Source organism: Magallana gigas, chromosome 2 (assembly GCF_963853765.1).
Source record: "Magallana gigas chromosome 2, xbMagGiga1.1, whole genome shotgun sequence".
Classification (NCBI taxonomy): Eukaryota; Metazoa; Mollusca; class Bivalvia; order Ostreida; family Ostreidae; genus Magallana; species Magallana gigas.
The window spans coordinates 183,444-327,622 of NC_088854.1; the positions used below are offsets into that span (position 1 = coordinate 183,444).

Consider the following 144,179-nt stretch of genomic DNA (forward strand, 5'->3'; position numbering starts at 1 on the left):
TACCAGAATCACAAGAAAATCATAACAGATTCAAAACCAAGAAACAAACCACAATAGGATCATACTTCCTCATTTGTCACCTATGATTTGGGTATGATTCATTAAATGGATCATATCTAAATCATGAAGCAAAACCATGAATTTGAGAGTTTTATATGATTTTTAAGTGATTTTGATATGATTTCTTAGGAAAACTTTTTGTTTGGAACAATATTGACTTGATATTTTGCCTTTGATTTTTTGCTAAATCACAAACCAATGACTAAAATAATGTTTGTCGACTTGACGAATACATTTGAATTAGCATATATCTGCATATTTGTAGTACGGTAGATTCTTATTTTACGAGAGTACTTGATGTACCCTCATAACGTACTTTGAAAATAATTTCAAAGAGCAATAACTTGGCCCAAAATTTTACCTACTTCGAAAAAAATTTCAAAGTGGGTTGATTGGTCCCAAATTCAAAGTGCATAATTTTTTCAATGTGTGTTGCCTCAGTACCAAGTGCCAATTTGGTTTTAATCTCCTGTGGTTCTGGAGAAGATGATAAAAATGTGAAAAGTTTACGACAACAGACAATCAAAACAGTTTGATTAGAAAAGCTCACTTCAGCCTTCAGCTTAGGTGAGCTAACAACATCAGGTGCCTGTGGTTCACTCGTGCACTGAATGAGTGGATGTGATAATATAATATTTTGTTATACAGCTTTAATTAATTTTTAGTAAGAATACACCATTATGCAAGGAGCACAAGTTTTAAATGTTAGAAGGCTAAATTGCACAAAATGTAAATTAGCACCATTTAAATGTAGGTTTTAAAATCATCAAAATATGTCGTAGCTATGTTTTTCTGCCTCGACAAATTAATTGATAGGTAGTGGTATGATATTTTTTTTTTTCTGAAGATAATATAGATAATTGATTGAAATTTACTTTAATATTATATTAAGCCATTATTTTGAGAATTTGAGAAAATATTTCATAAAATCAATTTCAAGGGTGTCTCATCATACCACCTAAAACACTTGTATTTTGAAATATATACAGTGTATTACATAATATGAATATTAATATTTAAAACACTAAGACGCATGTTTCTTCCTAGATAAATTGCTACTAATAAAATCATCATCCATCATGACGTTTATAGATACATAAAATTAAATGACGTTTATAGATACATAAAATTAATCATCAATAAATAGAAAATTAAAATGAATATAACTATAACGATTACTGTACAACAACTTGCATACAAGACATAAAAATCATACATATTGTTACAATATATCACTAGATTTTTTTGTCATAATACTTCAATATTTAGTTTTCAATAGAAATAAGACTGATAATATGATTGTTGTGAGCTGAATTAGGAAAGATTCAGTACAGTGAACCATGCATTCCTTCACATCTTCCGTTAACACTGATTGTCGGGTGTATTAGCTATCTGTTGGTCTACTTTGGAGTGACATGTTTAAGTCCTAAAGCCTCTGTAGCAATCTCCTGGATTTTATATTTCTGAACCTTGCCTGTCACAGTCAGTGGAAATTCTGTCACAATAGATATATATTTGGGAACCTTATATCTGGCTAGCTGTAAGTACAAATACACAAACATGTTAGTTTGTAGAAATTCTCCTCCTAAGAACAACAACCAATGTATATGTTATATCGATCAACTGAGCAACAATGTCCAACTTTAACCCAAGGAGCTTAATTATACAACGACATGTGAGTGTGTCTATACCCCCAACACTGAATTACAAATCAACAAAATTAAAGTGTTTTGTAAAAAAAAAAGTAGAGATAGAGCTTCTACATCCATATTGTTATATATTTTGCAACATGATGGTCACAATTTAACACCCCAGTAGCCACATCACTCACCTGAGTAACAATAGCCATAATTTCTAACCTAATCAGCAGTTTATGGTATCAAATACAAAATGTTATATAATTTAGTACATTAGGCTTTCAAGAAGAGATTTTCAAATATTTCCCAACACATTTTCAAATTTGTCCCCATTTTGTTGCTTTAGTTTTTGAGAGGAAGATATACTGGTAAAAGAATTTTTTTTTGTGAATTCAACCCTTCATTGTGACCAGCCTATCCAAGATATCATGATTTAAACAAACTTCAATCTACACTACCTCATGATGCTTTAACACATATTCAGCTATTTGATTAAATTATTTAGAGAAGACATTTTCAAAAAAATCGGATCCCATAGAACTAGCTGCACAGCAATGACATGATTTATCTGTACAATATTTTATAATCAATAATGAAATACCCCCCCCCCCCAACACAAACACCACCACTTTCATACCTTTTCTTTACAGTAGGACTTGATTTCCTCTTCAGAAATTGATTGGTTCTCCTTAACTTGTATCCAGGCACATATCTCTTCCCCGAGTCTTTCATCTGGTACCCCAACCACCTGATAGAGAAATAACAGTCTATCCATTCATCACTATTAACAGCACCAGTATTTATCTGAAACAATTCTTGAAATTTGAAAAAATGCAGTAGAAAGCAGTACTTAAAGAGACAAGAATAAACTATACCTGTACATCTTTGACCTTTGGATGCTTGTAAATCAACTGTTCTATTTCAGTTGGATAAACATTTTCCCCACCTCTGATGATCATATCTTTAATCCTACCAACAATTTTACAGAAACCATCTTCGTCCATCTGTGCAATATCTCTAAAAAAAAAAATAAGACAATAAACACTGCACAGAGAATACTTCACTGTTATCAGTAGCTATGGTTTGTTACAATGCTGACTCATTCCTGACATAAAAACAGTGTTCACTGTTCAAAATCAAAAGTTCAAAGAAAAAAAAATACAAAACATGAGCTGAGCAAACATGGACCTCTAAAAATATTTGAGGTAGGATCAGGTGCCATGGTGGAATGAGCATCCTTTGCTGACTGGTCACACCCGTGCTCTCATTTGTAATCGGGAAAAACGCAAAAATCTGTGGACAACTAGATGATTAATTAAGGGAGCCATCTATTTTTGAGTCTGTATGTTCAAGGAAGATTTAAGCAATAAAATATTTTCTTTGCATTGAAGACACAGTACAGAATTATTCAAATTGTTTGCATAATCTTATTGTATGAATGATCTGTGAATAAGTCATCAGGCATACCCTGTATGAACCATCTGTTAATATGTCTTATAAATACCATGTAAGAACCACCTATTTACAGGTCAAATACTCTGTATTGATCGACAAGACTAAGTCTAAAGACCCCTTGACCTACCCTGTATGGTACCATCTATCTAAGCTGATTGCTTCTTTTGTTTTGGTTGGTTCATCCCAGTAATAAAGCATTGTGTTGTATCCCCGAGTACACAGCTCACCAGGAGTACCTATAGGACAGATCTCCCCATTCTCTGCTATCACTTTACACTGACAACAAATCACACAACAAAACATGTCATTCTCTCTCAAAACTTTTCTCAAAAAAAAATATTCTAATCTAATTAAGTTGTAGTAATGCTGAATACATTGGAACAGAAGTTTTGTAAACAATAAATATTTTGAGGCTCTCAGAATGAATAACAGTATTATCTATATCAATAAAAAGCAAAATGCTCACCTCAACATGACTGTGAGGTTTACCAACAGTGGCAACCCGTTTTTCTGCAGGATCTGTTGGGAAGCTCTGATGTGTAACTGGACTTGCCTCTGTCATCCCATAGCATACCTAAACCAAATAGAGGACATATTTCTCTCAAATGAAGCGTTAATGTAATGTAAGAGCTAAATCTTGGTTTCAAAAACCCCTAATTATTTTTTTAAATCATTCAAATGAGAAAACATATTCTCAATGCTTTGGATTTCAGCATGTCTACTTTAAAACACTAAGATCCTCTAGTATGATTTGTATTGCAATACATGTATGAATTCAAATAACATAAATTTGCCAATATAAAAAATTAATTTTTCATTTCAAACTGCCATGATACTCTAGTAAACATGGCTCTAGTAATTGCTTGTTAAGTAGAGGGTGAGGCCCAAGAGCGTTTTGAATAACCTTCCTGACACTTCAAACTCTATTTGTGGCTTTTAAGAGTCAACTTTGATTCACTAAAGCTGCTATCTTTAGTTTTTAATTATGCAAGCCTTTAAACAGCATTGTAAAATACAATGTATTTCATAAATTATTTCCTAAAAAATTATTTTGATTCAGTTCTTGAAATTGAATACAATAAACAAATAACCCATATAATTAATCTAAAGTTTTGGAAAAAAATTAGCAATAATTAATAAATCTTAGAACAGCATATCATTGTTTGTGCATTTAGATACCTTTAAATGATTTCTTTTGAAAAATTAGCATTTCTATTCAGTCTGTTCAATTTAACTTGAACATACCGTGACTCGGTCCATGTTCATCCGACTGATGACCTGCTTCAGTGTTTCGATGGGACAAGGTGACCCGGCCATGACCCCAGTGTACAGAGAGGAAAGGTCAAAGGAGTCAAAATCATGGTGATTGAGCATGTCAATAAACATCGTGGGAACTCCATACATTGAGGTACATCTGTGTGTCAAAACCAACTTTAAAATTCAGTCTTAACTTCAGCTATCAACTCAATTATCAATTCTGTATAATATCAATTGTACAATGTATCGTTGTGTACCATTGAGGTGGTATGGGAGACCTCCATGTTGTGACATACTTCCTATCAAAATAAACAGTAAAATCAAGTAAAATTTTATCTTTCCCAAAATTGTTACTCTACAGCGGTGTAATAGGCTAAAGAGTGATAACTACAAATCTGTAAGTCATGGAGTTCAAATCTCGCTGGGCCTTTTTTTAATTTTTTCTTTTCAAAATCTTTAAGTCTCATTTTTGGAGGTCTAATATTGTAAAATTCAAAACTCTTAACAAATGAAATTATTTTGATAATTATTATAATGTACTTTCATCCACATTAATATTAACAAGTGTCCCATACCACCTTAATGTTTGTCTTTAATTAAGCAATGGTTTCTGAAAAAAATGAAAAACAATGTCATCCAAAAAGAAAAGAAACCATGCAAAACTGACCTTTCTTGTGCTGCAGCTTTTAGGGTTTTTCCGGCATCAAAGGTAGAAGATGGATACACACAGGTTGCGCCAGCTGTCACAGTACAAAGACTGCCTAATACCATCCCAAAACAGTGGTACAGGGGAACAGGGATACAGATAGGGGTCTTCTGAAACACAACACCAAACAACAAATATATCAGACAAGGGTACAGACACTGGTCTTCTGAAACACAGCATCAACAAACAAATACATCAGACAGGGTAACCAATACTGGTCTCCAGAAACACAGCACCAATCAACAAATATATCAGACAGGGTTACCAATACTGGTCTCCAGAAACATAGCACTAATCAACAAATATATCAGACAGGGTTACCAATACTGGTCTCCAGAAACACAGCACCAATCAACAAATATATCAGACAGGGATACCAATACTGGTCTTCAGAAACACAGCATCAACAAACAAATACATCAGACAGGGATACCAATACTGGTTTCAAGAGAAACAGCACCAATCAACAAATATATCAGACAAGGATACAAATAGTGGTCTCCAGAAACACAGCACCAACCAACAAATATATCAGACAGGGATACAGATAGTAGTCTTCTGAAACACAGCATCAACCAACAAATACATCAGACAGGGGTACAGAAAAACACAGCACCAATCAACAAATACATCAGACAGGGATACCAATACTGGTCTCCAGAAACACAGCACCAACCAACAAATACATCAGACAGGGTTACCAATACTGGTTTCCAGAAACACAGCACCAATCAACAAATATATCAGACAGGGATACCAATACTGGTCTTCAGAAACACAGCACCACACAACAAATACATCAGACAGGGGCACAGAAAAACACAGCACCAACCAACAAATACATCAGACAGGGATACCAATACTGGTCTCCAGAAACACAGCAACAATCAACAAATACATCAGACAGGGATACCAATACTGGTCTCCAGAAACACAGCACCAACCAACAAATACATCAGACAGGGATACCAATACTGGTCTCCAGAAACACAGCACCAACCAACAAATACATCAGACAGGAATACCAATACTGGTCTCCAGAAACACAGCACCAACCAACAAATATATCAGACAGGGATACCAATTCTGGTCTCCAGAAACACAGCACCAATCAACAAATATATCAGACAGGGATACAGAAAAACACAGCACCAATCAACAAATATATCAGACAGGGATACAGACACTGGTCCTGGTCTTTTGAAACTGTTACAATTTTAAAACACACTATCATTTTACAAATATTCAATACAGGGACATAGACACTGGGGTAAAACAGAACACTTATCGATAAATATCTTTCAAATACTGAGGTCAAACATGGCAGCTATCACCAAATATCTATCAATTACTGGGGTAAAATAGATTTTTTATCAATAAATATATCAATTACTGACTCAGAGGTTTAATATAGATCATATCAAGAAATATCTATCAGATACGAAGGTAAAAATAGCACCTATCAAAAAATATAACAAATACTTAGGTAAAAATAAATAACACTGCAGCATGTATATGTAGATGTGTATGTAGATACATACGTTGGTATGGTAATTCAGACGCTGTGCTACAAAATAACTGTTGTTGACAATGTTGTGATGAGAGAGAGTGACTCCTTTAGGGTTTCCTGTTGTTCCCTGTCAATAAAAATAAATTAAAGTCTTCATGCATTACCTTTATTTGAATGTACTGTATATATATATAATATCAATGATATAAGTGGAATGTGTACATGTACCAATATATTCAGTCTCTTGATATTGTTGTAAATAACTTTTAATAAGTGACATTATCAACGACGAATGTGCCCAATTGTTTGGTATCGATATGTGGTTACTTAAGGTGCCTGGGTAGCCAACAAATAATCATCATATCTGCCTTAAATTTTCAAAAATGATTTTAAAACTATAAACTTTTTATTTTGTAAGAAAAATATTTCCATATATAATACCTTTTAAATTTTAGTACTTTCCTATATTTTTATATAGAGCTCTTCACCTATAGGAGATCAATATAAAAGTCTAAAAATGGCCATGACTATTGAGTCCTCCTAATCATGTAAAATGGATATTGATTGGTTATTTGAGATACAGGCAAACTTACTGATGTGAACTGGATGTTAATTGGTTCATCAAACTGAAGCCTATTCTGAAGATTTTGAATTTCTGTTCGATCTTTTGTAGTTCCTGCCTTCATGATGTCATTAAAATTTATTGTTCCCCTGTAAGTTTTACAAGTAATATTTATCATTTTTTATATTTAAGAACAAATAGCACAACGTATGAAAAGAATCCAGAAGTTAATTTTACCACAAATTGTACTGTAAGTATTTATTATATGGAGAAGGCTTATATACTATTAAGCAATGCATTCTGTCTAATCCAGCTATGCTTACTGATATGCTCAAATCAAATTAAGAACATAATTCTGTTTGTGTGGTCTGTAATAACAATGCAAAATGTAATAGACCACCAACATTACATTTATGCTTATTAATCATATCTTGTGTTGGTATCATTGCGAAATATATAAATGTGAAATGTACGTAATAAAGATTAATTCCAACTATTAAACTTTGCAATATTTGAACACACATTGAAATCAATGTTGAATGTTACAATGCCAAATGTAATAAAGTCAAATGCAAACATGAAACTTTCATAACTTCAATGTTAAAAAGAATGCAAAATGTAGTTAACCTAATTGTAACTAGACAACATTGAGATGGTTAGCATCTCAAAGAGACCTGCTTAAATAATGGACAATAGGATGAAAAGAATTTTGCTTTGACCTTGAACTATAACTTAGAAATTTTCCACCTTGCATAAAACTTTTAATTCAATTTCAATTATCCCATACAGGCATTTCTGTTCAACCTGAGCAAGATAAAGCAAATGGGAAATAATCTATGGTCTTAAACAGATTATAAAGAGATCTTGGTTCAAATTATAGTCACTGCACACCATTAACCCAAAAGCTCTATTAATGTGAAGTAGGAGCAAAATAGGGCCAAGTGGAGACTAATTTATTTACTGTGGAATCATTAGAACATGTGGTGGCTAAGTTTTCGTGGTATTCGTGGGTAGCTCTCAATCTAATTAAATTAGACTTGTAATTCTGCTCCGTATAGAGGGAGCGGAATTACAACTCTAATTTTAATTAGATTGGGGTAGCTCTCCCCCACAAATTGACATCCTCGACGAAAACAATTTTTAAAAGGTTAGTTTTCTTATTGAAACTGAAAACCAACGCATTCATGAATTAACATCCCCACGAATAGGTGAAAATTGGTCCCCACAAATTTAAATGATTCCACAGTATATGCTCTGTAAAAAAGAATTTAGTGTGATCCAATATGACCTTAACACTTGACCTTCAAACATCATTCAATGTCACCCTTTGATTATAGGCACTCTGTGAGTGAAGTTTTAGCCAGACTGGATCAAGGGGAGAGAAGAAATGCTCCGGACATGGATTTTTCATATAATTCTGCTTTGACCCTCAGCTTTCACCTAGAAACATGGTTCAATGACAATGCACACCCTTTAACCAAGGCACTCTGGGGGTGAAATATGAGCCAGATTGGGCCAAGGGGAGAGAAGATGCTCCAGACATGAGACAGACAGACAGATGGTAGGATGGATTTATGAAAGGATAGATGGAAGGATGTCAGATGGATGGACAGACAGACTAACCACTATAGGGTGCTCAAAATAAATATTTGAAGTAGTATTCCTTGTCTTATGCTAGGAATGAATTTTTGATAAATTGGTGTCTGGTTGAGGGGAAATCAATTAATATCATCTTCTTAGCATTACATTTACTAGATATAACAGACCTCAAGTATTATGTCTAATTAATGATTTCACTATTCTAACTCCCAGTGTAACAACTATTGCCCAAAGGTGAATACTGAATAATTTTGACTGTTTATTGGAAGATTTTAATAAGGTGTTCTAGTAACTTTACTATAAGACAATTTTGCATTACCTAATTATCATCCAATAAATGTAAAGTTTGATTGATTTATCAATGTTTTAAAGATGTATGAGATGTAATGTTTTTATCTTGAGATTAATAAGGATTATTTAATACACTTGATTGGTTATCTGGATTTTCTTCAGGTTCTTTAGTTCACACAGTCTCGATATGGTTTATTTCACATCAAGGAGACTATAACTTACATATGTGATTTATTTCCCATCATGATTATGTGTTTCAGTTCAGGAAGGCTGAAATAGAAAAAAGAATCACATGAATGAATTGATATTAAAAACTAAAATCATTCAGGTACAAACATTTTTAAAAGTTGAACAAAGAAACAATCTTGAGATGTTTAATTCACTCCTGTTTTGAAGGATTGTATGAAATCCACTCTACTTTTCAACAAATAAACGCACAGATAAAAAATAAACATTTGAAAAAAAAAATTAATAATAACACATTAAATAACTCATGAAACAAATAGAATTGATAAATAACAATAGAAGAAAAACCTTATAAAATAAATAGATACATGTGATTGTACTGATATGCAAAAGAAGAAGCCTTCACATGTTTGACAGAGCAATAAAACATGATTCCTAAAGTAACTAGCATCACAAAATTATTTTGATTTTTCAACAACAACAAATTTAATCCTTAAATAAAGCAAAGCTAGAATTTAGACAACTTCAATAAAGCCTCACAAATCAGACACAGGCAGAATGTATTAAGACCTCTTGACATATTTTAACAGTTTTTAATTTATATCTTAACTGGAAGTTATTTTAATCACACATCACATACCATACTAGCATACCTGCCCCTGTGGGGAAGAGCTTTCAAGTTTGTTCAAATAAAGGGCTTGGTCCTCTTCAAAGGGGAGATAATCAAGAAAATTAATAGTGAATTTATGGTTGAATGTTTTAAAAGACCTTCTCCAGAAGACTTGGCCAATTTCAACCAACTAAGTACCTAATACCATAGTTGTTTAGACCCCTTTACATACCCTTATCTTAACAAAGTTGTTTAGACCCTTTTATATCACTCTTTACATGTATATTAATTATGATTTATTTTTATGGCTGCATATTTAGACAGTGTTGCTTGGCTAGCTGATTACTGATCTACTGGAATTATAATCCACAAATCCACGAATCAAGATCCTTTACATTCGCGTACTGACGCGTAGTAAGTGTTAAGAAGTAGTGAAACATATGAAAGCAAATAGAATGACATTATCTGATAAAAACGAAGAACAGAATTTTTAATATTTAGCAACAACTAAGTATTGAGCAGGATCTTATGGTTTCAGCAGCTCAGCTTATATGCAGTATATTTTATACATTTTAATTCATACCAAATGGCAATGGTTTATTAAATATTTACATCTACCAAGTATTATTCCCTCTATTTCTTACGGAAACTTACAGTTAATTCATAGTTCTAAAGAAACAGTCAGACTGAAATCTACACGCCCCGTTTATCGATTGGTCCAAATTTACAGCGGCTAAAGCTGACAAGAAACTGACAGGACTGAATTCGAAATTGACATGCCCTGTTTATCAATTGGTTGAAACCTACAGTGACCTCAGGAAAATCACAAACTGCACGAAAAAATCATGATGATGTCTGACTCAAAGTCTCACAGGAATTTGGCTGTTTCTTTTAGCTAACCTTCTTACGTACATTAACAGTAATTTAGTGAATTTTACTTTCATAATCAAATTATCAATTAGCTAAATGAAAGACATTAGTATAAACAATAAAATCATTTCTTTGATGATTCATGCGAGTTATGAAGGTAGCGATCATTGCAGAAAAAAATTACAGAAAAAAACCCGATATATGTAACACAATCTGGCTGTGTTCTGAACGGTAGCTCTTAGTTTTTATAAAGGGAGATAATTCACATGATATAAGAAAAAAATCTAGTCTTGCTTGTTAAATTGCATTTTATTTTCCTCTAAGTACATCGTTTTAATTGTGGATTTGTACATCTAAATATATCACTCAAATTTAGGGATTCCATTTGATTAATTAATTCAGACCGGGCTTTGGGATTATTCAAGTTTTTATAAATCATAGTATCTAAGTTTTTATCCATAACTATATTGAAGTCACCACCCATAATAATGAAGTGGTTATTTGATACTGTTTCAATTTTTTTAAAATTATGCAACATGTGTAATTTCTGCTGTGCTTGCCCCAATTGTCACAAGGAAAAAATATTACTCAGGGTCTAAAGCATGCTAAATTATGAAAAAAAATTACAATGATAAGAAAATGTCATTAAAATACAAACGTTGTCATGCACATTGATAATGGAATCCAGAATGAATACTTATAATAGAGTAAAATGCAAACTTTAATGCAGATTTAGAAAATATATAAATCTATCATAAAAGTTAAAGTTGTGTAGTTTTGACATTATTACCATGGAATTCCTTTCAGGTCTGTACAGCATGGAAAATTTAACATCAATATAAAATGGATAGAATAACAAGAAGGAATAAACATTTTTATTGCTTATAAATGGTCAACTTCCTGTTTGTGCCAAATTGTAGTAATAATCAATGAATCATTAAACATTTGTAAGTTGTATTAGAACAAGAGGCCAATTGGCCTTAACAGTCACCTGAGTAGCATATATTAACCTATACACAAACTTGTCGAGGAGTCTCATATATGCATTTAATTATTAGGTTTCATTCTGGAGGGTTAGATAAATTTGTAATGACGACCACCTCCCTGCCTGGAATCTTTCAAAAAGAACTTTGAAACCTATAATTTTGGCGAAACACTTAAAGATCTGGTCTACAAAATCATGAATTCAGTTTTCCTTTCAGGTGTGTGGGAGTAAAGAAGATAATTTTTTTAACATTATATGCAGAAACACCTATATATCTATTTTGGCCCTGGCCTAGAGTCAAAACCCATACTCCAGAGGACAGGAAATTAAAATTTCAGTAGAGGACTTCCTGGTAAACATAATTTTAGTCAGTTTTTAATACAGATGTGTGAGAATAGAGAATAAAATTTTTAAACATTATATGCATTAACACTATATTGCCATATTGCCCCCTCCCCCCCCCCCCATGTCATGAACCCCTGACCCAGGGGCCATGAATTTCACAATTTAGGTAGACGAGTTAGTGGACATCATAACCATGTATTCAGTTTTTTGCCAACATGTGTGGGAGTAGAGAAGAAGATTCTTAAAATTTAAAACATTTTTACGATACGGCCATATTGGCCCCACCCTAGAGCCTTAACCCTTAACAAATGGGTCATGAATTTCACCATTTTGGTAGAGTGCTTCATGGACATTATATTAATCAGGCATTTAGTTTTTAACAAATATAAATGGGAGAAGAGAAGAAGATTTTCTAAGATTTAATACATTTTAACTATATGGCTATATTGCCCCCCCCCCCCCTCGAGCCTGAACCCCTGACCCAGGGGTCATGAATTTCACAATTTTGGTAGAGGGCCTCATGGACATCATAACAAGGCATTTAGTTTTTAACAAATATATCTGGGAGTAGAGAAGATCTTCTAAGATTTAATACATTTTTATTATATGGCCACATTGGCCCCACCCTAGAACCTGAACCCCTGACCCAGGGGTCATGAATTTCACAATTTTGGTAGAGGGCCTCATGGACATCATAATCATGCATTTAGTTTTGAACAAATATATCTGGGAGTAGAGAAGATTTTCTAAGATTAAATACATTTTTATTATATTGTCATATTGGCCCCAACCTAGAGCCTGATCCCCTGACCCAGGGGTCATGAATTTCACAATTTTGGTAGACTGCTTCATGGTCATCATAATCATGCATTTAGTTTTTAACAAATATATATGGTAGAAGAAAAGAAGATTTTCTAAGATTTAATACATTTTTATTATATGGCCTATTGGCCCCACCCTAGAGCCAGAACCCCTGACCCAGGGGCCATGAATTTCATAATTTTGGTAGAGGGCTTGATGGACATCATAACTATGCAACCAGTTTTTTCCTCACATGTGTGGGAGTAGCAAAGAAGATTTTTGAAAATTTGGCTTTTTTTTTGCATATTAGGCCCCACATGTGGCGCCCTGGGGGTGGTAGAGCCATGAATTTTATAATTTAGATTCCTCTTACCATAAAGATGCCTCACACCAAAATGGTAACAATCAGCCTTGTAGTTTTTAAGAAGTTAAAAATGTAAATTGTTAACGCACGACGCACGATGCACCACGACGGACAAAAACGGATAGCAATAGGTCACCTGAGTTTACTGCATTTGCTGACTTAATGTTACAAGGTTGTTAACTTGCAGGTGACTTTAGATGTGTGCTGAATTAATTTTACAAGGTTGTTAACTTTTATGTGATTTTGATTTGTGCTGACTTAATTTGACGAGGTTGTTAACTTACAGATGACTTTGGATGTGTGCTGATTTGGTGTTAGCTAATTCTGGCACTAAGTGGAACAGCATTTCATAGTAGTTTTGACCTTTGAACTCTTCAGCTGCTATTAAGACCTTACAGCCAACCTATATACAAACAAAACATTTATTCAATTTAGTAAAAATCCATGCATATTAAAAATAAAAAAGAAATGAATCACAGGGATATGAACTTGGTTGGTCATGAGATCAAATCCTGTTAAGCCTGAAGGGCTTTTCAAAGAAATCAATTGCAGGCCATTCTCTTGGTGAGCTTTTACCATTGTAAATCAATATATCACCATATCCCTTTTTAGCTTCTATCATTATGGCTATGGGATGAATAAACAATGATTTCTCGTTGAGGTAGAATAACCCACCTGGAAAAAGTCAATCAAATTAAAATTAAATTATTTGATTATGAAAGATTTAATCATAAATAAACTGTACATACGTCAAATAAGCAAAAATTTCCTGTTTGGGGATAAAAAAATGAATATCTAAAAAAATCAATTCAGTAAGTAACAACAAAATCCCCTTCGGAATTCAAACTCGGGATGTACGGATCACAAGTCTGACACTTTATCCACTCAGCTATGGAGTAAGTGACATGTTATTGTCGATAAAATCCTATTTCTAAAACAAAATGTCGTTTCGATCAGAGGTCAGCCATTTTGTGATGATGCATTATTGTTATTCCACCTTAATAGCTGATTTGAGATTCCTTGATTTATAAAATAATGCAAAAGAAAATAATTCATACATAAAGATATATATATATATATATATATATATATATATATATATATATATATATATATATATATATATATATATATATATATATGTATATATATAAATATTCTGTCTAATTTTGAACCCACATTTCATAGTTTAAACAACATCAAGTAACATGTTATCTTACCATAACTTTGTCTCACTTTATTCAGTGTTAAGTTCAGAGCTTCTAATAAAATCCTAACTTTTTTTTACTTTATTCAGTGTAATGCCTTGAATGTATAATCCCAACACTGTCTTACTTTTTCCAGGGCATTGGTGTCTATATATACTGCTAACAATGTCTTACTTTATTCAGTGTGAACTCCACTTCTTCTGGTCTGTACTGTGGATTAATGTTAGCCTGTGTTGGAAAAAAGATCAAATATATATGACAAGATAGTAGCAGTTTAAGGCATCAAAGTCAGAGTGCGATTTCTCTCTCTCTCTCTCTCTCTCTCTCTCTCTCTCTCTCTCTCTCTCTCTCTCTCTCTCTCTCTCTCTCTCTCTCTATTTAAATTTGTGGGGGCCAATTTTCGTAGAATGTGGTTTCTTTTTTTTTTGCTTCTTCATGGGAATGTAATTTCTTGTTGTCAGTTTCAGGAAGAAAATTAACTCTTTCTCTGTTTTTGTTGAGGTGTTAATTAGTGGGGGGGGGGTTACCCAAGAATAACACTATAATTGAGCCACAACGAATTCTGATGACTCATCAGTATTGCAATTACCACTTACAAGGCTTACATTCAGACTAAATATACAAGCTAAATACATATTAATCACCAGCTATGAGGGTAAGAACTAAATAGAATGGGTCCTATCCTGGCTGTAGTATACTGTCCGATGACCACTCTCTGTTCTGTTTGTCTAAGCCTATGCACGTTTATCTAGACCTACCTGGTGTTTATCTAAGCCTAGCTATGGTATACATCTAGACTTACATGTGGTGTTTATCTAGGCCTGCCCATGGTGTTTATCTAGACCTAGCTATGGTATAAATTGAGACCCACCTGTGGTGTTTATCTAGGCCTGCCCATGGTATCAAAACCTACATTATGGTGTTCGGAAAGGTCTACCTTTCTACCTTATCTATGCCTACCTACAGTGTTTACCTAGACATATCTATGGTGTTTGTCTAGGTCTAAGCCTACATATTGTGTTTGTCTAGTCTTACATATTGTGTTTGTCTAGTCCTACATACTTTGTTTGTCTAGTCCTATATATTGCATTTATCTAGTCCTACATATTGTGTTTGTCTAGTCCTACATATTGTGTTTGTCTAGTCCTACATATTGTGTTTGTCTAGTCCTACATATTGTGTTTGTCTAGTCCTACATATTGGTTTGTCTAGTCCTACATATTGCATTTGTCTAGTCCTACATATTGCATTTGTCTAGTCCTACATATTGCATTTGTCTAGTCCTACATATTGTGTTTGTCTAGTCCTACATATTGTGTTTGTCTAGTCCTACATATTGTGTTTGTCTAGTCCTACATATTGGTTTGTCTAGTCCTACATATTGGTTTGTCTAGTCCCATATATTGCATTTGGCTAGTCCTACATATTGCATTTGTCTAGTCCTACATATTGCATTTGTCTAGTCCTACATATTGTGTTTGTGTAATCCTACATATTGTGTTTGTCTAGTCCTACATATTGTGTTTGTCAAGTCCTACATATTGGTTTGTCTATATAATAGTGTTGGGTCCGTACCTGAATAATTCCAGCCCTGGCAGTAGTTTACTGTGCAATGGCCCACTCTCTAGTGTTAGGTCCCTACCTGAATGATTCCTGCCCTTGCTGTATCATACTGTGCGATGACCCACTCTATAGTGTTGGGTCCCTACCTGAATGATTCCAGCCCTGGCTGTAGCATACTGTGCAATGACCCACTCTATAGTGTTGGGTCCCTACCTGAATGATTCCAGCCCTGGCTGTAGCATACTGTGCAATGGCCCACTCTATAGTGTTTGGTCCCTACCTGAATGATTCCAGCCCTGGCTGTAGCATACTGTGCAATGACCCACTCTATAGTGTTTGGTCCCTACCTGAATAATTCCAGCCCTGGCTCTAGCATACTGTGCAATGACCCACTCTATAGTGTTTCGTCCCTACATGAATGATTCCAGCCCTGGCAGTAGTGTACTGTTCAATGGCCCACTCTATAGTGTTGGGTCTCTACCTAATGATTCCAGCCCTGGCTGTAGCATACTGTGCAATGACCCACTCTATAGTGTTTGGTCCCTACCTAAATGATTCCAGCTCTGGCTGTAGCATACTGTGCGATGACCCACTCTATCGTGTTGGGTCCCTACATGAATGATTCCAGCCCTGGCAGTAGTGTACTGTTCAATGGCCCACTCTATAGTGTTGGGTCCATACCTGAATGATTCCAGCTCTGGCTGTAGCATACTGTGCAATGACCCACTCTATAGTGTTGGGTCTCTACCTAATGATTTCAGCCCTGGCTGTAGTGTACTGTGCGATGACCCACTCTATAGTGTTGGGTCCCTACCTAAATGATTCCAGCCCTGGCTGTAGCATACTGTGCAATGACCCACTCTATAGTGTTGGGTCCCTACCTGAATGATTCCAGCCCTGGCTGTAGCATACTGTGCAATGACCCACTCTATAGTGTTGGGTCCCTACCTGAATGATTCCAGCCCTGGCTGTAGCATACTGTGCAATGACCCACTCTATAGTATGGAACGCCATAGCTGCCTTATGTGGCTATTTTATATGTAGATGGTGCTTTATTATATTATGCTGTGGTTATTTCATGTGAAGATGGTGCTTTATTATATGAAGATGATGCTTTATTATATGAAGATGGTGCCTTATTATATGAAGGTGGTGCTTTATTATATGAAGATGGTGCTTTATTATATGAAGATGGTGCCTTATTATATGTGATGGTGCTTTTTAATGTGAAGATGGTCACTCGGAACTTTATTTTTGAAGACTGAGTTAAACATTTATTATCTCGAAATTTTGAAACTAGAACAAACACAGGATGAATGACCATCTTTAAGTTCTCCTTAAAGATAGCTTAAAGATGCTTAAAGGTAGCTTAAAGACGATCTTTAAGCCACCTTTAAGCTACCTTTAAGCTATATGTGTTGCTTAAAGATGGCTTAAAGAAAGCGTAAAGATGGCTTAAAGGCAGCTTAAAGACTATCTTTAAGCCACCTTTAAGCCACCTTTAAGGACAACTTATAGGTCCTTAATGTCAAAACTTCTTTAAGCCACCTTTAAGCCACCTTTAAGCTGCCTTTAAGCCACCTTTAAGCCATTAAAAAAAACTTATTTCAATATTGTGCTTAATTTCCAACAAAATGTATTAACTTTATGAACGAAAAGGTATTAAAACGGTTTTTGTTCGAGAAAGAAAAATATTAAAAAAACACAAAAAAAAACCCGGCCACGGCGAGAATTGAACCCGAGACCCTTGGTTTACTAGCATCATCACACTTCCTCGGCGCCACGGCAACTTATATATATATATATGAGCGTTTTTATATCCTATATATCAGTGGATATTGAATCACTGTATTGAATGTGTTTACTTGAAAAGATTTTGACAAACCATTCAGTTTGTAACAATCAATTATATCTAATTTATAAATTACATGCATGCGTGTATTTAGAATGAAATACGGAACTTGGTCTTCAGTGAACAAAAATATATATACCTAAATGGAAACCGTTAGGTTCACTATAGTAGGCTTTCTTAGTTAATAAATTTAAACCGAGTAGATATACGTTCATCTAATTTATAGCTATAAAAATGTAAGAAAGAAAATGAAATCATTTCTTTTATGAAATGCATTGATACTATTAGGGTATTTGTTCAATTTCCCGCAATTTCCCGGTTTTCATGATCGCGGCGCCGTTCCAATATGTTTAAATATTTACATGTAATTGTATGTACATGATTTTTAAACTATCAATTCTATAACAAACAAAATTACCAATTACCGGTGACGTATTTACTGCATGTGACAATTGCAAATGACTTGTATATACAATTGTATGATGTGCCAGGCCGGGTATATTTGACATATTTACCCTTATACATATATTTAAATAATCAACCCCTATTTATGATCACCGGTACATTAATTAATTAGCCTCAAGATTTTACTCTTACATACATGTATCGTTAATTTGTAGACTTAACATCTTTGAAACCCAGAGCTAGGAAATAATACTTTGAAAATGAATTACAAATGTAAATTAACTTTTATTCACTAGACTTATCGTATACTCGTACATACTAAGATTCAACGCCTTTAGAAACCCTGACGTGCACCTGGGCACACGACACACCTGTTGTGTATATCTTGTATATTCTGTGTTAGTTCCAGGGGTTTTCTTAAGTTGGACAAACAATAGACTTTAATTAGATATACACAAACATGCACCTGGGCACACGACACAACTGTTGTGTATATCTTGTATATTCTGTGTTAGTTCCAGGGGTTTTCTTAAGTTGGACAAACAATAAACTCTAATTAGATATACACAAACGAAGAAAACTATGTCTAGACAAACAAAGCAGTAATATACTGCCCGATATAACAAAGGCAGTTAAGAGTCTTTTCATCTTTAACATGTATCTAGCAGATCTAGAGTTAGAAATAATGAAAATTGAAAAAAAAAAATACAAACCTTAAACCGATTATCAAATTAAATCATGCATTTTTGGTTCATTATCTTTATTTTGTTTAATAACCGGAGGAACAGAGAGAGAGAGAGAGAGAGAGAGAGAGAGAGAGAGAGAGAGAGAGAGAGATTTTTTTCACCGATTAATTCATAATAGGAAACAAACATACTTTAATTAGTTTTATGCACATATTAAGATACAGAGACTGCGCTCATCCCTACAATAATTTTGAAACCCCCCAAAAATTATAAAGAATTTTATAACGGCAATCTGTGTCCATCGGAGCGGTGCTGATGATAGCGATCTGTGTTTAATGGAGCGACGATTAAAACCGCCTGGAACACACTCCCCCTTCCTTGGAAATTATATTATCACTCGGATGACCCCCTCCCATCTCTATAAAAGAGCTTTTGCATTTAATATATGTTTTTATTGTTCAGCTTGATCAATATTGACTTAAAGGCCACTTAAAGACAGTGTAAAGGCAGTGTAAAGAGAGCGTAAATGCCACTTAAAGATGCTTAAAGATGGCTTAAAGGTGGCTTAAAGGTGGCTTAAAGAAGTTTAGACATTAAGGACCTATAAGCACTTGCTTAAAGGTGACTTAAAGGCGGCTTAAAGGTTGTATAGCCTTTAAGCTCCTTTAAGTCACCTTTAAGCCACCTTTAAGGACTTGCTTAAAGATGGTTTTTCGCCCTGTGAAAATTGATACAGTTAAAATCTATTTAATACGCAATTGCTAGTTTCTCTTTTTAGCATAATAAGTATTTATGTTACGAGATGAACTGTACGACTTAATCTCAACTGAATTGACAAATATGATTAATTGAATAATACAATATTTTGTCAGTATTTCTTGACATTTTACTTTTGCCTTTACCACTTATAAAAAGGGCTTTCTTTGAGCTATATTATAGTATAGTAGACCTTTCCCTGTGACTTTCCCTTACTTTCTCTTCAAGTCAAATCCTATCACCTATAGCTAGGCCATCAGTCTGTTTAAAATCAGATCCTCAATCCGTTCCTTTATTTGTTTTTTTTTTTATGATGTTTTGTTTTGAAACACTCAGAATGTGAGCTCTTCCTCCAACTCACCACTTAGGTTAAAGAGGAACGGTCATCAATGACGAAGACCGACTGGGCGATGACAATAACAAAATCAAAGTACTGAAAAAACTGACGGGAGTTGGTTTTGTCGATGTTTATTTATTTTAAAATCAATGGTATGTTATTTTGCATGACAAGTACATGTAGTTTCTAATTTGTATTTATATTACGCACATTTTTATAATATGAATTTTTGGACTTTTTGACAAGAATTTCGAGAAACCCCCATATGAATCATCTTAAATAATATTTAAAGATAAAATTAATTCAATCAAACTATGTATCAGTAATAAAAATATTTCTCGAAAATTGTATGGATCCAAGCAATATTGAACTCCATAGTCTCGTTCAACCAAACGCTCGGCTGACACCGTAAATCTCCGACAAGCAAGGGAGACTCTCTGCTTGTCGGAGATTTATGGAGACAGCCGAGCGTCGAGTTGAACGATACTATATTGAACTCTGGCGTAGGAATACATACGACTACAAAAAATATCTAAATTGTTCATACCATTTAAAATCTGACTATTTTCAAGGTATTCATAAATAAGTTTCCTTGAAAAACAATGCTGTAGCATACATTACATCGAATTTATCAATTATGTTCAAGAACTAAGTCTTGTCAGCAGCGATGATTTGTGCTGAGGTCCAAACACTGTTTCACTTTCGGTTTGTCTGAGTAACTGCATAGGAGAGTACATTAAAATCAACTCCAAATTAAGAGCGGATCAAAGGTCTTATTTTAATCAGATTGCTAGGGCATAACCTTCGCTTAAACACAAATAATTAGTAAATTCAATTTTCTGCTTTTCAGGATAACGTTACTAGGCTTTAATTCTTGTAATATTCCGTCATTATATAGTTGTCACTTAATAGATGTAAGTTCGGTTGGGGTAAAGTCGTTCACAGCTAGATCTCCTCGATAGCTTATATACTAATTGTGCTAGAAAAAAGAGGAACTAGCAATAGTGTATCAAATGGATTTTGATCGCATCAATTTTTTGTTTTACTTTCAATATTTCGAGATAATACATAAATGGTTAACTCAGTATTCAAAAATAAGAGGAGTTCCGAGTGACCACCTTCACATTAAAAAGCACCATCATATAAAAAAGCACCATCATATAATAAAGCACCATCTTCACATAAAAAAGCACCTTCACATAAAAAAGCATCATCACATAAAAAAGCACCATCTTCATATAATAAAGCTCCACCTTCATATAATTAAGCACCATCTTCATATAAAAAAGCACCACCTTCATATAATAAAGCACCACCTTCATATAATAAAGCAGCACCTTCATATAATAAAGCACCACCTTCATATAATAAAGCACCATCTTCATATAATAAAGCACCATCTTCATATAATAAGGCACCATCTTCATATAATAAAGCACCATCTTCATATAATAAAGCACCATCTTCATATAATAAAGCACCACCTTCATAAAAAAAAAGCACCATCTTCATATAATAAAGCACCATCTTCACATGATATAACCACAGCATAATATAATAAAGCACCATCTTCACATGAAATAGGCACATAAGGCAGCTATGGCGTTCCATACTATAGTGTTGGGTCCCTACCTGAATGATCCCAGCTCTGGCTGTAGCATACTGTGCGATGACCCATTCTATAGTGTTGGGTCCCCAAACTCCCACTCTGTCTCCTTTTTTTACTCCCAGTGATAATAATCCGGCAGCCAACTGATCAGCCTAAGAATTAATGCAGATCTTACTTGTTTTATGTATATATACATAAATTAGACACAAAGACCTAATAAATCATGCATGTTTATGATGCCCATAGAACATGTATGCTATGTTATATAATTTTAAAACAAACATAATAATGAATTATGTAGAACAAAATCATTAAGATGATATTCAAGTGCTAATCAACAAGAAATAAAAACTTTTACAAGAATTCCTATTGGTAATTCTACAAAATGTGATTTGAAAAAAAAAGAATAAATCATGATCAATTTCATGATAAAGCAATATGAGCTGCATTTTTCATGTTGAATTTTTTTTATTACTAAAATGTTCTTTTCGACTAAAATGATAAAAATATCAAGGTTTTAAAATTTCTGTTAGCCATATTTTTGTGGAAAAGGCCGTTAAGAAGCCTTCTTTTGAGCAATATTAAATTATTGTCGTCCTATACAAAAATTAATTATATATTCCTTAGTAGAGGAATATTTCCTTTGACAAAAATTAATGATTTTTTCAAATCTTATTTATCATAAAAGTTTAGGTTATATGCAGACTTATCATACTAGCAGGTTTTGGCAGCAAAATAAAATTCTAAATCATATTGCTCTAAATTTAATTTTTTAAATATGATACTGATAAAATGTGGATAAAACCACTGCTTATTTAGCAGGACTGCTATGTATTGATACAGTGGAGAACATAAACTAAACTGACGTCCTCACCTTATCCAGGAGTTCTGAGAAGGACAGGCGGTCCCCTGAGGCTGTGAACACTACTGCAGTTTTGTCCGGTTGAGTTTCTGCTTGTTGCTGTAGAAGATGACCGATGGTGGTCCCCAGGAGGGGGGTTTCCCCGGGACCCTGTGCATAGCTCCATTGTAGCTTACCGGAAAGGGAGGCACTGCTGTATCTAAATCAATAGATAAGTCAGCCACGCTAGCACACTCTGGTTCTGTATTCAGTTTCATATCAGATATTTTACATGTTTTATATGTAATAGTTTGGCAGAGAGAAAACCATATTGAATTAGGTCCAGGGATTATTAAATTGCATGGAGTTGTTTCTAGAGAGACAGATACTGTATAGAAGTGATAAACAGGAAGCAACTGTTTTCCTTGTCTCAGCAACCAAATAATCAAAAGCAAAGAACTATGTGCAGTATTATGCATTTTTAGCCCCCAAAATTTAAGTATTTTAAAGAGCTTAAAGTGGCAGATAGTAGAAATCATATTGAAAATAAGTGACTGTGTGTAAAAGGTTATCACCACAGAGACATCATAATGTAGAAATGACGTCATGTAATTGTCTAACTTTGATACATTGATGCTTTTTAGCAAAAAATGGGTGTTTTTCGATAGTTTTCTGACTGGGAAACATCGAGCGCAGGCTTGCTCAAGTACCAATTTTTAGTGTAATGTGTATAATTATAGAAAAAAGCATATGTTAAAAACGTACTTGAGCAGACCTGCGCTCTATCCTTTCGAATGCAAAATATATAGAAAAAATGACAATTTTTGCATTTTTTTGCAAAATTGCTGGAACGGATGACGTCATAAATAAACAGTGAATGAGTAAAGATGACTAAAATCAAGATTAAAGTGATAGGCATCCTTTGTATAATGATTTATAGAGATTTGATTTTTATATGACACTATTTTAAAAATTGGTTAAAAGTATTCTCATGAACACAATTATATGAAATTCAATAACCACTTTTTAAAAATATAAAAAAATGTCACAATGGTTATAATAAATATTATTTTTGCAACATAAAGTTTAAATAAAATATTTGTTTCAAATGCTGATCTATGATTTAACATTAAAACTCTCACATCCCATTCCTTCATTCATTAAATCTAATTTTAATTATGAAGTATTTAAATTGCATAAAATCAAGATTAGTAAAATAACCAAAATATAGAATAAATAAAATAACAGAGATAACGTTATGCATAGATTTATTAACAAATAATCAAGACATATTAGAAAGAATAATTTTACCGTGACCAGGTAAAACCGGGTCCGTAGGACATCTGTCATTTTAACGATAGAATATTCTATCTAGAGACATATATATAACATGTTATTTATGTCTCTGGTCAAGCTGACATGCTAAGAAGTTCTATATCACAGTTGGCATCATGCAATTAATTAAATCAAATAATGAATTTTATGCTAAAAGTTACAGTGTGTAAAAAAACATGTGTACTCAATAACAGAAACTAGAAAAACCAGTCAAGCTTAACCTTTCAGTCGCCACCCCCCCCCCCCCCTCCTCTTTTTATTGTAACCACATGACCACTCGTGTTAATATAAATGAATCAAAGTGTGAATGTTTAAACAATTAAATGATGGAAATTGAAAAAGTCGTAATAATTAAATGCAATTATGTGATAGGTCATGCAACGTTCTGAAATTACAAAATTCAATTTTTTTTAATCATCATTAAAATTAAAAAGCTTAATAGAAATTCCTTGCAGTCAAAATTCAATCAATTATATACCAGAAGGGAAATAATATGAACGCTTTAAATTAGTTTTACGTTGTTGGGCCTCATATATCATATTAAAAAAGTTAATATTGTCGTTATCTGGTCATTGCGATTTAAAATCAGCTGATGTCAAAAACTAGGTTCTCCAGTGTTTACCTTCTAAATCCATTGACAATGGCTCTGTCATCTCCTATAGCGCTCTTATGTGGTTTACAGCTGGTTATAGATTTGCACTTACGAAGTAAACGAAAGCTTTTCATGATTCAAACTTGTCAATCAGCAAACAGATAAGGACTATGGAGTATGGACTATATTTTGACCTAGAGTACTCTCCCTTTGTTAGCTCTTCAGTGTAACAAGTGCGCCTGCGTGAAATTCCAAAGCTTACTTGTTTCCAAGTGTCGATTCTTGCGGCATCTTGGTAGAAATGTTGATGTTTATTTAATCTACAGAACACTCCAATCGGGAAAAAACCCAGACAGAACCAGGATGAAAGTATTTATTTGCTTTTTGCAGATCTCTTAAATGCATTGATTAAAATACACCTGTCGATATATTCAGAGAAGAAAACATCTTTCAGAATTTCCTCAGATTTTTTTCAAGTCATCTGTAGGAGTATGGCTTATAATTATACAGTGATTATCATTTCTTATAATCTTAAATATAATTGTCTTTCAGAGAGTATTCAGTTTGAGTAACAAGACCTTTGGTGGCCAAGGAACAATCACATACAGTTGGCAAAAAGCCTTGGGGAACTACTTGGCAACTACAGGGTAATTTTTTCTGTTTTATGACAGTGTGATTATGTTTGTTCATGATAATTTTTTCTGAATCAAGTATGTATAAACTACCAATCAGGTGAATCTTGTATGACAATAATTTTGTGTCAAACCTTTTTAAACATGTTCAAGTATTTAATGTTTTCTTGTTTACATAGAATTGTAATGAAATTGGAGAAATAATGATGAACCAGACCAGGATTCGAACCCAGGCCCCCCTGAAATTCTTGTTAGGTGCTCTTCCAACTGAGCTATCTGGTACTGGTATTTCAGTTGGTTTGATTGTCAGATTCCTCCCCTCTTAAATGATCTTCCCCTTGAAGATTACCCCAGGGTCTTTCCTCTTGAAGGAGTTAATCTGTCACGTCAAGGGTTGTCTTGGAACTAAATGTAATGGGATTGGTGAAAAAATGAATGACCAAACTATGATTCAAACTCAGCTCCAGTGAATCTCTTGTCAGGTGCTCTACCAAATTAGCTATCTGGCGCCAGTGTTCAAATCATCTGGTCTGTCATTATTTCTCCCATCCTGTAACACCTTGTGCCTATGTGGCAACCCCTTGAACTTGCAGCTAGGTTAACTCCTGCCAGAGGAAAGGGCCTGGGTCAGACTGGTTCAAATGCCGGCACCAGATAGCTCAGTAGGTAGAGCACTTTACAAGGGATCTAGGGGACCTAGGCTCTAATTCTGGTCTGGTCCATCATTATTTCTCCAATCCCATTACAATTTTATGTACATGAAAATCATGGTTTAAAATATGATTAATTTTTTCAATCATTTAACAGAATATTTTATTTGAAAAATGGTTTAGTTCAATGTTTATGTCATGTGGTATTGAAATTGATTATTAGGATATCCCTAAACATATGTCAAGGGCTGCTTTTAATACGTTGAACTTTGGAAATCAACCATGAGTTTGATACTTTTCAAATGAGAGTGAAAAAAGTGACATCATGATAAGTGTGAATAGCTCTGATCGCTTTATGATTTGATAATTGACACAATCTGACTCTGATTAATATCAGCTGTTTTGATACACTACAGCCCTTTAACATCTTAAGTAACCCATTTAGAGGTCATGTCCAAACAACTTTTTGATAAATTAATCAAATTGTGGCTGATGAAACTCTGCCAGAGAAAATGAGCTAATATAAACATGCATTCAAGGCTGCTGCCTTGTAGAAAAAAAGCCCTACCTTTAAAGAAAGCACATGCTTATGCAATTTGTAAAGTACGTGGTTTAACTCTATTTCTAATGCAAGAAGTATTGAATGCAGAATGATTTGTTCACTGGCAGACACCCTGTTAGTTAATAAGCATATATAACCAAGAACAGTGGAGAAGAGTATATATTGATTTTCTCTCATTTACAGAGCTGACCACATTGTCAGAATTTATGACAGACATGGGGAGATGAAGGAGGAAATTAGCTTACCAGGGTAAACTGTGTTCTGTTATATTATCATTATAATGCTCAGTTGTATCGATTTAGATAAACTATTGAAACAAACTGTAAGAATATTTTATTCCTGCAAAAGTTTGGAATGCCACAGCAGGAAGTGCCGGTAGTATTCATCATAATATCATCATTGTACATTGAAATTATTGTCTTTTTAGTCTTAGACTTTGAAACTTTTACTAATAATGACCTTTACAGAATGTGCACTGGTATGGGCTGGGACAGAGATGGAGATACACTGGCAGTCATCAATGACAAGAATGGAGTTGTCACCCTTTGGGATGCTAACACCATGAGAACCAGCCAACTGGATAGTGGGCTAAGGTACACAAGCTGAATTAATGGGTTTTTAACATGTTCAGTGATGTTGTGGTAGTAATCAGACATTTCATTAATGTAGTAATTTGAGTTGCCAATTTTTGTTAACATTATGAGCATGATGAGTGTGAAATAATTTATAGATGAGAAACATGGCCTTTTAATTCTGTGTTGTTTTCTTGTAGAGATCAGATGACCTTTCTCTTGTGGGCCAAGGCTGGTCCTTATCTAGCAATTGGAACCTTCAAAGGAAACCTTATGATCTATAATCATCAAACATCAAGGTGAAAATGTGCTAAGAATCTGTAGATTTAAACCTGAACCTCTCTTTACTTTAATAAGTATTTTTATAAGTGTATCATTATTTTCATTACTGATTATGCTTAATGGTTTTACAATAAACTAGAGGTTTAATTTCTATTTTGATTTATATTGCGTCAGATTATATAACAGTATAACTTGTCCGGATTGATACTGCAAACACGGTGTTTAGATGTGTTTTATTTTGGTGTGTGACAGGAAGGTGCCGATCCTGGGGAAGCACACGCGGCGGATCACCAGTGGGTCGTGGAGTAATGAGAATCTGCTGGCCCTGGCCAGTGATGACAACACCATCTCCATCAGTAATGTAGAAGGCGACACAATTCGACAGATCTCCGTCAGGGCCAACCCACAGAATGTCCAGTTCTCCGAGATGAAGGGCGACGAGCGCAGTCAGATGGGAGAGAATACGGTAAACACTTCTCGTAATAAAGCATTAACAAACCCAGTGCCAAGAAATACAAGAGAAGAGAATACAGTATACATTTTATTTCTCAAAACACAAAAGAATACAAATCCACTATTCTGAAATACATATACGAGTGGAGTACTGCCTATGTTCATAATATGTACAATTCTACTGCATGTAGTCAAAGTTAAATCTTCTTTTAATATGATAATTAAACTGACCAATTCACTAGTTGATTGGTTGATATAAGGGGTCTTTCACTAGTTGATTGGTTAATATAAGGGGTCTTTCATTAGCTGAAAACTTACTGGTTAATATGATGGAGCCTTGATTGACAGGTTAGTGTTGTCATTGGGAAAAAGACTCTGTTTCTGTACAACTTGAATGATCCAGAGAATCCCATTGAACTGGCGTTCCAGCAGAGATACGGCAACATCATCTCCTACAAATGGTATTCTTCTCTTTATTTTTCCTGAATGTCAATCTAAATATATTGTAGTTCAAAAATCCTGGCATAGAAAATTTCAGAATTGAAGCCCGTATCATGGGCATTAAAAAGTGAATTTGGTTTGCCAGTTTTTAACACATTACTTTTTTTAAGCTACAATTTTATTCTTTTGTTCATTAAAATGTTGAAAAGAAGGTAGATATAGATTAAACATTTCTAGTATCATTCTGATCTCCTATTAAATAAATTAGAAAATTTTGTTAGATGTTCATGAGAGTTATCTTTACCTTCCAACATTTCTGTTAGATTAACAACGAGTTAACTTAACCTTTGATTACTTCTGTAGGTATGGGGATGGATACATCATGATCGGATTTTCCCATGGTTACTTTGTCGTTATATCCACACATATGAAAGAAATAGGACAGGTAACTTATATAAACTATTGCTGTAACCTGTTGTTAATGTATATACTGTACTATTGGTGTAATGTATTTTAATTTCAAAAGTGTTTCATTTTTATCCTGCATAATTTTAACTGCCAGATGTTAGTGAATGTCAAAATGGTAATTAAAAAATGAATGTTCACTTACTTATATAATATATGTAGTTGTGTTTAAAATAAAAGAATGAGATTTCAGATTTTTTTTATAAAGATCAATATTTATGAAAATCATTGAAAGAGGACATGAAAATTATTGCAGTAGTCTGAGGTTCATGCACATAACTGCTGACTATAATTTGGATTCAAGTTTCTTTCTTTTGATATGAATAGATATCTTTAATTACACTTTGTAGGAACTGTTCCAAGCCCGGAACCATAAAGACAATCTGACCTGTATCGCCATCTCTACGTCTCTCAACAAGGCCGCATCCTGTGGAGACAACTGGTAATACTGATACACACAATCCACAGTTAGCTCCATGCTTATTAATTCTCTAAACTGTTATATGTGGTATTCAGTACTTATGCATGTTAAATTTAAAGTTCTATGAATAAGGCATGTGGAAAAAGTGTTTTCAATAGTATGAGTTGAAAATCAATCATTGAGATAATGAAGATTATTTAGATGTAATGTGTTATAAAAAAAAGTTTCAAAATGAATATATTTTCTGTTTATGAATTACAAATGTTTATTTTAAGATTTACAAGGAATTTAATTGTGTGTTTCTATGACAGCATCAAGATCCATGACCTTTCTGACCTGAAAGAGATGTTTGCCATTATCAACATGGAGGATGAGCGTGGCCTTGACGTTTTGAACTGGTCTGATGACGGACAGCTACTGGCAGTGTCCACACAGAAGGGGAACCTCCATGTGTACCTGACGCGCCTCCCCATGCTGGCCTCGGCCCACCAGACCCGCATAGCCCACCTGACCTCTCTTCTGGAGGTCACCATAGAGGACAATGTTCAGCAGGTACTGCTTATGATAGCTGTCACAAAGAACCAGGGATCACCAATGACGCTGCTATACACTGTTGTCATATATTTATAGAACCAGAGGTTGTTGACAAGAGCAATATTTTGTAGTAACATTTTAATAGAACCAGAGGTCATTGATAAGAGCGATATACTGTGATAAAAAAAACTAAGAGGAAAACATGATGAGAATAAGAAAGAAAGAATATGTAGGCTACCTGTATAGACCTATCTATATGTTTGCTAACATTTATAGCTAAAGGAAGCACTTGTAGAATGTGTTGGAAGAAAGAGATGTCAGAATATCCACATTATATGCCATTAGACTGCTTCTTGTTTGGTGTAGAAATCAAAATGTGCCCTCTTGTTTGGTGTAGAAATCAAAATGTGCTTTAGATCTATACTTCAGACAATGTAAGAGGTAACTATATCATTTTTTCAGGACCAGCCATTGACCATTCCCATTGATGTGGAGCCCACATTTATAGGAATCGGACCGTTCCACCTGGCCTGTGGAATGAACAACAGGGCCTGGTTCTATCTGCTGGGAGATGCAGGTGAAAATAACACTATCACACTGATGTTGCTATAAATAACATTTTTACACTGATGATGCTGTAAATAACACTGTCACACTGATGTTGCTGTAAATAACACTGTCACACTAAGTAAGACTTACCACACTGATGTTGCTCTATAAACACTGTCACTGATTTTGCTGTAAATAACTCTGTCACATAGTGTTGCTTTAAATGAATGTGTAACCGTAATTTTGCTTTAAATAACACTGTCACACTGATGCTGCCACAAATAACACAGTAACTATGATATTGCTCTAAATATCACTAAGACCAATATTGCTTAAAATAACATTGTCATGCTGATGTTCCTGTAAATAAAACTCTAACCCTAATGCTGCTCTAAATAGCAGTCACACTGATGTTGCTGTAAATATCACTGTAACCCTAACCCTGTAACCTTTATGTTGCTTTAAGTAACACTCTAACCCTAATGTTGCTGTAAATAACACTGTCACACTAATGTTGCTCTATAAACACTGTTAGTGATTTTGCTGTAAATAACAATGTAACACATATCACACTAATATTGCTTTGAAAATTAAAAAAACACTGAGTCTCACTGATGTTGCTCTATTAAACTCTGTCATATGGTGTTGCTCTAATTAAACCTGTAACCTTAATGTTGCTTTAAATAAAACTGTCACACAGATGTTGCTGTAGATATAACAGTTACTGTCACAGAGATGTTGCTGTAAATAACACTGTCACACTTAAAACATTGCGACACTGATGTTGCTGTAAATAATACTGGAACCATTTTAACATGACCTTGGACTTTCAGTAGGACGTAATTATCTATTTCTTGCGTCAAAACGAGATAAAAATGACGCTGGTTCAATCAAAATTTACACAGATTGCGAAGTCGTAGCTCAAAAGCCAGACAAATCTTGTTGATTTCAAAAGGCCATATCTGAGTGGCCAGCGATGAAATAGACAGATCTACGACACATTGCTGCTAACACAACTATCCAAAGTCCAAGCTCTTGTAAAAATGGTTCTATGACACTGTATTCCCTATGCCTTTGTTAATGTCAGTTGCACTTAGAACACAGTAATCAAATTGTTTCTGACAAAAACCAAACCTTTTAAAAATGATTGGGTTAGATACCACAATTTGTTTATTTTGAATGAACAAAATTATGCATGGTCTTTATTTATTGTCAGCCATTTAAGCCTGTAGTGTTGATGTGTTTCGAAATGGTGACATGAATAGAGCGACTATATCAATTTGTTTTTTTATATGATGACAGGGATAGAGAGGTTAAAGGACAGGGAATACCTAGGGACGGTTAACCACATTTGTCTGAATGCCGACTACGCCGCTGTGGGCTTTGAGGGAAAAGTTCAGCTTCATATGGTGAGATCTACATGTATATCAGGAGAATCAGAAAATTGAATAAGTCTTCTTTTGTTTCTATTATACAGGTAAATATATGTGTAAAGAACATGATTTCTGCCTGTTCTTTTACATTTTCCTTGTTATGACTAAGTACTTTGGTTTGATTGATAGATTGAGGGAGAGACGGCGGGAACGACGGATGAGCGTGAGACTCGTTTGTTTCCTGACTCCAGTCAAGACGACTTCCGAATAACCTGTCATGATCTCACCAATGACTTCCTTATCTATGGATCTGATGTAAAAAAAAAAATGAGACACTTGTACTTAAAGATTTAAAACTATGTTGTTTAAGTTCTAAGCATGTATACAAGCTTTTAATGAATTGTTTTGAATTTGTACCAAACTCTACTATATTCTTGAAGCTCTAAATGAATACTGTAAACTAACTTTTATTCGCATGCGAGAAATTTTCGTGAGGTTAGCAAGAGCCTTGTCGTCGTGAATCTTTCTCACTGCAAACCAATCCTTTGTCTATAGCTTTTTTAACAATACAGGTCTATATAAGGCTTGGTCGCAAACAGTAGTCATCATGAACCAGTTTATCGGCAGTTAATCGCGAAATAAAGTCGCCGCAAATAAAAATTGGTTTACAGTGCATGCTAGTAGCTCTTAATGTTGTTAATAATGGAATCATCTATTAATGGTCATGTTTTACTTCCAGAACGGTGGAATTACATACTTCTATGTGGAAGACTGGAATTTTGTGAATGAGTTCCGTCATGTTGTGGTATCGTGGTTACTGATCATATTAGAAAAACTAACTTTGAACGTGTTTTTCAAATCATGCATTCAAATTCTAAATATATTGAGCATCTCCACTCCAAAGAGGGTAAGATATGTGTACTTTTCACGTTATTAAACACCTTGAATTTGATTGAATTGGAAATAAATTGTCAATCAAGTTATGATCGTGGATACAATCCCGTGTAATGTTGATCGAGCCGGAGATTGTGCACGAATGTTCTAGCAGTACGAGCAAAACTACGATATTCTGAGAATAACAAAGTATCCATTGCTGATATTTTTACACTTTCGTGAAGGTAAAATGATCAATAACGTACAGGAAAGTGTTACTTACCGTTCAAAATTTCCCCCAGGTGCAACTCCAAATCGCCATTTTTTCGTGGAATTGATCATACGCGTATCACGTGGTCCGGCATCGTGAATGATTTTTAAAATATATAAAACAAAAGACAGTACTCTTCCGATTTATCGGTATTAAAGCCCAAAAATTCGAGTCTATTATTATAATATAGTAGTATAGATATTAAAGAAAAAAATTATTTCTTGTTTTCAAAAATGAAAATATTCTCCTTTTTTATATTAATAAATTTTGCTTGAACTCCGTCTACAATATTTCTGATATTCGTAAAGGCAGAACTTATTATCTTATATTTACAAATAGATTTGCCTTTTTGTACACTTTACCAATTTCATCACGTGACCTAAACCCATTATCAGTGAATAGTTCTTTAACATACGAAATGTTACTTTTATTCCAATTTTTAAAGAACATAGGTTTTCCATCAAATACAAAACGCCTTTTATTCAATATACTAGGCTCTTGTAAAATATCGTTTATATTCATACTTGATATGTCGGTAAAAAAATTTTTACATTGATTGAAATACATAAACATATCTTTATAAAACAAAGGTAAGTTTTTAAACATTTCAAATTTAGGAAACTTAGCACAGTTCATTTTCAACATATATTCAAAATCTATGTTATTACTTTTTAGACGGTGGCTCTAAATAGCCACAGTCCATTGCTACGGTCCTGGCCGGAAGAGTCTCACTGATGAATGTTGATGTACTGACTACCATCAAGGAAGAGTCAACTTGTTGCTAATGTACATCTTTATTCAGTCATTGTATAACTAGAATGATGATTTACGACATGATGACGTGACTTGATGTAATGACACGTGATGTGACTAGATGTGATTAACTGGAAAAACAAAGAAAACATACATAAGTTTTGATGCTATGAATAAACAAACAAAACACTCAGCATATGACAAATATCACTCTAGTAAATATATATGCCCCTGTTCTTGTAAACAATACTTTCACTTATATATATGCTCTAGTAAATTAGCAAATATTACGAAACTCGTACTACTAGCAAATTACACAATTCAAAATGAATATATATGTACGCCTATGGTAGAGTGCACAAAACATCGCATCCAAACAATGAAACCTTAAATTCCGATATATCATACAATAGAAACATGCTACGATGATACTTATAGCTTGAAATTTATATAACATTCTAGATATATACCTTGTGCCAACATTCTAACATGTTACTAAAAATACATCTTCACAGTTGAACACTTTTGTTTACACATTTATATCTATCGTTTATACATAACTTTCTGCACAAAACAATACACAAGCAGATTTCATGTTAACTTACCAACTTAGAAGTTTTCTCTCGTAGAAACAAACATAGTAAACATGGTAAATGTAAATGGTGTTCAGCACAGGGACTAGGAAAAAATCCAAACTGCTCGTTCCCCGCGAAAAATCCTAATAACAAAACCAAATCCGGAAATCCGGAATATTCTAAAATTCAAACTCAATCCGGAAAAATGTATATAATGTTAAATTGGCTATAACAATCCAGCCCCCTAATTGTGGAACATTATGTGACACAAGTATACAAATCATAATACTTGATATATAATCAAATTATACACATTGAAAAAGTACCCGTGTCAATAAAATATCATAGGTTGCCTTAGATAAGCAATAAATATGAAAAAGCACAATGAAAGTTTGATAACAAATCACACAGAAGGTTCGTCCATTTCCAAAATAAGACACAGTTTATCTATTGGACGCATCAAAGTGTTCGTTGCTGTCTTTACTTTAACTTGTCGCACCAGTCTAAAACGATTGGGAACAGTCTCTAAAACCACACCCATGGGCCAGGAATTACGAGGAGAGTTCGAATCCACCACTAAAACCACATCACCGATTTTCAGGTTCATCTTCACTTCGTGCCACTTTTGACGCTCTTGCAGTAATGGTAGGTATTCTTTCACCCATCGGTTCCAGAGGAGGTTGGCCATATATTGAACCTGCCTCCAACGACGTCTGCAGTAGTTGTCGGATTTCGTAAACACACCTGACGGTAAATTTGGCTGTTGTCTCATTAACAAGAGATGATTTGGTGTCAAAGCCTCTAGGTCGTTGTGATGATCGGAATTCTTGGTTATTGGTCTGTCATTGAGAATGGCCTCTATTTCACACATAAGTGTATTGAGTCCTTCATCATCTAGGATCTGTTCTCGAAGAACACTGTTCATCACTTTTCTTATGGTCCTGATGATTCTCTCCCAGACACCTCCATGATGGGATCCTGCTGGGGGGTTGAACTGCCAATCTATGTTTTTCTGTAGCATTGCTTAATGAATCTGTGACACATTCCAGTCGTTTATCGAGTTTCTAAGTTCACGATCAGCCCCAACAAAGTGTGTCCCATTGTCCGAGCGAATTTTCTTCACCTGACCTCTGCGTGCAATGAAACGACGTAAAGCGTTGATGTAGGAATCTGTAGTCAAAGAAGACGCAACTTCTAAATGCACAGCACGACTGGCAAGACAAGTAAAGATAACACCATAACGTTTGACGTGACTTCTCTTCAATTTCACTTCAAAAGGACCAAAATAGTCCACGCCAACTCTAGTGAATGGTGGTTCATCAGGTATTAAACGATCCTCTGGTAATTGAGCCATTTTCTGTTCTCCAACTCTAGCTTTTTGGCGGCGACATACTATACACTTTGAAATCAACTTCCTGATAGAAGAAGGCGCATGTATTAACCAGTATTTTTGTCTTAATATAGAAAGCATATGATTTCTACCACTATGTTTCAGTTCACAATGGATCTGTCTCAATATCAGATTTGACACGTGGTGATCCTTAGGTAAGATGATTGGATGCTTGGTTTCTAACGGCATACTTGCTCTGTGCAATCGACCACCAACACGAATGAGTCCATCATCAAGAATAGGGTCTAATTTTCTGACATTGCTACTAAGTTTCACAGGATGTCCTTTCTTCAGCTCTTCGATTTCTGATGCAAATGATTTTCTTTGAATGAATTTCAAAATAGCAACTTCAGCTTCCTGCAAGTCCTCAGCTGATAAACATGTCTCAGCTGCTTGATTTTCTAATTGTGTATTGCGTCGAGTTCTGAGAAACAGTTTTTTCTTTATTTTGAGAATCCATGCCACACTTTTCTTTAACTTGTACCATGAGTAATGATAGTTCAAGAGTCTTTCAACACTATCAACATGATTATCACAGGATTCACGTGTATGAATAACTGCCCTCACTGTGACTTTTTTTACCTCTGGATCGTCAACAGGTATCTCATCAGAAAGTTCCATTGGTTTTTCAGTCCAACTATCATTTTTTGCTAACAAGACTTCAGGTGCTGTTATCCAATGTTTTCCTTGAAGAATGTCATTAGCGGACATGCCTCTTGATGCAAGATCAGCAGGGTTTTGTTTGGTATTGATGTATCGCCATTCATCAGGTAAGGAACCTTCGTGAATCACTGCAAGTCTATTTGCGACGAAAGTGTGAAATCTAGATGAGGTATTTCTTATATACCGAATAACTGCCATGCTGTCTGTCCAAAACACAGTTTCATCTATAAGTACATCTAACTCGGACTTCAACATCTTATCTGTGCGAACTGCTACTGTAGCCGCTGTCAATTCTAGTCGAGGAATTGTCGTCTGTTTTAATGGAGCGACACGTGACTTGCCTATAACGAATGATCAATGAACTGCACCATCAAAGTTCTCCTGTCTTAAATAGGATACAGTTCCATATCCACGTTCACTGGCATCTGCGAAGTGATGTAGCTGTGCGGACTTTATTTCTCCGAATCCAACAGGTTTATAACATCTTGACACTTTAATGTCAGAAAGTCTCTCTAGATCTTGTAGCCATTCATTCCACTGTTGTGCGAGATGTCCTGGTATCTTCTCATCCCATCCTAGCTGAAGTTTACAAAGTTCTTGTAGTAAACACTTTGCTTTTAAAGTGAACGGGGCCAAAAATCCCAGTGGGTCAAACACACTGCTCACCATGGATAAGATACCTCTTCTCGTTAAGGGTTGATCTTTAATGTCCATCTTGAAACAAAAAACATCATTTTCAACACACCACTGAACTCCCAGGGCTCTATCGATGGGAAGGATATCATTTTCCAAATCCAAGTCTTTGACTTCCTTTGCTCTCCTTGAGACTGGAATATAGGTCATAACTTCCCGGCTATTACTAATCCATTTAGTAATATGAAATCCTCCTCTCATAAGAAGATCTTGCAAATCACACAACAGAGAAGATGCTTCAGTTACGGTTTTCACTGATTTCAAACAGTCATCCACATAAAAGTTTTTCAGAACAGTGTTGATGACTTCTGTGTTGTAAAGTCCTTTGTAATCTTGCGCTGTTTTCCTCAAAGCATAATTTGCACAACTTGGCGATGATGTTGCACCAAATAAATGTACTACCATTTGGTACTCAATTATGCGTTTTCTAGGATTTCCATCCTCCCACCATAGGAATCTAAGGAAACTTGCATCCTCCTGTGGTACTTTCGCTTGATAAAACATGCTATCGATGTCTCCCATGATCACTATCTAATCTTGTCTGAATCTTAAGAGTGTACCAATCAGAGTATTTGTGAGATTCGGTCCTTGTAACAGTTGTTCGTTCAATGAAGTTCCCTGATATCGAGCTGCACAATCGAACACAACTCTCAACTTCCTTTTCTTAGGATGGTATACTCCATGATGAGGTAGGTACCACACTTGTCCGTCATCTTGAATAACTTTCTCATCTGGAACTTTGACAGCATATCCTTCTTCAAGAATCTTGTTCATGAATACACAGTATTCTTTGTGGAAGTTTTCATCGCGACTGAATCGTTTCTGAAGTGAAGACAGTCTTTGTTCAACTTGTTTCCTGTTGTTAGGTAAACACACGTTTTCTGACTTAAACGGAAGGCTTATAACGTAATGTCCGTCTTCAAAATGAATAGAATTTGACACACATTCTATGAATCTTCTGTCTTCCTTTGAGGGTTCACACTTGTCATCAATAGTTCTTTCATTAAAGTCATGATTAAACTGATTGCGAATCTGTTCCTCCAAGTTGTTCATTAGTTTTGCATCTACACGATTAACGGACACATATGTATCATTCGAAGTCGCATGAATTTCGAGTGGTCCATTTATCACCCAGCCTAGCAAAGTTTTTACAGCGAATGGTCCATTATCAACACTGGGTATAACATCCCAAGGCTCCATTGCCCTAGGCACATCGACTCCAATCAGAATTCCAACATCACTGTCAATCCCGGGAAGTTCAATATCACTGAGATATGGATAGTTCTCAATATCCTCTGGAGAAATCACATCTGTCCTCGATGCAGGTAAAGTAGGTTGTGTGTAGACCGGAGGAAGTTCCAACACATTCACACCATTGATGTCGGATATTTCTAACCCGGAAATCACATGAGAAGTCTGAGTATGCTGTTGGCCCATTGTCGTAAGGTTGAGGTTCATCTTCCTTCCCTCCAGTTTTAACAATCTTGCAATGTCCTCCAAACAGAATGTTGCATTGCTTCCTGAGTCAAGGAAAGCATATGTTTCCAGGTATTTGTCACTGAACTTTGACTTGACTCTGACCGGCACAATAGGTAGTGCTTGTTTTCCAGCCCCCATATGAACTGTAGATGACATAGTGAACAAAGGGTTCTCACTGTCAGTATGTTCTCTTGAAGTTGAAGCTCCATTTGTTCCTTCATTCTGTCGAGGATCAACGTGAAGAATGGATGGATGATACTTCTTACAATGAGCACATGTCATTCTTTGTCGACAATTAGTTTTCACATGTCCATATCTCAAGCAAAACACAGTCCATTCGTTTTCAAGAATGCATATCTGTCTTTAAGAGGTAGAATAGTAATGCTCAAACACATGTCCAATGAATGGGCTCCATTACAGAATGTACAATGTTTGAAAACTGGTTTCATCTGTGTAGCACTGTTATCATAGAAAGATCTTGTGTTGGTTTTCACAGCAAAGTTTTTATGTGCTTCTGATTTCTTCTGGTCTTGAAAACGTTTGTTGGCTGAACTGCTCATAATTTCTCTTCCGTATATAGGATCTGTTGCTTTTTTGGCTTCTTTGCGAAAAAAGTCAGCAAGATGGTGAAACTTCACAACTTGTTTCCTATCTTTCAGTTCATATACACAGCTTCGCCATTTGTCGTGAAGGTAAAATGGTAATTTCTTCACTAACAGTTTCAAATTTTCTGAATATTCCAGTACACGACCAGTATCAATGTTTTCAACAGCATATTGACACTCACGCAAAAATATAGCAAACTGATCTAAAGTTTTTGCACTGTCCGGTTTTACTGGAGGCCAATCGAGAGCTTTCTTCACATATGCTTGCGCTATAATGTCAGGGTCTCCATAACGATCCTTCAACTCTTCCAGTGCTGCTTTGTAGCCACGTTCAGCATCCAGATATGAATAACCAGAAACGATTCTTTGTGTTTCACCAACATTAAACTGTAATAGATAGTTCAACCGTTCTTCGTATGATTCCGTATTAGAACAAATTCTGGCATTGAATTGTCTGAGAAATCTTGTGTAATTCATAGGGTTTCCATCAAACTTCTGTAGATCAGCTTTTGGTTTGTTCAATTCACGAGCGACAGTCTGTATTTCACTGCTTGGTTCATATATGGGTGTTGACAATTCTGGTCTAACTAAACGTTGCACAGATCGATGAGGAATGCGCGGAGTAGAATTGTCACATGTGAACTCATTCTCACGATCAAGATCAAAAGTTACAATTCTGTCTATATTTTCATTGATGAGGGAGTTTTCTAGTTCTTGGTCACGGAGTTCACTTTTCTCTAATTCTTCCAATAATTTGGATCGTGCATCACTTATCTGAAGTTCAGTTTTAATCTTCAATTCTTCTTCTTTCATTTTCAGCTCCAGTTTAGCCGCTTCTAATTTTCGTTGTTCATCTAAAGCTGATGCTTTGGCCAACAGTTCTGCTTTTCGTTGACTTTCTTTTAATTTCTCGAGTGAAATTTGACTTGAAGTTTTCGATGCACTCGACAGTCTCGATTTCACATCAGATGGTATTTTCTTTGGAGTCGGTTGCATTGAATGTTTCGCGAACCACTGTTCTACAGAATCTTTCACTTTATGAAATCGGGAATTCCTGTCCTGAAATTCTTTGTCATCACTTTCTCCACTTCCGGTAGAAAGTTTCAATAAGCCCTGAAGACTTTCATGTGTAAATAAAAGTTCATCGTAAACTTTCAGCCAATTCTTGTACAGTTCTTTGACTTCATTCACATCTGTTGATGTTGTCAATAATTCTTCGATATCCTCACTCAAAGACACCAGTTTATTTTCACATCCCCGACGATACTTAGACTTACGATCGAGATGATATTCTAAACCTTTCTCGGTATGAGTTCTAGGTCTTGTCTCTCCCGTAGCACCATCCGCCATGACGAAGTACAGCTTCTTTAGGGACAAGATCTTCTAAGTTGTTAATGTTGTACTAACTACCATCAAGGAAGAGTCAACTTGTTGCTAATGTACATCTTTATTCAGTCATTGTATAACTAGAATGATGATTTACGACATGATGACGTGACTTGATGTAATGACACGTGATGTGACTAGATGTGATTAACTGGAAAAACAAAGAAAACATACATAAGTTTTGATGCTATGAATAAACAAACAAAACACACTCAGCATATGACAAATATCACTCTAGTAAATATATATGCCCCTGTTCTTGTAAACAATACTTTCACTTATATATATGCTCTAGTAAATTAGCAAATATTACGAAACTCGTACTACTAGCAAATTACACAATTCAAAATGAATATATATGTACGCCTATGGTAGAGTACACAAAACATCGCATCCAAACAATAAAACCTTAAATTCCGATATATCATACAATAGAAACATGCTACGATGATACTTATAGCTTTAAATTTATATAACATTCTAGATATATCCCTTGTGCCAACATTCTAACATGTTACTAAAAATACATCTTCACAGTTGAACACTTTTGTTTACACATTTATATCTATCGTTTATACATAACTTTCTGCACAAAACAATACACAAGCAGATTTCATGTTAACTTACCAACTTAGAAGTTTTCTCTCGTAGAAACAAACATAGTAAACATGGTAAATGTAAATGGTGTTCAGCACAGGGACTAGGAAAAAATCTAAACTGCTCGTTCCCCGCGAAAAATCCTAATAACAAAACCAAATCCGGAAATCCGGAATATTCTAAAATTCAAACTCAATCCGGAAAAATGTATATAATGTTAAATTGGCTATAACAGTTGATATTACGTAGATGTATGAAAACAAGAACAAAGTATGTGATATTTTCCTTAATTTCATGTTTATTTCGATTGGTAGTATGTCAAAATAGGGAAATGTCCCATACCAGTCTAAGACTAATTTCAGATAATAAAACTCTGGTTAAAGCTACATTGATTATTCAAAAAGAAGGATAAATTCGTTTAACTGTTATGTCTTTGCTTTAATAGCAAAAAGCAAATTAAGTCCAATAGCTTAACCACTCTGTTATGGAGATTGTCGATTGATGTAGTCGATATAATCATTTTAATAAAACCATATGGCTTTTCAAATTGAAGTCAGCCATCTAGATGTATGCGTAGACTTCGTAATTGAAAGGTACACGGAATTACATTTCACCTTTAGCTGCAAAGAATCAAATTTATAAGTTAATGTAACGTGTGTCTATACCCTACCTATGTTTTGATTAAAAAAATGTATAAAAATATGCTTGATTTTATTGTTTATTTTGATAGAGAGTAGTCATAATATGAAAATGTCCCTCCTGAGTCTGCAATATAAATCTCACATATAACGCCAACGCCTATCAGTACTTCGATTAATAGATGACCCAGGTGTTTACCCAAAATACTTTTATCTTTATTGCTCGAAAATCGTGGAATCCAGACTGCTTTTAATGCTTGAAATTTTAAAAGTACATCAACAAAAACCTGCCCCACTCTCTTCTGTTTTTCCAATTATTGTTTTTCGTTTAATTCAATCTTTATTAATTATTATTCTATATGAAGTTAAACATATGGCCATACAATTTTTAAATTACATTTTCATTTGGTACTGGTAAGATTGATGCCACGTATATAAATTTACTTACACCTAATGTGTTGACAATTTCAGTTTTACCAAAAATTGTGAGTTAGGCCTCACCCTACCCCCGGGCATCATGATTTGAACAAACTTGAATCTACATTACCTGAAGATGCTTCTACACAAGTTACAGCTTTTCTGTCTGATCAGTTTCAGAAAAGATGATTTTTAAAAATTTACTCAATATCTTCATAATCAAAAATTTGACAACCCCCCCCCCCCCATTGTGGCCCCACCCTATCCCCGAGGATCATGATTTGAATAAACTTGAATCTATGCTACGTGAGGATGCTTCAACAAAACTTACAGCTTTTCTGGTTTTCAATTATCTCCCCTTGAAGGGAGCGTGGCCCTTAATTTTAACAAACTAACTTAAATCCCCTCTACCTAAGAGTGTTTTGTGCCAAGTTTGGTTGAAATCGGTCTCGTTGAAAATGTTTAAGGACGGACAATGGACAAAAAGTGATCAGAAAAGCTCACTTAAGCTTTGAGCTCAGGTGAGCTAAAGAAATTTACTATTTTGATGTCACAACATCTATTCCGGTTTGGGTTTACCTTGTATATAATCTACACGGTGCTATGAAATAAACACTGGATTATGCTTTCTGTTTCTCAAGTAATCAACTAAATAAGAATCCATGATGATGTTTATGTTCACATGTCATTGAATAAATGATCGCCGTTTTTCTGTCTGTTAATTGTTATTAACCATATTCCAACTGATTAAGTATGATATAATTGTAATCAGGTAATTTTTAATTCCATTCACTTTTCCTTAAATTCAAAATTACCATGTCAAAATAATCACAGTAGCCATTTTCTTCGTAATTTGGCATTTGTTTACAATAACTGTAGATTCCTAATCAAACGCTAGGAATTAATATCGACAAAAATCTCATGAAACACTCCTCCATGATTTTAAAATTTCGCTTTTATTTTTCTGTGAGTTGAGAACTATAAGAGATAATGATAAAAGTTCCACATTCGCAATTTTATATCCACCTGTTTATATACAAAACAGAGAGATCGCGAAATATGAACATTTTTTGTGAAAAAGACACCAATTTATATGAGAACTGCCATTCCTTTTTCTTTGGTCAACAAAGCATCAGTATTAGCTAATTATGATATTTGCTCTAAACTAACAAGTTAAGAAATATATGGAACCCCAAACAGAAAAAATAGCCTACGGGATCATATCAATGACTTGTGTGTAAATCATGGTTTTGAGATGATTTCGGTATAGGAAAATTTCACATGCAAATGAGATAATGGATCACGATTCTCGGATGATCTGTTAAACTAAAAACATTGCAAGAAAACCATGGCCCTGGTATGATCCGTTGTAACAAACAACTCATATCAAAACCATGATCCTGGTATGATCTGTTGTGACTAACAACTCGTATCAAAACCATGGTCCTGGTATGATCTGTTGTAACTAACATCAAAACCATGGTCCTGGTATGATCTGTTGTAACAAACAACTCATATCAAAACCATGATCCTGGTATGATCTGTTGTGACTAACAACTCGTATCAAAACCATGGTCCTGGTATGATCTGTTGTAACTAACAACTCGTATCAAAACCATGATCCTTATATGACCTGTTAAAGGACAATAATTATTATACAATGATTTCTTACAGAAAAAAATGAACACTTGATTTATAATTTGTAACAGATTATTATATTCTTTTAATATTGTCAATTACCAAATATGAAAAATAGTATACATTACAAGTCACATGAACTGTATCGTTAAACCAATATAATCTGAATTGGAACACAGGATCTAAGCCCTCCATAATTTAGATGATAATTATACTGTTATTTCAAACTCCTCTAGCAATTATTACATGAATTGTTCAAATTAAAATATTACATATGCATTTCAAAACCTAACTGCAGATCTGTAGCTCCCGGTCTGAACTAATGATACATTTACATCCATGCATTAGTTGTTTGCTTCAATTAATAAATCACTTGATAGTGTATTGTAAATTAGTCCTTATAAAATATAATTTACCTCAAGTGAATAAGAATATATTCCCCCCAAAATACTTCCATAAATTCCCTTTATAAATATGCCAAGATAGAGCTAGATGCCCAACAATAACAAATTTTCCTGACAAGTACATCATAATTAGGCTCCAAGATGGAACATTCAAAATTTGCGACTCAACTTCCTGTTATGCAGAAATCTTAATTCTTAGTGGTCATTTTATCTGACATTAACAAATCATTTCAAACGCATCCTCTGTTGCCTTCTAAGATAATAGCACATACCAGAATCACAAGAAAATCATAACAGATTCAAAACCAAGAAACAAACCACAATAGGATCATACTTCCTTATTTTGTCACCTATGATTTGGGTATGATTCATTAAATGGATCATGTCTAAATCATACAGCAAAACCATAAATTTGTGAGTTTGATATGATTTTTTAAGTGATTTTGATATGATTTCTTAGGTAAACTTTTTGTTTGGAACAATATAGACTTGATATTTTGCCTTTGATTTTTTGCTAAATCACAAACCAATGACTTAAAAGAATGTTTGTCGACTTGAAGATTTATTTTACGAGAGTACTTGATGTACCCTCATAACATACTTTGAAAATAATTTCAAAGAGCAATAACTTGGCCCAAAATTTTACCTACTTCGAAAAAAATGTCAAAGTGGGTTGATTGGTCCCAAATTCAAAGTGCATAATTTTTTCAATGTGTGATGCCTTGGTACCAAGTGCCAATTTGGTTTTAATCTCCTGTAGTTCTGGAGAAGATGATGAAAATGTGAAAAGTTGACGACAACAGACAATCAAAACAGTTTGATTAGAAAAGCTCACTTCAACCTTCAGCTTAGGTGAGCTAACAACATCAGGTGCCTGTGGTTCACTCGTGCACTGAATGAGTGGATGTGATAATATAATATTTTGTTATACAGCTTTAATTAATTTTGAGTAAGAATACACCATTATGCAAGGAGCACAAGTTTTAAATGTTAGAAGGCTAAATTGCACAAAATGTAAAATAGCACCATTTAAATGTAGGTTTTAAAATCATCAAAATATGAAGAATACACCATTATGCAAGGAGCACAAGTTTTAAATGTTAGAAGGCTAAATTGCACAAAATGTAAAATAGCACCATTTAAATGTAGGTTTTAAAATCATCAAAATATGTCGTAGCTATGTTTTTCTGCCACGACAAATTAATTGATAGGTAGTGGTATGATTTAAATTTTTTTCTGAAGATAATATAGATAATTGATTGAAATTTACTTTTACATTATATTAAGCCATTATTTTGAGAATTTGAGAAAATATTTCATAAAATCAATTTCAAGGGTGTCTCATACCACCTAAAACACTGGTATTTTGAAATATATACAGTGTATTACATAATATGAATATTAATATTTAAAACACTAAGACGCATGTTTCTTCCTCGATAAATTGCAACTAATAAAATCATGACGTTTATAGATACATGAAATTAAATGACGTTTATAGATACATAAAATTAATCATCAATAAATAGAAAATTAAAATGAATATAACTATAACGATTACTGTACAACAACTTGCATACAAGACATAAAAATCATACATATTGTTACAATATATCACTAGATTTTTTTGTCATAATATTTCAATATTTAGTTTTCAATAGAAATAAGACTGATAATATGATTGTTGTGAGCTGAATTAGGAAAGATTCAGTACAATGAACCATGCATTCCTTCACATCGTCCGTTAACACTGATTGTCGGGTGTATTAGCTATCTGTTGGTCTACTTTGGAGTGACATGTTTAAGTCCTAAAGCCTCTGTAGCAATCTCCTGGATTTTATATTTCTGAACCTTGCCTGTCACAGTCAGTGGAAATTCTGTCACAATAGATATATATTTGGGAACCTTATATCTGGCTAGCTGTAAGTACAAATACACAAACATGTTAGTTTGTAGAAATTCTCCTCCTAAGAACAACAACCAATGTATATGTTATATCGATCAACTGAGCAACAATGTCCAACTTTAACCCAAGGAGCTTATTTATACAACGACATGTGAGTGTGTCTATACCCCCAACACTGAATTACAAATCAACATAATTAAAGTGTTTTGTTAAAAAAAAGTAGAGATAGAGCTTCTACATCCATATTGTTATATATTTTGCAACATGATGGTCACAATTTAACAGCCCAGTAGCCACATCACTCACCTGAGTAACAATAGCCATAATTCTAACCTAATCAGCAGTTTATGGTATCAAATACAAAATGTTATATAATTTAGTACATTAGGCTTTCAAGAAGAGATTTTCAAATATTTCCCAACACATTATCAAATTTGTCCCCATTTTGTTGCTTTAGTTTTTGTTGAGAAGATTTACCGGTAAAAGAATTTTTTTGTGTGAATTCAACCCTTCATTGTGACCAGCCTATCCAAGATATCATGATTTAAACAAACTTCAATCTACACTACCTCATGATGCTTTAACACATATTCAGCTATTTGATTAAATTATTTAGAGAAGACATTTTCAAAAAAATCGGATCCCATAGAGCTAGCTGCACAGCAATGACATGATTTATCTGTACAATATTTTATAATCAATAATGAAATACCCCCCCCCCCCCCCAACACAAACACCACCACTTTCATACCTTTTCTTTACAGTAGGACTTGATTTCATCTTCAGAAATTGACTGGTTCTCCTTAACTTGTATCCAGGCACATATCTCTTCCCCGAGTCTTTCATCTGGTACCCCAACCACCTGATAGAGAAATAACAGTCTATCCATTCATCACTATTAACAGCACCAGTATTTATCTGAAACAATTCTTGAAATTTGAAAAAATGCAGTAGAAAGTAGTACTTAAAGAGACAAGAATAAACTATACCTGTACATCTTTGACCTTTGGATGCTTGTAAATCAGCTGTTCTATTTCAGTTGGATAAACATTTTCCCCACCTCTGATGATCATATCTTTAATCCTACCAACAATTTTACAGAAACCATCTTCATCCATCTGTGCAATATCTCTAAAAAAAAATAAGGCAATAAACACTGCACAGAGAATACTTCACTGTTATCAGTAGCTATGGTTTGTTACAATGCTGACTCATTCCTGACATGAGATAAAATCAGTGTTCACTGTTCAAAATCAAAAGTCCAAAGGAAAAAATACAAAACATGAGCTGAGCAAACATGGACCTCTAAAAATATTTGAGGTAGGATCAGGTGCCATGGTGGAATGAGCATCCTTTGCTGACTGGTCACACCCGCCCTCTCAGTCGTAATCGGGAAAAACGTAAAAATCTGTGGACAACTAGATGATTAATTAAGGGAGCCATCTATCTTTGAGTCTGTATGTTCAAGGAAGATTTAAGCAATAAAATATTTTCTTTGCATTGAAGACACAGTACAGAATTATTCAAATTGTTTGCATAATCTTATTGTATGAATGATCTGTGAATAAGTCATCAGGCATACCCTGTATGAACCATCTGTTAATATGTCTTATAAATACCATGTAAGAACCACCTATTTACAGGTCAAATACTCTGTATTGATCGACAAGACTAAGTCTAAAGACCCCTTGACCTACCCTGTATGGTACCATCTATCTAAGCTGATTGCTTCTTTTGTTTTGGTTGGTTCATCCCAGTAATAAAGCATTGTGTTGTATCCCCGAGTACACAGCTCACCAGGAGTACCTATAGGACAGATCTCCCCATTCTCTGCTATCACTTTACACTGACAACAAATCACACAACAAAACATGTCATTCTCTCTCAAAACTTTTCTCAAAAAAAAATATTCTAATCTAATTAAGTTGTAGTAATGCTGAATACATTGGAACAGAAGTTTTGTAAACAATAAATATTTTGAGGCTCTCAGAATGAATAACAGTATTATCTATATCAATAAAAAGCAAAATGCTCACCTCAACATGACTGTGAGGTTTACCAACAGTGGCAACCCGTTTTTCTGCAGGATCTGTTGGGAAGCTCTGATGTGTAACTGGACTTGTCTCTGTCAACCCATAACATACCTAAACCAAATAGAGGACATATTTCTCTCAAATGAAGCGTTAATGTAATGTAAGAGCTAAATCTTGGTTTCAAAAACCCCTAATTATTTTTTTAAATCATTCAAATGAGAAAACATATTCTCAATGCTTTGGATTTCAGCATGTCTACTTTAAAACACTAAGATCCTCTATTATGATTTGTATTGCAATACATGTATGAATTCAAATAACATAAATTTGCCAATATAAAAAATTGATTTTTCATTTCAAACTGCCATGATACTCTAGTAAACATGGCTCTAGTAATTGCTTGATAAGTAGAGGGTGAGGCCCTAGAGCGTTTTGCATAACCTTCCTGACACTTCAAACTCTATTTGTGGCTTTTAAGAGTCAACTTTGATTCACTAAAGCTGCTATCTTTAGTTTTTAATTATGCAAGCCTTTAAACAGCATTGTAAAATACAGTGTATTTCATAAATTATTTCCTAAAAAATTATTTTGATTCAGTTCTTGAAATTGAATACAATAAACAAATAACCCATAGAATTAATCTAAAGTTTTGGAAAAAAATTAGCAATAATTAATAAATCTTAGAACAGCATATCATTGTTTGTGCATTTAGATACCTTTAAATGATTTCTTTTGAAAAATTAGCATTTGTATTCAGTCTGTTGAATTTAACTTGAACATACCGTGACTCGGTCCATGTTCATCCGACTGATGACCTGCTTCAGTGTTTCGATGGGACAAGGTGACCCGGCCATGACCCCAGTGTACAGAGAGGAAAGGTCAAAGGAGTCAAAATCATGGTGATTGAGCATGTCAATAAACATCGTGGGAACTCCATACATTGAGGTACATCTGTGTGTCAAAACCAACTTTAAAATTCAGTCTTAACTTCAGCTATCAACTCAATTATCAATTCTGTATAATATCAATTGTACAATGTATCGTTGTGTACCATTGAGGTGGTATGGGAGACCTCCATGTTGTGACATACTTCCTATCAAAATAAACAGTAAAATCAAGTAAAATTTTATCTTTCCCAAAATTGTTACTCTACAGCGGTGTAATAGGTTAAAGAGTGATAACTACAAATCTGTAAGTCATGGAGTTCAAATCTCGCTGGGCCTTTTTTTAATTTTTTCTTTTCAAAATCTTTAAGTCTCATTTTTGGAGGTCTAATATTGTAAAATTCAAAACTCTTAACAAATGAAATTATTTTGATAATTATTATAATGTACTTTCATCCACATTAATATTGACAAGTGTCCCATACCACCTTAATGTTTGTCTTTAATTAAGCAATGGTTTCTGAAAAAAATGAAAAACAATGTCATCCAAAAAGAAAAGAAACCATGCAAAACTGACCTTTCTTGTGCTGCAGCTTTTAGGGTTTTTCCGGCATCAAAGGTAGAAGATGGATACACACAGGTTGCGCCAGCTGTCACAGTACAAAGACTGCCTAATACCATCCCAAAACAGTGGTACAGGGGAACAGGGATACAGATAGTGGTCTCCTGAAACACAACACCAAACAACAAATATATCAGACAAGGGTACAGACACTGGTCTTCTGAAACACAGCATCAACAAACAAATACATCAGACAGGGTAACCAATACTGGTCTCCAGAAACACAGCACCAATCAACAAATATATCAGACAGGGTTACCAATACTGGTCTCCAGAAACACAGCACCAATCAACAAATATATCAGACAGGGTTACCAATACTGGTCTCCAGAAACACAGCACCAATCAACAAATATATCAGACAGGGATACCAATACTGGTCTTCAGAAACACAGCATCAACAAACAAATACATCAGACATGGATACCAATACTGGTTTCAAGAGAAACAGCACCAATCAACAAATATATCAGACAAGGATACAAATAGTGGTCTCCAGAAACACAACACCAACCAACAAATATATCAGACAGGGATACAAATAGTAGTCTTCTGAAACACAGCATCAAACAACAAATACATCAGACAGGGATACAGAAAAACACAGCACCAACCAACAAATACATCAGAAAGGGATACCAATACTGGTCTACAGAAACACAGCACCAACTAACAAATATATAAGACAGGGATACAGACAGTCTTCTGAAACACAGCACCAACCAACAAATACATCAGACAGGGGTACAGAAAAACACAGCACCAATCAACAAATACATCAGACAGGGATACCAATACTGGTCTCCAGAAACACAGCACCAACCAACAAATACATCAGACAGGGTTACCAATACTGGTTTCCAGAAACACAGCACCAATCAACAAATATATCAGACAGGGATACCAATACTGGTCTTCAGAAACACAGCACCACACAACAAATACATCAGACAGGGGTACAGAAAAACACAGCACCAACCAACAAATACATCAGACAGGGATACCAATACTGGTCTCCAGAAACACAGCAACAATCAACAAATACATCAGACAGGGATACCAATACTGGTCTCCAGAAACACAGCACCAACCAACAAATACATCAGACAGGGATACCAATACTGGTCTCCAGAAACACAGCACCAACCAACAAATACATCAGACAGGAATACCAATACTGGTCTCCAGAAACACAGCACCAACCAACAAATATATCAGACAGGGATACCAATTCTGGTCTCCAGAAACACAGCACCAATCAACAAATATATCAGACAGGGATACAGAAAAACACAGCACCAATCAACAAATATATCAGACAGGGATACAGACACTGGTCCTGGTCTTTTGAAACTGTTACAATTTTAAAACACACTATCATTTTACAAATATTCAATACAGGGACATAGACACTGGGGTAAAACAGAACACTTATCGATAAATATCTTTCAAATACTGAGGTCAAACATGGCAGCTATCACCAAATATCTATCAATTACTGGGGTAAAATAGATTTTTTATCAATAAATATATCAATTACTGACTCAGGGGTTTAATATAGATCATATCAAGAAATATCTATCAGATACGAAGGTAAAAATAGCACCTATCAAAAAATATAACAAATACTTAGGTAAAAATAAATAACACTGCAGCATGTATATGTAGATGTGTATGTAGATACATACGTTGGTATGGTAATTCAGACGCTGTGCTACAAAATAACTGTTGTTGACAATGTTGTGATGAGAGAGAGTGACTCCTTTAGGGTTTCCTGTTGTTCCCTGTCAATAAAAATAAATTAAAGTCTTCATGCATTACCTTTATTTGAATGTACTGTATATATATATATAATATCAATGATATAAGTGGAATGTGTACATGTACCAATATATTCAGTCTCTTGATATTGTTGTAAATAACTTTTAATAAGTGACATTATCAACGACGAATGTGCCCAATTGTTTGGTATCGATATGTGGTTACTTAAGGTGCCTGGGTAGCCAACAAATAATCATCATATCTGCCTTAAATTTTCAAAAATGATTTTAAAACTATAAACGTTTTATTTTGTAAGAAAAATATTTCCATATATAATACCTTTTAAATTTTAGTACTTTCCTATATTTTTATATAGAGCTCTTCACCTATAGGAGATCAATATAAAAGTCTAAAAATGGCCATGACTATTGAGTCCTCCTAATCATGTAAAATGGATATTGATTGGTTATTTGAGATACAGGCAAACTTACTGATGTGAACTGGATGTTAATTGGTTCATCAAACTGAAGCCTATTCTGAAGATTTTGAATTTCTGTTCGATCTTTTGTAGTTCCTGCCTTCATGATGTCATTAAAATTTATTGTTCCCCTGTAAGTTTTACAAGTAATATTTATCATTTTTTATATTTAAGAACAAATAGCACAACGTATGAAAAGAATCCAGAAGTTAATTTTACCACAAATTGTACTGTAAGTATTTATTATATGGAGAAGGCTTATATACTATTAAGCAATGCATTCTGTCTAATCCAGCTATGCTTACTGATATACTCAAATCAAATTAAGAACATAATTCTGTTTGTGTGGTCTGTAATAACAATGCAAAATGTAATAGACCACCAACATTACATTTATGCTTATTAATCATATCTTGTGTTGGGATCATTGCGAAATATATAAATGTGAAATGTACGTAATAAAGATTAATTCCAACTATTAAACTTTGCAATATTTGAACACACATTGAAATCACTGTTGAATGTTACAATGCCAAATGTAATAAAGTCAAATGCAAACATGAAACTTTCATAACTTCAATGTTAAAAAGAATGCAAAATGTAGTTAACCTAATTGTAACTAGACAACATTGAGATGGTTGGCATCTCAAAGAGACCTGCTTAAATAATGGACAATAGGATGAAAAGAATTTTGCTTTGACCTTGAACTATAACTTAGAAATTTTCCACCTTGCATAAAACTTTTAATTCAATTTCAATTATCCCATACAGGCATTTCTGTTCAACCTGAGCAAGATAAAGCAAATGGGAAATAATCTATGGTCTTAAACAGATTATAAAGAGATCTTGGTTCAAATTATAGTCACTGCACACCATTAACCCAAAAGCTCTATTAATGTGAAGTAGGAGCAAAATAGGGCCAAGTGGAGACTAATTTATTTACTGTGGAATCATTAGAACATGTGGTGGCTAAGTTTTCGTGGTATTTGTGGGTAGCTCTCAATCTAATTAAAATTAGACTTGTAATTCTGCTCCGTATAGAGGGAGCGGAATTACAACTCTAATTTTAATTAGATTGGGGTAGCTCTCCCCCACAAATTGACATCCTCGACGAAAACAATTTTTAAAAGGTTAGTTTTCTTATTGAAACTGAAAACCAACGCATTCATGAATTAACATCCCCACGAATAGGTGAAAATTGGTCCCCACAAATTTAAATGATTCCACAGTATATGCTCTGTAAAAAAGAATTTAGTGTGATCCAATATGACCTTAACACTTGACCTTCAAACATCATTCAAGGTCACCCTTTGATTATAGGCACTCTGTGAGTGAAGTTTTAGCCAGACTGGATCAAGGGGAGAGAAGAAATGCTCCGGACATGGATTTTTCATATAATTCTGCTTTGACCCTCAGCTTTCACCTAGAAACATGGTTCAATGACAATGCACACCCTTTAACCAAGGCACTCTGGGGGTGAAATATGAGCCAGATTGGGCCAAGGGGAGAGAAGATGCTCCGGACATGAGACAGACAGATGGTAGGATGGATTGATGAAAGGATAGATGGAAGGATGTCAGATGGATGGACAGACAGACTAACCACTATAGGGTGCTCAAAATAAACATTTGAAGTAGTATTCCTTGTCTTATGCTAGGAATGAATTTTTGATAAATTGGTGTCTGGTTGAGGGGAAATCAATTAATATCATCTTCTTAGCATTACATTTACTAGATATAACAGACCTCAAGTATTATGTCTAATTAATGATTTCACTATTTTAACTCCCAGTGTAACAACTATTGCCCAAAAGTGAATACTGAATAATTTTGACTGTTTATTGGAAGATTTTAATAAGGTGTTCTAATAACTTTACTATAAGACAATTTTGCATTACCTAATTATCATCCAATAAATGTAAAGTTTGATTGATTTATCAATGTTTTAAAGATGTATGAGATGTAATGTTTTTATCTTGAGATTAATAAGGATTATTTAATACACTTGATTGGTTATCTGGATTTTCTTCAGGTTCTTTAGTTCACAGTCTCGATATGATTTATTTCACATCAAGGAGACTATAACTTACATATGTGATTTATTTCCCATCATGATTATGTGTTTCAGTTCAGGAAGGCTGAAATAGAAAAAAAGAATGACATCAATTAATTGATAAGAAACAATCTTGAGATGTTTAATTCACTCCTGTTTTGAAGAATTGTATGAAATCCACTCTACTTTTCAACAAATAAACGCACAAATAAAAAATAAACATTTGAAAAAAAAAATTAATAATAACACATTAAATAACTCATGAAACAAATAGAATTGATATATAACAATAGAAGAAAAACCTTATAAAATAAATAGATACATGTGATTGTACTGATATGCAGAAGAAAAAGACTTCACATGTTTGACAGAGCAATAAAACATTCATTCCTAAAGTAACTAGCATCACAAAATTATTTTGATTTTTCAACAACAACAAATTTAATCCTTAAATAAAGCAAAGCTAGAATTTAGACAACTTCAATAAAGCCTCACAAATCAGACACAGGCAGAATGCATTAAGACCTCTTCACATATTTTAACAGTTTTTAATTTATATCTTAACTGGAAGTTATTTTAATCACACATCACATACCATACTAGCATACCTGCCCCTGTGGGGAAGAGCTTTCAAGTTTGTTCAAATAAAGGGTTTGGTCCTCTTCAAAGGGGAGATAATCAAGAAAATTAATAGTGAATTTATGGTTGAATGTTTTAAAAGACGTCTTCTCCAGAAGACTTGGCCAATTTCAACCAATTAAGTACCTAATACCATAGTTGTTTAGACCCCTTTACATAACCTTATCTTAACAAAGTTGTTTAGACCCTTTTATATCACTCTTTACATGTATAATAATTATGATTTATTTTTATGGCTGCATATTTAGACAGTGTTGCTTGGCTAGCTGATTACTGATCCACTGGAATTATAATCCACAAATCCACGAATCAAGATCCTTTACATTCGCGTACTGACGCGTAGTAAGTGTTTAGAAGTAGTGAAACATATGAAAGCAAATAGAATGACATTATCTGATAAAAAAGAAGAACAGAATTTTTAGTATTTAGCAACAACTAAGTATTGAGCAGGATCTTATGGTTTCAGCAGCTCAGCTTATATGCAGTATATTTTATACATTTTAATTCACACCAAATGGCAATGGTTTATTAAATATTTACATCTACCAAGTATTATTCCCTCTATTTCTTACAGAAACTTACAGTTAATTCATAGTTCTATAGAAACAGTCAGACTGAAATCTACACGCCCGGTTTATCGATTGGTCCAAATTTACAGTGGCTAAAGCTGACAAGAAACTGACAGGACTGAATTCGAAATTGACATGCCCTGTTTATCAATTGGTTGAAACCTACTGTGACCTCAGGAAAATCACAAACTGCACGAAAAAATCATGATGATGTCTGACTCAAAGTCTTACTGGAATTTGGCTGTTTCTTTTAGCTAACCTTCTTACGTACATTAACAGTAATTTAGTGAATTTTACTTTCATAATCAAATTATCAATTAGCTAAATGAAAGACATTAGTATAAACAATAAAATCATTTCTTTGATGATTCATGCGAGTTATGAACGTAGCGATCATTGCAGAAAAAATTTACATAACCCGATATATGTAACACAACCTTGCTGTGTTCTGAACAGTAGCTCTTAGTTTGTATAAAGGAAGATAATTCACATGATATAAGAAAAAAATCTAGTCTTGCTTGTTAAATTGGATTTTATTTTCCTCTAAGTAAATCGTTTTTATTGTGGATTTGTACATCTAAATATATCACTCAAATTTAGGGATTCTATTTGATTAATTAATTCAGACCGGGCTTTGGGATTATTCAAGTTTTTATAAATGATCATAGTATCTAAGTTTTTATCCATAACTATATTGAAGTCACCACCCATAATAATGAAGTGGTTATTTGATACTGTTTCAATTTTTTTTAAATTATGCAACATGTGTAATTTCTGCTGTGCTTGCCCCAATGGTCACAAGGAAAAAATATTACTCAGGGTCTAAAGCATGCTAAATTATGAAAAAAAATTACAATGATAAGAAAATGTCATTAAAATACAAACATTGTCATGCACATTGATAATGGAATCCAGAATGAATACTTATAATAGAGTAAAATGCAAACTTTAATGCAGATTTAGAAAATATATAAATCTATCATAAAAGTTAAAGTTGTGTAGTTTTGACATTATTACCATGGAATTCCTTTCAGGTCTGTACAGCATGAAAAATTTAACATCAATATAAAATGGATAGAATAACAAGAAGGAATAAACATTTTTATTGCTTACAAATGGTCAACTTCCTGTTTGTGCCAAATTGTAGTAATAATCAATGAATCATTAAACATTTGTAAGTTGTATTAGAACAAGAGGCCAATTGGCCTTAACAGTCACCTGAGTAGCATATATTAACCTATACACAAACTTGTCGAGGAGTCTCATATGTGCATTTAATTAATTAGGTTTCATTCTGGAGTAGAAAAATTATAAATTTGTAATGACGACCACCTCCCTGCCTGGAATCTTTCAAAAAGAACTTTGAAACCTATAATTTTGGCGAAACACTTAAAGATCTGGTCTATAAAATCATGAATTCAGTTTTCCTTTCAGGTGTGTGGGAGTAAAGAAGATAATTTTTTTAACATTATATGCAGTAACACCTATATATCCATTTTGGCCCTGCCCTAGAGTCAAAACCCATACTCCAGAGGACAGGAAATTAAAATTTCAGTAGAGGACTTCCTGGTAAACATAATTATAAGTCAGTTTTTAATACAGATGTGTGAGAATAGAGAATAAAATTTTTAAACATTATATGCATTAACACTATATTGCCATATTGCCCCCTCCCCCCCCCCCCCATGTCATGAACCCCTGACCCAGGGGCCATGAATTTCACAATTTAGGTAGACGAGTTAGTGGACATAATAACCATGTTTTCAGTTTTTTGCCAACATGTGTGGGAGTAGAGAAGAAGATTTTTTAAAATTTAAAACATTTTTACGATACGGCCATATTGGCCCCACCCTAGAGCCTGAACCCTTAACAAATGGGTCATGAATTTCACAATTTTGGTAGAGTGCTTCATGGACATTATATTAATCAGGCATTTAGTTTTTAACAAATATATATGGGAGAAGAGAAGAAGATTTTCTAAGATTTAATACATTTTAACTATATGGCTATATTGGCCCCGCCCTAGAGCCTGAACCCCTGACCCAGGGGTCATGAATTTCACAATTTTGGTAGAGGGCCTCATGGACATCATAACCAGGCATTTAGTTTTTAACAAATATATCTGGGAGTAGAGAAGATCTTCTAAGATTTAATACATTTTTATTATATGGCCATATTGGCCCCACCCTAGAGCCTGAACCCCTGACCCAGGGGTCATGAATTTCACAATTTTGGTAGAGGGCCGCATGGACATTATAATCATGCATTTAGTTTTTAACAAATATATCTGGGAGAAGAGAAGATTATCTAAGATTTAATACATTTTTATTATATTGTCATATTGGCCCCAACCTAGAGCCTGATCCCCTGACCCAGGGGTCATGAATTTCACAATTTTGGTAGAGTGCTTCATGGTCATCATAATCATGCATTTAGTTTTTAACAAATAAATATTGTAGTAGAAAAGAAGATTTTCTAAGATTTAATACATTTTTACTATATGGCCTTTTGGCCCCACCCTAGAGCCTGAACCCCTGACCCAGGGGTCATGAATTTCACAATTTTGGTAGAGGGCCTCATGGACATCATAACCAGGCATTTAGTTTTTAACAAATATATCTGGGAGAAGAGAAGATCTTCTAAGATTTAATAAATTTTTATTATATGGCCAAATTGGCCCCACCCTAGAGCCTGAACCCCTGACCCAGGGGTCATGAATTTCACAATTTTGGTAGAGGGCCTCATGGACATCATAATCATGCATTTAGTTTTTAACAAATATATCTGGGAGTAGAGAAGATTTTCTAAGATTAAATACATTTTTATCATATTGTCATATTGGCCCCAACCTAGAGCCTGATCCCCTGACCCAGGGGTCATGAATTTCACAATTTGCTTCATGGTCATCATAATCATGCATTTAGTTTTTAACAAATATATATGGTAGTAGAAAAGAAGATTTTCTAAGATTTAATACATTTTTACTATATGGCCTATTGGCCCCACCCTAGAGCCAGAACCCCTGACCCAGGGGCCATGAATTTCATAATTTTGGTAGAGGGTGTCATGGACATCATAACTATGCAACCAGTTTTTTCCTCACATGTGTGGGAGTAGCAAAGAAGATTTTTGAAAATTTGGCTTTTTTTTTTGCATATTTGGCCCCACATGTGGCGCCCTGGGGGTGAATTTTATAATTTAGATTCCTCTTACCATAGAGATGCCTCACACCAAAATGGTAACAATCAGCCTTGTAGTTTTTAAGAAGAAGTTAAAAATGTAAATTGTTAACGCACGACGCACGATGCACCACGACGAACAAAAACGGATAGCAATAGGTCACCTGAGTTTACCGTATTTGCTGACTTAATTTTACAAGGTTGTTAACTTGCAGGTGACTTTAGATGTGTGCTGAATTAATTTTACAAGGTTGTTAACTTTTATGTGATTTTGATTTGTGCTGACTTAATTTGACGAGGTTGTTAACTTACAGGTGACTTTGGATGTGTGCTGATTTGGTGTTAGCTAATTCTGGCACTAAGTGGAACAGCATTTCATAGTAGTTTTGACCTTTGAACTCTTCAGCTGCTATTAAGACCTTACAGCCTACCTATATACAAACAAAAAATTTATTCAATTTAGTAAAAATCCATGCATATTAAAAATAAAAAAGAAATGAATCACAGGGATATGAACTTGGTTGGTCATGAGATCAAATCCTGTTAAGCCTGAAGGGCTTTTCAAAGAAATCAATTGCAGGCCATTCTCTTGGTGAGCTTTTACCATTGTAAATCAATATATCACCATATCCCTTTTTAGCTTCTATCATTATGGCTATGGGATGAATAAACAATGATTTCTCGTTAAGGTAGAATAACCCACCTGGAAAAAGTCAATCAAATTAACATTAAATTATTTGATTATGAAAGATTTAATCATAAATAAACTGTACATACGTCAAATAAGCAAAAATTTCCAGTTTGGGGATAAAAAAATGAATATCTAAAAAAATCAATTCAGTAAGTAACAACAAAATCCCCTTCGGAATTCAAACTCGGGATGTACCAATCACAAGTCCGACAGTTTATCCACTCAGCTATGGAGTGAGTGACATGTTATTGTCGATAAAATCGTTTTTCTAAAACAAAATGTCGTTTCGATCAGAGGTCAGCCATTTTGTGATGATGCATTATTGTTATTCCACCTTAATAGCTGATTTGAGACTCCTTGATTTATAAAATAATGCAAAAGAAAATAATTCATACATAAAGATATATATATATATATATATATATATATATATATATATATATATATATATATATATATATATATATATATAAATATTCTGTCTAATTTTGAACCCACATTTCATAGTTTAAACAACATCAAGTAACATGTTATCTTACCATAACTTTGTCTCACTTTATTCAGTGTTAAGTTCAGAGCTTCTAATAAAATCCTAACTTTTTTTTACTTTATTCAGTGTAATGCCTTGAATGTATAATCCCAAAACTGTCTTACTTTTTCCAGTGTCTATGTATACTGCTAACAATGTCTTACTTTATTCAGTGTGAACTCCACTTCTTCTGGTCTGTACTGTGGATTAATGTTAACCTGTGTTGGAAAAAAGATCAAATATGTAGCGCATATATGACAAGATAGTAGCAGTTTAAGGCATCAAAGTCAGAGTGCGATTTCTCTCTCTCTCTCTCTCTCTCTCTCTCTCTATTTAAATTTGTGGGGGCAAATTTTCATAGAATGTGGTTTCTTTTTTTTTGCTTCTTCATGGGAATGTAATTTCTTGTTGTCAGTTTCAGGAAGAAAATTAACTCTTTCTCTGTTTTTGATGAGGTGTTAATTAGTGGGGGGGTTACCCAAGAATACCACTATAATTGAGCCACAACGAATTCTGATGACTCATCAGTATTGCAATTACCACTTACAAGGCTTACATTCAGACTAAATATACAAGCTAAATACATATTAATCACCAGCTATGAGGGTAAGAACTAAATAGAATGGGTCCTATCCTGGCTGTAGTATACTGTCTGATGACCACTCTCTGTTGTGTTTGTCTAAGCCTATGCACGTTTATCTAGACCTACCTGGTGTTTATCTAAGCCTAGCTATGGTATACATCTAGACTTACATGTGGTGTTTATCTAGGCCTGCCCATGGTGTTTATCTAGACCTAGCTATGGTATAAATTGAGACCCACCTGTGGTGTTTATCTAGGCCTGCCCATGGTATCAAAACCTACATTATGGTGTTCAGAAAGGTCTACCTTTCTACCTTATCTATGCCTACCTACAGTGTTTACCTAGACATATCTATGGTGTTTGTCTAGGTCTAAGCCTACATATTGTGTTTGTCTAGTACTATATATTGTGTTAGTCTATTCCTACATATTGAGTTTGTCTAGTCTTACATATTGTGTTTGTCTAGTCCTACATATTGTGTTTGTCTAGTCCTACATATTGTGTTTGTCTAGTCCTACATATTGGTTTGTCTAGTCCCATATATTGCATTTGTCTAGTCCTACATATTGCATTTGTCTAGTCCTACATATTGCATTTGTCTAGTCCTACATATTGTGTTTGTCTAGTCCTACATATTGTGTTTGTCTAGTCCTACATATTGTGTTTGTCTAGTCCTACATATTGGTTTGTCTAGTCCCATATATTGCATTTGTCTAGTCCTACATATTGCATTTGTCTAGTCCTACATATTGCATTTGTCTAGTCCTACATATTGTGTTTGTCTAGTCCTACATATTATGTTTGTCTAGTCCTACATATTGTGGTTGTCTAGTCTTATATAATGTATTCGTCTAGTCCTACATACTGTGTTTGTCTATATAATAGTGTTGGGTCCGTACCTGAATAATTCCAGCCCTGGCAGTAGTTTACTGTGCAATGGCCCACTTTCTAGTGTTGGGTCCCTACCTGAATGATTCCAGCCCTGGCTGTAGCATACTGTGCGATGACCCATTCTATAGTGTTGGGTCTCTACCTAATGATTCCAGCCCTGGCTGTAGCATACTGTGCGATGACCCACTCTATAGTGTTGGGTCTCTACCTAATGATTCCAGCCCTGGCTGTAGCATACTGTGCAATGACCCACTCTATAGTGTTGGGTCTCTACCTAATGATTCCAGCCCTGGCTGTAGCATACTGTGCAATGACCCACTCTATAGTGTTGGGTCCCTACCTGAATGATTCTAGCCCTGGCTGTAGCATACTGTGCGATGACCCACTCTATAGTGTTGGGTCTCTACCTGAATGATCCCAGCTCTGGCTGTAGCATACTGTGCGATGACCCATTCTATAGTGTTGGGTCCCCAAACTCCCACTCTGTCTCCTTTTTTTACTCCCAGTGATAATAATCCGGCAGCCAACTGATCAGCCTAAGAATCAATGCAGATCTTACTTGTTTTATGTATATATACATAAATTAGACACAAAGACCTAATAAATCATGCATGTTTATGATGCCCATAGAACATGTATGCTATGTTATATAATTTTAAAACCAACATAATAATGAATTATGTAGAACAAAATCATTAAGATGATATTCAAGTGCTAATCAACAAGAAATAAAAACTTTTACAAGAATTCCTATTGGTAATTCTACAAAATGTGATTTAAAAAAAAAAGAATAAATCATGATCAATTTCATGATAAAGCAATATGAGCTGCAGTTTCATGTTGAATTTTTTGTTTACTAAAATGTTCTTTTCGACTAAAATGATAACAATATCAAGGTTTTAAAATTTCTGTCAGCCATATTTTTGTGGAAAAGGCCGTTAAGAAGCCTTCTTTGGAGCAATATTAAATTATTGTCGTCCTATACAAAAATTGATTATATATTCCTTAGTAGAGAAATATTTCCTTTGACAAAAATTAATGATTTTTTCAAATCTTATTTATCATAAAAGTTTAGGTTATATGCAGACTTATCATACTAGCAGGTTTTGGCAGCAAAATAAAATTCTAAATCATACTGCTCTAAATTTAATTTTCTAAATATGATACTGATAAAATGTGGATAAAACCACTGCTTATTTAGCAGGACTGCTATGTATTGATACAGTGGAGAACATAAACTAGACTGACGTCCTCACCTTATCCAGGAGTTCTGAGAAGGACAGGCGGTCCCCTGAGGCTGTGAACACTACTGCAGTTTTGTCCGGTTGAGTTTCTGCTTGTTGCTGTAGAAGATGACCGATGGTGGTCCCCAGGAGGGGGGTTTCCCCGGGACCCTGTGCATAGCTCCATTGTAGCTTACCGGAAAGGGAGGCACTGCTGTATCTAAATCAAAAGATAAGTCAGCCACGCTCTGTATTCAGTTTCATATCGGATATTTTACATGTTTTATATTTAATAGTTTGGCAGAGAGAAAACCATATTGAATTAGGTCCAGGGATTATTAAATTGCATGGAGACAGATACTGTATAGAAGTGATAAACAGGAAGCAACTGTTTTCCTTGTCTCAGCAACCAAATAATCAAAAGCAAAGGACTATGTGCAGTATTATGCATTTTTAGCCCCCAAAATTTAAGTATTTTAAAGAGCTTAAAGTGGCAGATACTGTGGTTTCATTAATATTCAAGGGTATCAATTTTCGTGGATAAAGTGAAAATCACAGTTTCAAGGAAACGTAAATTCGTGGCCAATGACCCATTCAATACAAAACGTTAATAGAAATTGCATTTCAATGAATATTTAATTTCATGGATCAACTCAACAACGAAATCCACGAAAATTGGTATTCAACGAATATTGATGATACCACAGTAGTAGAAATCATATTGAAAATAAGTGTGTAAAAGGTTATCACCACAGAGACATCATAATGTAGAAATGACGTCATGTAATTGTCTAATTTTGATACATTGATGCTTTTTAGCAAAAAATGGGTGTTTTTCGATAGTTTTCTGACTGGGAAACATCGAGCGCAGGCTTGCTCAAGTACCAATTTTTAGTGTAATGTGTATAATTATAGAAAAAAGCATATGTTAAAAACGTACTTGAGCAGACCTGCGCTCTATACTTTCGAATGCAAAATATAAAGAAAAAATGACAATTTTTGCATTTTTTTGCAAAATTTCTAGAACAGATGACGTCATAAATAAACAGTGAATGAGTAAAGATGACTAAAATCAAGATTAAAGTGATAGGCATCCTCTGTACAATGATTTATGGAGATTTGATTTTTATATGACACTATTTTAAAAATTGGTTAAAAGTATTCTCATGAACACAATTATATGAAATTCAATAACCACTTTTTAAAAATATAAACAGATGTCACAATGGTTATAATAAATATTATTTTTGCAACATAAAGTTTAAATAAAATATTTGTTTCAAATGCTGATCTATGATTTAACATTAAAACTCTCACATTCCATTCCTTCATTCATTAAATCTAATTTTAATTATGAAGTATTTAAATTGCATAAAATCAAGATTAGTAAAATAACCAAAATATAGAATAAATAAAATAACAGAGATAACGTTATGCATAGATTTATTAACAAATAATCAGTCAAGCCAGAGACATATTAGAAAGAACAATTTTACCGTGACCAGGTAAAACCGGGTCCGTAGGACATCTGTCATTTTAACGATAGAATATTCTATCTAGAGACATATATATAACATGTTATTTATGTCTCTGGTCAAGCTGACATGCTAAGAAGTTCTATATCACAGTTGGCATCATGCAATTAATTAAATCAAATAATGAATTTTATGCTAAAAGTTACAGTGTGTAAAAAAACATGTGTACTCAATAACAGAAACCAGAAAAACCAGTCAAGCTTAACCTTTCAGTCGCCACCCCCCCCCCCCTTCCTCTTTTTATTGTAACCACGTGACCACTCGTATTAATAAATGAATCAAAGTGTGAATGTTTAAACATATAAATAATGGAAATTGAAAAAGTCGTAATAATTATATGCAATTATGTGATAGGTCATGCAACGTTCTGAAATTACAAAATTCAATTTTTTTTTAATCATCATTAAAATTAAAAAGCTTAATAGAAATTCCTTGCAGTCAAAATTCAATCAATTATATACCAGAAGGGAAATAATATGAACGCTTTAAATTAGTTTTACGTTGTTGGGCCTCATATATCATATTAAAGAAGTTAATATTGTCGTTATCTGGTCATTGCGATTTAAAATCACCTGATGTCAAAAACTAGGTTCTCCAGTGTTTTTACCTTCTAAATCCATTGACAATGGCTCTGTCATCTCCTATAGCGCTCTTATGTGGTTTACAGCTGGTTATAGATTTGCACTTACGAAGTAAACGAAAGCTTTTCATGATTCAAACTTGTCAATCAGCAAACAGATAAGGACTATGGAGTATGGACTCTATTTTTTCTGTCAGGGTAGACCTAGAGTACTCTCCCTTTGTTAGCTCTTCAGTGTAACAAGTGCGCCTGCGTGAAATTCCAAAGCTTACTTGTTTCCAAGTGTCGATTCTTGCGGCATCTTGGTAGAAATGTTGATGTTTATTTAATCTACAGAACACTCCAATCGGGAAAAAACCCAGACAGAACCAGGATGAAAGTATTTATTTGCTTTTTGCAGATCTCTTAAATGCATTGATTAAAATATACCTGTCGATATATTCAGAGAAGAAAACATATTTCAGAATTTCCTCAGATTTTTTTCAAGTCATCTGTAGGAGTATGGCTTATAATTATACAGTGATTATCATTTCTTATAATCTTAAATATATTTGTCTTTCAGAGAGTATTCAGTTTGAGTAACAAGACCTTTGGTGGCCAAGGAACAATCACATACAGTTGGCAAAAAGCCTTAGGGAACTACTTGGCAACTACAGGGTAATTTTTTCTGTTTTATGACAGTGTGATTATGTTTGTACATGATAATTTTTTCTGAATCAAGTATGTAATATGTTTTACGGTGTAACCGTTTGGAGGGCGAAGCCAATATAAATGGGGCTAGATCACTAGATGCCCTTTTAATCGTCTCTGGCATCATAAATTGTTTTGTTTGGACACTAATCTTATTGCTTATTAAATTTGTTCAAGCCCGGCCCAGATATGCTATAGACTACAGTCTGCCCCAGGTTACTGTTTCCATCACATTTTGAAAATGTTATAGAAAAAAAATACAATTGAAATCCTTCATTAAAACATCTTTTTTTTACTCAGATTTTCACAGGAAAGAAAAATTTATCATTTGCAATACAAATCTCCATAGATTTTTATTTAACAGCCGCTTTTTCAGCCGAACAAGTCAGAGAGAGAGAGAGAGAGAGAGAGAGAGAGAGAGAGAGAGAGAGAGAGAGAGAGAGAGAGAAAATTCAAATACAAAAACCTGTAAACAAATTTTCATTCTGGTATGTAAATAAATTTTGTTTGAACACTGAAATATTTCTTCTTCATATGCCAAGGGTTTGTGATCCGCACCGCTCCTAGAGATCACAGTCCCTTGGCTAGCAAAGGTAGGGATATTTATGAATAACTAATAATGAAGCAAAAAATCTTGGGACAGTTAAAATTATTTTGATTCTATCAATATACATGTGTATTATTTTGATGTCTTATTGTCTAGTCTGAAGTAATTTATACATATATTGGATAATACCTGGCTGCAGCTACATGTAGTATCTACATCGCAGATCTCTGGATAATTTCTAAGCATGAAGTATTTTAACTTTTTACTCCCTTATTTCAAATGTATGCATTAAACATGAATTAAAGAGTAATGACGTATATTTTTTTAAAATAAGAAAATCAATTTATCTTGAGAATATTTCACTTGTATGGAAAGATATTAATAAGATTATTTTTGGTCCCTAAATTCACTAAAATTTGTCATCCAAACACTGAATTATTAAACATTCAATGATTGATTTGTGCATTAAAACTAGAGAATTGAGATAGTACCCAAGCTAATTCACATAATAAGGTGCAAATGATGTCCTTCATGTATATTGTACATTCCGGGGTGTATAATTTAATCTGAGTTTGTCTGACAAATGTCTTACATTTAGTGTTCAATGCATATTTGTGATTGTGAATGCAGATCAGTAATTCCTATTATAAATAATTTTTAAGTATTTAAAAAAAATGCTTATTACTCGAAATAATCTCCCTATTTGCTTTTATTTTTGTGGCGGTTTGGGAGTACTTTGAACATTTATTGTATTTTTTAATCATATACGAATGGTTTACACATTTTGGGGTGGGGGGGGGGGGGGGTGATGTAGAATGGGGAAATATTTTACAATGTGTCTGTCAAAGATTAGGATGTCTACACAATTAAGTTTTGATTATCTTTTGTTTTATATTGAATTAGTTATTGGTCGTAACTTATTTTTTTATTTATTTTGATAATTAATTTAAATTCTGGGTACGAAATGACCTGGGTATGAGTATGTTAGGCTGCGATTTGAGATGAAACCTAAAAATGAAATTTCAAATTGAAAGTTGGGGAAAAATCGTCTTTGGTGTTTTTATATAGTTATCAGAAAGCAAATTTAATTCAAATACATGATGTTATATTTAATAGCAATGAATTAAAACTGCTTCACTGTTGGGACACGTTTTTTGTCCAATCAGATGTCCTGAAATTCATTTAATCGGATCTAATGCAACTGTTGAAAGTTGTAGAAAACGAAAATTTGTTTTCTTAATTAGGAATTAATTTTTCAAGAACACACTAGGTAAGTTTGAATGTACTTATCACTCATTAAACAAAGCTGATAAATTATCACCAAACGTGAAGTTAGTACGAGATTCAAATTCAACATGGACGCCGGTGATGTCACTGCGCGTGAAGTTATTCTTTTTTCCTCCATCTTGGAAATGTTTTTCAACTTCATAGGTATAGGGTGTAATTTCTATTTTTAGACATATATACACGTGTTGTCTATAGGGAGAGCTTCGCTCTCACGGGCCCTTCGGGCCCGTGAGAGGGCTTCGCCCTCTATAAACTACCATACAGGTGAATCTTGTATGACAATAATTTTGTGTCAAACCTTTTTAAAAATGTTCAAGTATTTAATGCTTTCTTATTTACATAGAATTGTAATGAAATTGGAGAAATAATGATGAACCAGACCAGGATTCGAACCCAGGCCCCCCTGAAATTCTTGTTAGGTGCTCTTCCAACTGAGCTATCTGGTACTGGTATTTTAGTTGGTTTGATTGTCAGATTCCTCCCCTCTTAAATGATCTTCCCCTTGAAGATTACCCCAGGGTCTTTCCTCTTGAAGGAGTTAATCTGTCACGTCAAGGGTTGTCTTGGAACTAAATGAAATGGGATTGGTGAAAAAATGAATGACCAAACTATGATTCAAACTCAGCTCCAGTGAATCTCTAGTCAGGTGCTCTACCAAATTAGCTATCTGGCGCCAGTGTTCAAATCATCTGGTCTGTCATTATTTCTCCCATCCTGTAACATCTTGTGCCTATGTGGCAGCCCCTTGAACTTGCAGCTAGGTTAACTCCTGCCAGAGGAAAGGGCCTGGGTCAGACTGATTCAAATGCCGGCACCAGATAGCTCAGTAGGTAGAGCACTTTACAAGGGATCTAGGGGACCTAGGCTCTAATTCTGGTCTGGTCCATCATTATTTCTCCAATCCCATTACAATTTTATGTACATGAAAATCATGGTTTAAAATATGATTAATTTTTTCAATCATTTAACAGAATATTTTATTTGAAAAATGGTTTAGTTCAATGTTTATGTCATGTGGTATTGAAATTGATTATTAGGATATCCCTAAACATATGTCAAGGGCTGCTTTTAATACGTTGAACTTTGGAAATCAACCATGAGTTTGATACTTTTCAAATGAGAGTGAAAAAAGTGACATCATGATTAGTGTGAATAGCTCTGATCGCTTTATGATTTGATAATTGACACAATCTGACTCTGATTAATATCAGCTGTTTTGATACACTACAGCCCTTTAACATCTTAAGTAACCCATTTAGAGGTCATGTCCAAACAACTTTTTGATAAATTAATCAAATTGTGGCTGATGAAACTCTGCCAGAGAAAATGAGCTAATATAAACATGCATTCAAGGCTGCTGCCTTGTAGAAAAAAGCCCTACCTTTAAAGAAAGCACATGCTTATGCAATTTGTAAAGTACGTGGTTTAACTCTATTTCTAATGCAAGAAGTATTGAATGCAGAATGATTTGTTCACTGGCAGACACCCTGTTAGTTAATCAGCATATATAACCAAGAACAGTGGAGAAGAGTATATATTGATTTTCTCTCATTTACAGAGCTGACCACATTGTCAGAATTTATGACAGACATGGGGAGATGAAGGAGGAAATTAGCTTACCAGGGTAAACTGTGTTCTGTTATATTATCATTATAATGCTCAGTTGTATTGATTTAGATAAACTATTGAAACAAACTGTAAGAATATTTTATTCCTGCAAAAGTTTGGAATGCCACAGCAGGAAGTGCCGGTAGTATTCATCATAATATCATCATTGTACATTGAAATTATTGTCTTTTTAGTCTTAGACTTTGAAACTTTTACTAATAATGACCTTTACAGAATGTGCACTGGTATGGGCTGGGACAGAGATGGAGATACACTGGCAGTCATCAATGACAAGAATGGAGTTGTCACCCTTTGGGATGCTAACACCATGAGAACCAGCCAACTGGATAGTGGGCTAAGGTACACAAGCTGAATTAATGGGTTTTTAACATGTTCAGTGATGTTGTGGTAGTAATCAGACATTTCATTAATGTAGTTATTTGAGTTGCCAATTTTTGTTAACATTATGAGCATGATGAGTGTGAAATAATTTATAGATGAGAAACATGGCCTTTTAATTCTATGTTGTTTTCTTGTAGAGATCAGATGACATTTCTCTTGTGGGCCAAGGCTGGTCCTTATCTAGCAATTGGAACCTTCAAAGGAAACCTTATGATCTATAATCATCAAACATCAAGGTGAAAATGTCCTAAGAATCTGTAGATTTAAACCTGAACCTCTCTTTACTTTAATAAGTATTTTTATAAGTGTATCATTATTTTCATTACTGATTATGCTTAATGGTTTTACAATAAACTAGAGGTTTTAATTTCTATTTTGATTTATATTGCGTCAGATTATATAACAGTATAACTTGTCCGGATTGATACTGCAGACACGGTGTTTAGATGTGTTTTATTTTGGTGTGTGACAGGAAGGTGCCGATCCTGGGGAAGCACACGCGGCGGATCACCAGTGGGTCGTGGAGTAATGAGAATCTGCTGGCCCTGGCCAGTGATGACAACACCATCTCCATCAGTAACGTAGAGGGCGACACAATTCGACAGACCTCTGTCAGGGCCAACCCACAGAATGTCCAGTTCTCCGAGATGAAGGGCGACGAGCGCAGTCAGATAGGCGAGAATACGGTAAACACTTCTCGTAATAAAGCATTAAGAAACCCAGTGCCAAGAAATACAAGAGAAGAGAATACAGTATACATGTTATTTCTCAAAACACAAAAGAATACAAATCCAGTATTCTGAAATACATATACGAGTGGAGTACTTCCTATTTTCATAATATGTACAATTCTACTGCATGTAGTCAAAGTTAAATCTTCTTTCAATATGATAATTGAACTGACCAATTCACTTAGTCTAGTTGATTGGTTGATATAAGGGGTCTTTCACTAGTTGATTGGTTAATATAAGGGGGCTTTCATTAGTTGAAAACTTACTGGTTAATATGATGGAGCCTTGATTGACAGGTTAGTGTTGTCATTGGGAAAAAGACTCTGTTTCTGTACAACTTGAATGATCCAGAGAATCCCATTGAACTGGCGTTCCAGCAGAGATACGGCAACATCATCTCCTACAAATGGTATTCTTCTCTTTATTTTTCCTGAATTTCAATATAAATACACTGTAGTTCAAAAATCCTGGCATAGAAAATTTCAGAATTGAAGCCCGTATCATGGGCATTAAAAAGTGAATTTGGTTTGCCAGTTTTTAATGCATTACTTTTTTAAGCTACAATTTTATTCTTTTGTTCATTAAAATGTTAAAAAGAAGGTAGATACAAACATTTCTTATATCATTCTGATCTCCTTTTAAATAGATTAGTAAATTTTGTTGGATGTTCATGAGAGTTATCTTTACCTTCCATTATTTCTGTTAGATTAACAACGAGTTAACTTTACCTTTAATTACTTCTCTAGGTATGGGGATGGATACATCATGATCGGATTTTCCCATGGTTACTTTGTGGTTATATCCACACATATGAAAGAAATAGGACAGGTAACTTATATAAACTATTGCTGTAACCTGTTGTTAATGTACATTGTATGTACTGTACTATTGGTGTAATGCATTTTGATTTCAAAAGTGCTTCATTTTTATCCTGCATAATTTTAACTGCCAGATGTTGGTGAATGTCAAAATGGTAATTAAAAAATGAATGTTCACTTACTTATATAATATATGTAGTTGTGTTTAAAATAAAAGAATGAGATTTCAGATTTTTTAAAAAAAGATCAAATGAATTTATGAAAATCATTGAAAGAGGGCATGAAAATTATTGCAGTAGTCTGAGGTTCATGCACATATCTGCTGACTATAATTTGGATTCAAGTATCTTTCTTTTGATATGAATAGATATCTTTAATTACACTTTGTAGGAACTGTTCCAAGCCCGGAACCATAAAGACAATCTGACCTGTATCGCCATCTCTACGTCTCTCAACAAGGCCGCATCATGTGGTGACAACTGGTAATACTGATACACACAATCCACAGTTAGCTCCATGCTTATTTATTCTCTAAACTGTTATATGTGGTATTCAGTACTTATGCATGTTAAATTTAAAGTTCTATGAATAAGGCATGTGGAATAAGTGTTGTCAATAGTATGAGTTGAAAATCAATCATTGAGATAATGAAGATTATTTAGATGGGATGTGTTAGAAAACAAAGTTTCAAAAAGAATATGTTTTCTGTTTATGAATTACAAATGTTTATTTTAAGATTTACAAGGAATTTAATTGTGTGTTTCTATGACAGCATCAAGATCCATGACCTTTCTGACCTGAAAGAGATGTTTGCCATTATCAACATGGAGGATGAGCGTGGCCTTGATGTTTTGAACTGGTCTGATGACGGGCAGCTACTGGCAGTGTCCACACAGAAGGGGAACCTCCATGTGTACCTGACGCGCCTCCCCATGCTGGCCTCGGCCCACCAGACCCGCATAGCCCACCTGACCTCTCTTCTGGAGGTCACCATAGAGGACAACGTTCAGCAGGTACTGCTTGTGATAGCTGTCACACAGAACCAGGGATCACCAATGACGCTGCTATACACTGTTGTCATATATTTATAGAACCAGAGGTTGTTGACAAGAGCAATATTTTGTAGTAACATTTTAATAGAACCAGAGGTCATTGATAAGAGCGATATACTGTGATAAAAAAAAACTTAGAGGAAAACATGATGAGAATAAGAAAGAAAATGAATATGTAGGCAACCTGTATAGACCTATCTATATGTTTGCTAACATTCATAGCTAAAGGAAGCACTAATCTTGTAGAATGTGTTAGAAGAAAGAGATGTCAGAATATCCACATTATATGTCATTAGACTGCCTCTTGTTTGGTGTAGAAATCAAAATGTGCCCTCTTGTTTGGTGTAGAAATCAAAATGTGCTTTAGATCTATACTTTAGACAATGTAAGAGGTAACTATATCATTTTTTCAGGACCAGCCATTGACCATTCCCATTGATGTGGAGCCCACGTTTATAGGAATTGGACCATTCCACCTGGCCTGTGGAATGAACAACAGGGCCTGGTTTTATCTGCTGGGAGACGCAGGTGAAAATAACACTATCACACTGATGTTGCTGTAAATAACATTGTTACACTGATGATGCTGTAAATAACACTGTCACACTAAGTAAGACTTACCACACTGATGTTGCTCTATTAACACTGGCACTGATTTTGCTGTAAATAACTCTGTCACATAGTGTTGCTTTAAATGAACGTGTAACCGTAATTTTGCTTTAAATAACACTGTCACACTGATGCTGCCATAAATAACACTGTCAGTAACTATGATATTGCTCTAAATATCACTAAGGCCAATATTGCTTAAAATAACATTGTCATGCTGATGTTCCTGTAAATAAAACTCTAACCGTAATGCTGCTCTAAATAGCAGTCACACTGATGTTGCTGTAAATATCACTGTAACCCTAACCCTGTAACCTTAATGTTGCTTTAAGTAACACTCTAACCCTAATGTTGCTGTAAATAACACTGTCACACTAATGTTGCTCTATAAACACTGTTAGTGGTTTTGCTGTAAATAACAATGTAACACTTATCACACTGATATTGCTTTAAAAATCAAAATACACTGAGTCTCACTGATGTTGCTCTATTAAACTCTGTCATATGGTGTTGCTCTAATTAAACCTGTAACCTTAATGTTGCTTTAAATAAAACTGTCACACAGACGTTGCTGTAGATATAACAGTTACTGTCACAGAGATGTTGCTGTAAATAACACTGTCACACTTAAAACATTGTGACACTGATGTTGCTGTAAATAATACTAGAACTATTTTAACAAGACCTTGGACTTTCAGTAGGACGTAATTATCTATTTCTTGCGTCAAAACAAGATAAAAATGACGCTGGTTCAAGCGAAATTTACACAGATTGCGAAGTCGTAGCTCAAAAGCCAGACAAATCTTGTTGATTTCAAAAGGCCATATCTGAGTGGCCAGCGATGAAATAGACAGACCTACGCCACATTGCTGCTAACACAACTATCCAAAGTCCAAGTTCTTGTTAAAATGGTTCTATGACACTGTATTCCCTATGCCTTTGTTAATGTCAATTGCACTTAGAACACAGTAATCAAATTGTTTCTGACAAAAACCAAACCTTTTAAAAATGATTGGGTTAGATACCACAATTTGTTTATTTTGAATGAACAAAATTATGCATGGTCTTTATTTATTGTCAGCCATTTAAGCCTGTAGTGTTGATGTGTTTCGAAATGATGACATGAATAGAGCGACTATATCAATTTGTTTTTTAATATGATGACAGGGATAGAGAGGTTAAAGGACAGGGAGTACCTAGGGACCGTTAACCACATCTGTCTGAATGCCGACTACGCCGCTGTGGGCTTTGAGGGAAAAGTTCAGCTTCATATGGTGAGATCTACATGTACATCAGGAAAATCAGAAAATTGAATAAGTCTTCTTTTGTTTCTATTATACAGGTAAATATATGTGTAAAGAACATGATTTCTGCCTGTTCTTTTACATTTTCTTTGTTATGACTAAGTACTTTGGTTTGATTGATAGATTGAGGGAGAGACGGCAGGAACGACGGATGAGCGTGAGACTCGTTTGTTTCCTGACTCCAGTCAAGACGACTCCCGGATAACCTGTCATGATCTCACCAATGACTTCCTTATCTATGGATCTGATGTAAAAAAACGAGACACTTGTACTTAAAGATTTAAAACTATGTTGTATAAGTTCTAAGCATGTATACAAGCTTTTAATGAATTGTTTTGAAATTGTACCAAACTCTACTATATTCTTGAAGCTCTAAATGAATACTGTAAACTAACTTTTAGTCGCATGCGAGAAATTTTCGCGAGGTTAGCAAGAGCCTTGTCGTCGTGAATCTTTCTCACTGCAAACCAATCCTTTGTCTATAGGTTTTTTAACAATACAGGTCTATATAAGGCTTGGTCGCAAACAGTAGTCGTCATGAACCAGTTTATCAGCAGTTAATCGCGAAATAAAGTCGCCGAAAATAAAAATTGGTTTACAGTACATGCTAGTAGCTCTTAATGTTGTTAATAATGGAATCATCTATTAATGGTCATGTTTTACTTCCAGAATGGTGGAATTACATATTTCTATGTGGAAGACTGGAATTTTGTGAATGAGTTCCGTCATGTTGTGGGAATTCGAAGGATTTTCCCGGACCTTGGTGGAACACGACTAGTGTTTATTGATGACAAGAGTGATGGTTTTGTATATAATCCAGTAAGTCTCGGAACTCACTATTTTACCTCACCATTAACCGTTTTTAAGAACTAAATGTTTACAATACATGTGTACCAAACTTATTCCCTAATCAATTAGTTACATGATCTATGCTTTTTCTTGGAGAATATAAAATTGAGGTATAATTTGATAGAGCTGACATTTTCCCCACATTCCATAGATACTGAGAAATGCCTGCACAATGATAGTAACAAAGTTAGTATTTTAAATGTTTTGTTTTTTAAAAAGGTGAATGATCAAGTCATTGAAATCCCACAATTCTCCTCAACCACAAAAGGTGCATTATGGGAAAATTGGTCAGGAGACAAGGTGAATTAATTAAAGAAAATCTCTATAAATACGATATCAGATTAACCATCTTACTAGTTTAAGGGATTACCTATATGAGCATATCTTTTGTAAAACAAATGTTGTTTTAAATAGTAATTGTAACAGTTGTGTTAAAGTAAATGTAGGTGAATCAAATTTTGTGGAGAGTTTTATTTCATTGTTTATATTATATTTCATTGAATAGATTTATTTAGTAAATATATATTGTTGTTTACAGGGTGTTTTCATCACCTATGATGAAGAGAAGATATATACTTATCTATACTGTAGAGAATCCACTAAAGGTATAACACTCATCATCTCATTAGAGAGCCTACATTTCCATAGAATAATCGGCAACTTGTTGGTTTGATTGTAAAAGTCCTTAAAAAGTGCTTACATATCAAACTGCTGTTTTGAATAAAAGCCAAAAAATTCCAATGCCAAAATGGCCTGATACAAGGTATATGTCTCAATTATTCGATGTAGTTTGTAAATGGCCTTTTTCCTATGATTTGTTCTGTTAGGCCCAATAGTGGAGTATGTAGGAGAGTCCAAACTTCCCTACGGAATGGTTCCCATCATGCTCTACAATGGGGAGATAACTCTACAGACACAGAGTGGGCGCATACAGACCCAGATTTTGGACACACATACAGCACTCTACACAGAAAGCTTGGAGGATATGACAGTGGAGGAGGTTTGTCAGATTTGTGATCACTCAGTGATGAATAACTTACTGTCCTTATGTTATTTTATTTAGATATGAATAATATAAAATTTAATGTATTTTATAATAGGTGAAGAATGGTTTGAAACAAGGAATTGCCATCAGAAGGTATTGATTATTAATTTTTTTTCTTAAAATAAATACATGCATGATAAATGAAATGAAAATGATAAATCCAGACGATTCTCCACAACACATATATTAGACTACATTTATTGAGACAAAGTTATATTGAATGTAACAAAATGTAATGCCCTATGGAAACATTGGTTTATTTTTCATAGATTCAAAGAAGCATGGAGTTTTTGTGAGAAGTTAAATGACATGGTGGCCTGGATAGAATTGGGACGGTCAGCCATGCAGGCTATTGAGATAGACTATGGTAAGTTCAACTACAGTACTGATCAGACCCAACCTTACACTCAAGCAGACCCCAACTAAACCTTGGGTCTACATCCGGGTCTTACTCAGGGTTTACCCAGGGTCTGCTTTATGAAAATTTGCATCCACTTGAGGTTTACTTTGGACCTACAAGGAGTTTACTTTGGGTTTACATGGGGTTTGCTCTTGGTGTCAACTTTACGCACTGAAGTGTAAAGCAGACCTGTCTTTTATCTTACCACTTGTATATTCCAAATACACATGTAACGTATGCTTTCAGGAGTCTACTTCTCATTTGGGGTTATTTCTCTGTGGCCACTCTTGGTTTTCTTTGGGTTTACTTGGGGTTAACTGTGTGTCTGCTCTAGTAAACCTGGAGTAAACCCAGAAAGTAAACCCAGGGTTTAGTTGGGGTCTACTCTCTGTTAGGTTGGGTCTGACAGATACTGTATATCTCATTTAGATATACTATGGTGAGTTCAGCTGAAAAGTTGTGAGTCTCAAATGTTGAGTGTTATGTGTCACAAAACTAAACAATACAGACAAAAATGAAAAAAAAAAATAATTTCCTGGAGACATGGAAATGTTACATGTAGGTTAATTTTCAAGGAGAGAATCCAGTCCACTTAACAGGCAGAATTATGAACACCTGTAAGCTTTCAGAGAGTGTATGCTCTTTTTAATTCTTTAGCCATCAGAGTATACAGAGAGATTGCAGATGTTGGCATGGTTACCTCTCTACAGCAGGTCAAGGTAAGATGAATTTACTTCTGTAAGTTAGTTTCTAACACTGTAAAACATTGATTTTATCACCTGCCAATAAACAGTTTAATAGGCTGACCAATTTTATTTTCAAGTAAAAAAAGCGTTTATTGCATGTCATAGTAAAGGCATTTGACTTGCTAAGTGTCATTACTTCCTTAGATTGATTGATTGATTAATTAGTGATTGCTTGGTGATTTCAGCACCTTGAGGATAAGAACTTGCTGTCTGGTTATGTGGCCATGTTCCTGAGTGAGTTTAACCTGGCCCAGGATCTCTTCCTAGCCTCAAGCAAACCACTGGCTGCCCTAGAGGTCAGTTAAATATCACTCATTATTCATCTCAAAATAGGTGTGTTAGTTTCTGGAATGAAATACAGCACTTTCTGTTTTGTGACCAAATCTTTATGATCTTAATCTGAATCAATAAAAGAACCATTTGATGAGATGTGTTTGTGCTCCTACAGATGCTGTGTGTTATTGAATATATTAAGTATTGGTTTGTTGATTCTAGATGAGGCATGTTTATGATTAAATGTCGGTTTGTTGATTCAAAATAAGGTGTGTGTATGATTAAATGTCGGTTTGTTGATCCAAGATGTGGTGTGTGTTGGTTTGTTGATCCTAGATGAAGCGTGTTTATGATTAAATGTCACTTTGTTGATCTTAGGTGAGGTGTGTGTATGATTAAGTGTGGGTTTGTTGATCCAAGATGAGGTGTGTGTATGATTGATTAAGTGTCGGTTTGTTGATCCTAGATGAGGCGAGACTTATTACACTGGGACAGTGCCCTACAGCTGGCCAAGGCTCTGGCCCCGGAACAGATCCCCTACATATCTCGCGAGTATGCTCAACAGCTTGAGTTTACAGGAGACTACATGACTGCTCTGTCTCACTACGAGAAGGGTGTGACTCGTGAGGAGAAAGACCGAGAACATGACGAGGTTTGTGCCGCAGGAATTGCCAGGATGTCCATCAGGATGGGCGACATAAGAAGGTCAGAATTTTGTCTACGATAAATGAATGAATAACTCTCTGTACAATACAACAGATGGTCAGACATCTGTTGATGATAAATTCTTTGTAGAATAAATCATTGAAGATCATAACTCTGTCAGTGATAAATTCTGACAGTATCAAATCAATGCTCAATACTATGCAGAATAAATCATTGAAGATCATAAAATTCTGACAGCATCAAATCAATGCTCAATACTTTGTAGAATAAATCATTGAAGATCAAAAAATTCTGACAGTATCAAATCAATGCTCAATACTGAGTAGAGTACATCAGAAGGTCAAAGCTCTGTCAGTGATAAATTCTAACAGAATCAAATCAATGCTCAGTACTCTGTAGTGTACATCAGAAGGTCATAGCTCTGTCCGTGATAAATTCTGACAGTATCAAATTAATGCTCAATACTGAGTAGAGTACATCAGAAGGTCAAAGCTCTGTCAGTGATAAATTCTAACAGAATCAAATCAATGCTCAGTACTCTGTAGTGTACATCAGAAGGTCATAGCTCTGTCCGTGATAAATTCTGACAGTATCAAATTAATGCTCAGTACTCTGTAGTGTACATCAGAAGGTCATAGCTCTGTCCGTGATATATTCTGACAGTATCAAATTAATGCTCAGTACTCTGTAGTGTACATCAGAAGATCATATCTCTGTCAGTGATAAATTCCGACAGTATCAAATCAATGCTCAATACTATGTAGAATACATCAGAAGATCAAATCTCTGTCAGTGATAAATTCTGACAGTATCAAATTAATGCTCAGTACTCTATAGTGTACATCAGAAGGTCATAGCTCTGTCCGTGACAAATCCCCTGAAGAATTGAAAAAAAGTTACATATATATTAGAATGCAGTTATCAATACAATGTAATTGTTTGATTTCATTAGATCTGAAAACTGAATTATTCTGATTTTCTTTGAAGGGGTGTTTCCATGGCAATGAAGATGCCAAGTAGAATTTTAAAGAAAGAATGTGCTGGAATTTTAGAAGGCATGAAGGTATTAACTAAAGGATTTTAATGCCTTTTATTGCTTTTATGTCTACTTCCCCAAGATTTGCCAAATTTTGTTATACATGTAGTTCAATTTTAATATCCTTGTTCTGTTTAAGTCTCTGTCATATTTTCTTTAGGAAAAAGTGTCTTAATGATAATGTTCACACGGAAATTAGTGGAACTCTCATTCACCTTGATATTTCAGTCCAGATTTTGTCACTGATAAAGTTTTCTATATTAAATCTTTTACCCTCAGCAATGGACAGAAGCAGCCACATTGTATGAACAAGGAGGTTACTACGACAAGGCCGCCTCAGTCTACATCCGCGGCAAAAACTGGTGAGGCTATAGCCTGTTTGAACAACAACTTATATGTAACAGAGTCTTATATAAACTGATCAGGTTATTAAAACTCAAGATATCAGCTGGTACATGTATGAATTAAGCATTCCAATGTGATTCTTACTGTTGATATAGATAGAGTGGAGATTATTGGTTCTTACAATGTCATATAGAATATGTAAGTATAATATGACCATTGATTGTCCTGATTTTAGGGCAAAGGTTGGAGACCTTCTCTCCCACATCACATCCCCAAAGATACACATCCAGTACGCCAAGGCGAAGGAGGCAGACGGACGGTACAAAGAAGCAGCGGAGGCCTACCGCAGTGCAAAGGACTGGGATAATGTGATCCGGATCAACCTGGATTATCTTCAGAACCCGGAGGAGGCTGTCAAGATTGTCCGAGACACTCACTCCATAGAGGGAGCCAAGATGGTAGCCAAGTAAGTCCAAACAGAAGGACACCTGCTAGTTGTGGATCAGAAACAATTTATATTCATGAATATTAGAAAAATTGCTTAAGAAGGTACATTGCATGGCTGCATGCTCTCTAAGAGTTTGTTTGAGCTGGTACATTTTACCTTAAAGGTAAATAAAATTTCATTTTCAGGTTTTTCCAGAGACTGAATGATTACTCCTCAGCGATTCAGTTCCTTGTGATCTCCAAATGTAATGATGAAGCCTTCCAGTTAGCTCAGGCTCACAACCAAATGGAGACTTACGCTGACATCATAGGTATACTCTTGTTTATTCTTCTTCAGAATAGCTGTAAAATTTGAAACCCTCATTGTCACAAATATTTCTAGCCTTAAACCAGTCCTTAAATGTCTTTGGTTTTATATTTTTCAGGTAATCAACATTTTAATCGCAAAAATTAATTAACGTGAACCAGTTTTTCTTCGGTAGATAGCAAAATAAAGTAGTAGCGAATAAAAGTTAGTTTACAGTAATGCCCTCATATGACCATGTACCTGCAGCAAAAATATTTGTCTGTTCCATTCTCATCAACTTAACATCTTTTTACATGACATTTTTTTTAAACATAGACCAAGACTTTTACTTATTAATAACCATCTTTTTTCATGACATTTTTTTTAAACCAAGGATTTCACTTAAATGATCAGTGACCCCCTCACAATAAAAAGTTATTCAAACAAGAGATATAAATAAAAGGTGTAGATATTGTTTATCAATCATTGTAAAATTATTAATGTTCAGTTCATTGAAATACATGTAACTCAAATTTTACACATAAATGCAGTTTATATAAAAGTTACATCCCATTGATTCGTAATAGGTATTCTGTTTGAGTAAGATAATACTGTTTGCACGAAGCCACCTACAAAGACAAGTCAATTTTAGGGTATATCTGTAACAGTTTACAATGAGATGTTTTTTTTAAGCAGTGATTGTATGTATGATATTTTTTTCCCAATATACACACTAAGGGTCTTACATCTTATAGTACTTCAGTTTGTTTGGAGATTTGCCTTTTTTTTAAACTTTATGTAAGCATTGACTATTTCTTCAAAACTTTAAAAGTCTCAGTAAAACAAAAGTTGTGTTTCTTATAAATATGTTTGTGCATACTCCAGAAAACTCCATTGTATGCTAATCTCTACCATTGGTTGTACTTTACAGGACCTGATGCCACCCCTGAGGATTACCAGAGCATCGCCCTGTTCTTTGAGAATGAGAAGAACCACTTCATGGCCGGCAAATTCTTCTTACTAAGTGGGCAATACAGCAGAGTAAGCTGTTACTACAGACAGTCATTTATAAAAGCAAGGGCATACATCTAGAAATGCTCATTTTGGCTTCTGCTGCCTAACTTTTAATGATGGGAAATATTCAACTTGGGAATTTGAAATGAGCAGTTAATAAAGGATTTTTTTTTTTAAATCAGTTGGCATATCTATCCTATCTTGCCTTGTATACAATATAAATAATGACTGTCAACTCTTTCACTTTGTTCTTTGTGATAAGAGCTTGTTGTATTTTGCAGGCCCTGAAGCATTTTGTGAAGTGTAGTGGAGAAGATGGTCAGGCTATAGAGTTGGCCATTGAGACAGTGGGCAGGGCCAATGATGAGTCCCTGACCCGCATGTTGATTGACTTCCTGATGGGAGAGACAGACAATGTACCCAAGGTATGTACTGTCCCAGACAGATGTATATGTACCCAAAGTAAAATAAACAAGGTATATACTGTCCCAGACAGATGTACATGTACCCAAGGTATGTACTGTCCCGTGTTCTGTTCAGGGTTATAACATTGATTTAGACATTGAGACAGAGGGGGAAAAACCAGTGCAAGTTACACAAAGCCTGTTACAATAATACTGTTCAAGTGTAGAAAAAAATCATGCTGAAGATATTTTTTGTACATGTAGTTCCAAGATGTTTGAAATTGGCAGGGTACAAGTTGCTATTAGTCCTATTTATATCACTGTCTCATTAGTCCTATTTATATCACTGTCTCATTAGTCCTATTTATATCACTGTCTCATTAGTCCTATTTATTTCACTGTCTCATTAGTCCTATTTATATCACTGTCTCATTAGTCCTATTTATATCACTGTCTCATTAGTCCTATTTATATCACTGTCTCATTAGTCCTATTTATTTCACTGTCTCATTAGTCCTATTTATATCACTGTCTCATTAGTCCTATTTACATGTATATCACTGTCTCCTTCCAGGATGCCAAGTACCTGTTCCGGCTCTACATGGCACTGAAACAGTACAGGGAGGCTGGCAGAACAGCCATCATTATAGCAAGGGAAGAACAAAATGCTGGTCAGTACAAGGGAATGGATGCCTAGTGTTTGAAACATTCTTAATTTAAGTGAATATGAAACACTGATAGTTGGTTTTCACAAGTGTATGAAAGAGTAATGTCACTGGTTTTTCATGTAAACTATACATGATTGGCCAAAGCTTTTCCTCTGGCTACCGATTCTGTTCCTGCAGAACTTGAACTTATACATCTTCCAGCTGTCAGCCATAACAGAATTTAAAGTTCATACTTTCTATGACAAATGCTTTAATTTATAATTAATTTGCAGGAAACTACAGAAATGCTCATGATGTTCTGTTCAGTATGTACAAAGAGCTGATGCAGCAGAAAATAAAGATTCCTTCAGAAATGTCCACCAACCTAATGATTCTCCACAGTTACATCCTGGTCAAGGTTTGTCACATCCTGGTCTAGATTAAGTTCATCCTGGTCAAAGTTACTTTTTTCCTTATCAATTAATTTTTATTTTAATCAAGGTTATTTTCAATTTAGATTGATTAATGTTGATTATGTTTTGTCAATTAATGATACATACTGTTATTGTTGGTTACAGTAAGTTGTAAGTATTTTTTAAATGAATTAATCAGTTGGTATTTTATGATTTAGATCCATGTAAAGAGAGGTGACCACATGAAGGGGGCCAGGATGTTGATTCGAGTAGCCAACAACATCAGTAAATTCCCATCCCGTAAGTAATACTGATAATGTCTTTTACGATCACAAATAAGAATCACTGAATATCAGATATACCAATAACATATTTAATTCAAATGACTGTGATGATAAAATCTTTGTTTAGTATCCTGTGTTTGACCAGGGGAAACTGTTTTCATTGTTAGTGTTTGATGTTTTGTTGTTGATTCCTCTGTCACCAGACATTGTACCAATCCTGACATCCACGGTCATCGAGTGTCACCGAGCGGGGCTCAAGAACTCATCCTTCAGCTACGCCGCCATGTTGATGAGACCAGAATATCGCAACAACATTGACCTGAAATACAAGAAGAAGATAGAAATGATCGTCAGGAAGCCCGATAAGACGGAGGAGGAGGAAGCATTGACGTCGTGTCCGTACTGCAGCTTCCAGCTCCCAGAAACAGCCCTGATGTGTCCAGAGTGTAAAAACAACCTGCCCTACTGTATTGTCACGGTAAAATGTTCAAGTCACAAGTTACCTCGCTGTAATGTCACAAAAACTGCTTAAATCAAGATTTATCTAAAGTCACAATAAAGTGTTCAAGTAAAAGATGACTTCACTGTGATATCATGATAAAGTGCTTACCGTAAGTCAAGATTTACTCTACTGTATTGTCACAGTAAAGTGTTCAAGAAAAAAAATTATATCACTGTAATTTCACGGTGAAGTGCTCAAGTCAAAATTCATCTCACTGTATTGTAATGATTAGGGGCTCAAGGGAAGATTTTTACCATAGCTATCCCTTCATACCTTCTGTAATGTTTAGGTTAAGATTTACCCAATAATTTTATCACAGATTTTCACCTTATCTATGCCTCTACAATTATAATAATTTGTCTTTTGATTTGATCCTGTCAATGCCTCCTTTTTTTGACAAGTTTGTGTATTGATATTGTTTTCTCTTTTACATTTCTGTAGGGTCGTCACATCGTGAATGATGACTTGACTGCCTGCCCTAAGTGTGACTTTCCTGCAATTTTCTCCGAGTTCATTAAGTAAGTTCTGAATTGCATGGATATGTTTGTATTATTGTCTGTTTGAAAAATTGTCAATATGTTGACAAAATAGTTGATGTCTTTATCAAATTTAAGACTTTCAAGTTCCATTTGTAGGAATAGCATTATTAGTTCAATAGTTTGACCTGATATGGTTTAATGTGGTCATTATATTACATATGAGGCAGGTGGAGCTTTTGGAATATACTGATCAATTAAAAACCACACTAGGTCAACATCAACACATGTAACAAGTTTATCTTACCGACAGCCTTTGTATAAATGACAAATATCAAATAAAACAAAAAAAGAATCTCTCAATTTATAACAATGTTACAACTTTAAAATTGGGCTTGAAACTTGACATCATAATGATCTAAGAATGATGTCATAATGTGTGAGGGGAGGTATATTTTGTACAGATAGTGTATGGATTTTGCATGGTCTTCATGTGAGTGCAGTAAGCCATTAATTTTCTTGCACATTAGCTGGAGGTAAGATTATATTGAAGGTTATGTTCCATCCATACACATTTCTTAAACTTGGAGAAAATTGTGCAGCAGAAAAGTGTTCATATTGAGTTTTTAGTTCTTTTGTGAATAGTTGCATGAATGTATATTAGCAAATTAAATTATCATATAATTTACTTGTTTTTTTTCAATGTATAATTCAATGACATGCCAATTTTCCATAGAAAAATCAAAGTACTGAAGTACTGAGGGGAGTTGATTTTATCGATTATCATTTATTTTAAAATCAACTTATCTTGCATGGTATATTAGTTTCTAGTCTGTATTTGAATTACGCAGTTTTTTTATTATATGAATTTTAGACTTTCCCGACAAGATTTCGAGAAACCCCATATGAATCATGTTGTGTAATATTTAAAGATAGATTTCAAACTATGTATTAGTAATCGAAACAATTCTAAAAATCGTATGGATCCAAGCGCTATTGATATCGAACTCCAGTCTCGTTCAACCAGACGCTCGGCTGTCTCCGTTAATCTCCGACAAGCAAGAGAGCCTCTCTGCTTGTCAGAGATTTACGGAGACACCTGAGCGTCTGACTGAACGAGACTTTATTACACTCTGGCGTAGGAACACATGAGACTACAAAAATATCTAAATTGTTCGTATCATATAAAATCTGAATATTTTCAAAGTGTTTATAGATAAGTTTCCTTGAAAAACAATGCTTCAGCATACACTACATCGAATTTTTCTATTATTTTCAAGAACTTAGTCTTGTCAGCGGTGATGATTTGTGCTTAGGTCCAAACACTGTTTCACTTTCGGTTTGCCAGAGTAATTGCATAGGAGAGTTGATTAAAACCAACTCCCAAAAATTGATGACAATGAAGAATTGGAAAACAAATATTTGTAGTCCTTTACTTACCTGCATAAAATGCAAACAAAAAAAATCGATTTTCCTTTGTTTTATTTAATGTTTAGAATGCAGCTGTCAATTAATTACAAACTGTGTCATACATTCTAGATTACAGTTTTTCTCATACATCAATGGGTTGAATACTCTGTTTGTGCCAATTTAGAAATTAAAAATCTTGCTATGCAACATAGAAAAGGTTCCTAAAATATTGTTTACAGGTTGATTTCATGATTATGCTTGCTTTTTTTTTTAAGGTTGCTTGAAACTGAGGAAAATTGTCCAATGTGTTCTGAAAAGATTATCAAGGAAAACCTGCAGAAAGTGACGGACATCAACAAATACCTCCACCCAGAGGAGGGCACCATAGAGTAGAGGAGGGCACTGTAGAAGGGAACACTGAATGCTAGTCCCTCTGTTACTGATACCATGGATCATCCCCTTTCTTTACTAAACTTATTGTTTCTGTGATATGATTTTACCTGATGTTAAGAGACATTACAGACACAAATCCGTCCAATGTCTAAACTATGAAGGTTGTACACTTTATAGATCTGAATAAATTTTGTAATTCTGTTATATGTGTTGAATTCTGCATATATGTAGATTAATGTCAAACATTATCAATCATATTCCCACACCCCATCATATTAATCAGTAGAACCCAACACCCAGTTTGGCAACCATTGTTAACCCTGTATCTCTATATAATACATCTGTCAACCATAGTTAACATGATCAACTATATCTCAGAAGTGTTAACTATTATTTATACTAAGAACAACCATTTGTGATTGCAAAACATAGTTTTTCTGATAAGTATCTATACCTATAGTTAACAAATATAAATTAAAGATGAGAATCTATGTTTATCAGCATAGTTTATATTTATTTACAGACAGATAAACATATGTAAACTATAGTTTACAACCGTTAAAAAATGTTTTTACAGATAAAAACTATAGTTGCCGAATCATTAACTATGATTTACGGTTCGTAATAAGAGTATGATGGATAAACATGAAATAATGCAAAAGAAAAATATCAACAAATCTGATATTTCTTTAAAAAAATTGTTCCAAACTATGTATATTGATCATATCATCGATTTGAAACCCTTAAACATAGATTCAATACTTGGAATATAATGAGTTGAACTGGTGTATGCATACGATGACCCTCAATATATGTCATTTTTATATAACTTCTTTTGTTTTATAGAGTGGGTCGATGTTCCATATTACTGTCATAGTCTCCTAAGGTTTAATGAAAAAACCAATTTCAATGAAAAAAAAACCAAAATTTGCACGAATGACCCACATTACAATAGAAATATTACTTTTGTTACCGTACTAATATTTGAACGCTTAGGAAAGTACAGTCAAACTTCGTTATCTCGAACTAGATGGGGCTGTTGAAAAACTTCGAGCTATCCGAGTATTAGAGATATCGAGGGTAAAATGCTTTAAAAATAGGTGGTTGGGACTTAAAAAACACTTCGACATATCCAATGTATTCAAGATGTCGGTGTTCGAGATGCACATACAGTTTTTAAGTTTTCTTGGGCGTGTTTTTTTCATAAGCTGGGACGAAATGGAACACTTAATATATGTCTGGCAAAGCTCAAACAAATTCCTATTATAAGAACATTTTACTATCGTTGTCTTCCATGCGGTACATAAATTTTGGAAATACTTGTATGAATGAGTACAAAAAAACCTGGTCTACCTTATCCCCGTCTCCGAAGCGTAGAAATTTAGCCCCCGTACGTTGGAGACAACTCGTCGATACATTTTGTCGAATCCCCAGCGTTCGGGATTGTATACGGTGAAATTGTTGAGTGTTCTTTCATATAGTCACGTGTAATTCCCACTATGATTATTGATTACTGAGTATTTTAAATGTACATGCAGTATAATTATAACCACCGCCACCGTGTAGTATGCATTTAAAGACTATTAATTTCTTTACAAAACACACTGTCTACAGCTTTAAAAATAGATGAGGATAAACCAAGTTTTTCTTTTATTTTCGACAACACGTCATGATTTTTTTTATTAATTGTAAAGTGAAAGAAGGAGACAGACAAACTAATTGATCTCGAAGTAAACACAGATCAGAGACATGTCATCCGTTCGTGACATTCAAAGAAACGCCAAGGAGATCAAGACCCTACTGAAGTTTGCAAAACATGGAAAATGGGATGGGGTCTGGCTGATCTTAGGTGAGCCCTCTGCACCCCGTCAGCCATTATTCTTGAATTGCATCCCGGAGGATCGCCGCTGGGGAATACTGCATCAAGCTGTCTATTTGAACAATTACCATGTTGTCGAAAAACTGTTGAAATTCAGCACTTGTGATATCAATATTAAAGCCAAAGATGGTTCGAATGAAATTGGTCCCTTTGGAAGAAAAACAGCGAAGGATGTTGCAAATGACTTTAAGCGAACGGAAATTCTTGAACTTCTTGGGCACACAGCCAGACGAATAGATTTACACATGCCTCAGACACTACTGACATTCTACATGCTTCCAACAGAGGGAGGAGATTGCGATCTTTTTTTGCTGACACTAACTCTTGCATCATATGAAACAACTTTTATCCCACCAAATTCAGAGAGTACAACTCTAGAAAATTTATTGTATGACGTTTGGGAGAATGTCGATGCCGTTCCAGGGCGTTGGAAGGCAGTGCAAGACAGAGTAGCGGAGGCAGCTTATGTCGTCTGCCATCATACATATAAAAACATCATCGCTTGTCCGGATAAGGAATCGTTCTATGGAGCTATCATCAGCGCATACACTTTCGAGGACAGTTATTTATATGACCATCTAAATACGGCTCTCCGTCGTCAGCACCAGGCGGACTACCGACCTACAGCAGACGACTTAGCACTAGGTCCGTACGTCCTGATGTACCAGCTTCTGCTTCTCTTCTGGGACCAGCTTCACAGAGAGCGGCGCGTTACCTACCGCAGAATGCGTGTCTCTCCCGAGGACCTCCACCAGTATCGGGTAGGAACAAAGTTCGCTTGGATGTCCTTTGTTTCTTCTTCCGTGGAAGTCGAAAAAGCACTCAATTTTCCAACTCGCTTGACAACCAGCGGTGACGAAAATGTCATGTTTAAAATTGATAACTCATCAGAGTGTCAGTGGCAGCCCAGAAACATAGAGAGGTATGCTCGGTATATGGAGAGGGAGAGAGTGTACCCTGCTGGAGCCAAGTTCCTCGTGACAAAAAGAACCCAGGATAAACGCTTACGTCACCAAACAGAGATCTCGCTGAAATTAGTCAAAGAGTGACATCTTGCTCAAGCTCAAGCAAATGCCCATCATTATACCATATGTAATTGTTGATGGAGTTAATCCCTTTCACATACATTTTACCTATGAAGACTGCTGGGCCTAATAAATTAAATTATAAATAATTCCCTTAAGGAGCTTGGGGTTTCTGTAAAACTTGATACCTTTACGGAGATTAGGGTATGCGGTATCGTCCGAATTCGGGAAGGTATTACATTCAGGTGGGTCCCTACTCGAGTGACGTCATCACTGATAGCTTTGTATAAATTTTATTGAACATATGTAATAACATTACCGATTAAGCACAGAAATATTGTATGGAACTGACATCGATGTAATTTCAAACCTTCTGCATGTTGAAGGTTTTGATTTTTGGGAGTTGATTTTAATCAACTCTCCTATGCAGTTACTCAGACAAACCGAAAGTGAAACAGTGTTTGGACCTCAGCACAAATCATTGCTGCTGACAAGACTTAGTTCTTGAAAATAATTGATAAATTCGATGTAATGTATGCTAATAAAAGCATTGTTTTCAAGGAAATTTATTTATAAATACCTTGAAAATAGTCAGATTTTAAATGGTACGAACAATTTAAATATTTTTTGTAGTCGTATGTATTCCTACGCCAGAGTTCAATATAGTCTCGTTCAACTCGACGCTCGGCTGTCTCCGTAAATCCTTCTCGGAGATTTACGGTGTCAACCGAGCGTTCGGTTGAACGAGACTATATTGATTGAGTTCAATATTGCTTGGATCCATACAATTTTCGAGAAATATTTCTATTACTGATACATAGTTTCATTGAATTGATTTTATCTTTAAATATTATTTAACATGATTCATATGAGGGTTTCTCGACATTCTTGTCGAAAAGGTCCAAAAATTCATTTTATAAAAATGTGCGTAATTCATATTAGAAACTACATGTACTTGTCATGCAAAATAACATATCATTGATTTTGAAATAAATAAACATCGACAATATCAACTCCCGTCAGTTCTTCAGTACTTTGATTAACCACTGTACGCTTTAAAATAGTCTTTTTTTACAAACATTTCTGCATTTGTGCACAGTTCTTACAATAGTCCTCTACACAGGACTTCCTTTTAAAAACAAAGACATCTAATATTTTTCTGAACATACAAGCTAATTTACCTAAAAAAATGTTGGAAGAAAAATCAATGGCACATTCCCAAGGTCAGGTTGATTGAGCGGTATGGGGGTCTACATGCTCCAAAGCTTGGAAAAAAGAAAATAAATATTCTTTAGTTTTCCAAGTGCAACAGATATATAAATCCAAAATTTCAAAGAAAAAATAAGTAACATAATCATTATATATATATATATATATATATATATATATATATATATATATATATATATATATATATATATATATATATATATATATATATATTGTATTCTTTCCTTACAGAATGTCATTTGTATATAGTCATTGTTATCCGTTTATCAATAAAAAAAAATATCACTCCAATGTGTTCCTCACATGATAATTACAATACTTGATTAAAAAATATATATTTATAAAATTTGTTTACTTTGCAACAGAACACAGAAGGTTATATATAAAAACAAACTCTCTTCTAGTCAATTCATAAATGCAGGTGTTCCTCAGAGCACTGTTTTTGACCCATTATTGTTTTTACTCTGTGTAAAAGATGTAGACTTTATGCTGATGATGGTACATTACTACAGTGTTCAAACAATATTTCTGTCGTAGAAGATAATCTTAATTATGATCTTCATCTACTTAAGGAATGGTCAAAACAATGGCTTCTAGAATGTAATCCACAAAGAACAAAAGTTGTATTCTTTAGTTTTAAAAATGTTGAAAAATTTTCCAAAATTTTTGTTGTTGATGATTTGTTGATGATTGTGCTTTGGAATATGTTTCACAACACAAGCATCTAGGAGTATTGTTATCTTCAAATTTAAGTTTGTCTAATCACATAGACATCATTGTTAAAAAAGCTTACAAAAAACCTTGGTCTACTTAAAAAAATTAAATTTACTGTATCTAGAGCTATTTTAGCACAAATGTATGTATCATTTAAAAGATCACAACTAGAGTATGCTGTTGAAATTGGTCTGGATGTACCCAATTCGATATTGATAAGCTTGAAAAGGTTCAATTATATGCAGCAAGAATAGTTTCAGGTCTTTCTGCTATAGCTTCAAGAAATTCTCTTTATTTGGAAACAGGATGGGAACCATTAATAATGAGACGAGACCGCTTTAAATTATCTACTATGTTCAAAATTCATAATAATTTTGTTCCTTCTTTTCTAAAAGATATAACTCCTGTAATTAGAAGTTAGAACTCCTCCAACTATTCTTTGCCTAGATGTAGATTAGAAGTCTTTAACAAGTCATTTTTTCCTGACACTATTCTACATGCAAGTGGAATAGTCTAAGTAATAATACCAGGGAAGCTACTTCGTTAAGTATTTTTATGAAAACACTAAAGAACGATTGTACAAAGCATCCTAAGTATTTCTCTTTTGGTAAAAGATTCTTATATATACCATTCAAACGAAATTTAGGCATAATTGTGTTCTCAATTATGATCTTTATCGGTGTAACATAATAGCCAACCCAATGTGTTCATGTGGAAATTTAGACGATGCACATCACTTATTCTTCGTTTGTAAAAAATATTCATTATTAAGACAATCATTAATGTATAATCTTTTATCGTTGAACTCTGAGAATATAATTGATGTAAATTTGATACTTTGGGGTGACAAAAAGAATTAGTTCATACATTTATAAAAAAGTGTGGAAGATTTATTTAAGTTTTTAATTTATTTGCATAACTTTCTTCTCCATCCTTATTCTAATTCTAGATTTACATAGTTTTACAGCATTCAAAACTAATGATTTATTTGTATTTCATTAAGTGTACTATAACTAGTACTGTTATAATAAATGTTAACTGCATTGTATGGCACTGTAATATATTATGTACAAGGAGGGAACTCTCAAAGTTTTTGGAACTTGTGTCCAATCCTTTTGGCATTAGTCAATAAAACATGTTCAACTCAACTTATCGATCTCTTTGTGGTCGGTGATGTCGCCCATCGTAGCTCTCGGCGGCACCACATACCACTACATGAGAGCTCTGTGTATACGCATGCTCTGACTTACGGCAACAATATTTAATAGTATTAGATACCGTACATGTACCTTAATTATGAAATCAATTTATGTATAATACTGATTAGCGCGATCAATTTTGACATTTTTTTGGAAATCATAGGACGTGTCTCTGACCTACATATTTTACAATATGCAGGTGATAATGCTTCAATTACTTTTTATTTGAAATTTCATCGTTGCCGTATGTGGTTTTATCTAATTTGAATTACAGTTTCTCAATCTGTCATACCTAGTATTAAAAAAAATTAACATACACAAACTTAAGAAAGATGGTTCCACTTCCTGGTCTGTTTATTTTCATCTATGAAAATTCAATAGTCATGGGCAATAGTTTAATTAATGAAAAGAAAACTGCCGAGTTTACGAGAAAACATAAATACAATATTTAATTTCTAGCTCACTAAATCTGAAGCCATCCTTTGTCCAGTCCTTCTGCCAGTCTATCTAATTTCTTCCGTCCGTAACCCTTTAACATATTCGAATGTTCTCCTAAGAAAGCCACAGGGCTAATTAATCTATATTTAAACCAAACCTTAAGCACAAATCGATCATTCCTACATGAAGGAGCTAGATTAAAATTAAGAAAAATGGGACATTCCAAGCTTTTATCTTTATAAACTGTAAATATAATGCATGGATTTCGTTAAAATCTTTATTCTTATATGAAAATTACTGCACAAGAAATACCAAAATTAACAAAAAAAGCTTCAATGTATACATGTATTATTTTTAAACCGTGACCCCCGCTTCCCCTACCAGAGAGGGCCCCGGCGCATTTTGCATGGTTATACATTTTGGTTCAACAAATATAGGTATAATATATGAACAATTTCATTTTTCTTGGTCAGAGAACAAGTTAAACATGAAAAGATTTAGTTAGGATTGTACGTAAGTATTTGAAGATAATGGACTAATTATGATGTACATGCTTATATATCCTGGCGTCATGGGTTTCTGATAGGCTAACACTAAACGCTGTCTCTAATGACTATCTCACTAGTTATAACAACTTTGAAACTATAGAATACTGTATAAATCATTATTAACCACAGAGATAGCATCGAAAATCGCTGATACAAAGTCAAAGTTAGTCGTCTTCATATACAGTTTCGAGCTATAGATAAACTGGATGCCGCAGTTGACCGATAAAAATTGGGTGTCAAATATATGTTTATAATAGTATGACTCATCAACATTTTTTTTTCAATAATAGTAAACATAAATGTGACAGAACCTTTTTAAAACAGTGTTCTTTAACATTTAATTTCCAATTATTTTCTGAACTTTTATTTTAACTTAAAACCTTTAGATATTTAATTTCCCCCATAAATTCATTTTATCCGGATGATTAATCAAACAAGGAATCTCTCAATACATAAATTACAAGACTACAAGTTTTGTATCGCATGGATCGAGGCTTAATATGATAAACAAATTAAGTGTATATTCATTTAGTTTAAACTAATATACTTGTTTTAGCTTCATCCTGCTGAATTCAGAGATATTCAGAGCTATTTATAAAATATAGAATGGCAAGAGCTAGTATTCAGGTGAGTTATGTAAACTATGGGTCTCTCCGTTGCCCCCCCCCCCCCTTTTCTTCAATTTGATCACCGGGACCAGAGACATAAATAATTATTTATGTCTCTGCCGGGACACTAGCAAAAAATCTTAACAATTTCCGGCCCTGATATTGAAGAAATTTAATTCAAAGGAATTAAATTATAAGAATGTGTCAGTTGACAATTATGTTTTTCGATAGATTAGTAAACTATATATGTATATGAATATAATCTTATTCGGGCTTTAAAATCGTAAATCAGGTCTGTTTGCAGTTTCGCATATTAAACTTTTCAAGCGTTTTTGTAACAAAGATCACCCCAGAGTTCCACCGTGATCATGCGCAATGAAGCAAAATTAAAGAACTCGAAACATTTGGTGAAAATTGTTCATTTGTAAATCTAAAGATCTAGTCATGATGAGCGCAATCAGCAGGTAGTTGGTTTAGATTTGACATGACATCTTCAAATCCAGCCGGAAGAAAGCCGGCTCTGTGCCGTTTCTTCGTGAATACTGGGAACTGTGTTTACGGGGATGAGTGTCAGTTTCTCCACCAGAACCCAGGAATGGGATTTCAAAAACCGTTTTCAAACGGACCAATGCATTCTTCGGAAAATCATGGTGTGAATTTTCTCTAGTTACATATTTCTTGTTGAGATCATTGTACATATGTTTCGAATGTCAATATGACTGGAAGAAATAGAGGCTAATCGCGTGTAAACAATGTTTTTCCTAACTAGGTCAAACAATGAATTGCCTAATATTTTGTCGCACTACACCGATGCCAAGCGTAATACTGAGTTAAGAATTTTCTAAAGATTACCAAACTTTCATTTGATTTGATTTTTTTTATTGTATCTTATCTATCTTAATATTCTATATTATGTGTGAATTCATTGCACAACATAAATAAACAGATGTATTGGTTTAGCATGCACCATCTGACAATGTGTAAATTTTGGTTCAGGAAATGTACATAGTACATCTTGTAAAATTATTTCAAGTTGATAATTTTAGGAGCCATAAATTGAGATCTTTTGTAAACAACTTGTTAAATAACTCTTGAGTGTTTGCTTTTTATTAGTATCTCAGTTTTTGTATCAATATTACGTTGTAGATGTAAATGATGACATATTTTATTTTTTTCTGAAATGGTCAAAGTTTTTTTTTTATAGAGTACCATTGAATAAACTTGGCCAAGCATCATAAAATATAGCTGCAGGTCTATAGCTCCCAGTCTGAAAGAAAAAAAATTGGATGGATGACATGGGAGCTACAGTGCCTCTCAAAGTAAAAAAAAACTGCAATCTATAGTACACTAAAAATTGTGCTAAATTTGGACTGATTAACCTTATATTCAGAGAATATAGGTGGAAAATATTACTACCATAAATTTTTTCAGCAAATTTACTGCTGATTTTGTTGCCTTACTTGCCTCTGATATTCTTTAAAGCACCAACCCTATAAGTGCAGTTTGTTTACATGTAAAAATGGCAACTTGATCTCGATGTGAATTTTACATATTTCATTTTCAGAGGATGGTTAGCATGTTTTAGAGATTGTCTGCTGCAAGTAAAGAGACGATATCAGTAATAAATTGTCCGAAGAGTTTAATGGTGCTAATATTTTCCACATATATTGTTTGTTAAAGGTTATTTAGTTCAAAACTAGCACAATTTTTTTGTGCATTGTAAATTGCAATATTTTACTGTGGGAGGCACTGTAGCTCCCTGGATGTCCATCTGATTTTGTTTCGACTGGGAGCTAAAGACCTGCATCTACATAAAATATACTGAAATGTTACGTGTGTTCTTACAGTATGGCATCAGGGAAACTCAAACCTAAATTTGAGGTGCAAATCAATACCCTCTACAAAAAGAAATGAAGTGAATGTTTAAATTTTATTTGTTAAATACATGTATTGCAATTCATTGGGAAAAGCAATGATTTTAATATCTATGTACATGAAATACAGGGATACAGACTTCATTTTCTGTTTACCTATCTTGTCTTTGATTAATCCTGTAAGGAAATATGTCTGATGGTTGTCAACGTGGTAATTATAACTATAGATTATATAGTTATAATCATACGCTTATTGTTACTAGTCGATGGTTCTTTGCTGTATACAGTTATATATAGTATTCCAAAATATTCAGCTAGATATCTTTAAAAATGATGGTTCTTTAATGGACCTTTTTTGGATAAACCTAAAACAATTTATGTATTGTTTTGTTGATCCACCAGCTATATTTGAATTTTGATGCAGGGCTATTATGTGATGTAGGAAAAATTGTTTAAGACTTTTATTTAACTATGTAGATTAAATTAGAATTTGATTTTAAAGCTTATTTTCTGTACTGGAAGATAAAATCATACTAACATGTAGTAATATCAGTACTTAAATGATTAAACATAAACAATGCTGCTGTATATATCAGAGCAATTGTGAGCATTAATGACCTATTTTCTACCACATTTGGTATTTGACATTTTCGTTACTTATTCTATAAGAAACCAAAAGAAATGATCAGAAACTTACTAAAGCAGAGTTTTACATCCCATTTAAGTTTACCTTATCAAAGTCCAGTAGCTGATAGTCTGAACTTTTAACAACATGCAGAACTAGGTCAACTTAGATAACACCATCTCTGTAATGGCTTATGACTTGCTGCTATTTATGAAAAGGATTGAATTGGAAAAGGAAGCAACAGGTTAAAACCTTGTGTTCTTTGTAAGGTGTGAGATTTAATCCAGAAATGTACAGATATATTAAATGTTGTTTTAGGGTTACCAGATTCCTTAGGAAACAATGGAGACCAGTACTTCAATGCTACGTTTGGGGGGGAATCAACTGTGCCAGAGTTTAACCCCTTTTCTGTAAGTTTTCTGCTAATTATGACAGATTGAAATTCTTAAATTAACTGTTTATTTAAAGAAATGTATTTTTCAATGAAGTTTCAGCCAGTTACAGTTGTTCATATTTTCCAAAGACATACTTCTGGTTCAACTTGTCAGTTTATCATGTTGAAAAAGAACATTATAAATCTCTCTATAAACAATAAACTATAATATTTAATTCAACAATTGATTTCATTTATATATGCATTCAAATTCCTCTTAAAGTAAATATTGCAATGCTTAGGAGCATGTGTTTTGCTAACCCATTCAATGAAACTACTAGAGTGGTTTTCAAATCTTGCGAAAATGATACATGTATCTCTAAGTATGAGATGAAGGACTTTTTAAACTATATGTTAGTTTCATTTGCTGATATAAAGCAGTGGCTGTGTATCATGTAATTACAACAAAGTCATGAATTTCACAGTCTCATGAATGATACCTGTTTAATAAACAAAATTTTCGCAAAAACCATATTTATCAAAGATTGTGGGAGTCATAAGTTCTATTGTTAAACTGAGCTCAGTTTTGCATTTGTTATGGGATATTGAAGCTTTAAGCAAATTTGTATTTATTATTAATGATTGTTTGGATTGCTGAACTGCAAGAATTGTAGAGGTCTTACAATTATTTGAAGTAATAGCAGAGGTCTTACAATAACCGAGACCTTACAGTGATTTGAACCTTTCATTAACAGAGGTCACACAATGATTAAAAATATTAACAGAGGTAATAATGATTTGAAATAATAACAGTGGCCTTACAACAATTTAAAACATTCACAGGGACCTTAGTGATTTGAAATATTAACAGAGACCTTACCATGGCATACTTACACTGATAAATGATTTTAACAGAGGCCCCCTATGGGCCGGCCTGGCAGGGGGATGATTGGCCCCTCTGGTCCCGGACCAAACTTTGGTCCTAACAATCCCCGCATGGACCTGGCCGCTGGGGAAGGGAGACTTGACTGTCCTCCAGGGGGACCTATGAGGATGGACAACTTTAGGTCAGATAATCCAAGAATGGATCATGGATTAGCTTCAGACTTCGCAGCTTTAAATCTGCAGATTCCAAACACCACAAAGGTATCTCTTATGTTTGATTTCCTGAAACTTTATTTTATGCTTATAAGAAAGGGTAATTAATAAGATGATATCAATTTGTTGGCATCAAGCCAAGAGCGCTTGGACTCTGGGAAATGTGACAGCTTTGCAATGAAATTTTGAAGATGGAGTATATATCAACACATCTCCCTAAATTCAATGCACACTTATACAAGTTAACTATGAGCTTTTATCTTGCCAGGGACCAAACCCTATTGCCAATGAGTTCATCCCAAAGTCCTCCAGTCTCAGTCACAGTGCCAGTTCTCCAAACTTCTCCACCATCAATGGGAACGGATACATCCCCCCTCATTCTAATGGGCCACCCCCACCTCCCCCAATGATGATATCTGGGCAGCCTGAAAACCACAGTGTGGTAGCTGGGGCACCACCAAACAGTATGATGATGTCAAACACTCCTCCACCACATCTAGTGCCTACCAGTAAGTTAATTATTAATGAGGCCGGATCTAATTTGTTCTGCCCTAGATTTTTAGATGACATTTTTTACATTAATTTCTTCTGATACATTTATTATTTTAAGATAAAAAAAATTCAGACATTGTTTAGGGGGTCATCTCAAAGTTTATTAATGTTTGACCCTATGGGATTTTGCTTGAAATGTATCAATTTTGCACATTTTTCAAAAACCTTCTGCTCAAGGGATTTCTTTTTCTGTTCTACATATGAAAGTTATTGCTAAAAGGCATCAAACGATCAAATAAAAAAAACATTTTACTTCCTGGTTTGTTCCAGGGGCCTTATCAGAGTTGTTTTTTGTATGCCCAATTTCCACGATTTGTCAGATAATGACTATTTCTGATTTGACAAAAGCAGAAATGGTGATATATATAGTATTATTAAAACATTCAGACATATTTAAGTAATAAATAAATATATAACATCACATATTAAGGGTCATTAACACAAAATACATGGTTACTGTCTTGAAATACATGTAATAAGCTATATTTAGGCGGGTAAGAAAAATGTGACAGAGCGCTAGGCTTGCTGAGCCCTCTTCAGATTTTCGACCCGAGCCCAAATTTAGCTTATCCTTCAAGACATTTATGTTTATTCTACAGTATAATATCAAATTCACACCTCAAACTAGCTATTTTTGACAAATTTTGCTGAATATCTGCTGTTGAAACCATAACTCCATGGCGTCAACCAAGCAAAAGGATGAGGTCACAACGCAAGTGAAAGGCTGCGCGAATACGTGCATACTTGAAGTGTACTCGGCCTCGTTAAGTCTAATAGAAAGTCCACCAGTAGGTGTTTTGTGTCCAAGTATTATGTCATGTGATAACCAGAATCGGTGATGTGTTGTCATACTACATGTATTTCTACAAGATGAGTCAGCTGTTTGTAGTATTGTGTTTGAGCCACTCCATGTCAGCAGTTTGTAGTATTGTGTTTGAGCCACTCCATGTCAGCAGTTTTTGGGTTGTGCTTGAGCTGCACCATGTCAGCAGTTTGTTGGGTTGTGTTTGAGATGTTCTATGTCAGCATTGGTTTGTGGTCTGTTCCAGGTGGCGTCAGCCTTGCTACAACCAGTCCAAGTCACAGTCCTCATCTGTCTCCCTCCAACTCGCCCCTGATGATGCGACGGACAGCCTCGCCCATCGCCCCCCTCAAGCAAACCACCACTCCCAAGAAATCAAACAACACCACCATTCAGGTATTGAATGTCAGAGTTACTGCCCTTCAGTTACTTCCATGTACACATGTAAAGATCAAAACAATTTGGTGCCAGCTTTCTCTTATTAATTTAATGTCAATTTTCTTGTATGATAATTTTATAGCAAATGTTTTTGATATGTGCTCATGCATAACTGAAATGAGAAAAAATTGGAACTTGTTTTCTCATAAAGTTGAATAATAAGCTAAAAATATTTCAAGAAAAGTTTTTTTTTAATAAAGAAAGCCATACAAAATAGCAATTGGTATTCAAAGAATGGAAATAAGGATGTAATAGATGTAAATGTAGGAGTGACTTTATTTCTGTCTGGTTTAGGAGAATGTTGGTGGCACCACATACTTTTACTCCCCTGATGACTTCAATCCCCAGCATGAGGCCACTGTGAGTACTGTTATTTGTCTCGTCAATGTCCGTAACCTCTGAAAGAAATTTCCTCTACCTTAATGGAATTTATTGTGAACTATAAAGAAAATGAAAGACAACGCTAATTTATCTTACAGCAACTGCCAAACTTCTCCATGTTCCCCAGTCTGCCACCCCACATTGCTCATTTAACTGTCAAAAAGAACATGCCACAGTTCTTTATGCCAGATGAACTTAAAATGGTGAGTCATAAAGTTATGAAACCATCTTGAATACTGTATTGAGATATTTCAATTTGTTCTTGACATGTAGAGTTACTGAGCAAACGAACGATATATTGCATGACTATATATATGATAGATACTGTTATGAACTGTTTATATTGTGTAAATAGGAGTCTGATGTTATTCTGATCTCTTTGACAGGACATCTTAAACAGGCATGCTTTAACAATGGCACAACTAGACACAACTCAAACCACAGGTAGCAAAATGATATAAGATAGTGATCGAATGTGATAAGACTCTCCTCTTAAAGTTATTTTTGAAATAGAGTTAAACTCTATTTAATCCATAGAGTTAAACTCTATTTAATCCATAGAATCTGTGATAGGTTATAACATTTTGGTAAGTTAGAGCTGCTGTAACAATTTCCTATTACTGCTGACTTCCTTCAGATATTCCTGCAGAAGTGGACAACTATCATAATCTGTTCCCCCTGGAGCCCCCGTTGGCTAACCCAATGCAGAAATCCAACACGTTTGGGTACCCCACCACCTGTTACAAGGCAGTCAACACAAAGGACGGCCTCACCTACTGCTTACGCAGGGTTCACGGTAAAGACTCCCAGCCTGTCCCTCAGATATCATAGGGGTAGCTTAAAGCCCAGAAGATATTCTAGATGTAGCTTAATGTACTTTTAAATTTAGAGTTTTACATTTTTTTCTTTATAAAAGTACTAATGATGATTTATCATTGATTAGATATTGATAATCTTTTACACAGCAGCATTTGATGAATAAAAAATGACATTGATTGAAGATGTTTAATACTTATTAGTACCCACTGGTTTTGTGACTGTTAGGTTTTCGATTGTCCAACACAAAGTGTATGAGCATCATTGACATGTGGAAGAAGATGTACCATCCTAACATAGTCCAGCTGAGGGAGGTCTTTACCACAAAAGCCTTTGGAGACAATTGTAAGCTACCTTAACTTCTCCCTGAAGTATTACAACTGTAAACTACCTTAACATCGGACTGTAGTATTACAGCTGTAAGCTACCTTTAAAATCTCCCTGTAGTATGACAACTGTAAGCTACCTTTAAAATCTCCCTGTAGTATGACAACTGTAAACTACCTTAACATTAGACTGTAGTATAACAACTGTAAACTACCTTAACATCGGACTGTAGTATTACAGCTGTAAGCTACTTTTAAAATCTCCCTGTAGTATGACAACTGTAAGCTACCTTTGAAATCTCCCTGTAGTAAGACAATTGTAAACTACCTTAACATTAGACTGTAGTATGAAAACTGTAAACTACCTTAAGGTTCCTCGACACATCAAAATTTTATTTTATGGATCGATAGAGAATCTCTTTTGAAACATGATTCCACAAAACAGAGATCAATATCGGCTTTCAGTTATTTTATGCGAATTTTTTTGTATTTTTTCAGTGAAATAGGAAAAACTGTTTGGCAGACAAACAGAATATATTAGAGCTTTAAACTTGTTGTCAATTAATGTGTAATATAATTATAAATAAATTCATGCCAAAGATCGTTTGGTCAAGTGTTTAATTTTTTAATTAAAAAAATATTTCTGAAAATCAAAATTGCAATTCTTTAATATCTTTTTAATCTATGGATAAAATTTTAAAAATAACATGAAGTCACATAAACTATTTACTAAACAATGATATTTTACAAAGAAATTGAAATGAAAATGCGAAATTTTGGAAAAATTGTTATTTATCAAATTTTAACCGATCCCGATTGAAAAAAAACTGATCCCGATCAGAATTATTTAAAAATTGAAATTTTACAAATAAACTGCAGTTTTTTTTCTAAGTAATTGATATAAATTATAAAGTTAGTAAATGACGAAACCATTTTACAGCTAAACAACCTAAAATTTTTGCAAAATTCTGATTCATTCTAACTTTATGTGATTTCGTTCGGGATCAGTTTAATTACAATCGGGATCGGTTCGATTTTAAAATTTTCCATTTTTTCTTTAATTTAACTATTTGGTTTCAATTTCTTGTTGAAATATGATTGTACAGCAATTGTTAAATGCGAGTAACAGTTTATCTGCAGTTTTTATCCATAGATTTAAAAAATATCTACAGTCCTTTTTTTTCATTTTCATAAATATTTTTTTTACAAAAATATTTCAAAGTTTATCTGGCCGTTTTTGATATATATTTATAGATAATTGTATTGTGCATTAATTGATAACAAATTTTTAGCTCTAATATATCTTGTTCGCAGCTAAAACGATGTTTCCGGTTTCTATCATAAAATACAAAAAAAATCATATAAAATAATCAGAGGCCGATATAGGTGTCATTTTTGTTTAATCATTTCTCAAAAATGATTGTTCATCGATCCATCAAATAATGCATTGGTGTGTCGAGCCACCTTAACATCGGACTGTAGTATTACATCTGTAAGTTACCTTTGAAATCTCCCTGTAGTATGACAACTGTAAGCTACCTTTAAGATCTCCTTGTAGTATAACAACTGTAAACTACCTTAACATCGGACTGTAGTATGACAAATGTAAACTACCTAAACCTCTCTCTGACTGTAGTATGAAAACTGTAAACTACCTTTAAAATCTCCCTGTAGTATGACAACTGTAAGCTACCTTAACTTCTCCCTGTAGTATGACAATTGTAAGCTACCTTAACTTCTGACTGTAGTATGACAAATGTAAACTACCTAAAACTCTCCCTGTAGTATGAAAACTGTAAACTACCTTAACTTCTGACTGTAGTATGAAAACTGTAAGCTACCTAAATTTCTGACTGTAGCGTGACAGTTGTAAGCTACCTTTACGTCTGATTGTAGTATGAAAAGTGTAAGCTACCTTAATTTCTCCCTGTAGTATGAAAACTGTAAGCTACCTTAGCGTCTGAGTGTAGTATGAAAACTGTAAGCCACCTAAATTTCCAACTGTTGTATGACAACTGTAAACCAGCTTAATTTCTGACTAGTATGACAACTGTTAACTACCTTACCTTCTGACTGTAGTATTGGGGTTGTCAGCTACCTCAACTTTTATTGTAGTATGACATCTGTAAACTACCTTAACTTCTGCCTGTCTGAATACCTGTTTGTTTTACTCTCTGCAGCTATAGTATTTGTGTACGACTTTTTCCCGGGAGCAGAAACAGTTTTGTTGAAGCATTTCAGTGGACCTGGAGGGATGAATGGCTATACCAACGCCTTTAACATGGAGGGTGGCAGTTCATCTAGGTCCTACAACTCTAGCAACAAAGGTACAGAACTGTGTATAACATTGAAACTGAGTTGGAAGTGTTAGTATTTGCATTTGATCTTGGATTTGATGAAATACTCTGATTTGGAGACCTTTTGTTATTGTGGAAAGGTTTGAAAGCTAAGAACTTGCATCTTTTTGGAAGACTGTGATGGAAATGATTAATTCTTTTCATTGCAGGTCTGAATGGACCGAGACAACACGCTGGACTACTTCCAGAGAGTATGATTTGGGCTTACGTAGTCCAGCTTAGCTCCGCCTTGCGCGCCATTCACGCTGCTGGTCTGGCCTTTAGAACGATGGACCCCAGCAAAATCTTAATCTACAGCAAATCAAGGTCAAATTGATTAAACAGAACATTATTATCAAAATAAAGGAGATTCAGACAATATCCTCAACAGATTGATCTGATATTTCCCTGTATACAGTAATATTACATACAAGTTAATGTTTACGCAGTTATACACTCCATGTAAGATTTAATGTATATGACATACAAGTGAATATGTTACTTTGTTCCTAAGAGTTTTCATTGTTTACATAAATCTTTCATTTCCACTGCTTACAGATATGATTTTTAGGATTGCAAAAAATGACGTCGGTACTGTATGTATCATACTCAGTAAAGTTTGTACATAACATTTAGCTTCTCTTTTTACAGGATAAGGTTGAACTGTGTGGGTATCCTGGATGTGTTGACATTTGACAGTCAGGGAAACCCACCTTCTGCTATCCAACACTATCAGGTACAGCGAGATACAAGTAAACTAACAGGTGGTAGAGCGAGATACAAGTACACTAACAAGTGGTAACGAGAGATACAAGAACACTTACAAGTGGTAGAGAGAGATACAAGTATACTAACAAGTGGTAGAAAGAGATGCAAGTACACTAACAAGTGGTAGAAAGAGATACAAGTATGCTAACAAGTGGTAGAAAGAGATACAAGTACACTAACAAGTGGTAAAGAGAGATACAAGTACACTTACAAGTGGTAGAGAGAGATACAAGTACCCTAGCAAGTGGTAGAGCAAGATATAAGTACACTAATAAGTTAACTCTATAAGGTTTAGCAAGATACAAGTACACTTACAAGTAAACACTATTAGGTTTGTTGAAGTACAGTTACACTAACAAGTTAAAGTACTTAATCCTAGGTATTCTTAGTATTTGAGTTCATTGTTTTGATTTTCCAGCATAAATAGTAATATGTACGCTCAGTATTTGAGTTCTTTGTTTTGACTCTCCAGCATAGATATTCGTATGTATGCTCAGTATTTGAGTTCTTTGTTTTGACTCCCAGCATAAATAGTCATATGTATGCTCAGTATTTGAGTTTTTTGTTTTGACTCCCAGCATAAATAGTCATATGTACGCTCAGTATTTGAGTTCTTTGTTTTGACTCCCAGCAAGAAGACTTGGTGTACCTGGGTAAGGTGGTGCTGGCCCTGGCCTGTAACACGGTGATGGCCATCAAGCGAGACAACTTCCAGAACTCAATGGAACTCATCGCCAGGAACTACTCAGCTGACCTGAAGAACTTTTTCCTGTAAGTCAGCTCTCCCAATTGTCAACTCCCCAAATTACTGAGATAATAGATAAAGTCTAGTATTTTGATTATTGAGATACAAAATAAATCAACTGTGTGAAGTACTGAGATATTAGGTTATCAACTGTGCTATTAGATAAAGTCATCTCTTCTCAAAAAAAAAAAAACTGAAATAGAATAGAATTTAATTATGATTTGGCATTGATTTCAATCATCAAATTAAAAAAAAATTAGTGGATATCAAACACTTGAAGGTTTTTTTAACCATTTGTTATATCAAACACCTTTAGATATTTGTTAATTAATCATTTTATCAAACACTTGTAGATATTTATAATTAATCATTATATTAAACACTTGTAGATATTTGTAAATTAATTATCATAGCAAACACTTGTAGATATTTGTAAATTAATTATCATAGCAAACAATTGTAGATATTTGTAAATTAATCATTATAGCAAACAATTGTAGATATTTGTAAATTAATCATTATAGCAAACAATTGTAGATATTTATAATTAATCATTATAGCAAACAATTGTAGATATTTGTAAATTAATTATTATATCAAACAATTGTAGATACTTGTTTATTAATCATTATATCAAACACTTGTAGATATTTGTAAATTAATCATTATATCAAACACTTGTAGATATTTGTAAATTAATTATTATATCAAACAATTGTAGATACTTGTAAATTAATTATCATAGCAAACACTTGTAGATACTTGTTAATTAATCATTATATCAAACACTTGTAGATATTTGTAAATTAATCATTATATCAAACACTTGTAGATATTTGTAAATTAATCATTATATCAAACACTTGTAGATATTTGTAAATTAATTATTATATCAAACAATTGTAGATACTTGTAAATTAATCATTATAGCAAACAATTGTAGATACTTGTTAATTAATCATTATATCAAACAATTTTAGATACTTGTTAACCAATCAGACTCGGCCTCGCAGCATTAATGACATCATGCCAATGATAGGGGCTCGTTTTTATACTCAGCTGGACTCGGCTCAACTCAGGAGTGATGTCATTGAAAATGAACTGACAAAGGTAAAACAACTGTGTTAGAACACCTTTGTACTTGGTGCTGAATCATTATAGATAATTCATGTAGGCAAGAATTGGATTATAATGATCCATATTTGTTTAAGAAATTAATGAGATCTCTGTTGAGTGGTTGTTAATTTGTTGGTCTTTGCTGATCCTTTAGGAAGTGGAGAATGGACGCTTGTTTCGACTTTTAGCAAAACTGGGAACTATCAACGAGAGACCAGAGTAAGTAGTGACTGTAGTTGATGGTAGGGTGTCGCAGTAATACGAAAGAGTAAACACTTGAGCCTTGTACCTTCAGACCCAAGTGTATCACTCAGTTGTTCAGGTTGAGTTAGTCAAAACTAATGCCATTCACAGTCAAAACATATATATCAGTCGAAATATCATCTTTATCACTGTCAAAAACTAGTGTTAATTATTGTCAAAACTTGAACCCTATAGAGACCAATCAGAATTTTAATGGCTAATGTTAAAAAGATGGGAAGAGAAAATTGCAAACTTTATATTTTGAGAAAAACTGGAATGATGTTCTGTTTTTTCCCCAGGAATTGATTAATCTTGAGGTGATGTGATACTGAGTTTTCAGATGATGTGACGTTGGCATAAATAATCATATATATAACCGTGATATGATGTGACATTGGTATTTTGATATAAACTTGACATCATATGACATTGACTTTTAGACTGAAATAATCTTGACATGATGTGACTTACTTTTCTGATATAACCTTGACTTGTTTGACATTTCAGATACAACCTTGACATGCAGTGGTCAGAGACAGGGGACCGCTACATGCTGAAGCTGTTCAGGGATTACCTGTTTCACCAGGTGGATCAGACAGGTGCTCCATGGATAGACATGGCCCACATTGTTCAGTGCCTCAATAAGGTGACTCAAATATTGCTATTGAAAACAAGCACTTAGATTTTCTGGTCATGGAAAGGCTCAAATCAATTAATTCCTTCTTTTAAACAATTATTAAAAGCTATGGTTGATACATGTATATTGACAGGAAAGTGATACTGCAGAAAAATTTAATGTTAATGAAATCTTGACCTTTTTTGGCCTATCCATGAATACATTCAATGCAAATAGAAATGTCTATGATCATCTTGCTTTAATTTCCAGTTGGACTCTGGATCCCCTGAGAGGATTTGTTTGACATCTCGTGATGAACAGAGCGTGTTGGTCGTGTCCTATGCTGAACTCAAGCAGAACTATGAGCGAGCTTTCAGTGAGCTGCTATCATCCAGTCAGAGTCACTCCACATTTACGTAGCCACAGGGAAGAATCGATCTGTGTTAAATTTAAAGTTTACTGTTGCTAATCTCATGACCCTTTAAGTCTTACGTTTTTTGTGCAAAATGTGCTGGTCAGTATTGAACCAAAGGGACACTCATTCCTTAATGAAAGGACATGATATTAATCTGATCAAAGTTTTATAATTGTGTAAGTTGCAATATATTGACATGAGATCTCGCTTTGAATGCCCAAATGTTCTGAGTTTGTTGTGTACTGTAGCCATGTTACCAAGTATTTTAATGTTCTCCTCTCACATTCAAGTGCTTGTAAATCACAAGGCAGCAGCTCTGGAAACGATTCCAAGGAAGGAATCCGTGCTGGAAAGAAATTCTTAATGGAATCTGTGCTATAAAGATATTCCTAATGAATCAGTGCTGGGGAAAATTCCTAATGGAATCTGTGCCAGAAAGGAATTAAATCAGAGCAAATGCTAATTTATTTTTAAATTGTATGAAATGAACTTGATACTTGTAATTTGTATTGTCACAATTGAGGGACATTTGGAGAACATGAACTATTTGTGTATTTATTTGTATTTAATGCATTTTTATTGTTGACAGATATTTGCCATTAATATCTTGATATCTTTGTGATGACTATTGGGCATTTTGGCAATTAGGGCAGCACTGTAGGCTTGCTTCTGGTGGGGGAGGGGCGTGGCTTATCTCCTTGTTGTGGAGGGGAGGTCACTCCTGAAGGAGTTTGAAATGCAGCCAGTCTGATGTGTTTTTGATAACCTGCTCATTTTAATTGACAGCTTTATTCACATATCTAGCCCATGTTAATGTCAACTGTTGGTTAAAATTTTGTTTAGTTTTTGCATTTGTGCAATAGAATTTTGTATTTGATTGCAAATATTGTAATTACTGGGGCATGCTTTTGTGTTCAAAAATATAAAAATGAATGTTTTTGTTTAAAAAATTCTATGAGTCAAAAGATATGAAAAAATTATGATTTTTGAAAAGGTATTAAAAATAACTGATGGACATTGTAATTTTGGTCTCAAATTAGAAATTATGATATTTAGAGAGGTTTAGTTAAGAAGAAATTTTTCAGCAATTAACATCAACCCAGTTTATAATGTGATATTTTTACTGAAATATTTTAAACTGTGTGAATACAGCTGTGACATTGGTCTGGTTGACTTCTCAAAAGGAATGTTTGATGGAGTGTAAGGTGTGTACTAGGTGAACAGATGGAATATACAGATAGGATATACAGGGTGTTACGGTACCGGTAAAGTGCTGGGGGGGGGGGGGGGGGGCAAATCAATGGCCGGTACTTGTTGCTCTTATTGAACCTGTGTTGGAAGGGGGCATGGAATTACAATTATAGGAATGCCAAGGTCTGCTTTCTATTTTAGACTTGATAACTTGACTTAGAAGGAATGAAAAGTTTTTTTCTCAGGAAAAAAGTTTAAATAGAGGGGGGAGCGTTAGCTGGAAGAGTGTAAATGACAAGGTTAATTTTAGGCAGTAATATACAAATGTGTCTAGGAAAAACAGAAACTACAAACTGGTTTGTTTAGGCAGGGATATCAGATATTAGGGAGATATTGAGATTGTTAACCAACACCAGTCGTAAGCTTTCACATGTTCATATGTCAGTAAATTAATTAACCGATGTTTTACTGTGCTAGGGTGTTAATTTATTATGACGTTATTTCAATGTTGACAACAGTGAAGAGATATCATGCAGAGTTATGTTTCTTGGTACCGTTGTATACATTGAAGTACTGATTAATTTTAACAAAACTCGGCAGCATAATGGTTTTTTTCTGTTGTTGACAAGGTCTGTACAGATATAATTAAGGAGGCATATGTACAGACGAAATATTTTTATGATGATAAAAATGTTAAAAATACCAATTTAAAAAAATAATAAAATATTGAGAAAATTAGGACAGATTTGTTTTATTTTATTTTTTTGTTGATAGACGTGGCTCCTTATAGGTAATGATGTTCATAGGCATGAACTGGACAGTGAACCACAGGAATTCATTGTAACAACATCTAATGATTTAGTATTATTTTACGATATACTATCGCATCGTTAATTATTAAAGATATAATATTTTATTGCATTAAGCTGAATGAAATCCAACCACCAATGATACAACCTTATATGAAATTATAAATTTCTGTTTTAAAGATCAGGGGCGTACAAGGCGTTGTATAACCCCCACTCGGCGCAATGAAGACGAAAGAATTTCAATTTAAGTTAGAATATTAATTTTTGACTTTAATGCATCGTTTTTATGATAAATTTCACGATGGAAGTCAATATATATTCATTCTATAAACACAACAGGTATGTGTTTCCAAGTTAAGCTGCACATCGTTTTTTGCCCAAATCTTGGATCATTTACTGTTCATTATTGCAAAAGTAGGTATGAATGGGTCCTGACTCCATCGTAAAAGTACTTTTATTTAAAGAATAAGTTTATTTTAATTTTTATTATTGATTTATTAAGATGGAGTCTAGACCCATAATGGGTGAAATTTGTAATTTTCACCAATAACGTTTTACTATACTAATTATTGTCAAACAGTTAAATTTATTCACCTGTAGTCTAAGGAGGCTCATAGTCCATCCTTCCCCATGGAGAGGGTGTTCGAATCGTATAGACAGCGTTTAATTTTTAATTCATTTGCTTATAAGTAAACCATGTTTTGCTTTTTATTGGATTATAATGAGAAAAAAAATATCTAATACCATTTATATAATGACAACAATAACGTAATGTTCATGTTCTGTACACACAATGTGATCATGCTGTAATGCTTAGAAAGCATCAAATTAAACAAAGGAGATAAGTACCAAGTACAAGTATTTATTGATTGTATATTATGTTTTTGTCAGAGAATGCAGCTCTATATTATACAAGTACTTAAACTGATGCACAGTTTCAAATATAAAGATTTTTTTTATATGTTCATATGCCATTTCAAAATCCTGGGTACGGGGGATTTGTCAGGCCTCGTACCCTCTTGTCCTTTGCATTTTTCATGCTCCTAGGTCTATTACTCTTTTGGCTAAAAGGGACTATCGGTTAGGTCATTCAGTAGGTTTCTACTTCATTTTCCAATTCTTGAGGTTTTATCATATATGTATAGGCTAACTAGAATAATAACTTCTTACATGTCTGCATACGCAGCTACTATAAAAGATAAATTGAATAAAAGTAGTTTGGCATTGCATAATATAAATATATGGCGCAGAATTTTTTCTACTAGAGTGAATGAAAATGTTAAAAGCAGAGACAAATCTCTGATTTAAAGATTCGAGACAAAATAATGTAGATTAATATATATTATTTTGCCTCCAATATCGATATATGAGGTATCCAGAACGAGCTGATTATTTACAGTAAGGACGTTGTTTTAATTTTTTTAAAACATGAAAACTTACTGTGCCGTGTCCTTTTTTCACTTCTGTCTCTTGACATGGGAGAAAAATGCATATTATAAAAACTGCTTTTTATCATACATTATTGTTTTCCATTAATTGTTGAAGACCATAAAGAAATCACTTATCCTTCAATTATAATATCCTCTAATGTTATAAAGTTGCATTAGTGGTTAGACTTACCACTAATGAATTGATTTTATCATTAACGTGCTATGTTTCCATCCATGATTAATATGATTTCAAAATTATACCAATAAGGTAAAAAATTCACATTTAACTAATGATATGAAATTAAAAACGCAAATGTTCATTGGTGACCATTAATGATAGATTTTATATTGCACTAGTTAATGGACTCCAACCAACAATGATACAATTATGATCTTTGCACTGATTTAAACAAGGTTTGGACAAGTACTAGTCATTCAATATATTTTCTTTAAGTTGTACAACTTATCAGAATACATAACATTAAATAAAAATTCTATAAACTAGGCATCATTAGTGTGTTGACAAATAAAGAAGATGAATAAAATAACAATGAATGTGTTACAAAATATTATATTGCTAAACTTTTTATTTTTACAGCTTGAAAATTATTGAGTTCTTGTTTTATTATCTGCACAAAGTAACTTAACTAGTTTGTTTTATATCGTAAAAACATAATATATTTCTTTCTTAACTCCTCATAAAACGGACATTTCAAATTATATAATTAAATGGAAATCATCCGCAATATATACTCTTATATTATTATGTCTGCCTTTTTCAATGTTGAAAGAGTGAGAAGTTCTATGTTTTGCTGCACTGTTTTGCCATTATAGTTAATCGGACTTTTAAGATAAGCTTGTAAACAGAAAATGTATATCAAATGTTGATACCAAAAATCGTGGCAAGCAAAAAAAAATTCAATTTCACTATTCATTTCATCAGACATTATAATCAATATAATTATCATTACATGTGTACAGTGCAAGATAACAAAAAATATTTTCAAAATAGTTTTTGAGGAAACATCCTCGTTGGAAAGAAAAAAAATACATGTAGTGTACTATTGTTCGTCTCTTTAAGGATTTTACTATATTGTATTGACATGTGGACTGTGATTGTGATGTTCAATGTGATGATTGTGATAATTCGATGTTGATCAATAAAAGATAAAAAAAAAATAATAATAAGAGCACCAGATATTTGGTAACCTTTTTAGAACTTGTCTTTTTGGGTCGTGGGTTCGATACCACCAAAACCTGATGTAACATTTTTATTTTCGTTTGTTAAAATATTTAAAACGTAATATAGTTAGAAATTGTGCTGTTGTAAACTATCCTAAATTTATAAAAATATTATAAAATTATTAGATACTAGTATATTTAAATGGGAAAAACCTATAAATTTTATATTAGTATTTTACGATTAAACCAATAGGCATTTGCGGTATCTTATTGGTAAATTAAAGATATCAGAAAAATAAATTTTTATAGCTCATAATTTACTTTGCAGTATGCAAGGCAAAAGCTCTTTAGATTTTAAACATGATAAAAATTGCATATTCTAATGAAGAAGCACAGGAAACTTCATATTTATCAATTAAGGTTTTTAAAAAATCAGCCCAGATGTGACCTTAGAACAATACTTCTAGCTACAGGAATATAGACTGACGCAACTGTTATATTCATAAATATAGAAGGTCCCACTTATTTACAGACGGTCATAGCTACAGAAGTCTAGACGGTCACTATTGTTAGCTACAGATATAAAGACGGTCACTAATGTTAGCTACAGAAATACAGACGGTCACTTATGTAAGCTACAGATATAAAAACGGTCACTAATGTAAGCTACAGATATAAAAACGGCCACTAATGTTAAGACGGTCACTATTGTTAGTTACAGAAATATAGACGGTCACTAATGTTAGCTACAGAAATATAGACGGTCACTAATGTTAGCTACAGGAATATAGATTCTCACTATTGTTAGCTACAGAAATAAAGACGGTCACTATTTTTACAGGGGTATTGATACACGGGTCCATTTGTTAGCAATGGAATGAAAATCTATGGGTACTAATTTTAAGTCACAGAAATGAAGATGTACGAGTATTCCTGTATTTTATTTCTGTGGGAAGTCACGGTCTTGGGTTCCGTCCTTGTTTGCGTCAGGACTCATTAGCTACAGATGTACTTTGGTCATCGTTGGATGTCACATTTACTATTAAGGCACAGTCACTAGTTTCTGTAACATAATTCACCCGATATTATTTTTATATTTTGATTTGAACTTTAATTACAGAAACAAGTGTCTGTGTATACTATTTACATGTAGGTACAAAACAATAGCTTAGGATCAGCCCAATTCCATATTCTACTATATACGGTGTTTTATGTATATAAATATATAATTTCGGAAGAGAATAAAAATGAATTTTTTTAAAATTCTGATATAAGTAGACCAAATGTTTTCTATTACACATATATATATCTGACGCATTTTTTAGCTTGAAAACGCACATTAAAACACAGACATATTACTAACCAATAAATTGTATTATATTACCTTTTACTTGTAAGATTGAATAGTATCGGATCGATTTCATTTATACAATACATGACCCTAATTGATGACCACAAATAAACAGCTTCAAACTAAAATATATTATAACTTATCATTTAAAGTACATTTATTTCGTCATCTAATCGATTAGAAATGTTACGTAAACCTGATGAACAAAATACACTTTTCACGCCTCAAACTGGCACGCTTTTAAAAAGTGATAAAACTAATTCAGATGTTCGCTTTTATGTAAAATTAATTAATTTTCCTGGCTTTTAATGTCTCCAGAATCCGTTGTTTTTTCGGTTGAGGAGTGAGATAGAAGCTTCCATTGGAGGTGCTTGTTTTACCCTTGGGGTCGGAAGATAGCTCTGTGGAGGGTAGAGAATCCGCAGACATGGAAGGACTGGGGGAATTATTTGGACATGTTGGTTATATCCGGGTATTCGTGATAATTGGAATAAGTAGAAGAAAACCACTGAACACATTTGTTTTTATTCTATCACCCTAGTAGTTTACCTAACAATATTACATTTATTTGTTTTTATTCTATCACCCTAGTAGTTTACCTAACAATATTACATTTATTTGTTTTTATTCTATCACCCTAGTAGTTTACCTAACAATATTACATTTATTTGTTTTTATTCTATCACCCTAGTAGTTTACCTAACAATATTATCACAGATCTAGTTCTCATGCAAACATTTCATAGGATATTAATTTGACATGAATAGATTGATTAAAAAATGAAATGGAATCCTAAACTAATATATATAACTTGTAATGTGTGGGTCTTTGGAAGATGTCAAATCGTAAGTCACATGGCACCACCACATCCTAATTCTAACACGTACAAATGTAATTTAATTCTTCTTTTTTTCACATATTAAGCGGAAAAATTGATGAAAAAGATATCAAATATAAAAAAAATTCAGAGACGCAGAATTAATTTCTATCTGACAAGTCATGGCTCAAGAGTTCAGTTTCGCCATTTTTTGATTCCAGTCAGATATATATTTTACTTTTAAAAAATTACTTCATTTGTAATTTTTATTTTACGTGGACTCTGATGATATATAACTTTTAATTAGAACTCTCATCTGGTTTATTCTTTGGTCCAAACTAATTATAGAAGTCTTAGTAGTATTTGTTTATATAGGTATATCCCAGTAAAAGTGAAGCGCCTTTTCCTTTTTGTACTTTTATGGTAAACTAAGCTATATTGGATTCAATTCGTGACAGAAGATGTTAACACACAATCATAATCAGTTTGTCCTTGTGACCAAATACATCATTCATTTAATCTACCCTCAATCCTTCTCTAAAAATTAGCGCAAGCCCATATTTAATTAGCAGGTTGTCACCTTTGATTAATGTCCGAGAGAAGGCAAGCCTTTATATACTGAGGTGGAGATCATTTTATGACAAGTAATGAAATTGATGGTAAATAATTGCAGGAATCGCACAAACGACGTCCGGGTACTATTCATTCTTCTGTTTACTTTCCTTCCATTCACAGACCCCGGCCTAAACATTCAAATGTTAATTGACTTTTCTGCACGCGAATGCACCATTCACTTCGGCTTATCATGTGATCTGTTCACCTTTTTTATGTTTACAACATAAATATAGAACTTCACCAGGTCAGAGAAGACAAATGGTTAGTAAAATGTTAATGGTTGTGTAGATGTGGTGTTATTCAGCTATTTCTATCCCGCCAATAAGACGCACTGTGATGTCATTAAGCTATTTCTATCCCGTCAATAAGACGCACACACCGTGTCAACCGCCGCCTCGGTTCATACGTCAGTCCCATTTAATGGCGGAAAGTTGCAACCGGGGTGCTTGTAATTTTATCATGTATCACAAACATTTGTGACAAAAGGATCTTCATAATAATTTTATATATTAAAATATTGAAAAAAATATTTCACTTGTATATGTAATAATTTGAATTCATATTTGTGACAATCACTGATGATTCAAACATCCTTTTTAACCTTTATGCAAATTAAACAACAAAGAAACAAACTGACTCAAGCGTCAAAAGAAAGGCCGCTAAACTCTTGTTTTATCTTAATTAAAATATATTTTAAATGTTGAAATGAACAAGTCTAAAAGGCATAATGACTTCAGAAGCAATTCAAGTTCTCACATTTCATGACAGTCTGTTCCCAGATTCATGAGTAGACAGAGGGATGTCTGATCAAATTCTGTAGAACTACAGGTATAAGCGTTTTATTCAGTAAGTTTTTACGGACAGATACTACTTTTTAACATTCATTACCCTCAGAAGGATAGAGAAAACCACTGCAAACCTGATGAAAAATGGCAAATATTTTTTTTAGATATACTGAGGATGACGGGCAAATACAAAAATTTAGTTTGGGTTTTCCTTTGTTAAAAGATTATAGCTCTACGCTATAAAGTTGATATAAAAGATGTTAAAACTTTAAGAATTTCAATAAAAAGAAGAGCTTTGTAATAAAATACAGTTTACATTTTAAAATTATTTCAAAAACAAAGTAGATCAAATAAAAAAAATGTTGACCACCTAGCCTCCTTAGTTTTACACTTGTTTGGTGTGAGACAGTTGGCCCCATTAGCTAAAATGGCATATGAAGTTTTCTTTGATTCATTAAACAGTAAGGGATTGCTTCGGGAGACATTCGGTGCATAAATGTTCGTTCTTTGGTCCTAGATGTTAGTGCCATGGTCCTAGATGTTGATGCCATGGTCCTCGAAGTTGATGCATTGGTTCTAGAAGTTTATGCCGTGGTCCTAGAAGTTGATGCATTAGTTCTTGATGTTGAGATTATGGTCTTTGATGTTGTGGTCCTAGATGTTGGTGCCATGGTCCTAGATGTTAGTGCCATGGTCCTAGAAGTTGATGCCGTGGTCCTAGATGTTGATGTCATGATCTCTGATGTTGTGGTCCTAGATGATGGTGCCGTGGTGATAGGTGTTTATGCCTTGGTTCTAGATATTGGTGCCATAGTCCTAGAAGTTGATGCCGTGGTCCTAGAAGTTGATGCCGTGGTCCAAGATGTTGATATTATGGTCTTTGATGTTGTGGTCCTAGATGTTGGTGTCGTGGTGATAGGTGTTTATACCTTGGTTCTAGATGTTGGTGCCATGGTCCTAGATGTTGATGCCGTGGTCCTAGATGTTGATGTCATGATCTTCTCGGATGTTGTGGTCCTAGATGTTGGTGTCGTGGTGATAGGTGTTTATGCCTTGGTTCTAGATGTTGGTGCCATGGTCCTAGAAGTTGATTCCGTGATCCTAGAAGTTGATGCCGTGGTCCTAGATGTTGATGTCATGATCTCTGATGTTGTGGTCCTAGATGATGGTGCCGTGGTGATAGGTGTTTATGCCTTGGTTCTAGATATTGGTGCCATAGTCCTAGAAGTTGATGCCGTGGTCCTAGGTTTTGATGTCGTGGTACTAGAAATTTGTGTCGTGGTCCTAGAAGTTAATGTCGTGGACCTATAGCTAGGAGTTGGTGTCGTGGTTAAAGTAGCTTTATTTCTTAGAAAAAAGTTTTCAATGCTAACATATACCACAATATGCCAACATTAAGAGAGATGGGATATTGCAGAAAATCGCTAGACCAAAGCAGGAGATTAAGATCATTAAGATTATTATACTCATAAACTTAACCATTTGTTGACTTTTTACAAATATAAAACATCAGAAAATGTAAAAAAAAAAAAGAGAGAAAAAAAGAAGCTGCATTTTTGGCATATTCCCATCGGCCTCAATAATAACATTTTATAACTTTCGAGATGGCCCTTAAAGAAATCAGGAAGGTATATAAATTTTTTTAATAAAAAAAAATATAATTGATATAGAAATAAAACTTCATGCAGGAAATTTCTTAAAAATTTAGAGTAGCAATAATTGGACTTTACCTTGTTTAATCAACATGAGATAGTAACATTTGATCAGTGATGAAATACTTTTGTAATAGATGGTCCTCTTTTTGTATCATCACATCTCATGCTTCAGGCATTGATGGTTTTTTTTTTCTAGTCAAAGACACACAATCAATTGGATAAAAACGTGTTCGTCCTTTTTATGATTATGTACCCCTTGAATAAATACGACATACATACTCACCCCCCCCCCCCCCCCCTTTCGAAGACTGATACAGTTAAACAGGCTTAAGACGAAGTGTCAGTGACGGGTGATTATGCATCGTTATAATCGTAATTCGTTATATCCTTTAGCTTCAAAATATGTTTAAATGAGAATCACTTCAATATAAGCGTCAATCTATGATAAGCGTGTTTTACTGTATTCAAAATGAGAAATGTCCACCTCCAACCCCAGGGATATTTTCTCTGTCAGTGTAATACTGAAGAATTAAGTCGTTAAAGAACTAAATACGAACTGATAGCACACAAACGTTGCCTAGCTTTTGCCCACCGTTCCGTGTAAGTCCAGTATCTAAAACATCAGGGAGCGATGACACTGTGCCCTTCCTCTTCACTCGATTGTATCTCCATCCCCATATACTGTATTTCCCCGCCTTAAGCAAGTTTATATTTAAAAGCCTATCTTTGGTATAATTTTGATCCTGTATTGTCCAGGTATCAGAGATAAAAGACTATCAGGAGGCCGGATTTGTTAGGAGCTCCACTGATTAAGTTAGAACTGTAGCCCCGAGCTTTAGCAGTCGGGAGTTGTAAGCTGAGATGAAAAATCTGATTTCTCCATTGTCGTCATACAAAACTTATCTGGATGTTTTCGGCTTGTCTGCGATTCTTATCAGATCTTGTTTGTTACAAAATCAATTGATTGACTGTATTAATATACCGTATACTATCTATTGCGCAAATAAGAAAAAAAACTGTGTAATAACGTTCGATTAAACAGTTTGTGTATCACATATACATGTATTTCAATATATTGTGACCCTCGGAAAATGTACAATTGTAAGTTGATCGGTATTCGTTTCACAAAATTTATTAAAACTCCGCAACTTATTACAATATTCCGCGAGGTCGGGAGTCGGTGGTACGAGCGCCTTGACCGTCGCTCTCCAACTGCCGAATAATTAAACATGACCAACAAATACTTATAGATAACAAAACACAGTTTTAACAATAGAGAATAATAGAATAGTACATATAAAGAGTTACTTCAATTAACGGATTACTTAGATAAACTGAATGTCAATTAAGGGTGTCCAGATCAAAGTCACTCAAAGCCAGTGACAGTTTCACACGGTGATAATATTAACAAAGAGGGGGACCATATGATCATGGAACAAACACCAGAGACAAAGCTCTATCTTTCTTTAAATGAGATGTACTATAGAGACCAGAATGGATGTTTACCTACATTTTAAATTTCTCAGAAACATCTGAGCTCGTTTCTATCCTTTTGTTGTACTCGATAACCTGATAACCTGGCTGATTGTGGCCATTTTTAGACAACATATCGATCTCCTTTAGAAGAGCTCTATGTAAGGAAATAGGAAAATGTTCAAATATTAATGCCATAATAAATGGAATTATTCTTGACTAAATAATTATAATCATAGTTTATGGCTTAAATAATCATTTCTAAATATTTTAAATAGATCTGATGGTTACCGTCCAGTTTTCTTAAGAAACAACACAAGGACTTATCAACTAGAATAAGCCGAGACGTATGTGAAGTACTGGAAAGAAAAAAAAAGGACTATCTTAAGGGCCCGGATCAGGAATATCTAAAGCTAGGAGTCAAAATACAACATATTGGCTCTGTACGTATCAGTTGTCAAAGAATCAAGACGAAAATTAAATCAATTTCATCATAGACAGCACTCGATTTTCTCTCGTAAGCGTTCGCTAACAGAATACTGCAGATTGAACGTTTTTGTATGGAATGCCATAGCTGCCTTAAGGTCAATTTCATATTATATGAATTGGTATATTTTTTATATGCAATATTAAAATCATTATATGCAGTGCTAACATCATTATATGCAGTGCTAACATCATTATATACTGTTATTTCACCATTATATTCAGGGGTAAAATCTTTTTATGAAGTGGTAACATTATTACGTTATGTCGTAAGATCATTATGTGCAGTAGTTTATTCATTATATGCTATGAATAAATCTTTATATGATATGACAAACTCATTTCATACAGAGCTAAACTCATAATGAACTATTGTTCAATCGTTATGTTATATGGTACACTCTTCATGTGCAGTTGCAAAATCCTTTTATGCAGTGCAACTTCTTGACATTAGGTGATAAGTTCATTATATGCAGTACTAACATCATGTTATGGTGTATTAAAACCATTATGTATGGTGGTAAAACCTTTATGTATTGTGGTGAAAGCTTTACATGCAATTGTAAATCCTTTATATGATGTGACAATTTTATAATATGCCGTTGTTGAGTCATTATATTTTGAGGTCAGTTCTTTACATGATATGATCATTTCATTATATGGAGTGGTAACTTCTTTATATGCAGTCGTAACTCTTTATGATGAGGTTGTAAACTGGTTCTCGCTGAAAAGTTTTAATGGGGAGGAGGTCCAGTTTTATTTTGAAAAAGATGCCGCGCGGCGTTCATTGTGACGATGCACATTTCCTGGTCAACTTGTTGTTTGTTTTGAAGAGAGAGAGAGAGAGAGAGAGAGAGAGAGAGAGAGAGAGAGAGAGAGAGAGATTCTCTGTTCTTGATTCATCGATGTGTGATAAATCGAATGAATTTTTAGTAGAGTACGCGTTTAATTTTAAAAGTAAAATAAATGTCAAAAAATGATTGTACTTTGTAGAAATTCAATACCCCCTCTGCTTCTAGATCCGCGCATACAGTTAGGAAGATCACTTTATGTATCTTGATATTAACATAAAACATTTGATTTCTACTTGCTATCGTGTTTTAAATATGTATGTAATTCTTTGGAGCTTTTTGAATTAATAAATCTAATTCTGTCTCTTCAAAAACGTTTAAATTGAGGAGTTACTTTGCTCTTGATTGTTATTTAAAATAATTTTAATAGCATCCATATAAACCGTGGTGCTTGGAACAAACTTATCCGTATTTTGCTGATTCATACATTATTGCACGGCTTGCTTTTAACGATGTCGAACAATATGTATATATATTTACATTATTCAGTGTCTTTGTCTGTGATAACACTACGTATCGATTTTGTACTATATATATAACCCATAATACAAATGACGCCAAATTGAGGCGGCGGCGGGGTTTGCTTATTCATATTTAAAGATTTAATCGTACGATGGCCTAAAATTATATAAATATAAGTAATAAGGAATCATTCTTTGAATATTATGAGGTGATAATTTCGGTCGGGGCGTGATCAAATCTATCATAAAGCCCTTCGGGCTTTATTGGATTTGATCACGCCCCGACCGAAATTATCAACTCATAATACTCAAAGAATGATTCCTTATTCCTTATATATTTTGAAAATGACATATTTTACAAATAAAAAAACATTAACTTTATCGATTAATGCGTTACTTCCTCGTTCAGCAGCAAATGTTTTAGCTGCAGATCTGTAGCTCTCTGGTTGAAAAAATTCGGATAGACAATTTTGTCTATCCGAATTTTTTCAACCAGCTCTAGCTACAGATCTGCAGCTAAATGTTTATAATGTGAACAAAGTCGGTAACGTTGAAAAAATCAGCACACATGTAAAATATTTCAATGACAAGCGTTTTGAAACTTATTTAACCCGACATCATTTATTTTCAAAACCATCGGAATAAGGGTATTACCTTTTCAAAAATTAATTTTAAAAATACCAAGCAGTTAGTCTCGGTGATTATTCGATATTCGGACATCCTGCGTAACCACTCGGCTATACTAGACACGATGAAGTTTGCTAAGATTTAAAACACCGTTTTTTAACTTCAGGTTTTTTTTTTTCGAAGTTTGATCTTTAAAAATATGCCTCTTTGAAACAAAAATCGGATATGCCATGAAACCAGTCACATTTTTCAGTGAAACCATTTTACAATTTGTTTAATGTATGGGGTCTTGAACGGGGGTGGGGGTGGGTCGCGGGGAGCACCCCGCCCCAGAAAAATTAAAATTTCCATGAAATTACCAAAAATTTGCCTCGGACCCACCTCCCCCACCCCTTCGGCAAACTTCAGTATTCATCGCACCCCCCCCCCCCCCTGAAAATTTTGTATTGATCCGCGTATAAAATGGTCCTATAAAAATGATATGAAGATATCTGCAACAGCTTTATGGAAAATAGCACAGGAACTGCAACACCTTCTTTGTAGGATTTAAAATACAAAAATACATGCCCGGTGAGCTTAAATTTTATACAGTGGATGAAACAACCATAAAAAGAGGTTAAGACCAACCAATTTCTTTATTATTTCTTAAAAATCAAATTTATTTCATGAAAAATGAAAAATAATTTTTATTTATGTCTATGAATAAAAATTTGTCTATTCCTTTTGTGTTGGAGGCATTAATCAGCGAGGAGTAGCATCTACCTGGTACATTGAAACATAGGTCTTTCGGCTTTGATTTTAAAACGCTTGCTTCATTTTTTGTAATTTCTTTTACTCTTAAATTAAAAGCATACAGTACTCTACTAATAATACATTCGATTTTTCACACAAAATGGGTTCAATGATTGATATTATGACATCGATGTTAAAGGACAGATAAACTCTCTCTCTCTCTCTCTCTCTCTCTCTCTCTCTCTCTCTCTCTCTCTCTCTCTCTCTCTCTTCAAAACAAACGACAAGTTGACCAGGAAATGTGCATCGTCACAACGAACGCGGCATCTTTTTCAAAATAAAACTGGACCTCCTCTTCATTAAAACTTTTCAGCGAGAACCAGTTTACAACCTCATTATAAAGAGTTACGACTGCATATAAAGAAGTTACCACTCCATATAATGAAATGACCACATCATGTAAAGAACTGACCTCATAATATAATGACTCAACAACGGCATATTATAAAATTGTCACATCATATAAAGGATTTACAATTGCATGTAAAGCTTTCACCACAATACATAAAGGTTTTACCACCATACATAATGGTTTTAATACACCATAACATGATGTTAGTACTGCATATAATGAACTTATCACCTAATGCACTGCATAAAAAGATTTTGCAACTGCACATGAAGAGTGTACCATATAACATAACGATTGAACAATAGTTCATTAGGAGTTTAGCTCTGTATGAAATGAGTTTATCATATCATATAAAGATTTATTCATCGCATATAATGAATAAACTACTGCACATAATGATCTTACGACATAACGTAATGATGTTACCACTTCATATAAAGATTTTACCCCTGAATGTAATGGTGAAATAACAGTATATAATGATGTTAGCACTGCATATAATGATGTTAGTACTGCATATAATGATGTTATCACTGCATGTAATGATGTTACCACTGCATATAATGATATTACTATTGCATATAAATAAAATACCAGTTCATATAATATGAAATTGACCTTAAGGCAGCTATGGCGTTCCATATTTTTGCGCATTTTTAAAAGTTCTTTGCATATAGATAATGCAGTCCAACTTTCATTTGATTCTTCGATGCCTAAGTTCTAAATACAGTAATGTTGATGTTTTTTTTTTATTGAATATCTACGTTAACCAAATAGAATTAAGAGACTGCATTTATTGTCGACCTCAATGCTCAGTCCTTCAAAAGGCGAGCATTCGTTGACAGACAGACGGAGTTGTACACAATACATGTCAAGAGTTGAAATTATTCGTCGAGAGAAGCCATTATATCGTGTTTTTTCTTTAAGTAACTTTTTTGACTGAAGTATTGTTTTAATTTAATTTATTTGTTTAGTTAGCTGTATTTTCAGAAATTGAGCTGGTTTTATCTAATGAACAAACTTATTGTTTTTGTAGCAAATCAACCAAGATTTGTTGTTTCACTAATGTTCTTTATGAAAACAACCTGGATTTGTACTGCCAACGCCTCAATGTGTTAACTAGGTAGAACACTTATTGAAAATCCTTGAACATAGATAAAAAGCCGCCATATCTTATTCCGGACTTTTATCTACTGCTTCATGTACAGATCATTCAACATTTAACAAAAGCAAAGGAAACACGGGATTAATTGGATGTCCGTTTGGATGAGATGGTTCCATTGGTACTATTATTGTTTACTGGGGCGTAACATTAAATGCACCAGCTCAACTTCCAGAGAGAGAGAGAGAGAGAGAGAGAGAGAGAGAGAGAGAGAGAGAGAGAGAGAGAGAGAGAGAGAAAGAGAGAGAGAGAGAGGGTCATTTTTGTTTTCTGTTGTTTTTGTTTTTTGCTTTGCAGCTCTTACTAGTGCAACATTAATAAACTTGCTCTAGAATCATTTTTTAAAATCAAACTGCACAAAGATATGTCGGCGATGCTTGCCGAAAAACAGACGAATGCTTAGTTTCTCCAAACATCATCATTTGATAGGCCAAAACGTTTGCTTGAATCCATATGTACAACTTACTAAGCGAACTTCGTTAACTAATGTTATGCCTTTTTTACTCTAAAGCACACTTAAAGTGTGAATAAGGAACACACATGTCGTTTCTCAAAATGAAAACAACTTCAGAGAGAGCGTCCGTACTCTAGTGACGTCATACTAAACATTATCTCAGTAGCGATGTCGTCATCAACCAATTGAACCCAGGCGGCAACACATGCCCTTGTTGCGTTTGGATTCTTTTTGTCTCATGGTTCACATCTTTTTATGATTTGTTTTTGGCCTAATAACAATTGTAATCTGTTCTATTACACAGTGAATGGTTAAAGTGTTTACATTTTACGGAAAATTAAAAATACACCAAAACAACTTTATTCGTGATGAAAACGGTGATAATGATGCTCGTATCGGTATTGTAGTATGACTCAGACAGGCTGAGAGCTGGGTATTACTACTTGTTTCTACGTTTGATTGTACGATATAACTTGAAAACAAGGTGCATGAATTTTTGCAACTATATAGACAGATTATCTACAAAAATATTTGTAGTATGAATATCAATTGCAATATAAAAATTGATCTGTTGATCTCTTGATTTTGTTTGTTTGGTCAATCAACAAGTTAGTATCGTATTAGAAAATCAGGGTACTGGGAGACACGTCACCCGTGTGTCAACGCACTTTGAAAAATTTACACATTTTGAATTTTTTTCAATGTGCGTTAAATTTGGAACAAAATCCACGCACTTTGAATTTTTTTTTCAAAGTGCGTTAAATTTGGGACCAAGTCAACGCACTTTGCAAACAATTTTCAAATTGCGTTGTGTGTACATCAACATTTTTTACTTAACGCAAAAAATGTATAAATCGCAAATTATGGGCTTCACACTTAACTGATTTCATTTTATTCAGATTAAGTGTTTATATTTCTTTGTAAGCAATGTTCAGCATCATTGGGATTAGGGAGGGGACAAAGAACAGTACAATCTCCAATGATCAAATATGTATAATTATTCATTGCGTGAAGAACGCATCCGCATCATCTTTTCTCCCCAAACATCATATCAATTCCATAAACTAATATATTTGCAGATTTCTAAGCGTAAATCTCTCTTTCAGAGTAAATATTCAAAATATGAATAGATAAATTATTTGAGAGGACGGCAGACGACCAATTTGTGCAGTTCATGTGATACTCAGTATTTTGATGTACACATTTCAATTAACTCTTGAACTATTTTTCTTCTTGTGTAAATTATTACATTTAATGATCTTATCATCGAAGAGCCTTTTCATTGCGAAATTGCCATTAAGGAAAGCTAAAAATCTCATGGATTCTCGTTCAATGTTTTATCAAGCAAAACTAGGTTAAAATAGTTAACTATCATATTTGAGGATGTTAACAACTTTAACTAGACCTTGCACAATTTTGTTTTAAAAAGTGCGTTGATCAACCATATCAACGCACTTCGAAAAAAAAATCAAAAAGTGTAACGTTTTCAAAGTGTGTTGTAACACAACCAACTCATTTTCTGGCTCTTTTTACCTAATACATATACAAAAACTACACTACATACTTTAATTTATGCTTAGATAAACATTAAATGCAGTCATTGTTCTGTTTGTTGATACAGATAAATTTTAATCTCCTCTCCTTGAATATTAAAAGAGGATCGCATTTTAAATATCAAAGAAAATGAACATCTATTTACTGCAAAATTTATGGAACACAAATTGCATCAGAATAAATAGATTCAAAATACAATAGTCTGGAATCCAAAAAACATTTGTGGATATACTAGAAGGTAGGTGCTATAACAAATATAGGTGAACAACAACACAACAATAACACAAACCTTTGTATGCATCGTTTACCCGTATTTCATATCAGATGAATTTATTTCATTTCAAATCTTTGCCTCGGCTTCGTTGTTTACAGGGTATGTTCAGTGAAGATCATACATTCATGGCCAATTTAACGAGTAACTTTACGTCAGTTCTGGGTAATGTTCCTCTGGAGGACACAGGGAAGCCTATCGACAAGCCTCTTGCCCTTGACTTCGTTTTATCAGTATTTGTTTGTTATTCCTCGTTGACAGATCATCTCGTTACTTTTTTCTATTATCTCCACCAATGGCTTCTGTAATGCGATGTTTACTATCAATAAATCGTCCATGTAATACATGAGGCACGCTTAAATCTGGATTTCAGATTTTGTAAAGCCGTATTCTCCTACAGGAGCCAACTTTTCCAGAAAGAAGATGAATATCACCTTAATTACGAAAACATTATAGTACAAGAATATCATAAAAAGATCGTAAAACCTGACTTTATAAAACACAGTAGTAAATTTAGCGTTAAGACATTTCATTTATTATTAAAACTATTTTTATCCTCGAATCATGTTTAACACTCATGTAAATCTAGTGTTCGCAAATTTGATAAAAAGTATTTGATTTATCGTTTTTGCCTTTTGAGATTGAAGATCAGGTTAGTTTTGATGCGCAAAAGTACTGTCATAAACCCTTTTATTTTTATATTACTTATACTTAAGCCAATGTACATGTAACAGTTTTAAAAACTATTTTATTTCACACCTTTCTGTAATAAATATAAAATGTTAAAAGTGTCCGAATTAACAATATTCTTTTATAATTGGAATCTGTAACTATTAGAAGCACATAGAGTAAAACTGCTGTTAATCAACCTGCAATCATAAACATTAATTTCACCTAAACGAAGTATCGTTATTTTATTTGATCATATATACGTCACTAATTAAATGAATTCAGATAGTACATAATTCCAGGGACAGAATTACCCTCACTTCTCGTTAAATTGAAACCTAATCCCGACATTTGATGATACGGTAAAAAAAAATCTTTCAGGATATTTTTGTCTTTTAGAAGTACAAGCAGCACACATCTTTTTTTGCTTTGCTCATGCCAGAATTTGGCAAAGTTTTGTTTTAATTAAAGCAGTGCCTGTTCTACATCCCGGTGTTTAGATTTGTGCCTTCAATCGTCGCCTATCTGATCGTAGTGCACGACCATCAAACGAAGACCAGAGATAGCGACAAAAAAGTACCCAGAAAAGTGTCCCCGATGTTCGCACGGTACGACGACTTACTGTTGCTGTCTTTGTCTGCCAACAACAGGGGGCAACTTTAACCTTGGGTGTATTTTTAGTACTTCTGTTCACATAAAATCATCCTTTCTGTCAGTCGGTAGAATGACATAGAAAGACGTTGATCTGTCTGTTCTCTGTTTGGTTTGATCTGTGTATGATTAATGTCGATAGTCTTTACATAAAAGGAACTTTAATGACAATAACGCATTGGGTGATCGCACTGTTCACCCAAACCTGTAGACCACCATCTTGCAAAAAATGTCACATCACTGAAAAAAAGACTTTAAAAGAAAAGGTTAGAAATAATCTAGATATATTGCTTAACCATTGAATAGGACCGGAGCCGTTAAACTCAATTGCATGCAGGGATTGGCAATGTACAGCAATGAACATCAACAAAACAACCCCCAGGACAGCTTATGATGGAGGTCCACAAAACACAATGCCCCGACAATTATTTCCCCGAGTCGGAGGTTGTATTACTGATCTATCCCCTGTTAGCGCTCCAGTATCTCTCAATTGGCCAATATTGACATGAGCAGAATTCGGTTGAACGATATTTAGGTGATGTTTACGCTCTACTGATAAGCAAGCTCAAATATTTGATAGAAATCGACATCCGGCCTCGTGTATTCATATTGCTCACCATATCAAACTTTGAATTCATTTTTCATTTGGTTATCAAAGCTCAAACAATTGTTGCAATACTTAGTACGGGCTCTGGGTGGGTCTTTCTATACTTTGGTGTACATAAATTTCGATGTTCCAGTTAATTCCGTGATATACAAAATCCGATTTGCTAAATCTTATTGTCCCATTATTTGACTGAGGTTTATCACTTACTGTCACGGGCATGCCAAACATCAAAATATGGTGAAATAAAATCCAATATTCATTTATTTTATTCATATGTTAACTCAATGTTTTCCTGAAATTCAGTAATTTGAGATGGTAGCAGAGGAAGCCATTAAAATATAAATGAAATTTTAATTACTTGTATCCTTTAAATAGTTTATTTTCTCTTTAAATATGTATAATTATAACTAATGTAATAAACCAATCCAGGGAATTAGTTTCATAATGACTGACATTTACATAAAGTTTCCTTGTTTACATTCAACGCAAGGTAAAATCTAAATATGAAGAAAATGCCTGAAGGACAACCATTTTACAGGGGTCATTATGCTATAAAACCGGAAAGAAGAGTAGTAATGATTATATTTGCACTCTGCGCATCACCGGAAGCAATGCTCTATTTATATTAGAAGCAGTTGTAGGGGACAGGAAACACACAGCATACGTCAAAGAATTAGTTATTCGATGTTAGCTACCAAAGGGGGAAAATTAATTTCACATTCTCAAAATTCCCATCTAAAGTTACATTCAATTTCATTCACAATTTCAATCACAGTGTATGTTCTCAGTATGTCACACATTGTAACTAAAAAGAAATATACCATATCTATACAAGTCCAAATTAATTGTTTACATTTCCTATCCAAAAAATTAGGTTTCAGCCAGATAGATTCAATAGAATAACTTTTTTAACAAGAATATGACAATTATTTAATCGTAAACAAGCACAATAAATGAGATTAATCAATCAATCAATCAATCAATCAATCAATCAATCAATCAATCGTAGAACACAATCTTTTAAACGGCGTAGTAATGATAGACTCAGTGTTTGTAGGAACATATTGCAATCAATCAATCAAAGAACCGACTCAGTCTTTGTATAAACAGGGAACAATACATCAATCGTAGAACAGACTCAGTGATTGTATAACATAGAATCATTACTAAATCGTAGAACAAACTCAGCGGTTGTATGAGCATAGAGTAATTACTAAATCGTAGAATAGACTCAGTGATTGTATGACATATAGTAATTACTAAATCATAGAACAGACTCAGTGGCTGTATGACATAGAGTAATTACTAAATCGTAGAACAGACCCAGTGGCTGTATAACATAGAGTCATTACTAAATCGTAGAACAGACTCAGTGGCTGTATGAGCATAGAGTAATTACTAAATCGTAGAATAGACTCAGTGGCTGTATAACATAGAGTAATTACTAAATCGTAGAACAGACTCAGTGGCTGTATAACATAGAGTAATTACTAAATCGTAGAACAGACTCAGTGGCTGTATAACATAGAGTCATTACTAAATCGTAGAACAAACTCAGCGGTTGTATGAGCATAGAGTAATTACTAAATCGTAGAACAGACTCAGTGTTTGTATGACATATAGTAATTACTAAATCGTAGAACAGACTCAGTGATTGTATAACATAGAATCATTACGAAATCGTAGAACAGACTCAGCGGTTGTATGAGCATAGAGTAATTACTAAATCGTAGAACAGACTCAGTGTTTGTATGACATAGAGTAATTACTAAATCGTAGAACAGACGCAGTGTTTGTATGACATAGAGTAATTACTAAATCGTAGAACAGACTCAGTGTTTGTATGACATAGAGTAATTACTAAATCGTAGAACAGACGCAGTGTTTGTAAGACATAGAGTAATTACTAAATCGTAGAACAGACTCAGTGGCTGTATAACATAGAGCAACCATTCAAACGTAGAACACTCAGTGTTTGTATGACATAGAGTAATTATTAAATCGTAGAATAGAGTCAGTGTTTGTATGAGCATAAAGCACTCATTAAACCGTCTAACACACTCCATGATTTCGTACAATATATGGAGTGGTTGTGAAAACACAGCAATCAATGAATCGTATAACACGTTAAATGGTTTAAACATACACTAATCAATGAATCGTATTACACATTAAATGGTATAAACAAACAGCACTCAATGAATCGTATAACACATTAAATGGTACAAACATACAGCACTCAATGAATCGTATAACACGTTTTATGGTACAAACATACAGCACTCAATGAATCGTATAACACATTAAATGGTATAAACATACAGTAATCAATGAATCGTATAACACGTTAAATGGTACAAACATACAGCACTCAATGAATCGTATAACACATTAAATGGTACAAACATAAAGCAATCAATGAATCGTATAACACATTAAATGGTACAAACATACAGCAATCAATGAATCGTATAACACATTAAATGGTATACACATACAGCAATCAATGAATCGTATAACACATTAAATGGTATAAACACACAGCAATCAATGAATCGTATAACACATTAAATGGTACAAACATACAGCAATCAATGAATCGTATAACACATTAAATGGTACAAACATACAGCAACCAATGAATCATATAACACATTAAATGGTATAAACACACAGCAATCAATGAATCGTATAACACATTAAATGGTATAAACATACAGCAATCAATGAATCATATAACACATTAAATGGTATAAACATACAGCACTCAATGAATCGTATAACACATTAAATGGTACAAACATACAGCAATCAGTGAATCGTATAACACGTTAAATGGTACAAACATACAGTAATCAATGAATCGTATAACACGTTAAATGGTACAAACATTCAGCAACCAGTGAATCGTATAACACATTAAATGGTATAAACATACAGCACTCAATGAATCGTATAACACATTAAATGGTACAAACGTACAGCAATCAGTTAATCGTATAACACATTAAATGGTATAAACATACAGCACTCAATGAATCGTATAACACATTAAATGGTACAAACGTACAGCACTCAATGAATCGTATAACACATTAAATGGTATAAACATACAGCAATCAGTTAATCGTATAACACATTAAATGGTATAAACATACAGCACTCAATGAATCGTATAACACATTAAATGGTATAAACATACAGCACTCAATGAATCGTATAACACATTAAATGGTATAAACATACAGCACTCAATGAATCGTATAACACATTAAATGGTACAAACGTACAGCAATCAGTTAATCGTATAACACATTAAATGGTATAAACATACAGCACTCAATGAATCGTATAACACATTAAATGGTATAAACATACAGCACTCAATGAATCGTATAACACATTAAATGGTACAAACGTACAGCACTCAATGAATCGTATAACACATTAAATGGTATAAATATACAGCAATCAATGAATCATATAACACATTAAATGGTATAAACATACAGCACTCAATGAATCGTATAACACATTAAATGGTACAAACATACAGCAATCAGTGAATCGTATAACACGTTAAATGGTACAAACATACAGTAATCAATGAATCGTATAACACGTTAAATGGTACAAACATTCAGCAACCAGTGAATCGTATAACACATTAAATGGTATAAACATACAGCACTCAATGAATCGTATAACACATTAAATGGTACAAACGTACAGCAATCAGTTAATCGTATAACACATTAAATGGTATAAACATACAACACTCAATGAATCGTATAACACATTAAATGGTACAAACATACAGCAATCAATGAATCGTATAACACGTTAAATGGTATAAACATACAGTAATCAATGAATCGTATAACACATTAAATGGTACAAACATACAGCAATCAATGAATCGTATAACACATTAAATGGTATACACATACAGCAATCAATGAATCGTATAACACGTTAAATGGTACAAACATTCAGCAACCAGTGAATCGTATAACACATTAAATGGTATAAACATACAGTAATCAATGAATCGTATAACACATTAAATGGTATAAACATACAGTACTCAATGAATCGTATAACACATTAAATGGTACAAACATACAGTAATCAATGAATCGTATAACACATTAAATGGTACAAACATACAGCAATCAATGAATCGTATAACACATTAAATGGTATAAACATACAGTAATCAGTCAATCGTAGAACACATTAAATGGTATAAACATACAGCAATCAATGAATCGTATAACACATTAAATGGTATAAACATACAGTAATCAATGAATCGTATAACACATTAAATGGTATAAACATACAGCAATCAATGAATCGTATAACACATTAAATGGTATAAACATACAGTAATCAATGAATCGTATAACACATTAAATGGTACAAACATACAGTAATCAATGAATCGTATAACACATTAAATGGTATAAACATACAGTAATCAATGAATCGTATAACACATTAAGTGGTATAAACATACAACAATCAATGAATCGTATAACACATTAAATGGTATAAACACACAGCAATCAGTCAATCGTATAACACATTAAATGGTATAAACATACAGCAATCAATGAATCGTATAACACATTAAATGGTATAAACATACAGTAATCAATGAATCATATAACACGTTAAATGGTACAAACATGCAGCAATCAGTGAATCGTATAACACGTTAAATGGTACAAACATACAGTAATCAATGAATCGTATAACACATTAAATGGTATAAACATACAGCAATCAATGAATCGTATAACACATTAAATGGTATAAACACACAGCAATCAATGAATCGTATAACACATTAAATGGTATAAACATACAGCACTCAATGAATCGTATAACACGTGAAATGGTATTAACATACAGCAATCAATGAATCGTATAACACATTAAATGGTATTAACATACAGCAATCAATGAATCGTATAACACATTAAATGGTATAAACATACAGTAATCAATGAATCATATAACACATTAAATGGTATAAACATACAGCACTCAATGAATCGTATAACACATTAAATGGTATAAACATACAGTAATCAGTCAATCGTATAACACATTAAATGGTACAAACATACAGCAATCAAAGAATCGTATAACACATTAAATGGTATAAACATACAGTAATCAGTCAATCGTATAACACATTAAATGGTATACACATACAGCAATCAGTTAATCGTATAACACATTAAATGATATAAACATACAGCAATCAGTGAATCGTATAACACGTTAAATGGTATAAACATTCAGCAACCAGTGAATCGTATAACACAATAAATGGTATAAACATACAGCACTCAATGAATCGTATAACACATTAAATGGTATAAACATACAGCAATCAATGAATCGTATAACACATTAAATGGTATAAACATACAGTAATCAATGAATCGTATAACACAATAAATGGTATAAACATACAGCAATCAATGAATCGTATAACACATTAAATGGTATAAACATACAGCACTCAATGAATCGTATAACACGTTAAATGGTATAAACATTCAGCAACCAGTGAATCGTATAACACAATAAATGGTATAAACATACAGCACTCAATGAATCGTATAACACATTAAATGGTATAAACATACAGCAATCAATGAATCGTATAACACATTAAATGGTATAAACATACAGCAATCAATGAATCGTATAACACGTTAAATGGTATAAACATTCAGCAACCAGTGAATCGTATAACACAATAAATGGTATAAACATACAGTACTCAATGAATCGTATAACACATTAAATGGTACAAACATACAGTAATCAATGAATCGTATAACACATTAAATGGTATAAACATACAGCACTCAATGAATCGTATAACACATTAAATGGTATAAACATACAGCAATCAATGAATCGTATAACACATTAAATGGTATAAACATACAGCAATCAATGAATCGTATAACACATTAAATGGTATAAACATACAGCACTCAATGAATCGTATAACACATTAAATGGTATAAACATACAGTAATCAGTGAATCGTATAATACATTAAATGGTATAAACATACAGCAATCAATGAATCGTATAACACATTAAATGGTATAAACATACAGCACTCAATGAATCGTATAACACATTAAATGGTACAAACATTCAGCAACCAGTGAATCGTATAACACATTAAATGGTATAAACATACAGCAATCAGTGAATCGTATAACACGTTAAATGGTATAAACATTCAGCAACCAGTGAATCGTATAACACATTAAATGGTATAAACATACAGCAATCAATGAATCGTATAACACATTAAATGGTATAAACATACAGATTCATACAATTTTCGTCTGATACATAGTTTGATTGAATTAATTTTATCTTTAAATATAATCTAACATTATTCATATGGTGGTTTCTCGACATTCTTGTCGAAAAAGTCCAAAAATTCATATTATAAAAATGTGCGTAATTCAAATTAGAAACTACATGTACTTGTAGAATAACATATCATTGATTTTAAAATAAATAAACATCGAAAAAATCAACTCCCGTCAGTTCTTCAGTACTTTGATTAAGTGTTGTTCTTGACCTGAGAAAAATGCAACATTTCATTCTATGTCAGCCCTGAATCTTGCACATCCAGCCAGAAGGCTAAGAGTGTGTCTTATTATCATTGTATAATCTTGTTGTGAATGTTTTTTTTCGGCTGCATAACATTTAAAATGGAAGAGTAATGCGAACTGGTTTATCATTTCATTGTTGTTAAAATCATGAAATCGTAAATTCTTAATAATTTACTTTTCGTTAATTAATCCAATCTAGGGAATCAAACTCTATTTGTATAACGCTCATCAACATTGGTTTATCTGTTACGTCGACTTTATGTTACTCAACATTATGAAAAACGATTTCAGTAATATGTTTCTATAAACAGTCATCTGATAAACCCTATTTTAAACCGGTGTTCGAACTATTATCTTGCTGTAGACAATGAATGCAATATCATTTCGGTATCTAAATTGTCTTTCGATCACCCACGTTAAGTTTTAAAATATCAAAGGCTGTGAAAACATCCCCCACCTAAAATAAGATTTTCAACATGCCAATTAATTAATTACAAACTTTTACTAAAGAGAAACGTTCAAGTTCAATTACTGTCTAAAAGTTCAGAAGAAACAAACACAGAGAAATTAGTTTGATTTTCTGTTGCCATAATGACAACTTAATCCTTAGGTTATCTCCTATCCTGATACCAAATGTAAAAAAAGCCCACTTAAACGAAAAATAGTCGACCTTGTATCAAAACTTAATGCGATCTCAACCTTGACACACATTCTGGTGGAAGCAATAACTTCTGGGTTGTGCGTTTTATGCTTTTATAAATCGCGCGAAAGAGTTTAATAGTTCTGTTTTGCCCCATGTCACTCCTGCCTGTTTCACTACTTTTCTCCTCGTTGTATTTGTTGTTGTGTTTTGATGTTAACTTTACTGTAAAAAATTGCCAGTTCATGTGTATTTGTGCACATTGAAGCTAACTAGATAAACAGAATTGAAACAAACATACCCCCCTCCCCCCCCCCCCCCCCCGAGATTTATAATAATTTGAGCATAAAATAAAACACACCCACACACTGTAAAAAGAATGGAACATGAATTTACCAATATTTAGTAGAATATAGTTTGTTATTATGACGTTTAAAATAATACAGTGTGACATACAGATAGTATAATATGACTTTTGAATTTTACCATTTTTAGGGGGAACAGAAGTTCATCTGACATGGTTTCTGTGAAACGAATTATATTACGTAAGACTTATTGCATAAACCGATGAGAAGATGCTAACCGTTGCTCTGACGAGCCGTTGTTTATGATGACAGGTAATAATTGGCCCAACGCCTGTTAGCAGCTTAACAGCTGGGGAGCCATTAAAACACCAACTTTACAAGTTTGTAATTCTTTTCATCTTTGGCTCTCTAGTAACAGACAACTTAAAAGAAAGGCTACCTGCTTAGTAGGCGGATACAATCTAGAACCTGCTAAAGAATAGGGCACGATAGAAATCGCTAATTCTCTGCATTTATTGGATATTAATAGAATAAAGACCAAATCATCGTGGGTAGTCTAAATAAAGAATTTACTAATGTCTCTCCATGTAGCCAGTGTGATAGCGAGGAGAGTAAGTCGCGATCCTATCTCACTAATAACAAGTTATCAAACTGCAAAATATAAACCTCAAAACCAGCAACATGCAAGTCTGTTGGTGATGATGGCTAACCCAGATCTACAATTCAAGGTTAAAATATGATCCGTTAATAATAGACCTACCAAAGAAACAGAGGTATGCATGCTCTCTTTTCCTCAAGCATTGATGTGAGCATGTACAATCTTTATCGTTTCCTGTATATATCATTTGATTTTTGTCTTTAAATATCTTAACTATATTCTAATGTTCACACATTGTGAAAAAGTACAAACAAAATTTAAGTTTTATGTACATTTTTTGATTCAACCTTTCTACTAATGTACTTTACAAATATTTTATCTTCAATCAAGTTTAAACCAATACATATTTGAGAAGCTTTAGGCTTTACCAGAGTGTTGCTCCCGGTAAAGTTTTTCGAAAACCTATTGTTCGGCTGTCTGTTCATCAGTATATCCATTACATGTTCGATGGAAATAGAAAAAACCGAAAACGACCACACCCTAAAACTGTGCTCTTATGTGTCTAAAACAGATTACTGTGCAAGAAATACCAATATCCACAGCAAAGCTTCCTTTTTATAGTATGGATTAACCAAAAATCAAACGACTGCTAGCATTTGTCACAATTCATTTCGTATTAGATATGGTATTTTCTAATCAGTGACTGATGTAAAACGAGCTTTATACATTCTATATTTGAAACATCGAAATCATGCTTCAAAGAATTTAGCCAGTGTTTGAAATGCAAGGGTATTATAAACATGATAGAAGAATGTGTTCTACAATATTGAACGTAATGTAGTAGCTCTGTGTTGTACCGTTATTTGTTTAATAAGAGTAACCTCAATATGATGTTCCATGCTTATAAATATAAAATGACTCCTATTGTTGATTTGCAGTGAATATTAAAACTGCAACAAGAGTCGCCTAGATGAAAGTGTATAAATGTCAAATTGGTTCAGAATTTAAAAGGTTGTCAATAAAAAGGTTTGTTTCTGGCTGCAAAGTTAACTATATAATAGAAGGTTCAAAGTGCCAACCAAACCTCAAAGGTTTTATAGAAGGCGAAGATTCCAGGTATCGGCCAATAATCGGTACGTTTGGCTTGGAAACAATCTGCACTTCCATTGTAAAGGTTCAGCTATTTTTATTGCGACATTTGAAGAATTTAGAACCTCCCTGGCGATAAGCAATATAAATATGTAAGATGTTGGTCGTTCCCCACCCCCGGGAGTTTCCGAGTGCCTGAAGCATTTTGTCAGAATCGATAGTCATGCATCCAATTAATAATCTCACGTTTGTCACTCCCACCTACATACAGGCGGTTGATCTTGGCCTGTGAATAGACAGTGGCGTTCTGTGTTTGGCTGACTAACGCTATAACCAGTTTGTTGTGTAATTTGTAAAGGTCTATCACTGTCTTTGATGATGACGGAGAAGAGGCATCACCATCAGCTGTAAAAAGTTTAGAATATGTGTTTGAACGCTATAATTTATCATATCTTTCATTTTATTGCACTTAAGCCCTCGCAAATATTCAAAGAATAAAGTGAATTATTTATCAGTAATTATTGAAAAAAAATCTGCTTACAATACAAAATAATTTTGGAGTTTGAATTGCTGCGATGTTTGCTTGTGCATACTATATATGTATGTAAATTGTACTGACGACTACTTCGTCCGGGTTTAACGTGTATTCATAATGTATGATGGCCGCATTCATCCGTCATAACGTCACTAGTCCTCAAACATAAGTCAAATATTGTCTTCTGTTTCATTGAGTGAGCTCTATGATCTGAATTTAGAACTCGAACGGTGACTTGTTTAGCTAGATAACGTAATCATTACTCACGCAGAATAATTACTATTGAAAATTCTTCATTATGCCAAACTCATGTGGATTTTTTTTTATTCTTTTGGCAAACTTTGCAAAACTATAGTAGTAACGCATATCTTTCTTGTAAGTGATGCTAATCTCATTTTAACCAGAAAATCATGAGGTGTCAAACTGAATGTGTCATTGTTGTAGTGGATATCCCGTTGTGTATTGTACTGTTTAAGTCATTGTTTTAGTGGATATCACGTTGTGTATTGTACTGTTTAAGTCATTGTTGTAGTGGATATCACGTTTTTTATTGTACTGTTTAAGTCATTGTTTGAGTGGATATCCCGTTGTGTATTGTACTGTTTAAGTCATTGTTGTAGTGGATATCACGTTTTGTATTGTACTGTTTAAGTCATTGTTTGATTGGATATCACGTTGTGTATTGTACTGTTTAAGTCATTGTTTGAGTGGATATCACGTTTTGTATTGTACTGTTTAAGTCATTTTTTGAGTGGATATCACGTTGTGTATTGTACTGTTTAAGTCATTGTTGTAGTGGATATCCCGTTGTGTATTGTATTGTTTAAGTCATTGTTGTAGTGGATATCACGTTTTGTATTGTACTGTTTAAGTCATTGTTTGAGTGGATATCACGTTTTGTATTGTACTGTTTAAGTCATTGTTTGAGTGGATATCACGTTTTGTATTGTACTGTTTAAGTCATTGTTTGAGTGGATATCACGTTGTGTATTGTACTGTTTAAGTCATTGTTGTAGTGGATATCCCGTTGTGTATTGTACTGTTTAAGTCATTGTTGTAGTGGATATCACGTTGTGTATTGTACTGTTTAAGTCATTGTTTGAGTGGATATCAAGTTTTGTATTGTACTGTTTAAGTCATTGTTTGAGTGGATATCACGTTTTGTATTGTATTGTTTAAGTCATTGTTTGAGTGGATATCACGTTGTGTATTGTACTGTTTAAGTCATTGTTGTAGTGGATATCACGTTGTGTATTGTACTGTTTAAGTCATTGTTGTAGTGGATATCACGTTGTGTATTGTACTGTTTAAGAGCTGGTGTTTAGCGTGTTGTTGGCTGCACCTGGCGTGTCCTCACTTGCCTGAAATCTGTGATACTCACTATAACTACTTAATACTTAGACTTCAACGTCTGTAGACAAAGTCTCTATGTTTGGTCAAGACTCCGATGCTCTTTTACTGTCAGATATGCATTTTATACCCTGGGCTATGTATACGTATAAAAGATGCGTCATAATGGCAGTTATTGAAATATAATGTTTGCCATGTTTCATCCTATAAAATATATTTACAACATGTAGAAAAATACCTAAGGTGATTAATTGTCATTGTCACAGGCAAATTTATACAAAATAAATTAATTTTGAAGTTTAAAGTCTTGTTATGATTGTTCATGTATTCTAGTGATATACTATTTTTCTCTTGTTAGGGGAAATGAAATTATCCTCAGTATTGGATGTCAATGATAAATGTTTTGCACAAGAAATAACGTTTGCAGAATGCCACAGAAATTAGATTTTCAAAAATATCATATCAACCTGATGGCTTCATCTTCAAATTCATTTTTTTGGGTTAATGGCAAACATGTACAATCAGTCCTTCTTCGGTTAATATTACTAAATAAAGCTTATTTCAACTCTTGACCAGTTCATACGTAGCTGATTTAATCTTTACCTTTAATAGATGTATCAAAAACCATATAATGTAGAACATGTTGAATAAATACGCATTCATGTAAATTATACCTAGATCAGTTCAAGAGTAAGATTACTAAAAGTGAAAAAAATACTGTATCCAAAGAAGTGATCTCACTGTAGACTAGTCAATATACAGCTATCAAATTACGAAAAGCACGTATATATTAAAGCGGATAAAAGTAGAACATAATCATATTACTTTTATCGGTTAAGAATTTTGAAAATTTACATATTTGACCAAAAAATATGTTTTAATTTTTTTTGAAAAAAACAAGTATTGTAAATCGTAGGTTCGAAGTCGTGACTTATTCGTAGTTGACGGTCTAACCCATTGAGATACGATGCTAGATAACAAATGTTGGAAAGAAAGAATTCTTAAAGTTATACTTGATTTTATTGTTTATTTTGATAGGAAATACGTCACAATATGGAGGTTTCGATACCACCTTAATACAAAAATAAACGCTTGTATTATGACCATTGGATTAGGTGTGGGGCATCATCGATAAAAAATTGATGTAGTGTTGCTCATAGACTTCAGAAACTCTTAATTTGAGGCTACGCATTAAATGTCAAAAAGGAATTTCTTCTAATGTTTGTGAAAATTGTACATACGATTTTATTACTCCTTCACGCACTTTAGGTGTTCAACCGCAAATACGATGCAGACAGATTCATAGCTCAAGGCCACAGTGCCAGATAACTAGTGTTAAAAAAAGCACGATAAAAGTAAGTTGTCTTGACCTTCTTAGTGAATTGCATGTAATTAAGTTGTCTCTTATTTCAATAAAGGCAATGTCGTCACTTCCTGAATTGACTTTTGTTGGCTTAAGGCTGTATTGGTCATTCGAATTATCTCGGTACAAAGAGATAAACAGAACAATTGAAGGGGGCGTACAACATAGATTAGCTGTAACCCAGACATTTATCAGGATAAAATGTATATAATAACATTCTGTGAAGTAATGAATTATTTACGAAAGCTGAATAAATATATAGCCGTGTCAATATTTGAGGATTCTTCCCTCAGGAAAAATCGTATTAATCTACTAACCCACTTTTACTGTAGTATTGAATTGACTCAACGTATCTAGCTGAAAATTATCAAACAGCCGTGCAGCTGATTATTTGTCATGGACAGTACGTGAATTATATATCACTTACTCCATCAAACATCGGATTTAAGGGGAAAATAGTTAAAATTATACCTTACTAGTTTGTCAAATTTTTACCAAAACTACGAATTCTAACCTACCCCCTTGCGATATTAAAAACCCCCATATGATTGATCCTAAATCTTTCACAAGCTTCACACATTTGTGGAAAACAAACCCTTAATTTTAATAATACAGATACTCTTGTATAGAACAGATCATCAGGTATGACATCTAAAGTACATGTAGTACCAGACCAATAACGAAACGAATAACATTTGTATGTTTCAACTTATCATATAAATGAAGCAACAAAGATACTACACGGATTTTGAAGCAACTATTTTTTTATCAACTATAGTTTCACGGTTTCAAACTTTAGGATAAAAGAGATGGGAACTTAGGAACATCTATCTTACAATGATTTTATTCGCCATGTGGATAGAAAATCCTTGATCAAGGTGTGATTTGTTAACCGACAAACATGTTTTTAATGCATTTTACAAGCATGTTAGTTTTGGTGACTTATAAAAAAGAAGTAAATCCCATTAAAAGTGTATTTTAAAAGCAAATATTCCATAAGAAACGTTAAAGCTCCGAAACCCTTCCGTCGTGCTTTGTATTTATCTTTCACAGAATGGTACCTATCATTCACAGAATGGTACCCATCATTCACAGAATGGTACCCATCGGCTTACTACATTGATCATTCACAGAATGGTACCCATCGGCTTAATACACGGCTAATGGACAGATCTTCAACGCAAGTCTTTTAAAATCCATTATTCTCCCATTAGATTTAGGTTCTGCAATGTATCACTAATTTAACAATATATGACAATTTAAGAATATGACAAATACAACATCAATGACTTAAGAGGTGGAACAAAAATTTAAACATTTCTTGAACTGACTTGTCCATGCCAAAATCTGACCAAAACTGTTTTCAAAAGATACAAAAGACATATATTTAATGTTTTACATACTGTTTTGTATGCAGACTATGCACACAATGCAGAACAATGCCTTGATTAATCACTTAGAACTGCGAGGTGCAGACTTAAATTGAAGATATAAAACTCTTGAAAGTTGTGAATGGAAGTCATTGATGTCCACCCTACAATCACTTGAGGAAAAGGTTGAACCTTGCACGTTTAAGTTGTAGCTTTGTCATAAAAATGGTTGTCTAATCTAGGTATTTTGAAAATATCAGTCGGCACAAGATATATTTGTCTTTGTCAATGGAGGTACATTAAAGTTACATTTTCATTGGAAAAAATATACATGTACATGTATATTTTTGTATAGGACAATTATTTTTTTGTCTCTGCACTTTTAAAAATAATTCACTTTATTTTTTACATAAAGAAAAGACAAATTTGGGACTGGTTTAGAAATGTCTGATATACATTTTTTCTACATAAATTTAATGTAAATGTGCCTTCATAGACGTATGTACTACTATTTTCTTAGCATCCCATTCTGACTGAATAGGGTACCCCAATATGAGACAAAACTTCAACTTAAACGTGCAAGGTTCAACCTTTTTTCCAACAAACGTTTGTAGGGTAGACACCAATGACCTTCTTTCATAATATTTTTTAAGAATTCAATTTGAGTCTGCAGCTGCGCAGTTCTACAGCTGTTCTAAATGATTCATGAATGCATTGTGTGCACAATTTGTGTGCAAAACAACATGTGAAATATCATATTTACTGGGTTTTTTTTAACCTTTGACAACAGTTTTGGTAAGTTTTTGGCATAATCAAGTCCGTTAAAGAAATGTTTACATTTTTGATTCACTTTATAAATTAAATCCCGTTTTCTGTCAAAGGTGATTTTATCTAGTAGAATGTACGATTTAGTGTAATGAAGCAAGACATTGAGATCTCATCTAAAGATCAACAAATTCCGCTGCCGGTGGACAACGTTTGGCAGTGAACTGCAGGTTGAACGTTCCCTTTTGTTTTCAAACTTAATCGGTTTTAATCATTTCGTCATGTTTATAATGAGACGTCGACACTCCCCTGTTTTCTTTTAAAATTATCAACTTAAGACGAGATGGAAGTTTAGGCTCTAAAGCTCATCTCTATAATATTTAAACAAAGACTTATAGTCATACATTTATATTTACCATCGAATGTCTTTAGAGGTATGGAAGCTTTAATGAGTTTTAAGTTTTAAATTTAAACAAATTTTATCATCATTGATCGTATTCCTTTGAAAGATTTTGATTGTTGTAGATGAGAAATTAATCATTTTATATACCTTTAAATTGGTCGAACTTTATTGCTACTATGAGCAACATAAATTTTAAAAATTTGATGTTTTAATTGAAATACTTTTGACACAGTAAAAGACAAAAATTAAATTATCAGGAATAAAGAATGTTTAATAATAGAAATATGTTATGCTAAAAACATGAGTGTTTTAATGCTTTGTTCACATGCATTAAACAGCAGAAATCTGTTTTCTTTATGAACATTACGCAAGGTATCTGGATGTTTCTTAGATTTGATTAGCTAACCTGTATCAGAAGGCGAAGTGTCCTATGTAAACATGGTTGATCTTGTATAATCTTTGCTGAGTAAATTGCATACACTTATTTATGGTTGTTTTAAATTTGTGTGGGTAAATGAAAACCAATCGTCACGTGTACAGTGAAAAATTCAAAGAAGCAATTATTGCTGATGTATTTTAATATACCACTTACATGTATATAGTATAAAAACAACAAGAAACACATAAACTTATAACAAAAATAAATATCTTTATTATATACAATATGTATAATGTAAACAACGTTAGTACATTCTGTTGAGAAACACTGCGTCGCCGTCACTGTATCGGTTACAGGTGTTTCCGATGGTGGGGGAACGGTACGGGTTCCGGGTCGGCTCAAAAAACCTCCAGTGGTTGATCATTGTAGCTGTAAAAACACAAACAGTAAGCAGATTAAACAATTTCAATTCAAACGTTTATATCTTTACAGTTTTTTTTTATTCTTTACTCATTAAATTCTTTTGTCATGATGGGTCAGGCAGTCAATACAAAATTTACAACGGTGGCAGTCAATACAAAATTTACAACATGAACATTTTGTTCGCGATGTTTTTGCAATAGTTAACTTCTCTATCAACCTCCGATCGGAAGTGACAGCTGAAACAGTGTCAGATATTTTTGTCTTTGAATTGTTTTAGGGATATTCTGTTTTGGCGGTTTGAGTAGTAAGTATTGACGTATCGTGTATACGGACGTCCACAGCCTCTTTGGGATCGCGATATCCATATCTATGTCTCGGTGTTGGTTAATCAGGGCATAGAGGACTTGGGAATGTACAGATTTAATAATAAAATCCCGTTAATAAAGCTCTCCGTTTTGTCTTATAATTCACCGTTTATGTGGTCGCACTTGGTGTAATCTGTCTCCTTGTTCATCAGTCTATTCATTAGGGAGTATAATCATAGAACCTATGTAGAGTCACGTATCTTCCCTCCAGTATTAGATTGTCAAGTTAAATTGATTTAGATTATAACGATGTCTGCGGATTCGACAGCTCAAAAGGATGGTTATTATATATAGGCATGTAATGATGAAAGTGTAAAAAAATAAATCTACAGCAAGGTTGGTAACGTGGACTTTTACCAAAAAAAACAAAACATGGTTTGTGTTGACGTTCACTATACTGCGTATTTTGACAATATATTTTCATGATGTACAATGGTGGTCAGTGGTTGACGCATTAAAGGTTATTAAAAACTATCACTTACGACTCAATCTGACAACGAGCATGGGATTCTCATCAACAAACGGGAACTGTAGGCACAAAATTTCATCCTTTTCTGGAGTACTGTAAAAACAAACCAGTGAGAAATACAGTATTACTAAACACCTTAAGAATGCACCAAAATCGAGAGAAAGAACATATTTTAATGAAACATTCTTGAGACTTGCTTCAAACTATCGCGACCCTACACTGATAAAATGACGTAGCAGTACATGTTGTAATGTATAAGACCCGAAGTTAAGAGTATCTGACAATTTTTATTTTAGCTAGATTAACATTTCATTGGTTGGTGATAATCCAGTGTCCGCATTGATCATCAGAAGTTACTGATTTTTACCTGCGATATATATTTCATGTAATACATGATATAATATATGATGCTTTGTGTGATTCCAATTTGAAAGACAACGCCTGAGTAAACTAAACAATTGAACAAGGAGCCTCTATCCCCGCCTCAGAGACTCTGACACTGGCATGTTGTGTGGTAGGTTTTGGTATAAAAGAATTCGTTCGTGCATTTTATTTTTTGGTTGGGGGGTGGAGTGCTAGTAAAAAGTAATCATGTCGTTCAGAATACTTTAAAAAATCCAAGAATACTGTTTATAGGGTTATTTTCCCCCGTGTAATTTTCGCCCTTTTACACTTGTCAATTTCTTAATATAGAGTGGTAGTTTACGCGTAACTATCCGCGTTTAGTCGCAATTGTTGTTTCTAGGAATTTTAAAGTTCGTATAGTTTGTCTTCGTTAACACATACTTATTGGAAGAAATCTTAAGCAAGACGAAATACGAGTCGTATTTACGTAAATATCAATGAAATTTGATAGTAGTTGCATAATAACACACTGAACGATAAAGAATATAAAAAGTAAAAATTTTCATTTCTGTTTTGGGTAGCAATTCTGAGTAAACAACTTACATAAGCAACACTGTCTCATAATAGTCCATTTCTTTACAGAAGAAAACTCGTTCCACTCCTGGGGATCGCACCATCACATAGTAATAGTTAATAGTAATCTCGGTGTTCATGTCATTACCGTAAGCGTCTGATACCGCCCACTTCCCGAACACAGACGGCGAGAACGGACACCTTCCTGGAACAGAGCAACACATAGGTCACCACACAGGGCACAACAGAAAGGTCACAACACAAGCGGTCGGCGGGACCATCACATTAAGACAACTTAATGTCAAACGCTATATGTCTTAATCTAGTGGTATTGAATTAAAATTGCAATCTTAAAGAAAAGTCTTTAAAATAAAAGAATGATTGTCTTCAGCATTAAAACAAAACTTAACGTGTTTTTCAATAAGGAAAGATACATCCAGAAAATATTACGACAACCGATCGGGGACAAGTCTAGAAACTTAAAAAAAACTGTAAAGAAGTTTATTCATTGAGAATAAGAGGTTAATTTTCGTTTGATTTATTCTCTATTAATGT

At 33.9% G+C, this 144,179-nt stretch overlaps 11 protein-coding genes across 15 annotated transcripts in view; 4 read left to right on the forward strand and 7 right to left on the reverse strand.

The window, feature by feature from the left end:
• Positions 1-1,311: 1,311 nt before the first annotated feature.
• Positions 1,312-24,639, reverse strand: LOC105339921 (medium-chain acyl-CoA ligase ACSF2, mitochondrial). The gene is made up of 15 exons (XM_066074370.1): positions 24,453-24,639; positions 22,529-22,715; positions 21,678-21,806; positions 14,621-14,674; positions 13,523-13,641; positions 9,300-9,347; positions 7,219-7,336; positions 6,657-6,752; positions 5,077-5,225; positions 4,398-4,566; positions 3,619-3,726; positions 3,280-3,428; positions 2,573-2,714; positions 2,335-2,445; positions 1,312-1,598 (listed from the first exon to the last, which is right to left on the reverse strand). Exons 1-15 carry the CDS (start codon positions 24,554-24,556, stop codon positions 1,461-1,463), a joined length of 1,821 nt encoding a protein of 606 aa, XP_065930442.1. The 5' UTR covers positions 24,557-24,639; the 3' UTR covers positions 1,312-1,460.
• LOC117681768 (WD repeat-containing protein 19-like) lies at positions 24,634-33,270 on the forward strand. 3 transcript variants are annotated; one of them, XM_066074371.1, is made up of 15 exons: positions 24,634-24,791; positions 24,975-25,069; positions 26,450-26,515; positions 26,734-26,859; positions 27,039-27,137; positions 27,373-27,586; positions 27,922-28,034; positions 28,378-28,459; positions 28,830-28,921; positions 29,212-29,452; positions 29,897-30,011; positions 31,286-31,392; positions 31,546-31,671; positions 32,096-32,263; positions 33,176-33,270. In XM_066074371.1, exons 1-15 carry the CDS (start codon positions 24,786-24,788, stop codon positions 33,233-33,235), a joined length of 1,710 nt encoding a protein of 569 aa, XP_065930443.1. In that variant the 5' UTR covers positions 24,634-24,785; the 3' UTR covers positions 33,236-33,270. The 3 variants fall into 3 exon arrangements, with proteins under 3 accessions (XP_065930443.1, XP_065930444.1, XP_065930445.1); XM_066074372.1 differs by having other exon boundaries at positions 32,096-32,161; positions 33,176-33,250; XM_066074373.1 differs by lacking the exons at positions 24,634-24,791; positions 24,975-25,069 and adding an exon at positions 25,230-25,333.
• Positions 33,271-34,231: 961 nt separating this feature from the next.
• Positions 34,232-34,849, reverse strand: LOC117681831 (uncharacterized). The gene has a single exon (XM_034447951.2). It carries the CDS (start codon positions 34,847-34,849, stop codon positions 34,232-34,234), a length of 618 nt encoding a protein of 205 aa, XP_034303842.2.
• Positions 34,850-34,852: 3 nt separating this feature from the next.
• Positions 34,853-36,136, reverse strand: LOC136272598 (uncharacterized). Its single transcript, XM_066074348.1, has one exon. The coding sequence runs from the start codon at positions 36,134-36,136 to the stop codon at positions 34,853-34,855; it is 1,284 nt and encodes a 427-aa protein (XP_065930420.1).
• Positions 36,137-36,235: 99 nt separating this feature from the next.
• LOC136272599 (uncharacterized) lies at positions 36,236-37,096 on the reverse strand. The gene has a single exon (XM_066074349.1). The coding sequence runs from the start codon at positions 37,094-37,096 to the stop codon at positions 36,236-36,238; it is 861 nt and encodes a 286-aa protein (XP_065930421.1).
• A 9-nt stretch (positions 37,097-37,105) lies between these two features.
• On the reverse strand, positions 37,106-38,335 carry LOC117681832 (uncharacterized). Its single transcript, XM_034447952.2, has one exon. It carries the CDS (start codon positions 38,333-38,335, stop codon positions 37,106-37,108), a length of 1,230 nt encoding a protein of 409 aa, XP_034303843.2.
• A 5,053-nt stretch (positions 38,336-43,388) lies between these two features.
• On the reverse strand, positions 43,389-64,130 carry LOC105324347 (medium-chain acyl-CoA ligase ACSF2, mitochondrial). The gene is made up of 15 exons (XM_066074369.1): positions 63,921-64,130; positions 61,812-61,998; positions 60,963-61,091; positions 59,246-59,299; positions 58,174-58,292; positions 53,512-53,559; positions 51,436-51,553; positions 50,872-50,967; positions 49,139-49,287; positions 48,460-48,628; positions 47,681-47,788; positions 47,342-47,490; positions 46,634-46,775; positions 46,396-46,506; positions 43,389-45,658 (listed from the first exon to the last, which is right to left on the reverse strand). The coding sequence occupies exons 1-15, from the start codon at positions 64,022-64,024 to the stop codon at positions 45,521-45,523; spliced, it is 1,821 nt and encodes a 606-aa protein (XP_065930441.1). The 5' UTR covers positions 64,025-64,130; the 3' UTR covers positions 43,389-45,520.
• A 9-nt stretch (positions 64,131-64,139) lies between these two features.
• On the forward strand, positions 64,140-84,781 carry LOC105339927 (WD repeat-containing protein 19). The gene is made up of 34 exons (XM_066074367.1): positions 64,140-64,272; positions 64,456-64,550; positions 67,976-68,041; positions 68,260-68,385; positions 68,565-68,663; positions 68,900-69,113; positions 69,455-69,567; positions 69,905-69,986; positions 70,367-70,458; positions 70,749-70,989; positions 71,442-71,556; positions 72,805-72,911; positions 73,065-73,190; positions 73,611-73,760; positions 74,010-74,090; positions 74,329-74,395; positions 74,618-74,790; positions 74,891-74,928; positions 75,105-75,202; positions 75,893-75,954; positions 76,167-76,277; positions 76,721-76,959; positions 77,908-77,983; positions 78,236-78,318; positions 78,537-78,767; positions 78,935-79,059; positions 79,966-80,075; positions 80,330-80,473; positions 81,027-81,123; positions 81,393-81,517; positions 81,731-81,812; positions 82,000-82,274; positions 82,740-82,816; positions 84,460-84,781. The coding sequence occupies exons 1-34, from the start codon at positions 64,267-64,269 to the stop codon at positions 84,575-84,577; spliced, it is 4,044 nt and encodes a 1,347-aa protein (XP_065930439.1). The 5' UTR covers positions 64,140-64,266; the 3' UTR covers positions 84,578-84,781.
• A 7,784-nt stretch (positions 84,782-92,565) lies between these two features.
• LOC105333885 (PAN2-PAN3 deadenylation complex subunit Pan3) lies at positions 92,566-107,671 on the forward strand. 2 transcript variants are annotated; one of them, XM_034461668.2, is made up of 18 exons: positions 92,566-92,868; positions 95,036-95,127; positions 96,006-96,236; positions 96,457-96,697; positions 97,790-97,938; positions 98,275-98,340; positions 98,460-98,564; positions 98,748-98,805; positions 98,999-99,157; positions 99,406-99,522; positions 101,684-101,830; positions 102,010-102,166; positions 102,491-102,575; positions 103,239-103,378; positions 104,333-104,462; positions 104,623-104,687; positions 105,219-105,357; positions 105,598-107,671. In XM_034461668.2, exons 1-18 carry the CDS (start codon positions 92,703-92,705, stop codon positions 105,745-105,747), a joined length of 2,397 nt encoding a protein of 798 aa, XP_034317559.2. In that variant the 5' UTR covers positions 92,566-92,702; the 3' UTR covers positions 105,748-107,671. The 2 variants fall into 2 exon arrangements, with proteins under 2 accessions (XP_034317559.2, XP_065930446.1); XM_066074374.1 differs by lacking the exon at positions 92,566-92,868 and adding an exon at positions 94,889-94,961.
• A 6,779-nt stretch (positions 107,672-114,450) lies between these two features.
• LOC117686549 (uncharacterized) lies at positions 114,451-115,233 on the forward strand. Its single transcript, XM_034461667.2, has one exon. The coding sequence runs from the start codon at positions 114,451-114,453 to the stop codon at positions 115,231-115,233; it is 783 nt and encodes a 260-aa protein (XP_034317558.2).
• Positions 115,234-141,698: 26,465 nt separating this feature from the next.
• LOC117686550 (uncharacterized) overlaps positions 141,699-144,179 on the reverse strand; it is a 6,273-nt gene continuing 3,792 nt past the window's right edge. For both annotated transcript variants that reach the window (XM_034461670.2, XM_034461669.2), the window contains exons 3-5: positions 143,655-143,829; positions 142,720-142,799; positions 141,699-141,878 (exon numbers count right to left, since the gene is read on the reverse strand). In XM_034461670.2, coding sequence (XP_034317561.1) covers positions 141,754-141,878; positions 142,720-142,799; positions 143,655-143,829 — 380 coding nt within the window. In that variant the 3' untranslated portion in view covers positions 141,699-141,753. The remainder of the gene's footprint in view (positions 141,879-142,719; positions 142,800-143,654; positions 143,830-144,179) is intronic.

Coding starts and splice junctions, on each gene's coding strand:
- LOC105339921 (XM_066074370.1), bottom strand. CDS start 24,556: ATGAAAAGCTTTCGTTTACTTCGTAAGTGCAAATCTATAACCAGCTGT. Junction 21,807..22,528: donor TCTCAGAACTCCTGGATAAG/GTGAGGACGTCA, acceptor ATTAATTCTTAG/GCTGATCAGTTGGCTGCCGG. Junction 3,429..3,618: donor AACCTCACAGTCATGTTGAG/GTGAGCATTTTG, acceptor ATTTGTTGTCAG/TGTAAAGTGATAGCAGAGAA.
- LOC117681768 (XM_066074371.1), top strand. Junction 25,070..26,449: donor AACTACTTGGCAACTACAGG/GTAATTTTTTCT, acceptor TCTCATTTACAG/AGCTGACCACATTGTCAGAA. Junction 29,453..29,896: donor TAGAGGACAATGTTCAGCAG/GTACTGCTTATG, acceptor TCATTTTTTCAG/GACCAGCCATTGACCATTCC.
- LOC117681831 (XM_034447951.2), bottom strand. CDS start 34,849: ATGCTACAGAAAAACATAGATTGGCAGTTCAACCCCCCAGCAGGATCC.
- LOC136272598 (XM_066074348.1), bottom strand. CDS start 36,136: ATGTTGAAGTCCGAGTTAGATGTACTTATAGATGAAACTGTGTTTTGG.
- LOC136272599 (XM_066074349.1), bottom strand. CDS start 37,096: ATGGGAGACATCGATAGCATGTTTTATCAAGCGAAAGTACCACAGGAG.
- LOC117681832 (XM_034447952.2), bottom strand. CDS start 38,335: ATGACATGTGCTCATTGTAAGAAGTATCATCCATCCATTCTTCACGTT.
- LOC105324347 (XM_066074369.1), bottom strand. CDS start 64,024: ATGAAAAGCTTTCGTTTACTTCGTAAGTGCAAATCTATAACCAGCTGT. Junction 58,293..59,245: donor TGGAGTTCACACTGAATAAA/GTAAGACATTGT, acceptor GTTTGTATATAG/GTAGGCTGTAAGGTCTTAAT. Junction 48,629..49,138: donor AAAGCTGCAGCACAAGAAAG/GTCAGTTTTGCA, acceptor TTTGACACACAG/ATGTACCTCAATGTATGGAG.
- LOC105339927 (XM_066074367.1), top strand. Junction 71,557..72,804: donor TTATCTGCTGGGAGACGCAG/GTGAAAATAACA, acceptor ATATGATGACAG/GGATAGAGAGGTTAAAGGAC. Junction 80,474..81,026: donor AGACAGACAATGTACCCAAG/GTATGTACTGTC, acceptor GTCTCCTTCCAG/GATGCCAAGTACCTGTTCCG.
- LOC105333885 (XM_034461668.2), top strand. CDS start 92,703: ATGACATCTTCAAATCCAGCCGGAAGAAAGCCGGCTCTGTGCCGTTTC. Junction 98,565..98,747: donor TGCCAGATGAACTTAAAATG/GTGAGTCATAAA, acceptor TCTCTTTGACAG/GACATCTTAAACAGGCATGC. Junction 102,167..102,490: donor TTAATCTACAGCAAATCAAG/GTCAAATTGATT, acceptor CTCTTTTTACAG/GATAAGGTTGAACTGTGTGG.
- LOC117686549 (XM_034461667.2), top strand. CDS start 114,451: ATGGTCCTAGATGTTGATGCCATGGTCCTCGAAGTTGATGCATTGGTT.